The 144,179-nt window shown below is 41.7% G+C and overlaps 4 protein-coding genes across 6 annotated transcripts; 1 reads left to right on the plus strand and 3 right to left on the minus strand.

Annotated features, from left to right (window-relative positions):
* Positions 1–18,373: 18,373 nt before the first annotated feature.
* On the plus strand, positions 18,374–103,743 carry LOC129831947 (endothelial cell-selective adhesion molecule-like). Of its 3 annotated transcripts, none has more exons than XM_055895590.1 (7): positions 18,374–18,776; positions 86,924–87,069; positions 91,723–91,924; positions 92,290–92,445; positions 99,261–99,383; positions 99,481–99,610; positions 99,791–103,743. In XM_055895590.1, exons 1-7 carry the CDS (start codon positions 18,722–18,724, stop codon positions 100,692–100,694), a joined length of 1,716 nt encoding a protein of 571 aa, XP_055751565.1. In that variant the 5' UTR covers positions 18,374–18,721; the 3' UTR covers positions 100,695–103,743. The 3 variants fall into 3 exon arrangements, with proteins under 3 accessions (XP_055751565.1, XP_055751567.1, XP_055751568.1); XM_055895592.1 differs by lacking the exon at positions 18,374–18,776 and adding an exon at positions 84,544–85,095; XM_055895593.1 differs by lacking the exon at positions 18,374–18,776 and adding an exon at positions 85,141–85,632.
* LOC129831948 (isobutyryl-CoA dehydrogenase, mitochondrial-like) lies at positions 100,795–110,569 on the minus strand. The gene is made up of 11 exons (XM_055895594.1): positions 110,259–110,569; positions 108,802–108,902; positions 108,409–108,578; positions 108,149–108,258; positions 107,955–108,031; positions 107,719–107,856; positions 107,353–107,488; positions 105,184–105,281; positions 104,949–105,101; positions 104,430–104,532; positions 100,795–104,263 (listed from the first exon to the last, which is right to left on the minus strand). The coding sequence occupies exons 1-11, from the start codon at positions 110,371–110,373 to the stop codon at positions 104,205–104,207; spliced, it is 1,260 nt and encodes a 419-aa protein (XP_055751569.1). The 5' UTR covers positions 110,374–110,569; the 3' UTR covers positions 100,795–104,204.
* A 2,445-nt stretch (positions 110,570–113,014) lies between these two features.
* On the minus strand, positions 113,015–116,604 carry LOC129831949 (vacuolar protein sorting-associated protein 26B-like). The gene is made up of 6 exons (XM_055895595.1): positions 115,811–116,604; positions 115,467–115,623; positions 115,026–115,190; positions 114,667–114,842; positions 114,429–114,571; positions 113,015–114,198 (listed from the first exon to the last, which is right to left on the minus strand). The coding sequence occupies exons 1-6, from the start codon at positions 116,031–116,033 to the stop codon at positions 114,061–114,063; spliced, it is 1,002 nt and encodes a 333-aa protein (XP_055751570.1). The 5' UTR covers positions 116,034–116,604; the 3' UTR covers positions 113,015–114,060.
* Positions 116,605–116,685: 81 nt separating this feature from the next.
* LOC129831950 (junctional adhesion molecule 3B-like) lies at positions 116,686–132,995 on the minus strand. The gene is made up of 9 exons (XM_055895596.1): positions 132,608–132,995; positions 129,521–129,589; positions 129,283–129,396; positions 129,017–129,169; positions 128,465–128,667; positions 128,221–128,320; positions 125,305–125,437; positions 122,866–122,917; positions 116,686–122,715 (listed from the first exon to the last, which is right to left on the minus strand). Exons 1-9 carry the CDS (start codon positions 132,654–132,656, stop codon positions 122,680–122,682), a joined length of 909 nt encoding a protein of 302 aa, XP_055751571.1. The 5' UTR covers positions 132,657–132,995; the 3' UTR covers positions 116,686–122,679.
* Positions 132,996–144,179: the final 11,184 nt, after the last annotated feature.

Consider the following 144,179-nt stretch of genomic DNA (forward strand, 5'->3'; position numbering starts at 1 on the left):
TGTACTACGTCATCAAATTGTGTACTACATCATCTAATTGTGTACTACATCATCCATTTTGTGTGATATGTCACTAATTTTACAATATGTATGATGTGTGATTTTTGCAATTAGTGTGATATGTTACGAATCCAATGTGTGCAATATGATACGAATTTGTTGTGCTTATGATCCCGGATTGTATTTTTAAGCAAGTGCAGCATACACCCAGGTGTGATTGAATTGCAGCCTCAAACATGTAATGGTTAAAGGGCTGTACTTGATTTTGCAGCTACTGTGCTGGAAGCAAGGCAGCTGAGACTGTATAAGAAAACAATTATGTTTTTGTCACATACACCAGTTAGGTGCAGTGAAATGTGTAGTACAGTGCCTCTGGAGCTAATTATGGTTAAGTGCCTTGCTCAAGGCACATCGACAGATTTTTCACCTTGTCGACTCAGGTGTTCAAACCAGTGACCTTTCGGTTACTGGCCCAATGCTCTAACCGCTAGGCTGACGGCTGTCTCTAGAGAGAGAGATTGGATACATGGGGTTATAGTTGGTTATAGTCATTGTCACCATGTCCTTTCACACTGCTCAGATAGATAGACATATGTGCAGCACGTCATACCATACAATGCCATATGGGGCTAGTCAGGCCCAAACATATTACAACAGTTGAGAAAGATGTAGAACGGGATAGGGAGCAGGAGGGAGGGAGAAGGAGGCAGGACACAGATAGTAGTGGAGGGCGAATAAATCACTAGGATCACTCTCAAAGGATTTCTCTTACGAAGTATATATGGCTCATAGTGCCATCTACTGGCCATTCTGCCCACATGCAGTCCTCTCATGGTAAATTCAACACATTGCCTTGTCATGAAATGTGAATAAATTCCATATTATATTGAACGGTCCTAAAACAGTGTATATGATAGCTTAATGCATGTACTTTATATTACAGTTCCCTTATTACTGTGTAATTATAATTACATTAACAAGTTTTGTAATTACCCATTGTTGCGCCGTACTTACATTGTATTTAAGGTTAGGTTTGGTCTAAGGTTATGGTTAGGATTAAATCAAATCAAATTTTATTTGTCACATACACATGGTTAGCAGATGTTAATGCGAGTGTAGCGAAATGCTTGTGCTTCTAGTTCCGACAATGCAGTAATAACAACAAGTAATCTAACCTAACAATTCCACAACTACTACCTTATACACGCAAGTGTAAAGGGATAAAGAATATGTACATAAAGATATATGAATGAGTGATGGTACAGAACGGCATAGGCAAGATGCAGTACATGGTATAGAGTACGGTATATACCTATGAGATGAGTACTGTAGGGTATGTAAACATAAAGTGGCATAGTATAAAGTGGCTAGTGGTCCATGTATTACATAAGATGGCAAGATGCAGTAGATGATATAGAGTACAGTATATACATATACATAAGAGATGTGTAATGTAGGGTATGTAAACATCATAATAGGTGGCATTGTTTAAAGTGGCTGGTGGTACGTTTTTACATAATTTCCATCAATTCCCATTTTTAAAGTGGCTGGAGTTGAGTCAGTATGTTGGCAGCGGCCGCTAAATGTTAGTGGTGGCTGTTTAACAGTCTGATGGCCTTGAGATTGAAGCTGTTTTTCAGTCTCTCGGTCCCTGCATTGATGCACCTGTACTGACCTCGCCTTCTGGATGATAGCGGGGTGAACAGGCAGTGGCTTGGGTGGTTGTTGTCCTTGATGATCTTTATGGCCTTCCTGTGACATCGGGTGGTGTAGGTGTCCTGGAGGGTTGTGGTTGATGCTAGGGTTATGGTTGAACCAGGATGTGGACATGAAGCTAGGGTTAGGGATGTTGTAACAATGGGTAACCCCACTAGTAATTGTCTAACCTGAACAGAGAGAGATATGTTATTTTTTCACCGCTTTTTTTATGAGCCATCAGCGAGATCAACTCACCTGTATTATTCCAGTCTACCACTAGAGATCACAATAGCACAATGTTTGGGAACCTTTCCACTAAGGGTTATCATCACCAGAAGGATCAAATTTATAAAGGCTTGGTATAATGTTTCCATTGTATGAATAAAAAAATAATATTATAATGTCATACACAAGTGGCAAAACAAAAACTGTAAACAGTCATGGACCTCAGTGCTGCATGCAACAAATTTCTCTACTTTAGAGGCGTGAGATGCACAGGAGGTTGGGGGCACCTTAATTGGAGAGGGCGGGCTCATGGTAATAGCTGGAGTGGAATAGGTGGCATTCTTTCCAATATATCAAACGGTTTCCATGTGTTTCATGCCATTCCATTTGTTCTGTTCCAGCCATTATTATGCGCCGTCCTCCCCTCAGCAGCCTCCACTGCTGAGATGATAGGATTATTTGAAAATAATATACACTACCGGTCAAAAGTTTTAGAACACCTACTCATTCAAGGGTTTTTCTTTATTTTTACTATTATCTACATTGTAGAATAATAGTGAACACATCAAAACTATGAACTAACACATATGGAATCATCTAGTAAGCAAAAAAGTGTTATAGGAATCTAAATCTATTTTATATTTGAGATTTTTAAATAGCCACCCTTTGCCTTGATGACAGCTTTGCACACTCTTGGCATTCTCTCAACTATCTTCGTGAGGTAGTCACCTGGAATGCACTTCAATTAACAGTTGTGCCTTCTTAAAAGTGAATTTGTGGAATTTCTTTCCTTAATGCGTTTGAGCCAATCAGTTGTGTTGTGACAAGGTAGGGGGGTATACAGAAGATATCCCTATTTGGTAAAAGACCAAGTCCATATTATGACAAGAACAGCTCAAATAAGCAAAGAGAAACAACAGTCCATCATTACTTTATGTCACGCCCTGACCTTAGAGATCCTTTTTATGTCTCTATTTGGTTTGGTCAGGGTGTGATTTGGGGTGGGTATTCTATGTTCTTTAGTTCTATTATTTATATTTCTATGTTTTGGCCGGGTAGTCAACCTCCCACAAAGACAGGTGGGAACAGGCTACCTAAGTATGGTTCTCAATCAGAGACAACAATAGACAGCTGCCTCTGATTGAGAACCACACACAGCCAAACACAAAGAAATAGACAACATAGAACACCAGACATAGAATTCCCACCCCAACTCACGCCCTGACCAAACCGAAATAGAGAAATAAAAAAGGAACTAAGGTCAGGGCGTGACAGGTAAGGGACCCTGGAGGCAGGCTGGGGAGTATCGCCGTCCACGGGAGGAACTGGAGGAAGCGAAAGCAGAGCGGCAGCGTTACGACGGAACACGGCTAGCAAGGAAGCCCGAGAGGCAGCCCCAAAATGTTTTTTGTGGGGGCACACGAGGAGATTGGCTGAGTCAGGTTGGAGACCTGAGCCAACTCCTCGTGCTTACTGTCGTGTCTTTGCTATCGTTAAATTGAAGACTTATAGTTTTTATAAAAGATTCCTGTAATTAGGGATTACGCTATCACTTGAGTAATAACGTAACTAATTAACTATGAATTCGAGGGCACCAGGGAAAGTTATTAGATTACAAAGTTATACTTTCCCAATATAACCTTTCAGATATTTTCATATCTGATCAATAGTCTTCTAATTAATGATTTATTTACTCTACCTCACGTTAGTCTCATTCCAAACGTCGTAAATTGTTGATTATCTGCACGAACCCAGTCTTCACTATGAGTCATCCATACATCAATTGTCTTAAATAATTTATTTATTACTAACTAATTAATTCACAGAAATGCATAAACAAACAAACAAACAAGCTTAAAATAGTTACATGAAATGATGGGAGCAATATGCCCTAGTTGGCTGAACCGACATGGCGGCTGTTAGACAAGGGGAAAATGGCGTTTGACTAAGAATTCACCACAGAGTCCATAATTATAACAATTGACATGCTAATCCTTACACATGAACGCTCACTCATTCGGGAACAATTGCAATCAATATATATATAGTTACGCTCGGTGTGTGTGTGTCTCTTGATCGTTGGAGTGAAGTTCGTTTCTGTTGGAGTTCCTTCTGTCTCGGTGTTATTGTGGAGAGTTCAGAGTGACATTCGTTATAGAATGGATGTTTCGGCGGTTGTCTTTCTTCGCGTCCAATGATACCGAATTCCTAGCTGCAGACTAGTAGTCAATATCAAAACGTATTATTATTAGTATAAGAGTTTTAACCACGTGGTATGGTTAAAGATTCAGCAATGTTACATTAACCTTCGTTCTCCCCATTGAGGATAAACATGGTCTAAATGGTAATTTCTTAGAGTTGGCTTTTATTCAGATAGCAGAGAGGGGTGGTCCCATGGTCTCTGACCTAACTGGCTCAGGGCGGTCCTTGGATTTAGTTCAAATACAACAGGGATTTGTATTTTCCTTCATTAAACAGTTCAAAATCATATTACACAATTATACAAACAGTATCATACTCACTCATTCATTTTATACAACAAACAGGTGTAAACCTCATATCTGAGGTTATTATATAAACAGAGGTATGGTAATGTGGTCCCACAGTCTCTCCTGAGTTTCCCACATGGGGACAAATGGACATGTTAATAGCTAGGATCTTCACCGATCTTTCCTACTTTTGCAGGAACATGAAATATGTTCGTACCTCAAGTTCTGTGAGGTGGAAGAGAATTCCTTTGTCCTGAAAGTTTACCCTCTGTCTATAATGCTGTTGGCCATGAGGAGATTCTCAGGAATTTACGACATCTCTCTGTGATCACCGCAGGGGTTGTGGTAGGAAAGGGAGAGGGAGATGGGGTTTGCACTACCAAAACAGGCGACGTCAATACATTACCATGGCGAGTGTCGTACTGGTCAGGCACCGTGTTATGCGGTGGAGTGCACGGTGTCTCCAGTGCGCATTCACAGCCCGGTGCGCTACATCCCAGCTCCCCGCATCTGCCGGGCTAGGGTGAGCATCCAGCCAGGACGGGTTGTGCCAGCCCTGCTCTCCAGACCTCTAGTGCACCTCCTCGGCCCAGTATATCCTGCGCCGGCTCTGCGCACTGTGTCTCCGATAGGTCTGCACAGCCCAGTACGTCCTGTGCCAGCGCCCCGCATTTGCAGGGTGAAGATAACCACCTAGCCAGGACGGGTTGTGCAGGCTCTAAGCTCGAGACCTCCAGTGCGCCTCCACGCCCCAGTGTATCCAGTGCCTCTGGCAAGAACAAAGCCTCCTGTATGTCTCTCCAGTCTGGTGAGTCCTGTGCCTGCGCCCAGAACTAAGCCTCCTGTATGTCTCCCCAGCCTGGTGAGCCCTGTGGCAGATCAACGTACCAGACTGCCCATACGTCTCCTCACTCCAGTGATGATCCATGGTAAGAAGCCTCCAGTGATGACCCAAGGCAAGAAGCCTCCAGTGATGATCCAAGGCAAGAAGCCTCCAATGATGATCCATGGCAAGAAGCCTCCAGTGATGATTCATGGCACGAAGCCTCCAGTGATGATCCATGGCACGAAGCCTCCAGTGATGATCCATGGCACGAAGCCTACAGTGATGATCCATGGCAAGAAGCCTCCAGTGATGATCCATGGCACGAGGGTCCCCAGTCCGCGGTCGGCGACGAGGGTCCCTGCACCTGAGCCGCAACCGCGGATAGATGCCCACCCAGACCCTCCCCTATAGGTTCAGGGGTACTGTCACGCCCTGACCTTAGATCCTTTTTATGTCTCTATTTGGTTTGGTCAGGGTGTGATTTGGGGTGGGTATTCTATGTTCTTTGGTTGTATTATTTGTATTTCTATGTTTTGGCTGGATAGGGTTCTCAATTAGGGACAGCTGTCTATCGTTGTCTCTGATTGAGAACCATACTTAGGTAGCCCTTTTTCCCACCTGTCTTTGTGGGAGGTTGACTTCGTTTGTGGCACATAGCCCTTCACGGTTTGTTTTGTATTGTCTATTGTTTTGTCTGCGCCATTTCTAATAAAAAGAAAATGTACGCTCACCACGCTGCACCTTGGTCCACTTCATTCAACGGCCATGACACTTTAAGACATGAAGGTCAGTCAACGCGGAAAATTTCAAGAACTTTGAATGTTTCTTCAAGTGCAGTCGCAAAAACCATCAAGAGGTATGATGAAACTGGCTCTCATGAGGACCGCCACAGGAATGGAAGACCCAGAGTTACCTCTGCTGCAGAGGATACGTTCATTAGAGTTACCACCCTCAGAAACTGCAGCGCAAATAAATGCTTCACAGAGTTTAAGTAACAGACACATCTCAAGATCAACCGTTCAGAGGAGACTGTGTGAATCAGGCCTTCATGGTCGAATTGCTGCAAGGAAACCACTACTAAAGGACACCAATATTAAGAAGAGACTTACTTGGACCAAGAAACATGATCAATGGACATTACACCGGTGGAAATTTGTCCTTTGGTCTGGAGTCCATATTGGAGATGTTTGGTTCCAACCGCTGTGTCTTTGTGAGACGTGGTATGGGTGAACGGATGATCTCCACATGTGTATTTCCCACCGTAAAGCATGGAGGAGGAGGTGTTATGGTGTGGTGGTGCTTTGCTGGTGACACTGTCTGATTTATTTAGAATTCAAGGCACACTTAACCAGCATGGCTACCACAGCATTCTGCAACGATACGCCATCCCATCTGGATTGGGTTTAGTGGGACTATCACTTGTTTTTCAACAGGACAATGACCCAACACATTTCCAGGCGGTGTAAGGGCTATTTTACCAAGAAGGAGAGTTATGGAGTGCTGCATCAGATGACCTGGCCTCCACAATCCCCCGACCTCAACCTAATTGAGATGGTTTGGGATGAGTCGGACCGCAGACTGAAGGAAAAGCAGCCAACAAGTGCTCAGCATATGTGGGAACTACTTCAAGACTGTTGGAAAAGCATTCCATGTGAAGCTGTTTGAGAGAATACCAAGAGTGTGCAAAGCTGTCATCAAGGCAAAGGGTGGCTACTTTGAAGAATCTCAAATATAAAATATATTTAGATTTGTTTAACAGTTTTTTGGTTACTACATGATTCCATTTGTGTTATTTCATTGTTTTGATGTCTTCACTATTATTCTACAATGTATAAAATAGTAAAAATAAAGAAAAACCCTTGAATGAGTAGGTTTTCTAAAACTTTTGACCGGTAGTGTATACTGAACAAAAATATAAAACGCAACAATTTCAAAGATTTTACTGAGTTACAGTTCATATAAGGAAATCAGTCAATTGAAATAAATGCATTCAGCCCTAATCTATCGATTTCACATAACTGGGCAGGGGCGCAGCCATGGGTGGACCTTCGAAGGCATAGGCCCACCCACTTGGCAGCCAGGCCCACCCGCTGGGGAGCAAGGCCCAGCCAATCAGAAGGAGTTTTCCCCCACAAAAGGGCTTTATTACAGACAGAAATACTCCTCAACATCTCCTCTGGCTGCCCTCTCTGCTTCTGAGATGTCTCTTTGGCTCTGGGGAATAGGGCTATAATAGATAGCTAACAGACGGATGTATGCTGCCGGTTCCCCATAGACTGAGAGTGTGGGGGCCAATTCTATGTAGCTTATTATACACTGAACAAAAATATAAGCGCAAGTGTTGGTCCCATGTTTCAAGAGCTGAAATAAAAGATCACCGAGATAATCTCCATATGCACAAAAAAACGTATTTCTCTCAAATGTTTTGCACAAATTAGTTTACATCCCTGTTAGTGAGCATTTCTCCTTTGCCAAGATATTCAATCCACCTGACAGGTGCAGGTGTGGCATATCAAGAAGCTGATTAAACAGCATGATCATTAAGCAGGTGCACCTTGTGTTGGGGACAATAAAAGGCCAGTCTAAAATGTGCGGTTTTGTCACAACACAATGCCACAGTTTTGAGGGAGCATGCAATTGGCATGGTGACTGCAGAAATGTCCACCTGAGCTGTTGCCAGAGAATCGAATGTTAATTTCTCTACCATATGCCACCTCCAATGTAGTTTTAGAGAATTTGGCTGTACATCCAACCGGCCACACAACCGCAGACCACGTGTATGGCGTTGTGTGGGCGAGCGGTTTGTTGATGTCAATGTTGTGAACAGTGCCCCATGGTGGCGGTGGGGTTATGGTATGGGTAGGCATAAGCTACGGGCTACGGGCAACGAGCATAATTGCATTTTATTGATGGCAATTTGAATGCACAGAGATACAGTGACGAGATCCTGAGGCCCATTGTCCAGCCAGTCATCCTCCACCATCACCTTATGTTTCAGCATGACAATGCACAGCCCCATGTCGAAAGGATCTGTACACAATTCTGTACACAATTCCAGTTCTTCCATGGCCTGCTTACTCACCAGATATGTCACCCATTGAGCAAGTTTGGGATGCTCTGGATCGACGTGTACGACACGGTGTTCCAGTTCCCGCCAATATCCAGCACCTTAGCACAGCCATTGAAGAGGAGTGGGACAACATTCCACAGGCCACAATCAACAGCCTGATCAACTCTATGCGAAGGAGATGTGTCGCGCTGCATGAAGCAAATAGTGTTCACACCAGATACTGACTGATTTTCTGATCCACATCCCTACATTTTTTTAAGGTACAGTATCTGTGACCAACAGATGCATATCTGTATTCCCAGTCATGTGAAATCCATAGATTAAGGCCTAATTAATTTATTTCAATTGACTGATTTCCTTATATGAACTATAACTCAGTAAAATATTTGCAATTCTTGCATGTAGCGTTTATATATTTTTTCAGTGTAGCACAGCAACTGGACAGACACACACACACACACACACACGAACGAGCATGCACGCATGCACACACGCCTAAACTGAAACAGAATAGTTGTGCTTTATACAGTCCACACTAATTAGGGTCCCACAGGAAACACTGACCAAAACTTAGGTTCCAACCCTGTCACAATAGGCTTGTTCGACATTGCAGCTGACAGTGCCAACTGACTAATCTACAAATCACTTTCCATCATAAATAACTACTCATAAGTAGAAACACAACCTTATGGAATAATCATTGGATAGCTTTTCAGAATTCATCGATAAATTGGCCCACATGGAAAAATAAAGGCATAGAAACCGTAAATGACTTGGTAATAGGAAATACATTTACACTGCTCAAAAAAATAAAGGGAACACTTAAACAACACAATGTAACTCCAAGTCAATCACACTTCTGTGAAATCAAACTGTCCACTTAGGAAGCAACACTGATTGACAATAAATGTCACATGCTGTTGTGCAAATGGAATAGACAAAAGGTGGAACCACCTGCAGAACCATTCCTTTTTGGGGGGGTGTCTTACTAATTGCCTATAATTTACACCTTTTGTCTATTCCATTTGCACAACAGCATGTGAAATTTATTGTCAATCAGTGTTGCTTCCTAAGTGGACAGTTTGATTTCACAGAAGTGTGATTGACTTGGAGTTACATTGTGTTGTTTAAGTGTTCCCTTTATTTTTTTGAGCAGTGTATTTCCATGACAGAGATCAAAAGTTAGTTTGGACTAATCAATGTAGATAGTTTCAAATACATGCAACTTAAAAGTTACATATCACACAATTTTGATTTGATATCTTTTGGATTTGAGTCAGAAAAGGATGTTCATATGATAGGGAAGTTCTACAAAACCTCGTAGAAAGCATATCCAAGTGAAAATCTCTTAGAAAAAATGATATACTATTGGAACCAAGACTTAACTCATAACTGCTATTGGCATAAGACGGAGGGAAAGTTGGAGCATAACTAACGAAGTTACAGTTAACAAAAATGTTAGCTTATTCCAGTATAAACTAATGTATAGAATTCATTATACAAGATAAGCAATTCACAAGTTCTACAGCACGGCAGAGTCATGTCTCAAGTGTAAAACAAAAAATGACTCAATAATCCATGCTTTCTGGGAATGCTATAAAGTTTGGAAGTTGTGGGCAAAGCTATAAAAATTGTCAGAAGTATTACAATGTAAACGTACTTTTAATCAATCTCTCTGCATATTTCAAGACATGACATATGGGGGTGTAGTGAGATACCCAATGGGCTGAACTATTCTTTTCTCATTACTCATTTTGAAAAAGCGTATACTAAAAATGTGGAAGTCAATCAATCCGCCATCATTGACACAATGGAAAAATCAAATGATGTATTATTTAAATATTGAAATAGGATGGGCAACCAAGAAAAACAAATTGGTACAATTTAATATCAATTGGAAAACAACAATGCAGGCAATAGGGATGGAAGTGTGAGCATGCGGGTCTGGGCAGATGAGATGTAGTCATTGTTTTATTTGTCTGTAGGTTATCGTTCGTATGTATACAGTACATTTGTTTTTGTTTTTGGAATGTAAAAAAAAAGAAGAAAAGAAAAGGAAAAAGAGCTACTCATTATTATTTGTAGATCAGTCAGTCAGTCACAACACCCATGATACACTACAGTTTGATCCTCTCGAACACGGCCATTATCTCTCCTCTGGTGATTGCTCACAAACAGGGTGGTTACAGTCGTCAGGAACAGTAGTACTGTATATGTACAAGTGCGGGAGATATTGTATACATTTAGAGCACAGGGGAACATGATAAAGTGGATTGATGACAGAGAAACAGTCAGAGGTGTGAACATTGCGTTTTTCCCCTCTGTCCGACCTGTTGGAATGAGGGCGGGCAAAAGTGATGGTGGAAGGGAGAACAAAGATACACATATTTAGAAGGCTGTGCATTGATATGTATTGGAGACATAGAACCAGCCCATCCACTCTCCTAATAATCCTGGTGTCTCATTCATAGTCAAGTCATTCACATAGTCCCCTTTAGGGATTCAAGCACAGGAGGCTTTTGAGGGGAGTATGGCTCATAATTATAACCGGGGAAACCATGTGTTTGATGTATTTGATACCATTCCACCTATTCCACTCCAGCCATTACCACGAGCCCGTCCTCCCCAATTAAGGTGCCACCAACCTCCTGTGGATTCAAGTATTGTGACCCTACTGTGACTGTGGGATCTGTATATTACGGCATAAAAGTACTGTCTGTGACTGTGATGCTGTACACTAATACATTATGAGGGCGAAGTTAAATGCATCACCCTAATAAATGCCACAGATGATGAGAGATATGGATATGATGCATTAAAATAGGTTACAATTCTACTATGTTTAAAATCAACAGATTATTTTTATGTAATCACGGAATCCCGAACCAAATCTCACGTGTGCTGGACATGATAGTTTGTCACGAGAGACTGGTATTTACCTCTTTGGCATCTGTCTGTGTGAATAAAATACATTTTTCAGAGAAAGATGTTGAGACTGAGGGTTCACACAATGAGATGATTGGGGGATATCCTCCTTGTAGATTGTGTTTCTAGATTGAAGTCACCTCTCAATTTTAAATTAAAATTAAAATACTGCAGACTATCATCTGGTTGTGAAAACGAATACTCTTCACCTCTTGACCACTAGATGACACTAATCAATCATACATTAATAACAAACTAATTGGTGATAGATTCTCTGCTGCATTTGAGTTCCACTTGTTTAGAAAACGAGAAAGTAAACTGAGGAAAAAGGCACAAAGAGTTGAATTGAGTCATTAATCGTGCCAGACCAGACACACTATCAAAGCATGGACACCACAGTTGAGGACAGAGAGGCCCATATAACACCTGGAATTGAGATCGGGGGTTCTTCGCACATGAACATGTTTAACAAAGAACTTTTTCAGGGAGTCAACTGCAGCTCAAAGTGAAAAGATACCAAATAATTAGGGAGTACATGCAATTGAAATAAGCTATTATACAGAATGGATGGACAACAAGGAAGTACTTATTTAACCTCTACAGGATCGGTGTTGTCGTCGTCGTGTCCCCCCCCCCCCCCCCCCCCCCCCCTGCAGGACGGATGGGCTAACGTACAGTAGTCTAATGTGATTAGCATGAGATTGTAAGTAACAAGAACATTTCCCAGGACATAGACATATCTGATATATGCAGAAAGCTTAAATTCTTGTTAATCTAACTGAGCTGTCCAATTTACAGTAGCTATTACAGTGAAAGAATACCCTGCTATTGTTTGAGGAGAGTGTACAGTTATGAACTTGAAAATGTATTAATAAACCAATTAGGCACATTTGGGCAGTCTTGATGCAACATTTTGAACAGAAATGCAATGGTTCATTGGATCATTCTAAAACTTTGCACATACACTGCTGCCATCTAGTGACCAAAATCTAAATTGCGCATTGATTCCTAAGTCATATATTGGCCTGTTTTTTTTTGTTTGTATTATCTTTTACCAGATCTAATGGGTTATATTCTCCTACAATATTTTCACATTTCGTCAAACGTCATAGTTTTTCCTTTCAAATGGTATCAAGAATATGCATATCCTTGCTTCAGGTCCTAAGCTACAGGCAGTTAGATTTGGGTATGTCATTTTAGGTGAAAACTTAAAAGGACCAGTGCAGTCAAAAACATGATTTCCTGTGTTTTATATATATTTCCACTCTACGTGGTTGGAATAATATTGTGAAGTGTGAACATGATGATAATGCTCTTTTAGTGTAAGAGCTGTTTGAAAACGCCTGAAAGTTCTGCCTGTTTTGGTGGGATGGAGTTTAAGCCTTCTATTGGGACATCATCCTGAGGAAAATTAGTTAACAAATTAATAAGAAAGACAGTTCCAAATCTCTCTGCCAATAACAGCTAGTTTTCAGTTTTCCCCTCCCCACTCAGACCACTCCCAGACAGTCCTAGCTAATTTCTTGCTTAAGAAACTGCCCTTTGCTAAGAAACTATTTTTGTTTTTTGTATTTTACCCCCTTTTTTGTGATATCCAATTGCGATGAAGTCTCATCGCTGAGCCAAGTAAAGCCCCCCCGGCCAAACCCTCCCCTAACCCAGACAACGCTGGGCCAATTGTGCACCACCCTATAGGACTAACGGTCACAGCCTGTAGTGACACAGCCTGGGATCAAACCAGGGTCTGTAGTGATGCCTCAAGCACGGTGATGCAGTGCCTTAGACCGCTGCGCCACTTGGGAGGCATTTTTGTTTCTTTTTGACCATTTAATCGACAACATTCACAGTGAGGTACTGAATTGTTACCCAGTAAAGATCAGAGATAAAAACGGATGCATGGGGCTTTTAATTATGTTCACACAAAGTACGGCAATCCAATTTCACAAATCACAGTTGATCTCACGTGGGATATAGTGTACATTTTATGGTTCCTTAAACAAAGTAACAGTGATATAGAGGCCTACTCTACAAAGCTTGCCACACAATTTGAAAATCTGTTCTGGGAATATATGTGGAGTGAAAAATAGTGCAGGCTTAGAATGTTCCCACTGTGCAGTTTGAGATTAGTGCCTCTCTCCATATACCCACCATTAATTATCAATAATTTACACTAGCCATCAGGATCAAGTTTTCTTGGTATGTTAGTGTGAATAAGCTGGGGGGGGGTTCAAATATTAGCTAAATCTTTTCAGTAGGCTTTTCAGATATCTTTGGGTTTTGTTCCAATCTAGTGAGAGTAAAACATGAGCATCAATTACATAGACAGGTCATTGTGAGGTCATGTCAGGGTCTCTCTCATTTACCTATACCTGTCTACTGGAGGACGATGCTCAGAGCCTCAGACAGTCACATTTTACCTCCATTCAGACTAGCTAGCGACTCTGTCTGGTGTAACATAACAACTCATGTTATTAATTGAAGCTCTATTTTATAGCCAGTGAAAATCTTCTTCGTAAGCTATGACCTCTGTCAAATTGGCTGGCAATGTTAAAAAGCAGGAAAAGCAGGACCGAAAATATGAGGCCATGAAAAATTCAAGAGTCTGCCAGTCAATTATTAACTCTAAGTCCTGGAACACACAGGTCTGATGTGATGAGGTAGTGGGGTGAGGTTAGCAGTGGTGGCGGTCATGGTCGTTGTGTACTTCACTGCAGGTCGAGGTGAGGACAGATCAGTCTAAAAGATGCTGGATATGATATCATGTAATAAATCCATTACATCCAACAACTAAAACAACACATTGGCCACGCAGACATTAATATTTCACCTGACAACCCATTTATGAGCTGAGGCAGGACCTCAGACTTACACTACAACTTAAAAGCCTAGCTCGTGCTCCTATCTGTCCTCTCACACAACTATCTGTTAATGTTTCCTGGGGATTTTTACATGCGAAAGAAGTGTGTCCTATAAGTAAACTTTTAAATGAGACTCAGGTAATGCACTTTAACTGATTTCGCATCTTTATAGACTTAATCTGGAATAAATTTCAGTATGAACTAAATCCCTGAAATGTTTTATCTATGGCATTGACCTGAATATACATTTCAGTACAAATCAGGAATAATCTTCTCTATGCTCATTCACATCATTATTCCATACACCCTATCCCTTCAGAAGACAGGCCACTGCCATGCTTATCTTCTTAAATCTTTGACAAGCCTGTAGGCCAATGCTTGTATCCCCTTGGCACTGGACCTTAAAGGTCCAATGCAGCCATTTAGATTTCAATATAAAATCATTTATGGGCAACAATTAAGTACCTTACTGTGATTGTTTTCAATTAAAAGGGTCAAAAATAAACAAAAACAGCTTCTTAGCAATGAGCAATTTATATAGAAATAATTTTGCTAGGACTGTCTGGGAGTGGTCTGAGTGAGGAGGGGAAAACTGAAAACTAGCTGCTATTGGCAGAGAGGTTTGGAACTCTTTCTTATTGGTCTATTAACTAATTTACCACCCGGTGATGTCTGGTGATCCAGGTTGAAATTTCAGCTGGTCTTTTCAAACAGTTCTTACACTAAAAGGGCATTATCATCAATTTCACAACTACTCATTCAAGGGTTTTTCTTAATTTTTACAATTTTCTACATTGTAGAATAATAGTGAAGACATCAAAACTATGAAATAACACACATGGAATCATGTAGTAACCAAAAAAGTGTTAAACAAATCAAAATATACAGTGGGGAGAACAAGTATTTGATACACTGCCGATTTTGCAGGTTTTCCTACTTACAAAGCATGTAATGTCTGTAACTTTTATCATAGGTACACTTCAACTGTGAGAGATGGAATCTAAAACAACATTCCAGAAAATCACATTGTATGATTTTTAAGTAATTAATTAGCATTTTATTGCATGACATAAGTATTTGATACATCAGAAAAGCAGAACTTAATATTTGGTACAGAAACCTTTGTTTGCAATTACAGAGATCATACGTTTCCTGTAGTTCTTGACCAGGTTTGCACACACTGCAGCAGGGATTTTGGCCCACTCCTCCATACAGACCTTCTCCAGATCCTTCAGGTTTTGGGGCTGTCGCTGGGCAATACGGACTTTCAGCTCCCTCCAAAGATTTTCTATTGGGTTCAGGTCTGGAGACTGGCTAGGCCACTCCAGGACCTTGAGATGCTTCTTACGAAGCCACTCCTTAGTTGCCCTGGCTGTGTGTTTCGGGTCGTCGTCATGCTGGAAGACCCAGCCACGACCCATCTTCAATGCTCTTACTGAGGGAAGGAGGTTGTTGGCCAAGATCTTGCGATACATGGCCCCATCCATCCTCCCCTCAATACGGCGCAGTCGTCCTGTCCCCTTTGCAGAAAAGCATCCCCAAAGAATGATGTTTCCACCTCCATGCTTCACGGCTGGGATGGTGTTCTTGGGGTTGTACTCATCCTTCTTCTTCCTCCAAACACGGCGGGTGGAGTTTAGACCAAAAAGCTCTATTTTTGTCTCATCAGACCACATGACCTCCTCCCATTCCTCCTCTGGATCATCCAGATGGTCATTGGCAAACTTCAGACGGGCCTGGACATGCGCTGGCTTGAGCAGGGGGACCTTGCGTACGCTGCAGGATTTGAATCCATGACGGCGTAGTGTGTTACTAATGGTTTTCTTTGAGACTGTGGTCCCAGCTCTCTTCAGGTCATTGACCAGCTCCTGCCGTGTAGTTCTGGGCTGATCCCTCACCTTCCTCATGATCATTGATGCCCCACAAGGTGAGATCTTGCATGGAGACCCAGACCGAGGGTGATTGACCGTCATCTTGAACTTCTTCCATTTTCTAATAATTGCGCCAACAGTTGTTGCCTTCTCACCAAACTGTTTGCCTATTGTTCTGTAGCCCATCCCAGCCTTGTGCAGGTCTACAATTTTATCCCTGATGTCCTTACACAGCTCTCTGGTCTTGGCCATTGTGGAGAGGTTGGAGTCTGTGGACAGGTGTCTTTTATACAGGTAACGAGTTCAAACAGGTGCAGTTAATACAGGTAATGAGTGGAGAACAGAAGGGCTTCTTAAAGAAAAACTAACAGGTCTGTGAGAGCCGGAATTCTTACTGGTTGGTCGGTGATCAAATACTTCTGTTATGCAATAAAATGCTAATTAATTACTTAAAAATCATACAATGTGATTTTCTGGATTTTTGTTTTAGATCCCGTCTATCACAGTTGAAGTGTACCTATGATAAAAATGACAGACCTCTACATGCTTTGTAAGTAGGAAAACCTACAAAATCGTCAGTGTTTCAAATACTTGTTGTCCCCACTGTATTTTATATTTGAGATTCTTCAAAGTAGCCACCCTTTGCCTTGATGACAGCTTTGCACACTCTTGGCATTCTCTCAACCACCTTCATGAGGTAGTCACCTGGAATGCAGGTGACTACATTGTTAAAAGTTAATTTGTGGAATTTCTTTCCTTCTTAATGTGTTTGAGCCAATCAGTTGTGTTGTGACAAGGTAGGGGTGGTAAACAGAAGATAGCCCTATTTGGTAAAATACCAAGTCCATATTATGTAAGAAACAGCTCAAATAAGCAAAGAGAAACAACAGTCCATCATTACTTGAAGACATGAAGGTCAGTCAGAGGTCAAGAACTTTGAAAGTTTCCTCAAGTGAGGTTGCAAAACCCCTTAATCGCTATGATGAAACTGGCTCTCATGAGGACCGCCACAGGAAAGGAAGACCCCTCTGGTGCAGAGGATACGTTCATTAGAGTTACCAGCCTCAGATTGCAGCCCAAATAAATGCATCACAGAGTTCAAGTAACAGACACATCTCAACATCAACTGTTTAGAGGAGACTGTGTGAATCAGGCCTTCATGGTCGAATTGCTGCAAGGAAACCACTACTAAAGGACACCAATAATAATAAGAGAATTGCTTGGGCCAAGAAACACGAGCAAAGGACATTAGACCGGTGCAAATCTGTCCTTTGGTCTGATGAATCTAAATTTGATATTTTTGGTTCCAACCACTGTGTATTTGTGAGATGTAGAGTAGTTGAACGGGTGACCTCTGCATGTGTGGTTCCCACCGTGAAACATGGAGGAGGAGGTGTGATGGTGTGGGGGTGCTTTGCTAGTGACACTGTCAATTATTTCTTTAGAATTCAAGGCACACTTAACCAGCATGGCTACCACAGCATTCTGCAATGATACGCCATCCCATCCGGTTTGCGCTTAGTGGGACTATCATTTGTTTTTCAACAGGACAATGACCTAAAACACACCTCCAGGCTGTGTAAGGGCTATTTGACCAAGAAGGAGAGTGATGGAGTGCTGCATCAGATGCCCTGGCCTCCACAATCCCCCGACCTCAACCCAAATGAGATGGTTTGTTATGAGTTGGAGCGCAGAGTGAAAAGCAGCCAACAAGTGCTCAGCATATGTGGGAACTCTTTCAAGACTGTTGGAAAAGCATTCCTAATGAAGCTGGTTGAGAGAATGCCAAGAGTGTGGAAAGCTGTCGTCAAGGCAAATGGCGGCTACTTTGAACAATCTCAAATATATATTTGTTTAACACTATTTTGGTTACAACATGATTCCATATGTGTTATTTCATAGTTTTGATGTCTTCACTATTATTCTACGATGTAGAAAATAGTAAAAGGAAAGAAAAGCCCTTGAATGAGTAGGTGTGTCCAAACCTTTGACTGGTACAGTATATATATATATATATATATATATATATATATATATATATATATATATATATATATATATATATATACAGAATACCAGTATACTGTACCAGTATATATATATATATGAAAAAAAAAACACAGGCAAATCACTTTTTTTGAACGCACTGGGCCTTTAATAACTTTTTTTCCACAGTTAATAAGGCTTCATTACATGCCTTAGTTCATAGTAATTAGTACTATAGATTATGAATCTGGTGTAGAGATGTTACAGAGTAGAAAGTATAAAAACAACCAGTGCAAAATTAAACCATGCCCATAATGATAGGGGGCGGGGCGTTTCATGTACGCACAGGTGCAGGCGGGCAGGTGACCCGTTATAACGGTCCACTTCGAGGGTAAGGAGGGGAGACTACTGTCTACATTTCAACTCTGGAGAGAGAGGGGCCGCAGCACATATGTAAGGGTTTCAGGAGTGACGGGTAAAGTCAAGGGAAACAGAGCGTCGATTTCTCGACAAATGTACGGTGTACGGTGGAAGTGTACCAGCGCCAGTTCTCTGCAATGTTTGCTCGGCGGACGGGAAAACTGAAATAATTAATAAACCATTACCTTTCTATACTGTCTAAGTTCTGCTTCCCGCGTTCACTTTGGCCAGAAGTGGAGCGAATGAGAGCTCACTGAACAGGAGACGAACTTCAAAAAGACAACAGACGCCCACTCCCTTTAGACAAGTTTGCTGTTCGTTTTGCACCGGGCACGTGCGGTTCATGTTGGGCAATGGCGATGTCTGGGAGAGTCCGAGCGCTCCTGTTGTTGTTATGGATTTTTCAAGGTAAGATCATTTTGTGCCGCAACTATTCTATTTACTCTTTTGTTTTTTTGGATTATGTAAAAAAAGTGCCAAATTTTCTACTATTTCAATCATTTTTGTCGTTCCAGGCTCTATGCGTCATTTATTTACACATACAGACTGTTAGGTTACGGTCTTGTGGTATACGTTATTTTTCACATTTAGTGGTTCTGTGTAGCTTTCAGAAGATGCGGCATTGGAAAATTCCTCAGGCAATTTCACATTGTTTATAAGATGTCGAACTGCTGTGGCTATACGGCAGGCTACCACCTGTTTTATAATTATGATGTAGCCAATGAATACCTAAAGCATGTGTGAAGACCTCGCTCTCTAGTGTTCTAGCATGACGAAAAGCAGATCTTGGCTCTCAATCGGCAGTATTTGATATCAATAGATAAATGATATTGATTAGACATGTGGGATCCACTGTCTGGCCCAAAAGCATGTGCATGTTGTTACAATAGTGTTGTAATGTAGTTTGTAGAAATTGCCTCCTGAGATTTGGCCCCTAAAGTGAAAATATATCTTATTATTCCCTGTACTAGATACATCTACATGTTTTTTAGGTGGCTATTATTTTTCAAAGCACAATTGAACCAGGTGTTGGTTTCTTCAATAGTGGAGGGGAGAAAGGTGTGGTGTGCTCATAGGTTACTACATACATCCGTTCACCTGTCAGGACAGTTCAAACTATCAAATTGCATTGTTTTTCTGATTTTTAGAGATGTTGTTTTTAATCAGCTAGATTCAGACGCAGGCCGATTTTGTTTTCTTGAGCGGATGGTTAGGGGACCTGAACATAATTACAAATAATTTTTGTGCAAATTGACCGCAATAACCCCAAACAGATCATATTTGATTAAAACAATCACTTGAAATATTGTTAAAATTTGTGTACGATCACACACATCTCTGTGTGGGAATACTTTGGAAAATATTTCCTAAATAAAAATAGCTTGGTGCTGATTTGCTGGTGTTTTTACAGTTATGTAAAAAAAAATGTTTTTTATTTTGTTTCTCAAGCTTGGGGAGCCAAGTAAAATCACCCGCATGCCACCAGTTGGGGAACAAAATAAACATGTTTTATATTGTAACTTATTTTGTGTTGAGGAAACCCCCATACTAGATTGACTTCTAGCAGCACAGTGAGATGAGCATTGTGGTTGTCGCTAAGCTGTCCAGCCCACGCTGCTGAAGTCAAAGGAGGTTGTAATCCTCTGATTTGCCCTGGCGTTTTAACAAGGCAAGGACAAGGTACAGATTCACCGGCCGGCCCGGGTGGCGGTCTTGGTTGATGAGATTAAAACGCGAGTGATGACGACAGACTGGCTAAGGGACTGGTTTCACGTCAGGCTGGGATTAAAATGGCAAACATGGAGTTGGAGTGTGTTCATCATGACACTATCCGTTCAGCCTGGAGTAAACCCTGTGTTGAAGGATAGGCCACGGCCAACATGAACTCATCAACTCACAGCATTATTTTACTTCCGTCTGTCCTACTTCCATAGGATGTCAGGGGATTGACAGCAACCATTGGCTCCTCCAGTCAGAGAGGATTTATCATCTATGCCGTAGGACAGGACACCTGGGTGGAGTTTGATCAATTAGGATAACAGTATATAAGGGTGGACAACTGAACTGCATGAGCCAGAAAAGGCATTTCCCTTTTGTTAGTCTTAAATACATCCCTCAAATTTAATTCTGGACCTCGAAGCCAGTTCCACTGCTTTGTTCATTCGTTTTTCATTCTGCCCCTCTAATCATTGACTGATGTAGACCTTGGACACTAGGTGGGAGCAATTCATTATCAGGTAAAACAGAAAACTAGCAGTGCTCCAGACCTCTTAGGTAAGATTTGAGTACTCCAAATCAGTCCTTGATTAGAGGGGAGGAACAGGGGGGAGAAACAGTGGAACTGGTTTAGAGGTCCAGATATGAATTTGAGGGCTCAAGGCCAGGGATTTTAAAACCTCTCCTCGGGGAACCCCAGCCGTTCCATGTATTTTAACTATTCCACAGCTAGCACACCTGATTCAACTGGTCAACTAATCATCAAGTCCTTGATTAGGTGAGTTAGTTCAGGGCTACAACAAAATGGCGAGAGGTTTGGTGGTCGCAGAGGATATTTTTGAAAACCACTGCTCTGGACTATCAGTTATAACCGCTCAACTCGGCCCCCATAACGTTCTGCAGATGTCAGACCATGATACTGCAGTTTGCTGCTAGATAAGGAAGGTGATTACACTGTGTTGCTAGTTTATGGGTGTGTATGGGTATATCTCTGTGTGTGTGCTTAATGCGAGCACATGATGGGGCCTATTAAATGCTCACCCAGCTGAACCTGTTGCCTCCTAACATTAACTAAGCCTACTGTCAATGGAGAGCTTCCATTTACAAAACAAAATGTCATTAAAGTTTTCATTAGTTTTTGCATGTTTTTATCACCGTTGCTATGCTCAGATTAGGACAGAATGATCTGTGGAATAGTATTTCATACCCAAGCTATTTAGAGGGAAAAGTAACAAATCCTGTTTCTTTGTATTATGTTGCTACTCTCTGTTAGCCATTAGTGTCTCCTGTCGCTGTATCTGTACCTTGTGGAGGAGCAGTGTTAATCTGCTAAATTGTAATAATTTGATTTATTGCCTACCTCCTCATGCCTTTTGCACACATTGTATATAGATTCTCTTTTTTTCTACCATGTTATTGACTTGTTTATTGTTTACTCCATGTGTAACTCTGTTGTTGTCTGTTCACACTGCTATGCTTTTTCTTGGCCAAGTCGCAGTTGCAAATGAGAACTTGTTCTCAACTAGCCTACCTGGTTAAATAAAGGTGAAAAAAAAGAAAGTGATCTATGAGCTTCTTTTTTCCTCACTGGGGAGGAAAAGCAGTAAAATTAGGCTATTGGATTGAGGAAGCCCCTTGTCAATAAACACACTGACAGGGTTGACAGCTAGTGCAAATGTCACATTTTAACTTAAACTGGCCAATTAGGCCTGACAGAAGAGATATGATAACATTGCTATGTGACAGTTTTCTTTGTTTGAGACAGCTGATTCGACAAACATTATCTCTATGTAAATACACTGTTAATGATATGTTAGAGAACGACCTCAATGAACGAGTCAGAACTTGAAGAATTATATTTGTCTTGGTAAAATGTATTTTATAACATAAGGAAGTGAAATTTCATCACCAATGTGCATTTTCACCCACTCTTGGCAGACCCAACTCTTTCTGTCAACCATAATATGAGATACACTGAAATATGTGAATTTATGTTGGGTCCATGTGAGCAATTAATCACCAAGTAGTGCTTTATGGTACTCTTTGGTATTAAAGTTGATCGAACAGTAGTACTGTCCCCACCCCCAGGGGTTTTTACTTGTGTTCACTATTGGCTAAATGTGAAGTTAGCAAAATCACATGTGTTCCATAGTAACAGTGGGCACGGAGGGAGCCAGTGCCTCGGAGTCGGCTCCTCTCTCAGCAGAGATCATTAGCAAGGCTAGTGCCAAGCTAGCTGGGGCAATTTATTATTGTTATTATATATATACCCCCCACAATGCAGCCAGGACATGTAGCACCTACAGTCAATATTTCACCTCATTAACTCCTACTGACAGTGAATGGGTGAACATGTTACACTGAGTTTTAATATTTGAATATGTATTGTAATATAGACTCCTGTGTTTCTTCCCATTCTGTTTGAGCTCCCTTCAGAATAGCATACAGTAACCTTTTATACACTGTCAATCTGCTGATGGGTCTGACTTGAATTAGCAGCAAGACAAAAGTAGCATACAATGGTTATTTAATGGGTTGAAAATAGGCCTGTCTTTGTGGCACGATAATACTCAGTCAAACATACAGTACAGTGATTTATGATTGTATTTTACTACGGTACAGTGTGACTCTGGAGAAGGAAACAGAGCGGTTGTGATGATGAAGCCGAGTGTGGCAGTGAAGCGAGCTGAGGCACACAGACTGCAGTAAAGGTGGCGGTGTGGGTGCTGTCACAGCTGCAGCTTGACAGGAGCACTTCACCACCAACACATCTAGATCCTGTCCTTATGTGACTAATGATGCAGGGGTGGGAAGGTGGAGGAGGGCAGGCAGGTGAGAGGGCAGGCATCAGGCAGGGGAGTGGGGGTGGGAGGAACGGAAGGCTTAGTGAGAGGAGTTGGAACACAGGCCAGTGAGGCCACGCCACTCACCCCACTGCCAATTACTGACTGAGACAGTGGAGGCTCCTCAGGGGAGGACCTTCCTCCTCAGTAAATTTCATAAAATTTGGAAAACATTTAGTTATCCTTTTTAGATAAAACTATATATTCACATGTCGTCAAATGATTTATTAAAACACGCTGTTTTGTAATGAAGGTCCACACTATCCTCAACAGCACTCTGTAGGGTGGCAATTTGGTGTAGCCGGAGGACAGCTAGTTTCCGTCCTCTGGGTACATTGACTTAAATACAAAACCTATGAGGCGCATGGTTCTCACCCCCTTCCATAGACTTACACAGTAATTATGACAACTTCCGGAGGACGTCCTCAAACATATATCAGAGCTCTTGCAGCATTGACTGGCATGTTGTCCACCCAATCAAAGGATCAGATAATTAGTCTATCACTGAAACCATAAGCTTCAGCTAACACTGCAGTGCAAAAAATGTGGTGAGTAGTTGACTCAAAGAGAAAGACAATAGTTTAACATTTTTGAACAAATTAATTTATTAAAAAATGAAGGAGAAGCAAGAGTGGTGGAGAGATTTAATAATTCTAGCCTATTTAGCCCTGGCTCAAACAGAGGGATGCCATGTCAGCTAGTTGGCTATATCCAACAGAACACTGGTACTCTTCCAAGTCAAGGTAAGCTTTTGGTTTTACAAATGTATTGCCATCGGGGCCCGCTGGTGTAACTGCCTGCTAAACTGCGTACTGACTATACACTGTAACATTACTGCATAATTGTAGCGGCTTTACTAACGCGTTAGTTCTATTAGCTATGTTGACTATGACAATACTTTAACTAAAATGGTGACAACAGTGTGTAGTGGTTATGATATGGTTTGGGAAAGGTTTTTACCTGGTCACATACAGCTGAGATTGTTTGTTTGTGAACTTCAAATGCACAAAGGGTAAAGGTGAGAGGAGGAGAGTGCATAGATGCGAGAAGGGATACAATGTGGCTGCTATGAAAGTGAACTGTGTTTGTGTTCAGGGGTGTATTCATTCTGCCGATTCTGTTAAAATATTTCTTAAGCAGAAGCAAAGGGGATAAACATACCTGAATTTGTCCAATAGAAACTCTTGTTTACAAATGTTGGACTAATGATTACACCCTAGATCAGCTAGATGCAGGCAAGGGTGTGCAAGGCGGTATTGAATGTGTCACTGTCTGTAACATCAAATCTTTATCTCGACCTGTGTGCATCTACTTCGTAAACTTTAATTCATAGGCTAGGTTGTAGCAACCTCATAGTGGGTATAGGGAAAATTGGAAAATAATTTACAGTAGTAGCCTTAACCTATCGATGTTACTTCGAACTGTGTGAATAAAATATGAATGACAGTCATCCAATAATCTGTAATAGATATAAGGCCGTGCTCCTAAAATGTTTCAGTTCACTTATTCACCTTTTTAGTATTGACTTCGTTTGGCTCACTTTCATACAATGCATGTCAGTTGGAGTACTTGATGTCCAGGGGTTAACGGTATCACGGTGTCAATCATAAATGGCAGATCTCTGAGCAAGCGATGTGCCATTTGCTCCCTGGCTTCGGGTGGTGTTTTAGGCCAGGTGCATCCTGGGAAAATAACATGCACTAATGGGGTAGAATCTCCTTTCGCTCAAACAGACAAACTGACAGCAGTGTGTGGGATTCAGAGATCGAAACAATCAATGGAAGATCACAAACCAACACATTTTTATGAATCATCCCTGTTAGTGTATACTACCATACATGTCATGAACAAATCCACATTCTGCACATAGTGTTGCATTTTCTTTTACAGTTCATCACAATCAGGTTGAGCCTAGTGGGAGGCTGTGGTGGTCTAGTCGCAGCTGTAGAACTGTTATTCCCCCTCGTGTACCAACACAAACAGCCCTTTGTTAAAACCGAAACCTCTAAAAGCATCTTTCATTGACATTTTAAAATGGCTTGCCATTGATTTCCGAGGCAGGGTATAAAGGCGTGGAAAGTGGTGGTCTGTCCGGAAAGCCTACCTTTATTCTGTCGGCTTTGTTGTGCAAGTAGGAGACGGGTTACCGGGTCGAAGTGAAGAGTTTTGTAGTGAGCGAGTGGAAGATTAGTTGTTTGTGTGTAATTGTAGAGCGATGTGATCCGGGGGTGTAATGGCAGAGGATGGGTCTGTGTTAGAGAGCTGTTGGAGATTGGTTTGCTCTGTAATGATGGATGATAGGCTTGCAGAGTAAAGCTAGATGGGTTTGTCAGGGGAAAAGGGCAGAAGATGGCTGTGTTGGAACGGAGGAGGGAGATTGATGGTTTTGGCTGTGGGGAGATGAGAGATTAGTATTCATTGAGTGAGAGCGAGGCATGCTTTATCCTCTCTGCTGGCTGCAGGCCTTGGGACAGGTGGATGGGGTAAATCAGGAGGGGTGTGACCTGGTCTTAGAAGGTGCTGTCAGGCTTTAGCCTCACAAAACCTGGCTTGTAAGGTCTAAGGACCTTCCAAGGAGGCTACTGCAAGGGATTGATCAGCACAGGGTATGGCTGTTGTCCAATGCCGATTACAGCCAGCTAAGTATGCTTCTCTCTCATGAGTGAGACTTTGTGGCAAACAGTTATTCTGGGGTCAAAATTGACTACAACATGTAAATAGGATAATTTTGGTCATAAAGTCTGTCTGAGTTTGGAACATCCGTGTGTCACAATGGGTAACTGAAGGTTGGGTTTTGATTTAACGATGTCCATTTGCCAACTAACATGGAGTGAACAGCTACAATGATTGTTCTCTGTCCAATAGCATAGACAGTGAGACAGACCTGCCCAGCAGCTCTAAATTTGTTTACGTACGACAACACGTCTTACTTGAGAAATACTGCACCAAACACCTTCAACTCAGATGTGAAATTGTGCAACTAAAACATCCTCTGCAAAAACATCAACTCAAGAAATCTGTAACTCATTTTATCTTAGATTCAATCTGGGGATTTTGAGAAAGGGAAATGGGCTTCTATAGTGCCTTGTGGGGGGAAAAACATAATTAACCAAACGCACAATCGGTCAGGAAATACAGCTCCGACTGAAATCTTGTTTTTCTAATGATCAACAGAAAAACGCATGCCAATCGGTGTGTTCAGTTTTAAAGGGGATACAGCTTTCTTCCACAATATGCTTTTCATTAGTTGTCTGCAGTTTCAATTGACCTCTTAATAAAGACCCTTCTTAGTTGGACTGACTCCCTCCCTAACAATGTTCTCTAAGTCAATAAGGAATTACAGAATATAAACATGTTAGATCTCAGATCAGGGAATTGGATACAACTTGCTCTTCAATTATCCTGTCTCCAGCGGTACGTAATCATGGAAATCAGACCAATAGATTTATAAGTGCCATTCCAGGCAACCTGCTTTGGTAATTACTGTTGGCTATTGGAATTGCCAGGTTTTAAGTCCCCCTGAGTCAAGACATTTGACATTACTAAGAGCCTTGGAAGTCCTGGTAGATTATATTACCTTTATGGATGTGCAACACAACCTTATTGGCTGAATGGAGAATGTCTAATCAAACCAAATACATTTATTTGCGCTGTCATTGGCGCCTAGTAACTTTTCATCAGAGTGATAAATATGATAACAGGAGAAATTAGGTTACATATCGGGGGAAAATAAACAGTGATTTTTATTAGATGTTCTTGGGAGTGGAACTTTTGAGCTTTTCTCATTTCTATTTCAAGCCATGAGGTCGCCTGGTTGGCTCTCTAAATTGATGCGAGCAGGGCTGCTTCTCAGAAACCTGCTTCGACCTGATAAGCCCAGTAACCATTGGCATTTTCAGAGGGCTTGCTCAGGCTCCCTTAAAGTATTTTCCGGTTCAGGTGCTAAGATGTCCTAGTATGCACTCCATTCACGTGGTATGGCATCTACCATACCTCAGGGCCATCAAATATGGAACTCATTTTGAAAATATAGGGACATATTTGTTCGTTTGATAGTTTCAAATCTGAAACTGACGCCATTTGTCTGTTCAGTTGTCTCAAATCATTCTGTTATTTAACAGGCTGCAATTATTCTAAATGGCTTTACTTCTAAAATAATTATCTCAGTGGGTATTCTGCTCTCTGATATTTCTAATGGATCACTACTATTAGTCCATGTTTTCAATACAGAATGAGGCATCATGTACTCAGAGTAGCAGACGTCTCTTTTGTCAGACATGGATAACCAAATGTACATTTTTGGGTTTGATGATTCAGATGCATACAGAGAGTCTGTTATGTGTAAAATAGACAATTTAAGGGTTGTGGGGAATTGATTTACTGGTTCTGAATGTCTGTGGCCAGTCAGGCCTGACACAGATCTTTAGGTTCTGTATCATAGTCAGTGGCATTTTCAGACAGGCAGGTTCAGGCCACATACTGTAAAACCAGTGCCACGTTCAGTTGCCAAACATTGCAGATAGAAATGCCGTGAACAAAGCCGACATGATTCCTTGTTCTGCATGTTGGAAAGATGTTTGTTCTACATAACATATTTCCATCTGAACGTTCCAAAACAGTGTGTCCTGCTGAACATGCCCCAGGTCTAGAGGCTCGTGATCTGCATAAACAGAGTCTACCTCTGTGACTGGTGTTTGAAGCCCCCCTCTATTCTTTCAAGGGTGCAGTCACACAAACAATTGCACTCACCGAGCATGTCAGTATTTATTGGCGTTTTCATCCACCATATAAATGGAGCAATTGTCTGAAAGCAGATACGGATTGTGGCTAGGCATTCATAGAATTTCTCATACTGTAGTGGAGATCACAACCATATTCATCAGCCATGTGCACTGCTATACTAGGATGTCTGGACCTATTGGGAATGACTGAATTGGTCTCAAGCCACAGACAGCTGGTCAGAATTCTCTGCAGCACTTTACCAGCAATATATTCTTAAAAATGTATATAAGGTTGTCACTTTCTGTCTCATAACTTCGAGAAGTCACATTGGAATTTTACAAGGTTAATTAAATTCTTTGTTCAAATTCCACACTTGGAGTACCTATCCACAGCAGAAAGTCTTCAAGGAACTTCCATCTCAAACCTTCCATATCCGAGGCAGCCCGCAATCCTAGATAACCATTCCCTTGCTGCAATCCACTGAAGCTATTCCAGTGTCTTTTTGGTCTTGTCTCCTTCGCTTCTTCTGTTCTGTGTACACCTTCCTACACATACACCAAACCTCTCAAATCAAATTTATTTGTCACATACACATGGTTAGCAGGTGTTAATGCAAGTGTAGCGAAATGCTTGTGCTTCTAGTTCCAACCATGCAGTAATATAACCTAACAATTTCACAACTACCTTATACACACAAGTGTAAAGGAATGAATATGTACATAAAAATATATAAATGAGTGATGGCCGAACGGCATAGGCAAGATGCAGTAGATGGTATAGAGTACAGTATATACATATGAGATGAGTAATGTAGGGTATGAAAACATTATATAAAGTGGCATTGTTTAAAGTGGTTAGTGATACATTACATCAAGATGCAGTAGATGGTATAGCGTACAGTATATACATATGAGATGAGTAATGTAGGGTAAGTAAACATTATATAATATGAAGTGGCTAGTGATAAATTGATTACATCAATTTTTCCATTATTAAAGTGGCTGGAGTTGAGTCAGTATGTTGGCAGCAGCCACTCAATGTTAGTGATGGCTGTTTAACAGTCTGATGGCCTTGAGATAGAAGCTGTTTTACAGTCTCTCGGTCCCTGCTTTGATGCACCTGTACTGACCTCGCCTTCTGGATGATAGCGGGGTGAACAGAAAGTGGCTCGGGTGGTTGTTGTCCTTGATGATCTTTATGGCCTTCCTGTGACATCGGGTGGTGTAGGTTTCCTGTAGGGCAGGTAGTTTGCACCCGGTGATGCGTTGTGCAGACCTCACTACCCTCTGTAGAGCCTTCCGGTTATGGGCGGAGCAGTTGCCGTACCAGGCGGTGATACAGCCCGACAGGATGCTCTCGCTTGTGCATCTATAAAAGTTTGAGTGTTTTTGGTGACAAGTTGAATTTCTTCAGCCTCCTGAGGTTGAAGAGGCGCTGCTGCGCCTTCTTCACCACGCTGTCTGTGTGGGTGGACCATTTCAGTTAATCTGTGATGTGTATGCCGAGGAATTTAAAACTCTCCACCATCTCCACCACTGTCCTGTCAATGTAGATAGGGGGCTGCTCCCTCTGCTGTTTCCTGAAGTCCACGATCATCTCCTTTGTTTTGTTGACATTGTGAGGTTATTTTCCTGACACCACACTCCGAGGGCCCTCCTCCCTGTAGGCTGTCTCGTCGTTGTTGGTAATCAAGCCTACCACTGTAGTGTCGTCTGCAAACTTGATGATTGAGTTGGAGTCGTGCATGGCCACGCAGTCGTGGGTGAACAGGGAGTACAGGAGAGGGCTGAGAACGCACCCTTGTGGGGACCTAGTGTTGAGGATCAGCGGGGTGGAGATGTTGGATTGGATTGCGTCCTACCTGACAGGTCGCTCCTACCAGGTGGCGTGGCGAGAATCTGTCTCCTCACCACGTGCTCTCACCACTGGTGTCCCCCAGGGCTCTGTTCTAGGCCCTCTCCTATTCTCGCTATACACCAAGTCACTTGGCTCTGTCATAACCTCACATGGTCTCTCCTATCATTGCTATGCAGACGACACACAATTAATCTTCTCCTTTCCCCCCTCTGATGACCAGGTGGCGAATCGCATCTCTGCATGTCTGGCAGACATATCAGTGTGGATGACGGATCACCACCTCAAGCTGAACCTCGGCAAGACGGAGCTGCTCTTCCTCCCGGGGAAGGACTGCCCGTTCCATGATCTCGCCATCACGGTTGACAACTCCATTGTGTCCTCCTCCCATAGCGCTAAGAACCTTGGCGTGATCCTGGACAACTCCCTGTCGTTCTCAACTAACATCAAGGCGGTGGCCCGTTCCTGTAGGTTCATGCTCTACAACATCCGCAGAGTACGACCCTGCCTCACACAGGAAGCGGCGCAGGTCCTAATCCAGGCACTTGTCATCTCCCGTCTGGATTACTGCAATTCGCTGTTGGCTGGGCTCCCTGCCTGTGCCATTAAACCCCTACAACTCATCCAGAACGCCGCAGCCCGTCTGGTGTTCAACCTTCCCAAGTTCTCTCACGTCAACCCGCTCCTCCGCTCTCTCCACTGGCTTCCAGTTGAAGCTTGCATCCGCTACAAGACCATGGTGCTTGCCTACGGAGCTGTGAGGGGAACGGCACCTCAGTACCTCCAGGCTCTGATCAGGCCCTACACCCAAACAAGGGCACTGCGTTCATCCACCTCTGGCCTGCTCGCCTCCCTACCACTGAGGAAGTACAGTTCCCGCTCAGCCCAGTCAAAACTGTTCGCTGCTCTGGCCCCCCAATGGTGGAACAAACTCCCTCACGACGCCAGGACAGCGGAGTCAATCACCACCTTCCGGAGACACCTGAAACCCCACCTCTTTAAGGAATACCTAGGATAGGATAAAGTAATCCTTCTGACCCCCCCCCCCTTAAAAGATTTAGATGCACTGTTGTAAAGTGGCTGTTCCACTGGATGTCATAAGGTGAATGCACCAATTTGTAAGTCGCTCTGGATAAGAGCGTCTGCTAAATGACTTAAATGTAATGTAAAATGTAATGTTACCTACCCTCACCACCTGGGGGTGGCCCGTCAGGAAGTCCAGGACCCAGTTGCACAGGGCGGGGTCGAGACAGAGGGTCTCAAACTTAATGACGAGTTTGGAGGGTACTATGGTGTTAAATGCTGAGCTGTAGTCGATGAACAACATTCTTACATAAGTATTCCTCTTGTCCAGATGGGTTAGGGCAGTGTGCAGTGTGATGGCGATTGCGTTGTCTGTGGACCTATTGGAGTGGGTCTAGGGTGTCAGGTAGGGTGGAGGTGATATGGTCCTTGACTAGTCTCTCAAAGCACTTCATGATGACGGAAGTGAGTGCTACAGGGCGGTAGTCATTTAGCTCAGTTACCTTAGCTTTCTTGGGAACAGGAACACTGGTGGCCCTCTTGAAGCATGTGGGGACAGCAGACTGGGATACGGCTTGATTGAATATGTCTGTAAACACACCAGCCAGCTGGTTCTGCGCATACTCTGAGGATGCGGCCGGGGATGCCGTCTGGGCCTGCAGCCTTGCGAGGATTAACACGTTTAAATGTTTTACTCACGTTGGCTACAGTGAAGGAGAGCCTGCAGGTTTTGATAGCGGAATGTGTCAGTGGCACTGTATTGTCCTCAAAGCGAGCAAAGAAGTTGTTTAGTCTGTCTGGGAGCAAGGCATCGTGATCTGCGACGGGGCTGGTTTTCTTTTGTAGTCCGTGATTGACTGTAGACCCTGCCACATACCTCGTGTCTGAGCCGTTGAATTGCGACTCCACTTTGTCTCTGTACTTACGCTCAGTCCCTGGATGGGAGACCAGATGCTGCTCGAAGTGGTGTTGGAGGGCCAGTAGGAGGCACTCTTTCCTCTGGTCTAAAAAAATATCCCAATGCCCCAGGGCAGTGATTGGGGACACTGCCCTATGTAGGGTGCTGTCTTTCGGATGGGACGTTAAACGGGTGTCCTGACTCTCTGAGGTCATTAAAGATCCCATGGCACTTATCGTAAGAGTAGGGGTGTTAACCCTGGTGTCCTGGCTAAATTCCCAATCTGGCCCTCAAACCATCATGGTCACCTAATAATCCCCAGTTTACAATTGGCTCATTCATCCCCCTCCTCTCCCCTGTAACTATTCCCCAGGTCGTTGCTGCAAATGAGAACGTGTTCTCAGTCAACTTACCTGGTAAAATAACGGTAAAAAAAATAAAATAAATAAATAAATTAGCTAGTTCGATTGCCTTGCGGAGGGAATAGCTACACTGTTTGTATTCGGTCATGTTTCCGGTCACCTTGCCCTGATTTAAAAGCAGTGGTTCGCGTGTTCAGTTTTGTGAGAATGCTGCCATCAATCCAAGGTTTCTGGTTGGGGAATGTTTTAATAGACACTGTGGGTACAACATCACCAATGCACTTGTTAATAAACTTGCACACCGAATCAGCGTATTCGGCAATGTTGTTCGGCGCAATGCGGAACATATCCCAGTCCACGTGATCGAACCAATCTTGAAGCGTGGAATCCGATTGGTCGGACCAGCGTTGAACAGACCTGAGCGCGGGTGCTTCCTGTTTTAGTTTCTGTCGATAGGCTGGGAGCAACAAAATGGAGTCGTGGTCAGCTTTTCCGAAGGGAGGGCGGGGGAGGGCCTTATTTGCATCGCAGAAGTTAGAATAACAGTGGTCTAGGGTTTTGCCAGCCCTGGTAGCACAGTCGATATGCTGATAGAATTTGGGGAGCCTTGTTTTCAGATTAGCCTTGTTAAAATCCCCGGCTACAATAAATGCAGCCTCAGGATATGTGGTTTTCAGTTTACATAGAGTCCAATTAAGTTTTTTCATGGCCGTCGATGTGTCTGCTTGGGGGGGAATATACACGACTGTGATTAGGATCGAAGAGAATTCTTTTGGTAGTTCAAACAGGTGCCATTAATACAGGTAACGAGTGGAGGACAGAGGAGCCTCTTAAATAAGAAGTTACAGGTCTGTGAGAGCCAGAAATCTTGCTTTGTAGGTGACCAAATACTTATTTTCCACCATAATTTGCAAATAAATTCATTAAAAATCCTACAATGTGATTTTCTGTATTTTTTTTCTCATTTTGTCTGTCATAGTTGAAGTGTACCTATGATGAAAATTACAGGCCTCTCTCATCGTTTTAAGTGGGAGAACTTGCACAATTGGTGGCTGACTAAATACTTTTTTGCCCCCCTGTACCTCTACATGCTTTGTAAGTAGGAAAACCTGCAAAATCGGCAGTGTATCAAGTTCTCCCCACTGTGTGTGTATATATATATTGCTCAAAAAAATAAAGGGAACACTTAAACAACACAATGTAACTCCAAGTCAATCACACTTCTGTGAAATCAAACTGTCCACTTAGGAAGCAACACTGATTGACAATAAATTTCACATGCTGTTGTGCAAATGGAATAGACAAAAGGTGGAAATTATAGGCAATTAGCAAGACACCCCCAAAAAAGGAGTGATTCTGCAGGTGGTGACCACAGACCACTTCTCAGTTCCTATGCTTCCTGGCTGATGTTTTGGTCACTTTTGAATGCTGGCAGTGCTTTCACTCTAGTGGTAGCATGAGACGGAGTCTACAACCCACACAAGTGGCTCAGGTAGTGCAGTTCATCCAGGATGGCACATCAATGCGAACTGTGGCAAAAAGGTTTGCTGTGTCTGTCAGCGTAGTGTCCAGAGCATGCAGGCGCTACCAGGAGACAGGCCAGTACATCAGGAGACGTGGAGGAGGCCGTAGGAGGGCAACAACCCAGCAGCAGGACCGCTACCTCCGCCTTTGTGCAAGGAGGTGCACTGCCAGATCCCTGCAAAATGACCTGCTGGAGGTCATTTGTGGTGGTAAATAAACAGCCACGAAAAGTATAGATGAAACTGTAGACCAAACGATTTGCCAAGAGTTATTATAAAATACTCTACTTCAGGTGAGCAAATTCTAGAGAATTCCTTAGATTTCGTGCACCAGCTGTTTGCAAATATGCACAGACACCCCACCCCTTCATCTTACCGGACGGAATGTGCTGTTCTATCTAGCCGGTGCAGCTTATATCCTGCTAGCTGAATATCCATGTCATCATTCAGCCACGTTTCCGTGAAACATAAACTGTTACAGTTTTTGATGTCCCGTTGGTAGGATATTCGTGATCGTACCTCGTCTAATTTATTGTCCAATGATTGTACGTTGGTGAGTAATATTGACGGTAACTGCAGCTTTCCCACTCGCCTTTTGCGTATCCTTACGAGGCACCCCACTCTGTGTCCTCTGTACCTGCGTCTTTCTCTTGCTATTAACGGGGATGTTAACAGTATGTCCTGCTTGTTGAATATTTTTTTTTGTGTCTAATCCGAGGTGAGTGATCGCTGTCCTGATACGGTGGCAGAAACATTATGTACAAAATAAGTTACAAATAAGGCAAAAAAAAACACATACTAGCACAATTGGTTCGGCGCCCGTAAAACTGCTGCCATTTCTTCCGGCGCCATTTTAAAGTGTGGCGCCATATTAAAACAACCTCATTGATGGGGCTCTAGGGGAGCAGGTCGAGAGCTTCGAGTTCCTCTGCGTTAACACGGTCCACACACACAGTTGTAAAGAGGGCACGTCAGCACCTCTTCCCCCTCAGGAGGCTGAAAATATTTGGCATGGGCCCTCAGAGAGATTAGGGCCTGCCCACTTTATCTCCATATTAGATCTGAGCATGGGGTACTGGTAGGTACCCCTGACAGAAGCTGCCAAAGAAAAGTCGGCTATCGCGTCCTTCTGTTCGGGGGGGCACAGAGCTCCATGAGTATCCAGCAGCCTAACTGGCTGACAATCATTCATAGTTCAGAATGGACCACCCATCTATCATGGCTGGATGCAGTCTTGAGGGCCCTTACGAGAGGCCAGCTTCATGGCCAACCCCAGAAAATACAGGCTTGGCCTAAATGAGGGTGAAAATCTGGGCTACACGATTGGCCGGGGGAGCGTCTAACCTCTGCAGCGAAAGGTGGAGGCTATTTCAACCTGGCCGAAGCCCACCTCAAAGAAGCAGCTAAACTTTTCTTTGGTTGGTGGAGTATTATCAACGGTTTATTCCCCAGTTTGTCACAACTGCTGCCCCTCTCCATGACATGACCAGACAATCAATCAATCAAGTTTATTTTATATAGCCCTTCGTACATCAGTTGATATCTCGAAGTGCTGTACAGAGACCCAGCCTAAAACCCCAAACAGCTAGAATGCAGGTGTAGAAGCACGGTGGCTAGGAAAAACTCCCTAGAAAGGCCAAAACCTAGGAAGAAACCTAGAGAGGAACCAGGCTATGAGGGGTGGCCAGTCCTCTTCTGGCTGTGCCGGGTGGCGATTATAACAGAACTATGCCAAGATGTTCATAAGTGACAAGCATGGTCAAATAATAATCATGAATAATATTCAGTTGGCTTTTCATAGCCGATCATTAAGAGTTGAAAAACAACAGGTCTGGGACAGGTGGCGGTTCCATAACCGCAGGCAGAACAGCTGAAACCGGAACAGCAGCAAGGCCAGGCGGACTGGGGACAGCAAGGAGCCACCACGCCCGGCAGTCCCGACGTATGGTCCCAGGGCTCAGGTCCTCCGAGAGAAAGAAAGAGAGAAGGAGAAAATTGGAGAGCCAAGATTTTCAAAATGTTCATAAATGACAAGCATGGTCAAATAATAATCAGGAATAAATCTGTTGGCTTTTCATAGCCGATCATTAAGAGTTGAAAACAGCAGGTCTGGGACAGGTAGGGGTTCCGTAACCGCAGGCAGAACCGTTGAAACCGGAATAGCAGCAAGGCCAGGCGGACTGGGGGCAGCAGGGAGTTGTCATGCCCGGTAGTCCTGATGTATGGTCCTAGGGCTCAGGTTCTCAGAGAGAGAAAGAAAGAGAGAACGAGAGAATTAGAGAAAGCATACTTAAATTCACACAGGACACTGGATAAGACAGGAGAAGTACTCCAGGTATAACCAACTGACCCTAGCCCCCCGACACAAACTACTGCAGCATAAATACTGGAGGCTGAGACAGGAGCGGTCAGGAGACACTGTGGCCCCGCCCAACGCCTGCCCCACCACGTCACTCGGACCAGGCTTTCTCGACCCTGCAGCAGTCTGTGTGGAACTGGTACTCGTCACTCCCAACTTTCAGGAGCCCTTTGTGGTCTGTACCAATGCCTCAGAGGTGTGCCTTGGCGCCGTGCTGTCTCAGATTCGAGGTGGCAAGGAGCATCCCGTGACATACATCAGCCGTAAGTTACTCAAACATGAGAAACTATTCGACCCGAGAACAATTGTCTGTCTATAAAATGGGCCTTAATGGAGCTCAAGTACTATGTACGGGGGAGGAAATTTACCTTCATGTAGATCATGCCCACCTCAAATGGATGGCCATGCCCAAAGATGGTAATGCCTGCGCCACTAGATGGTTTTTGGAGTTGCAAGCCTTTAACTTTATCGTGGAGCACAGGTCCGGGAAATCCCATTGGAATGCCGATGCCCTGTCCAAGAGGGATGCAATGGGCCACCATTGTTCCTGTTCCCAAGAAAGCTAAGGTAACTGAGCTAAATGACTATCGCCCTGTAGCACTCACTTCTGTCATCATACAGTGCTTTGAGAGACTAGTCAAGGATCATATCACCTCCACCCTAGACCCACTCCAATTTGCTTACCGCCCCAATAGATCCACAGACGACGCAATCGCCGACCCCCACCCTGTGCAACTGGGTCCTGGACTTTGACAGGCCACCCCCAGGTGGTGAGTGTAGGAAACATCACCCCGCTGATCCTCAACACTGGGGCCCCACAAAGATGCATTCTCAGCCCTCTCCTGTACTCCCTGTTCAACCATGACTGTGTGGCCATGCACGCCTCCAACTCAATCATCAAGTTTGCAGACGACACTACAGTGGTAGGCTTGATTACAAACAAAGAGCGCCTACATGGAGGAGAGCCCTCGGAGTGTGGTGTCAGGAAAATAACCTCCCACTCAAAGTCAACAAAACAAAGGAGATGATTGTGGCCTTCAGGAAACAGCAGAGGGAGCACCCCCCCATCCACATTTACGGGACAGTAGTGGAGAAGTTGGAAAGTTTTAAGCTCCTCGGCATACACATCATGGACAAACTGAAATGGTCCACCCACACAGACAGTGGTGAATGCAGCACAACAGCGGCTCTTCAACCTCAGGAGGCTGAATAAATTTGGCTTGTCACCAAAAACCCTCACAAACCTTTACAGATGCACAATCGAGAGTATCCTGTCGGGCTGAATCACTGCCTGGTACGGCAGCTGCTCCACCCACAACCGTAAGGCTCTCCAGAGGGTAGTGTGGTCTGCACAACACATCACCGGGGGCAAACTACCTGCCCTCCTGGATACCTACATCACCCGATGTCACAGGAAGGCCAAAAAGATCAAGGACAACCACACAAGCCACTGCCTGTTCACCCCGCTATCATCCAGAAGGCGAGGTCAGTACAGGTGCATCAAAGCGGGGACCGAGAGACAGAGGCTGTTTTTCAATCGCAAGGCCATCAGACTGTTTAACAGCCATCAATAACAATGAGTGGCTGCTGCCAACATAGACTCAAATCTCTAGCCACTTTAATAAATGTACCACTAGTCACTTTAAACCATGCCACTTTATATAATGTTTACATACTCATATGTATATACTGTACTCTATACCATCTACTGCATCTTGCCTGCACGGCCATCGCTCATCCACATATTTATATGTACATATTCTTATTCATCCCTTTACAGTTGTGTATAAGGTAGTTGTTGTGAAATTGTTAGATATTACTGCACTATCGGAACTAGAAGCACAAGCATTTCGCTACACTTGCATTAACATCTGCTAACCATGTGTATGTGACCAATAAAATTTGATTTAGTTGATCGACAGCCCACCAGAAGGCTATGAGCTTGAGGTGTATGTGGCAACCTGGGGGCCAGGAGGGAGCTGAGAAGGACCTTGGTCAGCTCCAGAGTGCTAGAGAGCCCAAGGGGAGTCGGCACCATGGACAGCTCTACAGGCACCAACTGGGGCTGGTGTCAACACCAATACTACCCTGTCCAGGTGCTGCAATCAATTGGCACCTGGAATGGGTCTCACCTGTCCCCCGTTTCTCCAAATGGGTATAAGTAGAGGTGCAGTTACTTGGGCAGACAGGCAGAGGGTAAGCTTAGACTTCAGAAGAACCGGCGTGCGTATGATGGGCATCTCGATCAGACGCCAAAGAAGATACTAGGCAATGTTTGACTCATCTGTCTCTCGCTCTCCCTTTTCTTTGGGCCAAAGGAAGAGGACCCATTCACGGGCAGCAACACCCCTGGTGCAAGTATTGAAACCCCAGACTCATCGCTCTCTGTTTTGTTCATTAACACTGACGGTCCAAGGAGCCGCCACGCCAGACAGTGACTCACCCGTTTCAGTTTTATTTCTCACCAACCTTTATTAAAGATAAACTTTTGTTTGAGCATCACAAAACGGTCTCCCGCTGTCTTATTTAATTGGGAGTTTCACCTCGTGACCCCTAGGCTGCCACAATACATTCAGTAACATAATAAGACTATTTCTGAAAAGTGTGGGGTCAGTGCAACGTCAGACCAAAAAATTACAAGGGTTTGAGTCAGGACTAACTGGTGTATTTGGAACAAAACCTTGCATCCCCAGCCATCACACACTTACTGTTTACTCAAGCCAAAAAGCGGTTAATTTATGAATCTCAATCTGGGTCAGGTGGGCAAGATTTGAAAGCTTGTCCAATTGTCAACATGACTAGCTAAGTTATAAAATACAATCTTTATGTTAGGCTTTCACAAGGCAATTGAGAGAAACGCATTGTATTTTTGGTGCACATAGAATGGAATCATGAGTGCATTCAGATGCGTGCATTCACTTGTGTTTTGCTTGCTTGCGCTGTTTTATTATAATCATCAGTCTCATCTTTAAAATGCATTTAGTCTTCGTTTATTTACAGCATTCCCCTTACTCAGACAAACCATTAGCAAAAGTTGCCCAATTGCCAGGAAAGATGGGGCCAGCTTCTTATTGTGCATTGTGCTTAAGTTCAGAATGGCTGTCAGTCAAACCCATACAGAGCTGTGAAGTGCAGAATCGGAGCTCTAAGTGTAAGCATGTTACAGTACAGGCATTATGTTCTAATTTAGACGCTTTATTAGGGCCGTTTTTCAAACCGTATACCATACCCTTTTTGTCTCCACTCTCAAAATTGATGGAGAGCAGACCCTACGGGAGTATCAATTCTGGCAAATGTATTCTCAATTTCTGTCATACGTGGCAGCATTTTAGCCACAGAATGTTGTGCTGGCTGTCTGTGTGTAAAATAAATAAATTCACATTTTATATTGGCAACTTGTTCTCATTCTAAGAAATTAACATATTCTTATACAGGTACAGTAGGCCACTTGAAGCATCTTAACAAAGTGGACAGGCTAGTATGCTGTTCAAACAGTTGAAGACCGACAGACAGGAAGGTTTTCATCAGTTCTACTTTGTTAGCTAGCAAATAGTTGGCTAGACTTGAAATATAAAGATTAGCTGGCTACGTAAAAGCTTGAGAGCTTGTTTGAGACGTGTGTTCTTTTTCTATGCCTGCTATTGGTCATTATTAGTGGATGTGTGGTTCTGTTAATTTCTTTTACAAAAAAGCAATTTTTTATAGACTTGAAAGCCAGATGAGTGATTTATTGTTAAAAAAAGCAGCTTAAACTATTTTGATGAAATGGTGGGAAAGAGAGAATGGCACCGGAGGAGAGGGCTGACATTTTTACGGGCTCCTAACCAATTGTGCTATTGTGTTTTTTGCATTATTTGTAACTTATTTTGTAAATAATATTTCTGTCACGGTCTCTTATGACCGAAAAGAGCTTCTGGATTTCAGGACAGCGATTCTCACATTGTAATGGATGAAGTTTTTTCTTTTAACGAGTTGGATGTGAAGGATTTACTTCAGACACCTGACAAGGCCCAAATCCCCGTCATTCGCAGACCGAGATATTGGAGATGTTGGTCGTGGTGCCTTGTAAGGATCTGACGGCGAGTGAGTAATCCTCTACCATCAGTCCTATTAACCAAAGTGCAATCATTGAATAACAAAATGGATGAGCTCCGATCAAGAAGGAGCGGGACTCTAACCCAGAAACTTATAAGAAATCCTGCTATGACGCTTTGATGTTTCGTCAGAGGGCAATACAGGACTAAGATTGAATCGTACTACACTGGCTCCGACGCTCGTCGGATGTGGCAGGGCTTGCAAACGATTTACGGACTACAAAGGGAAGCACAGCCGAGAGCTGCCCAGGGACATGAGCCTACCAGATGCGCTAAATAACTTCTATGCTTGCTTCGAGGCAAATAACACTGAAGCATGAATGAGAGCATCAGCTGTTCTGGATGACTGTGTGATCACGCTCTCCGTAGCCGACGTGAGTAAGACCTTTTAATCAGGTCAACATTCACAAGGCCGCAGGGCCAGACGGATTACCAGGACGTGTACTCCGAGCATGCGCTGACCAACTGGCAAGTGTCTTCACTGACATTTTCAACCTGTCCCTGACTGAGTCGTCTGTAGTACCAACATGTTTCAAGCAGACCACCATAGTTCCTGTGCCCAAGAACACGAAGGCAACCTGCCTAAATGACTACCGACCCATGGCACTCACGTCTGTAGCCATGGAGTGCTTTGAAAGGCTGGTAATGGTTCACATCAACACCATTATCCCAGAAAACCTAGACCCACTCCAATTTGCATACCACCCCAACAGATCCACAGATAATACAATCTCTATTGCACTCCACACTGCCCTTTCCCACCTGGACAAAAGGAACACCTACGTGAGAATGCTATTCAGTGACTACAGCTCAGTGTTCACCATAGTACCCTCAAAGCTCATCACTAAGCTAAGGACCCTGGGACTAAACACCAACCTCTGCAACTGGATCCTATACTTCCTGACGGGTCGCCCCCTCAGGTGGTAAGGGTAGGTAAAAACACATCTGCCATGCTGATCCTCAACACAGGGGCCCCTCGGGTATTTTGCTCAGTCCCCTCCTGTACTCGCTGTTCAACCATGACTCCATGGCCAAGCACAACTCCAACGACATCATTAAGTTTGCTGACGACATAAGTGGTAGGCCTGATCAACGACGAGACAGCCTATAGGGAGGAGGTCAGAGACCTGGCACTGGGGTACCAGGATAAACGCACCCTCAACATGATCAAGATTAAGGAGATGATTGTGGACTACAGAAAAAGGAGGACTGAGCATGCTCCCATTCTCATTGACAGGGCTGTAGTGGAATAGGTTGAGAGCTTCAAGTTCCTTGGTGTCCACATCACCAACAAACTATCATGGTCCAAACACACTAAGACAGTTGTGAAGAGGGCACGACAATGCCTATTCCCCCTCCAGGAGACTGAAAAGATTTGGGATGGGGTCCTCAAAGTTATACAGCTGCACCATCGAGCGCATCCTGACTGGTTGCATCACTGCCTGGTATGGCAACTGCTCGGACTCCGACCGCAGGCACTACAGAGGGTAGTGCATACGACCCAGTACATCATTGAGGCCAAGCTTCCTGCCATCCAGGACCTCTATACCAGACAGGAAGGCCCCAAAAAATGCCTAATTACTCCAGCCACCCTAGTCATAGAACAGTCTATCTACTACCGCGTGCCATGCTATGTCCAAAAGGCTTCTTAACAGCTTCTACTCCCAAGCCGTAAGACTCCTGAACAGCTAATGAAATGGCTACCCAGAGTATTTGCAAAGTACCTTGTGAATATGCTGGAGGAAACCGGTACAAAAGTATCTATAGCCACAGAACCTGAAAGGCCGCTCAGCAAGGAAGAAGCCACTGCTCCAAAACTGCCATAAAAAAGCCAGACTACGGTTTGCAACTGCACATGGGGACAAAGATCGTACTCTGGTCTGATGAAACAAAAATAGAATTTGTTTGGAGGAAAAAGGTGAGGCTTGCAAGCCGAAGAACACCATCCCAACCGCGAAGCACAGGGGTGGCAGCAACATGTTGTGGGGGTGCTTTGCCTCAGGAGGGACTGGTGCACTTCACAAAATAGATGTTATCATGAGGGAAAATGGTGAATATATTGAAGCAACATCTCAAGACATCAGTCAGGAAGTTAGAGCTTGGTCGCAAATGGGTCTTTCAAATGGACATTGACCCCAAGCATACTTCCAAAGTTGTGGCAAAATGGCTTAAGGACAGCAAAGGCATTGGAGTGGCCATCACAAAGCCCTGACCTCAGTCCCATAGAACATTTTTGGTCAGAACTGAAAAAGCGTGTGTGAGCAAGGAGGCCTACAAACTTGATTCAGTTACACCAGCTCTGTCAGGAGGAATGGAACAAAATTCACCCAACTTATTGTGGGAAGCTTGTGAAAGGCTATCTGAAAAGTTTGACCCAAGTTAAACAATTTAAAGGCAATGCTACCAAATACTAATTGAGTGCATGTAAACTTCTGACCCACTGGGAATGTGATGAAAGAAATAAAAGCTTAAATAAATAATTTTCTCTACTATTCTGACATTTCACATTCTTAAAATAAAGTGGTGATCCTAACTGACCTAAGACAGGGAATTTTTACTCAGATTAAATGTCAGGAATTGTGAAACCTGAGGTTTAAATGTATTTGGCTAAGGTGTATGTAAACTTCCGACTTCAACTGTAGGTACATTGTTTACCTAGCTAGCAAGCTATAGGTCTTAACCTGTTTGGGCTGCAGGGGCAGTATTGAGTAGCCGGATAAAAGGTGCCCATTTCAAACGGCCTCGTACTCAATTCTTGCTCGTACAATATGCATATTATTATTACTATTGGATAGAAAACACTCTCTAGTTTCTAAAACCGTTTGAATTATATCTGTGAGTAAAACAGAGCTCCTTTTGCAGCAAACTTCCTGACAGGAAGTGGAAAATCTGAAATCGATGCTCTCTTTTAGGGCCTGCCTATTAAAGTCCTTGATATTTATTCGTTTAGATGCACTTTATACGTCTTCCACTAGATGTCGACAAGCAGTGAGAGAAGAAATGGAGTGTGTAACTTGATCTGGGCCCGAATAAATGCTCTTTGTATGACGTGTCACCAGTTTCCTGATTTCTGGAGAGCGCGTCAAGGGACCTGGATTTGCCTTCTGATAAGCTGTCGTTATGGACGACTAATATCTCCGGTTTTGATTTTATTTGATACATGTGACAATATCATCGTAAAGTGTGTTTTTTCAATATAGTTTAATCAGATTATTGAAATTTTTTCGGGAGTTTTGCCGTGTTCCGTTCTGAGTTTGTTGACGATGGAGAGATTCGCGCCACTTGGCAAGTGTGCTTGCTAAATCGAGAGGGAAAAAGGCCGTTCTAAAACCAAACAACGATTGTTCTGGACTAAGGACCCCTTGTACAACATTCTGATGGAAGATCAGCAAAAGTAGGACCCATTTTATGATGTTATTTCATATATCTGTCGTACATGTGAACTAGTCGTTTGCGGCCAGGTTTTGGGTACTCTCTCACCATAACGTAAACTGCATATCGTAATGAAGTTATTTTTAGAATTCTAACACGGCGATTGCATTAAGAACTAGCGTATCATCATTTCCTATACAACATGTATTTTTTAGTTATGTTTATGAATAGTTATTTGGTCAGAATATGTGTGTCAGAAAAATATCCGGACGTTGTGGGAAAAAGATGCTACGTTAGCACAATGTATAACCACTGATTTCAGCTCTAAATATGCACATTTTCGAACAAAACATAAGTGTATGTATAACCTGATGTTATAGGACTGTCATCTGATGAAGCTTATCAAGGTTAGTCAAAAATTATATCTTTTGCTGGTTTGTTACGATCGCTAACTTTTTCTACTGGGGAATGGCTTGTGTTTCTGGCTATTGTGGTAAGCTAATATAACGCTATATTGTGTTTTCGCTGTAAAACACTTAAGAAATCGGAAATATTGGCTGGATTCACAAGATGCTTGTCTTTCATTTGTTGTACACTATGTATTTTTCAGAAATGTTTAATGATGAGTATTTAGGTATTTGACGTTGGTGTCTGTAATTATTCTGGCTGCTTTCGGTGCAATTTCTGATTGTAGCTGCAATGTAAACTATGATTTATACCTGAAATATGCACATTTTTCGAACAAAACATAGATTTATTGAATAACATGTTATAAGACTGTCATCTGATGAAGTTGTTTGTTGGTTAGTTTGGTTGGTTCTTGGTTAGTTAGGTTGGCTTTGTGCATGCTACCTGTGCTGTGAAAAATGTCTGTCCTTTTTTGTATTTGGTGGTGAGCTAACATAAATATATGTGGTGTTTTCGCTGTAAAACATTTTAAAAATCGGACATGTTGGCTGGATTCACAAGATGTGTACCTTTCATTTGCTGTATTGGACTTGTTAATATGTGAAAGTTAAATATTTCTAAGAAATATATTTTGAATTTCGCGCCCTGCACTTGAAGTGGCTGTTGTCATATTGTGGCCGGCCTTGGGCTTGCAGCCAGAAGAAGTTTTAAGCTAAAGTGTGATGTTAGCTAGCTAGCTTTTGTTAGCTGTCTGGCTCCCTAGCTGACATTATTTGTTTCCCAGAGCCGTGTGCTGTTCTAGTTAGAGCCTAATGTTAGCTAGCTAACATTGAACATGGTTGGTTAGCTCTCAGCACTGTGGCATTGTTGGCACTGTTTGTTTAACTAGCTAACGTTGCGTGACATGTGTACAAAACCTGTTGAATATGGCTGGTGTCAGTAAACTTCTGCAAAACACCATAATGAAATTGTTGCCAGCAGAGCTGGTTCAGCTGTTTTCATTTTATCCAGAGTTTAAACAAATAATCGGCCAGTGTGCGCCTCGAGAGTGACACGAGATGGGTGAGGTTAAAGCTTAGGGTGAAGGTGTGAACGATGCCGAATGGGTGTCGGTAGACAAAGAGGAGCTCTTCACTAGATAGCAAAACATTCAAAGTCAATTTTCTCAAAATTGAGTTTACAAATTGATCAACTTTCAAAGCAAAATTACTTTCCCATTGTTCCTCAAATACAGTGTATGATATACCATTTTGTAGCTGTTCTGAGTCTCTACTTTTATATAATGTAAAAAACAATTTAAAAAAACGAATCCAGGTGGTGAGTCATCCAAACTCGGCAAAAAAAGAAACGGCCCTTTTTCAGGACCCTGTCTTTCAAAGATGATTTGTAAAAATCTAAATCTTCACAGATCTTCATTGTAAAGGGTTTAAACACTTTCCCATACTTGTTCAATGAACCATAAACAATGAACATGCACCTGTGGAACGATCAATAAGACACTACCAGCTTACAGATGGTAGGCAATTAAGGCCACAGTCATAAAAACTTAGGACACTAAAGAGGCCTTTCTACAGACCCTGGAAAAACACCAAAAGAAAGATGCCCAGGATCCCTGCTCATCTGTGTGAATGTGCCTTAGGCATGCTGCAAGGAGGCCTGAGGACTGCATATGTAGCCAGGGCAATAAATTGCAATGTCTGTACTGTGAAACGCCTAAGACAGCACTACAGGGAGACAGGACGGACAGCTGATCGTCCTCGCAGTGGCAAACCATGTGTAACAACACCTGCACAGGATCGGTACGTCCGAACATCACACCTGCGGGAAAGGTAGAGGATGGCAACAACAACAACTGCCCGAGTTACACCAGGAACGCACAATCCCTCCGGTGCTCAGACTGTCTGCAATAGGCTGAGAGAGGCTGGACTGAGGGCTTGTAGGCCTGTTGTAAGGCAGGTCCTCACCAGACATCACCGGCAACAGCGTCGCCTATGGGCACAAACCCACCGTCGCTGGACCAGACAGGACTGGCAAAAAATGCTCTTCACTGACGAGTCACGGTTTTGTCTCAACAGGGGGGATGGTCAGATTGGCGTTTATCGTCGAAGGAATGAGCGTTACACCGAGGCCTGTACTCTGGAGCGGGATTGAGGTGGAGCGGTCCGTCATGGTCTGGGGCGGAGTGTCACAGCATCATTGGACTGAGCTGGTTGTCATTGCAGGCAATCGCAATGCTGTGTGTTACAGGGAAGACATCCTCCTCTCATGTGGTACCCTTCCTGCAGGCTCATCCTGACATGACCCTCCAGCATGACAATGCCACCAGCCATACTGCTCGTTCTGTGCGTGGTTTCCTGCAAGACAGGAATGTCAGTGTTCTGCCATGGCCAGCGAAGAGCCCGGTTCTCAATCCCATTGAGCATGCCTGCCCCCCCCCCCCCCCTCTCTAGAAATGTCCGGGAACTTGCAGGTGCCTTGGTGGAAGAGTGGGGTAACATCTCACAGCAAGAACTGGCAAATCTGGTGCAGTCCATGAGGAGGAGATGCACTGCAGTATTTAATGCAGCTGGTGGCCACACCAGATACTGACTATTACTTTTGATTTTAACCCCCCCCTCTCTTGTTCAGGGACACATTATTCAATTTCTGTCACATGTCTGTGGAACTTGTTCCGTTTATGTCTCAGTTGTGTAAATATTTGTATGAAAATAAGATTCAGCATGTTAAGTTTGCTGAAAATAAATGCAGTTGACAGAGGACTTTTCTTTTTTTGCTGCGTTTATATCGTTAATCGACCATGAATTGGAAAAAATCTATTTTTTTAAGCCATATTGCCCAGCCCCAATTTAGAGACTGTAAAACACCATGGGTTGTTTTGGAGACATGGATATAACTGTTCCATTAGGTTCTCAGAACTAATTAGAACTGCCTTTTCCTTGAATTTGCTACAAGGGATTGATAGACAGGCAAGTTTAATCAAATTAGTAATGGCACAAGGTACACTCTGTGTGTGTACACACTATGCCTTGGAAGGTAGTCACATGATCTGTTTGCATTTCCCACTAATACTATATATTTGGATTGTCTCCCAACCAAATCAAATTGTCTTTCTGGACTACAATAGTTAATTTTGTATGAACTTGAATGCATTTGGACTTGATGGTTCCAAGCTGATGTGTTATTTGAATGGGGGCTGCTTTCTCCAAGGTAAACCATGAATAGCGTAGATTACATGACGTAAAACATTGCTAATAGCTTATGAAAAGGGTATCCACCCACCCACGCAGCCAGCCAGGCCCCGTTGCCTAATGCAACTGTTGGGAATCAATGCGCAGCGCAGTGGCCAGATTAAGACGTGTTCTCTGTACAGTTGGGATCAGCCTGTCCCAAACTCCCTGCCTCTCCCTTAAAGCCAGCTTGGGCTGAAAATAAGATTAGAGTGTGGAGAGACAGCTTAGCGACCTGGACTAAGATACATCAGCCATCCCTCATCTCTGAGTGGCACAGGATCAAGCAGACTGGGTTGGCTCAGAGATGGAGTTGGTTAAGAGCAGTAAACCCCTCTACTCAGCCTTTACATACAAGCATATGCTAATGTAGGCTTGGGCGATATACCGTACACTGGGGTATTTGGAAATAGACACAGGATGTTTGTGCAGTACCGTTTAATTTTTGTTTTTAAATCAATACATTTTTATATTTGTTGCTACTTTTACATTTTTTAAAGTTTTTATTTTATTTTTTAAGTACGCTATACAAAAATTTAAACACAAAATGTAATGTCTTGGTCCCATGTTTCATGAGCTCAAAATAAAAGATCTCAGAAATGTTCCATATGCACAAAAGGCCTATTTCTCTCATGTTGTGCACATTTGTTTACATCCCTGTTAGTGAGCATTTCTCCTTTTCCAAGATAATCCATCCACCTGACAGGTGTGGCATATCAAGAAGCATGATCATTACACAGGTACACCTTGTGCTGGGGACAATAAAAGGCCACTCCAAAACGTGCAGTTTTGTCAAGCAACACAATGCCACAGATGTTTGGAGGGAGCGTGCAGTTGGAATGCTGACTGTAGGAATGTCCACCAGAGCTGTTGCAATATGGAGAAATGAACATTCAATTATCATAAGTCGGGGCCAACATTGTTTTAGAGAATCTGGCATTACGTCCAACCGACCTCACAACCGCAGACCCCGTTCATGGCGTTGTGTGGGCGAGCAGTTTACTGATGACCATGTTGTGAACGGAGTGTCCCGTGGTGGGGCTATGGTATGGGTAGGCACAAGCTACAGACAACAAACATAATTGCATTTTATTGATGGCAATTGGAATGCACAGATACTTTGACGAGATCCTGAGGCCCATTTTTTTTTTTTTAAGTTATGTGATCAACAGATGCATATCTGTATTAGAGGTCGACCGATTAATCGGCCGATTTCAAGTTTCCATAACAATCGGAAATCGGTATTTTTGGGCGCCTATTTTATTGAAACATTTTTTAAATATTTTTTTTACACCTTTATTTAATCTTTATTTAACTAGGCAAGTCAGTTAAGAACAAATTCTTATTTTCAATGATGGCCTAGGAACGTTCTGCCTCGTTCAGGGGCAGAACAACAGATTTTTAACCTTGTCAGCTCGGGGGATCCAATCTTGCAACCTTACAGTTAACTAGTCCAATGCTCTAACACTGGTTACATTGCACTCCACGAGGAGCCTGCCTGTGCCACGAATGCAGTAACACTGGTTACATTGCACTCCACGAGGAGCCTGCCTGTGCCAGGAATGCAGTAAGGTAAATTGCTAGCTAGCATTAAACTTATCTTATAAAAAAACAATCAATCAATGACTGTCATTGCTCCAATGTGTACTTAACCATAAACATCAATGCCTTTCTTAAAATCAATACACAAGTATATATTTTTAAACCTGCATATTTAGCAAAAATAAATCCAGGTTAGCAGGCAATATTAACCAGGTGAAATTGTGTCATTTCTCTTGTGTTCATTGCACGCAGAGTCAGGGTATATGCAACAGTTTGGGCCGCCTGGCTCTTTGCGAACTAATTTGCCAGAATTTTACGTAATTATGACATAACATTGAAGGTTGTGCAATGTAACAGGAATATTTAGACTCATGGATGCCACCCATTAGATAAAATACGTAACGGAATAAACGTTTTGTTTTCGAGGTGATAGTTTCCGGATTAGTCAAAGGTATATGGTTTAGAGAGAAATAGTCGACGCGTTATAATTCCTGTAATAACTTGCGGCTGAATTTGAAAGGGGTTCCTTCGTTATTTTACCGTTCATGTCTTCCATAGAGAATGTCTTGATCTACTTCAAATAAGGTCTGTGTTTCGTGCAGGCTTAAACCACCTCGACGTTTTGATACCCGTGTAAATCTCACTAGGATAAGGAAACGTTTGTCAACATATTTTCATAAATCCACTCTACAAAAAAAAAAGATCTTCGCTTATATTTAGCCAATATTGATCAGAGTTACCTTGTCCTATGGATATCTACACAGTTATAAAATTGGCAAGGTGGTGTAAGCCTACACGAAACACAGACCTTATTTTAAGTGAATCTAAAAAATATCCTATGGAATAAATGAAGGAACCACTTTTCAGATTTTGCTAGAAGGTGTCATGGGAATTATGACTCGCACTTTGGTCGTCAATTCTTACCATGCACATTATTAAAATAGGATTTCCTGCATATAGAAATTACAGTTTTTGATTTCAACATTCATAACAGGTAACTTAAACTCTATTTTTATTCAAACAGTTGAGAGTGTTTGTCTCCTAAGCAGACTCTTCAGTATCATTGTCACTTCAGAGCTGTGTGTGTGTGTATTTATGTATTATATTATTTAAAATAAAAGTGTTCATTCAGTATTGTTGCAATTGTCATTATTACAAAAATGTATGTGTTATATATATATATATATATATTTTTTTATATATAAATCGTCCGATTAATCGGTATCGGCTTTTTTTGTCCTCCAATAATCGGTATCGGCGTTGAAAAATCATAATCGGCCGACCTCTAATCTGTATTCCAGTCATGTGAAATCCATAGATTAGGGCCTAATGAATTTATTTAAATTGACTGATTTCCTCATATGAACTGTAACACAGTAAAATCTTTTAAATGGTTGTATTTTTGTTCAGTATAAATACCGGCAGTCAACTTGTGCAATACGTTAGGAGATAAAGCATTTTTCATTCATGGCCCGTGCTGGGCTCGGTGGGGGCTGGCCCGTGCTGGGCTCGGTGGGGGCTGGCCCGTGCTGGGCTCGGTGGGGGCTAGCCCGTGCTGGGCTCGGTGGGGGCTAGCCCGTGCTGGGCTAGACTGTATTGATCTGATGTGGGATTGCTGTGGTGTAGTCCCTGCCTACTTACCCACCAAATACGGTTTCCACTAGATAGCACAGCCACAAAGTCAAAATGGTCTATATCGTAAAAATAGCTTTTTGATCTTGATTTAAGGTTAGGGTTAGACGAAAGGTTAGCAGTGTGGTTAAAGGGAAATTTCACCACTGCTCTTTCACAATATATACCTTTTTTTATTTACCTTTTTATTTAACTAGGCAAGTCAGTTAAGAACAAATTCTTATTTATAATGACGGCCTACCAAAAGGCCTCCTGCGTTGGGATTGGGGCTGGGATTAAAAATAAAGAAATAGGACACGACAAGAGACAACACTATCATCAGGGTTCGTCAACTAGGTTTGGCCCCGGGCCACTTTTTCTTCTCTGAGATAATAGTCAGCAGGTCAGAACATTAGTACAATTTAATTGACCTACACTAGAAATAAAACATTTTTAACACATACGATTAGTACATAAGAAATTCAGTGACCATAACATAATACTTTCGATCTGGTTACTCTCATAAAATCGCCATGTCTCTCTTCAAGTATTTTTTTTTATTTCTCTGTGCATTGATTGGTGAGAAACGGGTCTACATAGCCTACTGTAGGCTACACTACTTTTTTATAATGTCAACATTCATTCAGAACAATTATCTTGATGGCAAGAGAATGTCGCTCTCAAAAAGTATCTAAAGAAAGGTGGATAATGAAAATAGAAGTTTCAGGGAAGAATGTACAGAGATGCTTTCATCTTATATTTTCCCAATGCCAACCCACTGTCTTATTTGCATTGAAAATATCGCCTTTTGCAAGTAATTCAATCTCAGACATTACGAATCTAAGCATAGAACTTTCAAAGTTGCCTTCCCGCCCCAGACAAAGGCCAGACGCAGAAACATTTAAGTGTTAATTTAACCCCTTAGCGCAACCGTCCTATACCGGGACGGTTGCGCTAACGTGCGCTAATGTGATTAGCATGACAGTTGTAAGTAACAGCAAACTTTCCAGGACATGGACATGTCTTTATATGGGCAGAAAGCTTAAATTCTTGTTAATCTAACGGCACTGTCCAATTTACAGTGAAAAATACCAGAGTGCACAACAACATAACGTGTCACTGCAACTGGTTTGATACATTCACCTCTGATGGTAAATAATGTACTTACATTCAGTAATCTTGCTCTGATTTGTCATCCTGGGGGTTCTAGAGATAAAATGTAGCAGTTTTGTTTTAAAATCCATTTTTATAATCAAATGTAGGAACAGGGTTCTACAGTTTGAACCCCTGCGGTCTGACTCCACACCCACCCTACCCGGCCATCTAGATGTGTGAAAGTTAGTGTATAAGCTAATCCATCATGTATGACATTCCTGGGAGTGTAAACAAAACAAAAATATTACCATATTGTTTTCGTGTGTTCTCTATAGTTATGTACTTGAAAATGTATCAATTGACCAATTTGGCACAAAGAAAATAGAAAACGCATGTTTTTTTTACCAGATCTATATTAATTTCACATTTCCACAAACTTCAGTGTTTCCTTTCAAATGGTATCAAGAATATGCATATCTTTGCTTCAGGTCCTGAGCTCCAGGCAGTTAGATTTGGGTATGTCATTTTAGGTGGAAATTGAAGAAGAAAAAGGGATACGATCCTTAAGATGTTGTAACTGCAAGCTACACACACACAGCTTTTTTGGCTGACATTCTGTCACTTAAAACTTCTTAGGGCTGCAATGGGATCGATATGACAACAGCCAGTGAAAGTGCAGGGCGGCAAATTCAAACAGAAATCTCATTAAAATTCCTCAAGCATACAAGTATTTCACACCATTTTAAAGATACACTTATTGTTAATCCCACCACAGTGTCCGATTTCAAAAAGGCTTTGCAGCGAAAGCACCACAAACGATTGTTAGGTCACCACCAAATCACAGAAAAACACAGCCATTTTCCCAGCCTAAGACAGGAGTCACAAAAATCAGAAATAGAGATAAAATGAATCACTAACCTTTGATCTTCATCGGATGACACTCATAGGACTTCATGTTACACAATACATATATGTTTTGTTCGATAAAGTTCATATTTATATCCAAAAACCTCAGTTTACATTGGCGCCATGTTCAGAAATGCCTCCAGAATATCCGGAGAAATTGCAGAGCCACATCAAATAACAGAAATACTCATCATAAACTTTGATGAAAGATACATGTTTTACATAGAATTAAAGATAAACTTGTTCTTAATGCAACCGCTGTGTCAGATTAAAAATTTAAAAAAAGCTTTACGGCAAAGGCACAATATTCAATAATCTGAGAACAGTTCAGCCACAAAAGCAAGCCATACAGTTACCCGCTAAATTGTGGAGTCAACAAAAGTCATAAATAGCATTATAAATCTTCACTTACCTTTGCTGATCTTCGTCGGAATGCACTCCCAGGACTCCCACTTCCACAAGAAATGTTCGGTAATGTCCATCATTTATGTCCAAATAGCTACTTTTGTTAGCGCGTTTGGTAAACAAATCCAAAGTCACGAAGCACGTTTACTAAAAGCAGACGAAATGTCAAAAAGTTCCGGAACAGTCAGTAGAAACATGTCAAACGATGCATTGAATCAATCTTTAGGATGTTTTTAACATAAATCTTCAATAATGTTCCAACCGGAGAATGCGATAGAACAGAGCTCGCTCTCACATGAACGCGCATGGTCAGCTCATGATAGACTTTACTCAATCCCCTCTCCTTCGGCCCCACTTCACAGTAGAAGCATCAGACAAGGTTCTAAAGACTGTTGACATCTAGTGGAAGCCGTAGGAAGTGCAAACTGACCCATATCCCACTGTGTATTCGATAGGCGATGAGTTGAAAACCTACAAACCTCAGATTTCCCACTTCCTGGTTGGATTTTCTTCTCAGGTTTTTGTCTGCCATATGAGTTCTGTTATACTCACAGACATCATTCAAACAGTTTTAGAAACTTCAGAGTGTTTTCTATACAATACTACTAATAATATGCATATATTAGCAACTGGGACTGAGGAGCAGGCAGTTTACTCTGGGCAACTTTTCATCCAAGCTACTCAATACTGCCCCTGCAGCCATAAGAAGTTAAACGGGTTAATCTCCAGTTCCAAGGAAGAGGGAAAACGGTCCTGGACATGGAGAAAACTTGAGGCCTTTACTAGAAGCTTGAGTTGGTAGATTTGGACTTGTCATCTGAAAGGCTACTGCACTTCAGAACACTGAAGAAATGACAGGCCTCCTAGTAGTAGGTAGGCCTAAAAATCCCTCTTCTATTAAGTCATTTTTTTTTTTTTCTTGTGAAAGATGCTGTTTAACCACATAGCCAGTTAAATTATTTAATATAGGTTTAGGCTCGGAAGAAAGTCGGGTGAATTACTTGACTGGTGTACAGTTTTTTTTTTTCTCCATCTGTTGCGTTTCAACACTTGCATAACCAGTTATATTCTCTGTACCAGGCACTGTTCACCTCCTATTGATTGCGCTGCGATTGCGGCTTTACGTTTCAGCACCACAAAATGGTCCGCTGCCTGCCTTATTAGTTGACTGTCTCCGGCATTCTCTCTCCTCATGAATGATAATTTTTCATTCATTTTGGGAGCTTTGGGGGGCCACAATATTGCTGGCAGGACAGGTTTGGGGAACCCTGCACTATATATACAAAAGTATGTAGACACCCCTTCAAATGACTGGATTTGGCTATTTCAGCCACATCGTTGCTGACAGGTGTATAAAATTGAGCATACAGCCATGCAATCTCCATAGACAAACATTGGCAATAGAATGGCCTTACTGAAGAGCTCAGTGACTGTCAACGTGGCACCGTCTTCCAACAAGTCATTTCGCCAAATTTCTGCCCTGCTAGAGCTACCCCGGCTCAACTGTAAGTGCTGTTATTGTGAAGTGGAAACGTCTAGGAGCAACAACGGCTCAGCCGCGAAGTTGTAGGCCACACAAGCTCACAGAGCGGGACGGCCGAGTGCTGAAGCGTGTAGTGCTTTAAAATCGTCTGTCCTCAGGTGCAACACTCCCTACCGAGTTTCAAACTGCTTCTGGTAGCAAAGTCAGCACAAGAACTGTTCGTCAGGGGAGCTTCATAAAATAAGTTTCCATGGACGAGCAGCTGCACACAAGCTTGATCACCATGCGCAATGCCAAGCGTCGGCTGGAGTGGTGTAAAGCTTGCCACCATTGGACTCTGGAGCAGTGGAAACGCGTTCTCTGGAGTGATGAATTACGCTTCACCATCTGGCAGTCTGATGGATAAATCTGGATTTGGCAGATGCCAAGAACACGACCTGCCTGATGCGGAGTGCCAACTGTAAAGTTTGGAGGAGGAATAATGGTCTGGGGCTGATTTTCATGGTTTGAGCTAGGCCCCTTAATTCCAGTGAAGGGAAATCTTAAAGCTACAGCATTCAGTGCGTTTGGAAAGTATTCAGACCCCTTCACTTTTTTCACATTTTTGTTACGTTGCAGCCTTATTCTAAAATGTATTAAATGCCGCCCCCCCCCATCAATCTACACACAATACCCCATAATGACAAAGTAAAAACAGGTTTTTGGAAATTTTGGCACATTTATTAAAAATAAAAAACTATCACATTTCCATAAGTATTCAGACCCTTTAATCAGTACTTTGTTGAACCACCTTTGGCAGCAATTACAGCCGTGAGTCTTCTGAGTATGAGGCTACAAGCTTGGTATTTGTTCTGAGTGGCATAATTGACAGATTCTGCCTGCTCAGGGACAGTGTTAATCTTTTTTTTAATTGGATCTTCGTAATTTTCACTTGCCTTGCATATATTTTTCATATTAATTTTCATGTATGGCGCCTGGCACCAGATTTGACTGAAGAGACGTTGCAGGCTTTCTGTCCTCGCTCATTTGTTCCACTTGTTTGTGTTTATCCGACAGCGATTATATTGTCCTCATACCTTATCCTCTTTTCCGTAGCGCTTGGCTTTGGGTTCATTTCTCTGACACCATGTTAATGTGAATAACTCTCGTCGGAGAGTTAGATGAGATGCAAGCATAATCCTTTACTCAGGTGTTATCGGTCACGACATCTTAATCAGACAATCATAATGCACCTGTTTATCTATCCTAGATAGGTGCCCCCACTAGCGCCATCTCAGGATTGGCCTAATGCCGTTATCTCAACACTGACCAATGCCCTTCTTCCCCATTTGGCCGGGCGACCAGCTTTAGGAAGAGTCTTGGTGGTTCCAAACTTCTTCAAGTTAAGAATGATGGAGGCCACTGTGTTCTTGGGAAATTTTAATGCTGCAGACATTTTTTGGTACCCTTCCACAGATTTGTGCCTCGACACAATCCTGTCTCGGAACTCTACGGACAATTCCTTCAACCGGTTGGGCGTTCTGCCAGATTCTCTAAAACGACGTGGAAGGCGGCTTATGGTAGAGAAATTAACATTCAATTCTCTGGTGGACATTCCTGCAATCAGCATGCCAATTGCACGCTCCCTCAAAACATGAGACATTTGTGGCATTGTGTTTTGTGACAAAACGGCACATTTTAGATTGGCCTTTTATTGTCAGTACAACGTGCACCTGTGTAATGATCATGCTGTTTAATCAGCTTCTTGATATCCCACACCTATCAGCTGGATGGACCAATTATCTTGGCAAAGAAGAAATGCTAACTAACAGGGATGTTAACAAATTCGTGCACAAAATAATAAGCTTTTTGTGCGTATGGAAAATTTCTGGGATCTTTTATTTCAGCTCATGAAACATGCGACCAACATTTTACATGTTGCATTTATATTTTTGTTCAGTGTAAATAGCACAACAGGAGAAAGCGGGAGCAGGTCCAGAGTCCACCTGTGTATTGACAGGGGTCGTGTTATATATTGAAAGTCACATTTAGTTTTTGCTTCAATAGAGTGATCAGGGATGTGCAACTATAGTTCTTTCACAGAAAATACGTTAGTGCATCACATTCGGCAGACAATTGCTTCATTGTCATCAGATGACAACAGAAGTGAAACACTATTTGGCTGTCAGCCACACAAGTAAATGCGCTTACAATGAAAAAGCAAGGTCTTTTTTGCAAAATTAGATGCATGGCCATCATATTTCATCATAGAAAGAATGTAACCAGCTACATTTCCTAATATTTTGCTTAAAGTTAATCTTGCATTTTACCAGAAAAAAGTAGGCTGGACTCACTGAAGTGTAGCTTTTCTCCAGGTACATCAGAGTGCTGTCTTTTGATAGAATGCCCGTTCCTGAATTCTCATCCAAGTGGAGAGGTGCAACTGAAGCACAATTTGTTTGCTGACCCAAAATTACAATAAGAAGCATTTTAGATCTGCGTTTACTTTTACAGCAAGGTATTTCTTGTATGTTTTTATTTTTCTTGCTTGGGAAAAACAAATAATTTCTGTTAGGGCAACCCCTGAGTTTAACTTACTAGTTATCTAAGTAAGTGACTGAATTAGTACGGTCACGGGGCATCATTTTGTGGTAACTTCTGTGAGAAGTCATAACCCTTTTTGATGAGTTATCTGTACAGCTGCAACTGCAGCTTGATTTCCTTGTGTTTTTTCTCCTCTCCATTCTGGGCCCATCTGCTCCTTCTCCAAGCAGAGCAGGCAGACCTGTTGCCCTAGCAACTCCCAGACTCCACACAGACCGTGTGTACACACTACTGTTCTTTCTTCAGACAAGCATGTCAAAACTTTGTTCGTTTGCACAATGTCTCTCATTCACACTTGCTTGTAAATGTCCAAACTCACCAAAAATAACATTTGGTAGCTCCAAGGCATTCAGTTGTACAACTGACAAGGTACCCTTTCTGTTTCCTTTCCTACTTATATATGTATAACTTTATGAGCTGGATTGTTGGTCTTTGCAATTTGTTCATTTTCGTTTGCTCTCATTAGCATATTTAGCGAAGCCTCCATTGAAATTTGTGATTACTTGTGCTCATTTTGTTAGCATTCTGTCACGTTCCTGACCTGTTTTGTGTTAGTTGGTCAGGGCGTGAGTTTGCGTGGGCAGTCTATGTTTTCTGTTTCTATGTTGGTTTAAAGGGTGACCTGATATGGCTCTCAATTAGAGGCAGGTGGTTTTCATTTCCTCTGATTGAGAGTCATATTAAGGTAGGTGTTTTCACACTGTTTGTTGTGGGTGGTTGTCTCCTGTGTCTGTGTATGTCGTTGTGCCACATGGGACTGTTTTCGGTTTGTTTGTATGTTCATTCTTTTATGTAGTCAGTTTTCCCTGTTCATGCGTTCTTCGTGTTTCATGTAAGTTCGTCGTCCAGGTCTGTCTACGTCGTTTATTTGTTTTGTAATTTTCCAAGTGTTTTTCGTGTTCGTCTTCGTCTGTTCAATAAATTATCATGTCATATCACAACGCTGCGTTTTGGTCAAATCCCTGCTCCTCCTCTTCGGATGAAGAGGAGGAAGAAAGCCGTTACACATTCCCCCATTTTTACACTGCTGCTACTGTTTATTATCCATGCGTAGTCACTTTACCGCTACCTATATGGGCATACTTCAATTGCCTCGACTAACCTGTGCCCCCTCACATTGTACCGGTACCCCCTGACTCTGTACCGCTATCCCCTGTATATAGCCTCGCTACTGTTATTTTATTTTTGCTCCTTATTTGTTATTTTTCTTTATCTGCTTTATTTTTTACCTCTGTTTATTTTAGCAAATACTTAACCAACAATGCAGTTAAGAAAAATAAGTGTTAGGGGCTTGTAAGTATGCATTTCACTGTAAGGTCTACACCTGGCGCATGTGACAAATACAATTTTATTTGATTTAAATAGACGCCCAATGGGAATTTTTCCCCCTTGTGTACTAAGCTGGTAATGCCGTAAATCCTGGTGTGAGAGAAGGACGATAATGAGGATATAAAAATCTGGATACCGCCCAACCAAACCATATGTAAACACACTGTATGGACACGTGTGTTTAGGTGCACAGCGTAGACTTCTTCAGACACACCTCACACAAACTTTATCCCACATACTCACATTATATGCATTCACACACTTGACACACACAAACACTCCCACTAATCTCTACAAATTATCACACACACACACAGTGAATTTACCCCCAACACGACAGGTTTCAAACTTATCTGCCCTGTTAAACTGTGGGAGAATTAAAGACTTAACCCCTCTACCGCCAACTGTCAGACTGTTGTCACACAAGCTGTCAGTAATGGGATGTTTTTAATAAATTTCATCAGCAAGCTTTATCGAGACAGAGTATATTAGTGTTTAAAGTAAACGAGTAAACTATACTGTAACTCGTATCTTTGATTATGCCAGGTGCATGCATGTTCACTCTGACAGCTGCATATACAGCTGAAGTTTACATACACTTAGGTTGGAGTCAATAAAACTCGTTTTTCAACCACTTCACAAATTTCTTGTTAACAAACTATAGTTTTGGCAAGTCGGTTAGGACATCTACTTTGTGCGTGACACAAATACTTTTTCCAACAATTGTTTACAGACAGATTATTTCACTTATAATTCACTGTATCACAATTCCAGTGGGTCAGAAGTTTACATACACTAAGTTGACTGCCTTTAAACAGCTTGGGAAATTCCAGAAAATGATGTCATGGCTTTAGAAGCTTCTGATAGGCTAATTGACATCATGGGAAAATCAAAAGAAATTAGTCAAGACTTCAGAAAAACAGTTGTAGACCTCCAAGTCTGGTTTATCCTTGGGAGCAATTTCCAAACACCTGAAGGTACCACGTTCATCTGTACAAAAGAGTACGCAAGTATAAACACCATGGGACCACGCAGCTGTCATACTGCTCAGGAAGGAGATGCATTCTGTCTCCTAGAGATGAACGTACTTTGGTGAAAAAAGTGCAAATCAATCCCAGAACAGCAGCAAAGGACCTTCGGAAGATGCTGGAGGAAACGGATACAAAAGTATCTATATCCACAGTAAAACGAGTCCTATATCGACATAACCTGAAAGGCCGCTCAGCAAGGAAGAAGCCACTGCCCCAAAACCGCCATTAAAAAAGCCAGACTACGGTTTGCAACTGCTCATGGGGACAAAGATGGTACTTTTTGGAGAAAAGTCCTTTGGCCTGATGAAACAAAAATGGAACTGTTGGGCCATAATGACCATCATTATGTACGGAGGAAAAAAGGGGAGGCTTGCAAGCTGAAGAACACTATCCCAACCGTGAAGCACGGGGGTGGCAGAATCATGTTGTGGGGGTGCTTTTCTGCAGGAGGGACTGGTGCACTTCACAAAATAGATGGCATCATGAGGGAGGATAATTGTGGATATATTTAAGGAACATCTCGACCTCAGTCGGGAAGTTAAAGCTTGGTCGCAAATGGGTCTTCCAAATGGACATTGACCCTAAGCATACTTCCAAAGTTGTGGCAAAATGTCTTAAGGACAACAAAGTCAAGGTATTGGAGTGGCCATCACAAAGCCCTGACCCCAATCCTATAGAACATTTGTGGGCAGAACTGAAAAAGCATGTGCGAGCAAGGAGGCCTACACACCAGCTCTGTCAGGAGGATTGGGCCAGAATTCACCCAATTTATTGTGGAAGGCTACCCGCAATGTTTGACCCAAGTTAAACAATTTAAAGACAATGCTACCAAATACGAATTGAGTGTCTAAACTGCTGACCCACTGGGAATGTGATGAAAGAAATAAAAGCTTAAATAAATCATTCTCTCTACTATTATTCTGACATTTCACATTCTTAAAATAGTGGTGATCCTAACTGACCTAAAACAGGGAATTTTTACTGGGATTAAATGTCAGGAATTGTGATACTGAGTTTCAATGTAGTTGGCTAAGGTGTATGTAAACTTCTGACTTCAACTGTATATGCATACAGAAAGTCTCCTCTGAGTAGTAAGGGCTAGTGAAACTACAGCACACTGTACAGTAGCTTTTGTTTTATGTATGTGTGCACTCTGCTGTAAGGTTACCCTCATATGACCCTGTGTCAAGTGATTGATTGTGTTCCAGGTGTGTGTGGGGTCTGTCCATCACACCTGTTAAAAAAAAGAAAAGCTTCTCACCATCAGGCAGCTGAATAGCCACCACTAGGCAGCTATCTGCCCCCTGGACTTCCTACCCCCACACCCCAACGGACATTTATCATTGTTACTGTCACAAATGTATTTATTATTATTTGTATTATTGTTTCATTCACTTCTCTTTTTGACCTGCACTGTTGTAGCACAGCAATTAAGAATGTCACTGTACTCTGCAATTACATCTGTGACCCTGTTCATGTGACTAATAAACTCCTCTCTCCTCAGTGGTGGCCTATTGACCTGTAAATCCCATGTGCCCGTGTCTCTCCAGCTCTGGAGTTGGATGGACAGACGGCTGAGCGTCAATAATGGCTGCCTACCCAGTACACCTGCAGCATATTCAGTGCCAATTGTAGAGAGGGGAATATTAGATGTTTGAACACAACATGTTATGATAATAGCCTCTTATAGTTTGTAGCTAATATTTTCTATATCAGATAGGTAGGCAATGCTGTTGCTTTATTCTTCTCTCAGTTGTTGGTCTTGTCGACAACTTGCAAGCTTGTCTCTAAATGTAAAATAAGAGCACAGCGAAGTTCTTTGATTCTTACATCCCAAGGATGTTTGCTTTTCTGTGTACATTTTATTTTTGTGCAAAGTACATGTTTAAAAAAAATGATATATACATAAGCTATAAATTACCATATACATGTCAGCATGCATATGAATGCTAACATTAATTTGTTTCTTGGGTGGCTGCATCTCATCTCCTGACAGAACGGAGTTTTGTCTCCAATCCTCGGCTGACACTGTTATAGCACAGCCTGTTGATCGATTAAATCACTTCTAAATGTGGCACTTTCCCCTTCTGGTATCATATGTTAAAGTTTTCAATGTTGCCCTACCTATCTGTACCCGCCCTTACAGAAATACCTAATGATTTCACATTTGGAAAATGACACAATTTCACATGTGAAAATGTGTTTTTGGAACACTGTATGTGACCAGGTTTTCACAAGTGTAGTTTCATGTTATCACATTTTAAGATCACGTGATTCACTAGTACTTTTCAAATCACCCAGTAAATGCTATCTGCAGTGTTAGTTCTCAGGTAAATGTTCCAAATCTTCAGCCATTGTCACGTTGGTGGTCTGTAGAAGGAGAGGAGGACCAATGTGCAGCGTGATATGAATACATCGTTACTTTTATTAACGAAGAACACTGAATAAACTTATAAAACAAACGTGAAGCTATATATAATAAGTGCAGACACAAGCAACTAACACATAGCCAATCACCCATGAAATACTCAAGGAATATGGCTGCCTAAATATGGTTCCCAATCATTACATTACATTTACATTTAAGTCATTTAGCAGACGCTCTTATCCAGAGCGACTTACAAATTGGTGCATTCACCTTATGATATCCAGTGGAACAACCACTTTACAATAGTGCATGTGTCTGCTCAAACGGTCAGAAACAGACTCCATGAGGGTGGTATGAGGGCCCGACGTCCACAGGTGGGGGTTGTGCTTACAGCCCAACACCGTGCAGGACGTTTGGCATTTGCCAGAGAACACCAAGATTGGCAAATTCGCCACTGGCGCCCTGTACTCTTCACAGATGAAAGCAGGTTCACACTGAGCACATGAGCACATGTGACAGAGTCTGGAGACGCCATGGAGAACGTTCTGCTGCCTGCAACATCCTCCAGCATGACCAGTTTGGCGATGGGTCAGTCATGGTGTGGGGTGGCATTTCTTTGTGGGGCCGCACAGCCCTCCATGTGCTCGCTAGAGGTAGCCTGACTGCCATTAGGTATGGAGATGAGATCCTCAGACCCCTTGTAAGACCATATGCTGACACATGCACATTTGTGGCCTGCTGGAGGTCATTTTGCAGGGCTCTGGCAGTGCACCTCCTTGCACAAAGGCGGAGGTAGCGGTCCTGCTGCTGGGTTGTTGCCCTCCTACGGCCTCCTCCACGTCTCCTGATGTACTGGCCTGTCTCCTGGTAGCGCCTCCATGCTCTGGACACTACGCTGACAGACACAGCAAACCTTTTTGCCACAGCTCGCATTGATGTGCCATCCTGGATGAACTGCACTACCTGAGCCACTTGTGTGGGTTGTAGACTCCGTCTCATGCTACCACTAGAGTGAAAGCACCGCCAGCATTCAAAAGTGACCAAAACATCAGCCAGGAAGCATAGGAACTGAGAAGTGGTCTGTGGTCACCACCTGCAGAACCATTCCTTTATTGGGGGTGTCTTGCTAATTGCCTATAATTTCCACCTTTTGTCTATTCCATTTGCACAACAGCATGTGAAATGTATTGTCAATCAGTGTTGCTTCCTAAGTGGACAGTTTGATTTCACAGAAGTGTGATTGACTTGGAGTTACATTGTGTTGTTTAAGTGTTCCCTTTATTTTTTTGAGCAGTGTATATATATATGGGACACATTCTATTGGTTGCAAGAATTTTGTATAATTTTTTAGTTTTGAATTATGTGTTTTGCGTTTCAATTCATAAACCATGTGCCATGGAATCGGTACATCAAATCTCTTCCCAACTATTTTGCAATTTATATGGCACGGCTGTCAAATTTTTTTGGTCCTTAAATGTAATTGGTATATTTTTTATTTGTCATGGTTAAAGAAAACTATTTATGGTCTTAATGCAGGGCCGACAGACAAGTTGCTTACTTTTTACTCTTTCTATTTGCCTGTTCCATTTTTGTGGTAATGCTGCAATTAGTTGATTGTAATTTTGGGTAGAGCAGACATATCCATATGTCTGTGTTCGCTGCATGTGTGACACAACTCCACCAGTCGTATTTATATAATTTACAAAAATGATACCTTTAAAAAAAAATCTATTAGTAGATTTGAGTTTAACCACTATTTGTTGTATTTGTTCTGTCTTTTCAGGTGGATTAAACTGCATTTGCAACCAACTTTGTAAGGCTTGTTTAAAAAATAACGATATTTTAGAGATTTCTTTTACAACTGCTTACTTTTGGTTGTTTGAAATCTGAATAAAGGGAAAAAGGCCATTCTTGAACATGGGGTGAGACATTCTTACTAATTTACTAGAGAACCATTTCAGATTTAAGTGTGACTGATGCCTTTAGTGCCAGGTCTAATACTTTAATATTTAAAAATGTCTGCCCTCCGAATTCATATTCATTATATAAATAGGCCCTTTTAATTTTGTCTGGCTTGCGATTCCAAATAAAAAGGTAAATATATTTTTGCTCATATAATTTAAAAAACAGGTTGCTAGGTGTATGAAAGACCATAAGCAAATAGGTTAACTGTGAGATGACTAAAGAGTTAATTAGGGTGATAACTTTTTTTTTTTGAAGAATGCCCACAAATAGACAGGTATTTTCCTTTCCATGGTAGCAAGAGCTTATCTATTTTTGCTAACTTTATATAAAAATTTATTGGAGTGAGATAATTTCTTTCTTTTGGGACTTGTATACAGAGTATGTCCACATCCCCGTCAGACCATTTTATTGGTAAACTACACGGTCATGTAAAAGTAGCATTTTTTTTTTGTGATCCAATACCTAATATAATATATACTTATCATAATTTGGTTTTAATCCAGAGAGGATAGCAAAATATCTACATACTCTGAGGCTGTGGAGGGATTCTAATTGTGGTTTTAAAAGAAAACGTGAATCATCAGCGTACAATGACACCTTTGTTTTTAAGCCACGGATTTCTAATCCCTTAATATTATTGTTGGATCTAAATTTAACATTTTGACGGCACTAATAGATATGCCGATAGTGGACAACCTTGTTTTACTCCTATTGACAATTTAAAACTTTCTGAGATGTAGCCATTATTTATTATTTTACACCTATGGTTACTATACATAACTTCAACCCATTTAATAAGATATTCTCAAAAAATGAAATATTCTATGCATTTATATATAAACTCCAGTCGTACTTTATCAAAATTATTTTCAAAATCTGCTCTGAAAACCAGGCCTGGTTTCCCCGATATTTCATAGTATTCTATTGTTTCCAGTACTTGTCTTATATTATCTCCAATGTATCGTCCATGTAAAAAAACAGTCTGATTTAGGATGAATAATGCTTGACAATAAATGGACCGGCTCTTTATATATACTACTAGGATCCTGTTTCAGTAGTAATGAAATCAGACCTTGTTGCGTGTCCAATAATCTGCAGTTTATATAGGAGTGGTTAAAACATGCTAATAATGGTCCTCTGAGTATATAAGAAAAAGTGTAGTATACTTCCACTAGTATGCCATCCAGCCCTGGAGTTTTTCCAGCCTTAAAGGCTTTAATTGCATGAAGAAGTTCCTCTAATTTGGCCTTCACATTAGTCTTTCTGTACAGATGTTAATTTTACATGTATTAATAGGGAAAAAAACGTACAATTTAGCTTCAGTTAGTGGAGATGGAGGAGACTGTTTAAGAATGAAACAAAGTACTACCTCTTTGAAACAAACGTTCTTAAAGTACTACCTCTTTCAAAATATAATTCAGTGAATCATGCATGACTCCATTTTGTAACAAGTTTCAATTAAAAAAAGTCCCCCCCCCCATATTCCATCCGGTTCGCTTTATTTTTTATAATATACTACACTGGATCTTTCTTGAATAAGTTCCTCCATTTATTTTTGTTTTTCCTCTAACTTATTCTGTTCCTCTATGGTACAGTTTTTATTACTATCTAACTGTACTGTTGGTCCTTCAATTTCCTTTGTTAATATGGACTCTTTTGATCTAAATAGCTTTTGTTTTATAGATGAGTACTGAATTGCATGGCCTCTAAAGGCACATTTAAGTGTTCCATACAATAAGGGGGATCTGCTGTACCTAAGTTATGCCGGAAAAAGTCAGTTAGAAATTATTCTGTTCTTGTTGTAAACAAGTTATCATCCAGTAGGCTTTGATTAAATTTCCAATATCCTCGCGCACGTGGAAATTCTGTAAGAGTAATATATATGCCAATTATGTGATGATCGGACCGCATTCTGTCCCCTATCAACACTTTATTTTTTTATTTAAAAAAAAAACTTTTGGTGCCAGAGAGAATGACATGAGTAATCAAGATGACTAGCTTGATTTAAGCCTCCACCATGTATACCTCACTACGTCAGGGTATGTAAGCCTCCATATATCCACTAATTCCAATATATTCATGATTTCCTTAAGTGCCTGAGGGTGATGGTTTGTAGTGTGATTTTCTTTACGGTCCATAGAGGTATTTAAAACCGTATTAAAATCCCCCACCGTAATAAGAGTTGATTGTTGCTTGTAGAGTTGATAAGTTCTTATATATTTTCTAAGAAGCTTGGATCATCATTATTTGGACCGTATATGTTAATAAGCCATATGTTTGTCCAATGACATATTTAAAATAATCCATCTACCTTGATCTGTTTGGACAATTTGCGCATTTTTATCAAAATTACTGTTAATTAATATCAGCCCTTTTGAATGTCTTTGACAATGGGAGAAATATATATTTTTCCCCCCCCCGGACCTTTTCCCACAAAACTTCATCAAAAATTGTTGAATGAGTTTCCTGTAAACAATAGCTATTATATTCCTTCTTGTTTAGCCAGGTACTGGTTGTCTTTTCTTATTATCTGCTAAGCCATTACAATTATAACTGGCTATGCTTATTTCACCACTTAACATAAGGAGACACAAGTTTAAATTCTATTTATCAAAACATATGTTTGTAAACGTACCATTAAAAAGTAAGATGATGATTGAGTGTCTGTGGCTGTACCATGATATTTGCATTGCTACTAGGGTAACCTCCAATTGGACCCCACAATTCCACCTGCTAAAACCCCTCATCCCAAGTTGGGTTGTCATCCCAATGTCTGGCAGACCGATCCCATAGCCCCGGAGAGACTGGGACACATTCTTCAAAAAGAGCACACAGTGCCACCCACGAAACAGAAGCAGATCAAATGCATTTCCATCGCCCTCACCTCGATTTGTATGATATATAGCCATTAAAATATCTTTCTTTTTCCATAATTAGCTATTCATATTTGTAGTAATTTATGCAAAGGATTTTTACCTCTCACCATTACCAAAATTACATTATGGCAAGCAATTATTATATTAGCAAACAATTATTGTGAATCATCCTATATTGTCCCTAACATCTTTTACTCCAACAGTTGTGGGACACACACACTCAACCCCTTTCCCCCACAACAACCATAGATTCTCAACAGTTGCACCATCCCAGAGCCCAACTCAAGAAAGGTCTTGATTTACGAATGCAAATAAAGTTGCAGCTGTATGAGAAGGTCTGCAAAACTGAGCAAAAAAATGTAGAGGTTTGATTAACCATTGTCACGTCCTAGATGAAGGTCACATATACCCCCTTCCCCTGAAACAACCACATGGTCCCCCATAGTGACCATATTCCCAAGCATCTCCGTGCAGTCAGACCTTTGATTTTGTTAGCCTAGCCCCAGTTAAAGACAGTGTGAGACTCAAGAGGCTTTAAAAGCCTGTCTCTGTTAACTAACACCTCCCAAACCCGGATCCGGGATCCCCCCCCATCAAAAAAGCTGACTAGCATAGCCTAGCCTAAAGCCACAGGGATATCATATAATAAAATGTTCATGAAATCACAAGTCCAAGACACCAAATGAAAGATACACATCTTGTGAATAAAGCCATCATTTCTGATTTTTAAAATGTTTTACAGGGAAGACACTATGTAAATCTATTAGCTAACGTGGTTAGCAAAAGACACCACTTTTCTTACTCCACCATTTTTTTACTCCATCAGTAGCTATCACAAATTCGGCCAAATAAATATATAAATAGCCACTAACCAAGAAACAACCTCATCAGATGACAGTCTGATAACATATTTATTGTATAGCATGTGTTTTGTTAGAAAAATATGCATATTTCAGGTATAAATCATAGTTTACCATTGCAGCCACCATCCCAACTCTCACCAAAGCGACTAGAATAACTACAGAGACCATTGTGTATTAGCTAATTACTCATCATAAAACATTTCTTAAAAATACACAGCGTGCAGCAGATGAAAGACACAGATCTTGTGAATCAAGACAATATTTCAGATTCAGAAGTGTTTTACAGCGAAAACACAATATAGCGTTATAGTAACTTACCACAATAGCAAACATCACACCAGCATTGATTCAAGGCAAAAATAGCTATAACGTATAAACCACCAAAATATATTAATTTTTTCACTAACCTTCTCAGAATTCTTCAGATGACAGTCCTGTAACATCATATTACACAATTCATATAGAGTTTGTTCGAAAATGTGCATATTTAGCGGCACAAGTCGTGCTTATACAATGAGAATAGTGTCCATAACGTCAAGCAATCTGTCCGGCGCCATCTTGGAAAAGCAACTATTCTTATCGAAAACTATTCATAAACTTGACTAAAAAAATACAGGTTGGACAGCAATTGAAAGACAAATTAGTTCTTAATGCAATCGCTGAATTACATTTTAAAAATTAACGTTACTGCGCAATACAGGGTGCGATAACGCAAGGCTACACTGCAAGAAATGGCGTCTTATGCATTTGACATTTTTCAACAGAACAATGAATTATCAGCATAAATAGTTCTTACTTTTCGATGAACTCTCATCAGAATCTTGGGATAGGTGTCCTTTGTCCAAAAGAATCGTTGCTAGGTTGGAGAACGTTGTCTTCCACGTTGCAATTAGCAGTAAACATTAGCTTGAGAGAGAGAGATACCCAACTTCCTACAGCGCCAAGAAAATAAATACCCGAAAATCGCAATATACTGACATGAACTGATATAATTCGGTTCAAAATAACAAGATTAGGATATCTTTAAAGCCTATATCGAATAAAAACACAGCCGGAAATGTCTGAGATCTATAACCGATGTTTCCAAAAGAACGTTCCAAGGTCCTCAGTGCGTCAGAGCGAAGGGGAAAAGAACGATACACCTCGTTTCCAATCAATTTATAGACTTTCAGCTCTGCCTAGAGACTCCATTTCAAGGCCCTCTATTCGCTGACACCCAGAGGAAGGCGTATGCAGTGCATCTCAACCAATAGAAGACAGGCAGATTTATAAACAGGTCTGAGAACAGGTTGGAAAATTCTGCATTCTCAACTCCACATAGGGAAATTGCTCTAAGTCCAGTTCTGTTTCACCCACAGACATAATTCAAACGGTTTTAGAAACTAGAGAGTGTTTTCTATCCAATATTAATAATAATATGCATATTGTACGAGCAAGAATTGAGTACGAGGCAGTTTAATTTGGAAATGAATTTGTACTATGTCGAAATGGCACCCCCCTAGTGGCAAGAAGTTTTAAAACATTTGAATCCATTTAGGCTGTGACAATCTATACAGATTACACTCCTCTCACCACAACGATTTACACCCCCCCCTCCCAAAATTTTGTTTGAAAGGCTATTAGGGATTATTATTATTAGCCGTCTCGTTTGTCACAGTTAAATCAAGGAGGTAAACAATGTGCAGTCATGGGCTGTGCCAATGTGCATACAACATACTGTGCACCTTTGTAAAATAGTATGCAAACTTGTTATATCAAACATCAAGTGCAGGATTAGACCTCGCTTCAATCTTCGATATAGAATTATCCCCAGTGCCATTTACATGTAAAGTGGCCCCTATGGATTCTTGGGTGAGCGCTGGTCACCCAAGAATGAAATGTATAATCAGTGAAATGTATAATCAGTGAGTGACAGTCCTTGGCGATGTTCCTCCTTACCAACCCCATTGATTATCCCTCCTCTACAGTACGCTCCTAGAGATTGACAGACCGAGCAAAGGTCCTCTTAAATCTTTTGAATTAACGTTCTTATCACATATTCCATTGATCTATAATTAGGACCTCGCCAAGTTTGTTTATTTCAATATTAAACACCACAAAACAAATGCAAAACTGTGCTTTGAAAACTGCCTGGGAACAGAGTAGCAGCAGCAGTCTGGGGTTATGAGGCTGCAGGGCTCAGGTGGGGCCATGACTGACAACATTTCCAGTGTTTTCTAAGTACTAGGCTAAGTGCTGTGTTATGTCTCTCAGTACTGGCTAAACTCCACTGTGGGGTACACATCATGGACACACATATTTGGTTGTGTGTTTGTCTACTGGATTTGAGTTCTGGCTTGGCATTGATCTCGCTGTGTGTGTGTGTGTGTGTGTGCGTACACTGGCTTGGCACTGACCATGGTGCAGGGCCACCTGAGCCCTGGTCCTAGGGTTTTGCTACATCCCAGATAACAATTCTAGGGAGAGAGAGAATGTTTTGATGTTTACGTGTCCAGTTTTCCATTAGAATCTTCCCCTAACTATCTGTTAGCAAAAATCTTTTGAGAACCTTTTTAGCATATGTTGGTGATGAAGGTAGAACATTCCCTTCATGTCAAGCAGAACTAATCTTGAAGATGGTTACAATGTTCTCAGAATATACAATATTAATGTTCTAGAAGTGATTTATGGGACTTTGCAAGAACATTCATGTGTCCAGTTTTCTGAGGGTTAGGAGAATATTCCATCAACGTCACATCAAGCATACACAGAACATGGTTGCAATGTTCTCAGAATATACTATATGAATTTTCTAGACACGTTTCATGGGAAAGTTGCAAGAACATTTCTGTGTAGCAGTTGTCAAGAAGTCACCTGATGGTCCCATAGAAATGTTCTCCCACCCAAAAATTTTGGGTCACCTTAATTGGTGAACCACACATCCATTCACAGGTCTTTTTGTCTGTTGGCAATGTTAGGGATATTCAGACACAGTGCTTCTAGCATAGTGTTTTCAACTGACATATTTGACACACTTTGAGATACCGGATTACATTGTGCATGTTCATTTATACAGTAATTATTATTCACCATGTCCTCACCTGGGATTTGAACTCACAACCTCTTAGTTCACACCATTCAGATCTTCCTGCTATGCCACCATGTCTGTCAGGTATCAGTATTTTATTTTCCCTTTTATTGAACTAGGCAAGTCAGTTAAGAACAAATTCTTATTTTCAATGACGGCCTAGGAGCAGTGGGTTAACTACCTTGTTCGGGGGCAGAACGACAGATTTGAACTTGCAACCTTTCGGTTACTTGCCCAACACTCTAACCACTAGGCTACCCTGCCGCCCCAGTTAATTTGACTATTCTCTCATTGGTTTAATTGAGTTATTTAAACAATTTAAGGGCTTTCTTTATAGTTGTCTAATGTTGGTGGGGCATATTAACCTATTTTAGTGATACTCCTGAATCACTATGATCAATATTAAGAAAATTACAATAAAAACTGTTAAATCCCCTTGGATTGTCGAGGAATTGAAAAATTGTATGGTTGAGAGGAATGAGGCAAAGGGTATGGCAAATAAGTCTGGCAGCCCAACTGATTAGCAAACATACTGCAAATTTAAGAAATCATGTTACTAAACTAAAGAAAAATAAACTATACTATGAAACAAAAATAAATGATATAAAGAATGATAGTAAAAAGCTTTGAAGCACCTTAAATGACATTTTGGGGAAAAAAGCCAACTCGGCTCCTTCATTTATTGAATCAGATGGCTCATTCTTCACAAAACCCACTGATATTGTCAACTACTTTAATTACTTTTTCATTGGCAAAATAAGCAAACTTAGGTATGACATGCCAACAACAAATGCTGACACTACACATCCAAGTATATCTGACCAAATTATGAAAGACAAGAATTGTACTTTTGAGTTCTGTTAAGTCAGTGATAATCCAAGGTGGCTTAGCAGTTCAGACGTCTTTTTCCGTATTGTCGTGTCGTGTCCTGTATATATATATATTTACACCTTTTCTTCACATATCTTTTATTTATTTTATTATCCAAGAACTCAACTACAAAAGCTTTCCTGCAAAAGCTTTCCTGCAACCCGCTTCACCAATTACAATAAGTATTATTTACCTCAATCTGAAAATCCATCGTGGAAGATAGCCAGGGGCTAATTCAGAAGCTAGCCTGAAAGCTAACCAGAAGCTACTCCGATAGCTAGCCAGAAGCTAATCTGTAGCTGCCCCGAAATTAGCCGGTTTGCTGGCTAGCGTTGGTGTTTCAGCTGCCCACGTTTTGCGGTCATCAGCTATTCCTTTAGCTCGATAATCTACCGGCACTTTTGTGCAACGCGACTCGGACCGGAGCATTCCGGGACTTTTTTTCTCTCAGTTTCCCCGGATTCCAACCGCAGGCTCTGGACACTTGCACCTTGATTTCGCAGCTAGCTAGCTGCATACCGTGTGACTATTGGCTTACGTCGACCCCGGAGCAAACTCAAATCATGCTGGAGCTAGCCAGCTGAGGAGTTCCATCACCATCCGGACCCGTTTCTTTTGTTGCTGCTGCAGATACGGAACCCCACCGGGCCTTCACGACTGACTGCCGACGTTATCTGCCCGAGGGATTTATCCAACCGGCACCTCCGTCCCGACGTTACCTGAACGCTCATCTGAGGCCCACTAATCGTTAGCTGTCTTATCGGCTGCTATCTGAACAAAACCTCACTACACGGAACCTACCGACGGAAACGCACGAGGTATCTACAAACAGACCTCCATCCTATGCTGCTACCGATAGCCATATACCCGGCCAGCTGTCTGGATCGCCACGACCCCAACCAACCTCTACTCACTGGACCCTTATTGATCACTCGATTAAGCATGCCTCTCCTTAATGTAAATATGCGTTGTCCATTGCTGTTCTGGTTAGTGTTTATTGGCTTATTTCACTGTAGAGATTCTAGCCCTGCTCTCTATACCATATCCAACCTCTCAGTTCCACCACCCACATATGCGATGACATCACCTGGTTTCAATGATGTTTCTAGAGACAAGATCTCTCTCATCATCACTCAATACCTAGGTTTACCTCCACTGTATTCACATCCTACCATACCTTTGTCTGTACATTATTCCTTTAAACTATTTTATCGCCCCCAGAAACTTCATTTTACTCTCTGCTCTAGGCGACCAATTCTCATAGCTTTTAGCCGTACCCTTATCCTACTTCTCCTCTGTTCCTCTGGTGATGTAGAGGTGAATCCAGGCCCTGCAGTACCTGGCTCCACTCCTATTCCCCAGGCGCTCTCTTTTGATGACTTCTGTAACCGTAATATCCTTGGCTTCATGCATGTTAACATTAGAAGCCTCCTCCCTAAGTTTGTTTTGTTCACTGCTTTAGCACACTCTACCAACCCGGATGTTTTAGCCGTGTCTGAATCCTGGCTTAGAAAGACCACCAAAAATTCAGACATTTTTATCCCCAATTACAATATTTTCAGACAAGATAGAACGGCCAAAGGGGGCGGTGTTGCAATCTACTGCAAAGACTGCCTGCAGAGTTCTGTTATACTATCCAGGTCTGTTCCCAAACAATTTGAACTTCTACTTTTAAAAATCCACCTCTCTAAAAACAAGTCTCTCACCGTTGCCGCCTGCTATAGACCACCCTCTGCCCCCAGCTGTGCTCTGGACACTATGTGAACTGATTGCCCCCCATCTATCTTCAGAGCTCGTGCTGCTAGGCGACCTAAATTTGAACATGCTCAACACCCCAGCCACCCTACAATCTAAGCTTGATGCCCTCAATCTCACACAAATTATCAATGAACCTACCAGGTACCACCCCAATTCCGTAAACACGGGTACCCTCATAGATATCATCCTAACAAACTTGCCCTCCAAATACACCTCTGCTGTTTTCAACCAAGATCTCAGCGATCACTGCCTCATTGCCTGCATCCGTAATGGGTCAGCGGTCAAACGACCTCCACTCATCACTGTCAAACGCTCCCTGAAACACTTCAGCGAGCAGGCCTTCCTAATCGACCTGGCCGGGGTATCCTGGAAGGATATTGATCTCATCCCGTCAGTAGAGGATGCCTGGTCATTTTTTAAAAATGCCTTCCTCACCATCTTGAATAAGCATGCCCCATTCAAGAAATTTAGAACCAGGAACAGATATAGCCCTTGGTTCTCTCCTGACCTGACTGCCCTTAACCAACAGAAAAACATCCTATGGCGTTCTGCATTAGCATCGAACAGCCCCCGTGATATGCAACTTTTCAGGGAAGCCAGAAACCAATATACACAGGCAGTTAGAACAGCCAAGGCTAGCTTTTTCAAGCAGAAATTTGCTTCCTGCAACACAAATTCAAAAAAGTTCTGGGACACCGTAAAGTCCATGGAGAATAAGAACACCTCCTCCCAGCTTCCAACCGCTCTGAAGATAGGAAACACTGTCACCACCGACAAATCCACTATAATTGAGAATTTCAATAAGCATTTTTCTACGGCTGGCCATGCTTTCCACCTGGCTACCCCTACCCCGGACAACAGCACTGCCCTCCCCTCTGCTACTCGCCCAAGCCTTCCCCATTTCTCTTTCTCCCAAATACAGTCAGCTGATGTTCTTAATGAGCTGCAAAATCTGGACCCTTACAAATCAGCCGGGCTAGATAATCTGGACCCTTTCTTTCTAAAACTATCTGCTGAAATTGTTGCCACCCCTATTACTAGCCTCTTCAACCTCTCTTTCGTGTCGTCTGAGATCCCCAAAGATTGGAAAGCAGCTGCGGTTATCCCCCTCTTCAAAGGGGGGGACACCCTTGACCCTAACTGCTACAGACCTATATCTATCCTACCCTGCCTTTCTAAGGTCTTCGAAAGCCAAGTCAACAAACAGATTACCGACCATTTCGAATCACACCACACCTTCTCCGCTATGCAATCTGGTTTCAGAGCTGGTCATGGGTGCACCTCAGCCACGCTCAAGGTCATAAACGATATCGTAACCGCCATCGATAGGAAACTACTGTGCAGCCGTATTCATTGACCTGGCCAAGGCTTTTGACTCTGTCAATCACCACATCCTCATTGGCAGACTCGACAGCCTTGGTTTCTCTAATGATTGCCTCGCCTGGTTCACCAACTACTTCTCTGATAGAGTTCAGTGTGTCAAATCGGAGGGTCTGTTGTCCGGGCCTCTGGCAGTCTCTATGGGGGTGCCACAGGGTTCAATTCTTGGACCGACTCTCTTCTCTGTTTACATCAATGATGTCGCTCTTGCTGCTGGTGATTCTCTGATCCACCTCTACGCAGACGACACTATTCTGTATACTTCTGGCCCTTCTTTTGACACTGTGTTAACAACCCTCCAGGCGAGCTTCAATGCCATACAACTCTCCTTCCGTGGCCTCCAACTGCTCTTAAATACAAGTAAAACCAAATGCATGCTCTTCAACCGATCGCTGCCTGCTCCTGCCCGCCTGTCCAACATCACTACTTTGGACGGCTCTGACTTAGAATATGTGGACAACTACAAATACCTAGGTGTCTGGTTAGACTGTAAACTCTCCTTCCAGACCCACATCAAACATCTCCAATCCAAAGTCAAATCTAGAATTGGCTTCCTATTCCGCAACAAAGCATCCTTTACTCATGCTGCCAAACATACCCTTGTAAAACTGACCATCCTACCAATCCTCGACTTCGGTGATGTCATTTACAAAATAGCCTCCAAAACCCTACTCAATAAATTGGATGCAGTCTATCACAGTGCCATCCGTTTTGTCACCAAAGCCCCATATACTACCCACCACTGCGACCTGTACACTCTCGTTGGCTGGCCCTCGCTTCATACTCGTCGCCAAACCCACTGGTTCCAGGTCATCTACAAGACCCTGCTAGGTAAAGTCCCCCCTTATCTCAGCTCGCTGGTCACCATAGCAGCACCTACCTGTAGCACGCGCTCCAGCAGGTATATCTCTCTAGTCACCCCCAAAACCAATTCTTCCTTTGGACGCCTCTCCTTCCAGTTCTCTGCTGCCAATGACTGGAACGAACTACAAAAATCTCTGAAACTGGAAACACCTATCTCCCTCACTAGCTTTAAGCACCAGCTGTCAGAGCAGCTCATAGATTACTGCACCTGTACATAACCCATCTACAATTTAGCCCAAACAACTACCTCTTTACCTACTGTATTTATTTATTAATTTATTTTGCTCCTTTGCACCCCATTATTTCTGTCTCTACTTTGCACTTTCTTCCAATGCAAACCAACCATTCCAGTGTTTTTTTTTTTTTTTTAGTTTTTATTTTACTTGCTGTGTTGTACTCACTTCGCCTCCATTGCCTTTTTATATTTTTATTTATTTATACATATATCTGTTTGCCTTCACCTCCCTTATCTCACCTCACTTGCTCACATTGTATATAGACTTATTTTTTTTTCACTGTATTATTGACTATATGTTTGTTTTTACTCCATGTGTAACTATGTGTTGTTGTATGTGTCGAACTGCTTTGCTTTATCTTGGCCAGGTCGCAATTGTAAATGAGAACGTGTTCTCAATTTGCCTACCTGGTTAAATAAAGGTTAAATAAAAAATAAAAATAAATAAAGTGTGGAAGAGGTGGAACAATTATTGTTGTCTATCAACAATGACAACAATGGAATATTCTCCTAACCCACAGAACTTGACACATGAATGTTCTTGCACCATTCCCATGAAACGTGTGTAGAACATTCATATTTTAAGTTCTAAGAACTTGGTAACCACATTCTGGGTAAGTTCTATTTGACATTAATGGAACGGTCTCTTGGAAACATTCCTTGCACATCACAGGAACATTCTTATGAAAACATTAAGTTAATGACCAAATGAGACTCTTTAAAGTTGTGGGAATGATTGTTAGCTGGGATGCCTGTCTCTTCAGGACTTTCATCACAGTCTTTTATCTAGATAGCATTAAATCATCACATCTCTTTCGTCTCTCACAATGATTCACATACATACACTCAAACCATTCCTCAACCCACACTCTATCTATCCTCACTCAAATGCCACCACAATATTGGTCTATCTCTATTGGTGATGTGAGATGTTTACCATGTATCTAATGAGGACTGCCTTGTTCGACTTGTTTAAACCTCGAAACAATTGAGACCTGTATTGTGTATGTGTGCCATTCAGAGGGTGAAAGGGCAAGACAAAATATTGAAATGCCTTTGTACGGCATGTGTTAGTAGGTGCTGAGTTTTTCACGCTCAACAGTTTCCCGTGTGTATCAAGAATGGTCCACCACGCAAAGGACATCTAGCCGATTTGACACAACTGTGGAGTGAACATGGGCCAGAATCCTTGTGGAACGCTTTTGAACCTTGTAGAGTCCATTCCCCGATTTTAATTGACTAGTGCAAAAAGGGGGGGTGCAACTCAATATTAGGAAGGTGTTCCTAATGTTTGGTATACTCAGTGTGTATAATCCCTAGCTTTCACAGTACAGTGTTAATTCTTTATGACCTCATTTCCATGCACTGGAGAAATGGAGTCATGAACATGACTTGAGCTGCAGGGAACATGTATTCTTGTCAAACTGACACTGTCCTGAATTCTGATAGTAGCTTGTGCCCACATAGCCAATAGTAGTCCCTTACAGTAAACATATTGACCGTAGAGGCCTACTGTATTTGCGCAAATCCAAAATACTGGGATATTTAGGTTAGAATTCTAAACAGAAGATCTGATACACACAGTTGGTGAAATTCCAGGAATAATCAATGAGGATCCTTCTGAAGTATCAGCTGAAGATTTATTCCTTGGCCTGGCATAGATTAGTACGAATACTATGAAATTCTTAGTATTCACAATGCCATTCATATGGACAGGATTAACCATTAATACAAATCTATGTGAATGTCTTTGTGGATTCAGCGTGTAGGTGGAACTCGGGACAAGATTCTTGTGTTTAGATTTGCCATCCACCACCTCTCTAGGTTAAAGACTCATAAGCAAAGTAGATATTTGTCCTGCTGCCATAGGTCATGTTCTTGAGGTTCTGAAAGGCCACTCTATTGTGTTCAAGGGCTGAAGGTACACACACCTCCCCGTCTGGAGCAACATAGTCATCCAGAGGAAGCCATAACTCTATGGAGGCAGCTGCCTGGCTGTCGGCCTTTTATTCCTGCTCCTATCCCCTGACTGTCTCCTCTCCTGCTGGTTTCCTGACCCAACCTGCCTGCACAATGGAGATGAAGCTGCCGCTTACCGTCACTGAGGGGAAAGGTTGTTCCCTGGCAGGTTCTAAGACGTTGTGGTGGGGTTTTGCTTCCACATCAGCACACTAACCCCTTCAAAGGCAACATCTCTTTCATCTTCAACATTTCTGTAATATTGTAAAACATTGTGACATGCATGCAGATATCTAATGTTTTCTATGCTTGAGAGGCTTTTGAGGATTGCATGATGGGCCCTGTAATTCCTCTCAGATAAGAGCTCAGTGGAAATCTGAAATCAGATCACATCTTAATTACAGGCCTGCATTAACCTGTGCTGTGCTCCTCAGGGCTCCACGGTGCGATATGCACTTAGGCAGAGAAGTGGCGAGGTAGAGACGGACTCCCCCAGCCAGCACTGACTCTCTCTGTCACTAGTCAGCCTGTCAGCACTGCGGCCCTCTCTCTTGGATATAAAAGGGCCAACCCGTGCCCTCCCGATCCCCCCCCCCCCGCTACACTAATGACTTATAAATATCTCCTTCAGAGCCCAAGATGGTGGGCTGCCTGCTGCTCTGGTGGTGTAACAGTGCAGACCAGAGCCATTTAGGTCCACAGCCTTCCTTTCATGCCCTGCCATCATTCCTGCCAGAGAGAGCCAGGCCCAGGCCCGTGTGGGCTGTTAGATGATGGACAGCTGTTCTGATGAGGCCACTGACATGAGACAAGACTGCTGGGCGGTATACCGTATTTTATGATATACCGGTATTGATGCACGGACTGGTTTGGGTTTTTACTTTACCTTCTATAACGATATTTGAATGTTTGGTTTGTTAAATGTGATACACCATGTGTAACGTCCATTTTTATAGTTTACTTCGCTACTTGAGTCATCTCTCCCTGCTATCTCTCTGCGCTTTCCATACAGACCTAGCCCAGCCCACTCAAGGAGCGCATTTCTTGTTCCTCGACCACGAGACACTTGAGTTCGATCTGCATGGTCAATGCAGCACATGCAACAATGTTGATAACGATGCTGTTTTCACTTTGCTTCTTAATATAAATCAACTTCCGTTCTATAATTACACTATCAGTTTGTGTTTCTTATATCTGCAAACAGCTAGTTTGTCTTTTCCAAGCAAGTTAGACCTAAATCTTGTTAGCTGCTAATGCTAATCGCTAGCTAGAGAATAAATGTACTGAGTCAACACAAACGTAATTAGCTATACAGCCTGATAATATGGTGTGGACATAAATCAGCATGTTGTTTTTGCAACAGTATCGTCTAAATCAAAGAGGAATAGGCAAAGGAAGAATATGTTATCTACATAAAGTCCCTAAGAGAGAACATTTAATGTAGCCAAAGATTATAGTTCCCCCAGGAACACTAAACACTTTGGTTCCTACCCTGTCACAATAACTCCTCCCTGGCATTTTCATTCGTTGTCATGTCAAACAACACAGTGCCCACTATTATATTCTAACTATAGAATAATCATTTTATTTCCATGATTGCAACAGTTCACCCAAGTGTTTTGCTCCAAATCACAAGTCAAATCGCAATTGCAACATTTGATTAAAAATAAGGCCCATATTGTGCAGCGCTACATGGCAGTGTGAAAATGACCTAAAATGAGTGCAGAAAATGCCTGAAATTGATGAAAATGCAGAATTTTTATTTTAATTTTAATTTAACGGTATAAAACAATCAGAATGGAGAAAGACCCGTTGGAATAACTTAGAATGTATAATACTCATAATGCAAATGTATAACTTTTATTATATAAAAACATCAAATACCGCCCCATTTTTAAAAAAATATGGTATTTTGCCCATATCGCCCAACCCTCCACTTCCATTAAACTGGTAGTCTTGACTTGCACACTATGGTGTTAAACAGCTGCACCTGTTTTTGTTTACACACATTAAAGGATTTACACACACACGATGCATTTTCCCCATTGCAAATTATTATTTATTCAGCTTTGCCTTCAATGTTGTCACAATGGTGTTAAGCTCTTATCAGAGGGCATGGCTGCTGTATTGTAGTGTATCTGTGTACATCAAAACGTCTCATATCCCTGGCATATCCCTGGTAAGGAATCTACACTACTGTTCAAAAGTTTGGGGTCACTTAGAAATGTCCTTGTTTTTGAAAGAAAACCAAATGTTTTTCCATTAAAATATCATCAAATTGATCAGAAATACAGTGTAGACATTGTTAATGTTGTAAATGACTATTGTAGCTGGAAACAGCTGATTTTTTATGGAATATCTACATAGGCTTACAGAGGCCCATAATCATCAACCATCACTCCTTTGTTCCAATGGCACATTGTGTTAGCTAATCCAAGTTTATAATTTTAAAAGGCTAATTGAACATTAGAAAACCCTTTTGGAATTATGTTAACACAGCTGAAAACTGTTGTTCTGATTAAAGAAGCAATTAAACTGGCCTCACAAGTCCTCAACTGGCAGCTTCATTAAATAGTACCCACAAAACACCAGTCTCAATGTCAACAGTGAAGAGGCAACTCCAGGATGCTGGCCTTCCTCTGTCCAGTGTCTGTGTTCTTTTTTCTTTTTCTCATGCAGTTTCCAAGCAGACAAAGTAAACAAAGATGAAAAGACAAGGCACTAAGCAAACAGGAGCAGCATCGTGCAAAGATTAGACACCCATGAACTGCACTGGGCCCTAGTCCAAACACAGTTCTGACTGACAAGCATCAGTCCTGTAGAGTGGAACAGACAAGTTACCCTCCAAAAGGCACCATAGTAGAATACCATCAATCAAAACTGACCTCTGTCTTCAGCCTACAGGATCTCTCTTGATATGTGAAAGATGAAGGATTACTGTCTACTGTTATTAATTACTGTCTTAATTCAAGCCCTATCCACTATGTTCTACAACTCACTCTCTCTTTATCAGTGTAAGTAGGTCATGGTTTATGGTTTATGACAGTGATCAATGGAGATATGAATATTAACTATTGTAGTGATCATGATCTGGTCGTTAACGATGACATAACGGTCATGAGGTAATGGTCATTAGTGATCGAGGGGAAGCTCCTTTCCTTCACGTTGACTGGGCCTAACACTCTCTTATTTGGATTAGCCAAAATGCATTATTCAAGTCCAATCCATCTGTCTCTGTGTGTGTGTGTGTGTGTGTGTGTGGTGGTGGTGGGGGGGGGGGGGGGGACTTTGTCCTAGTGCCACAGGCAGTGAGGAGATTTAGAGTGTTCGTTTTTCAGTCCAGTTTAGTGTTTAAAAGGACTGCTCTGATTGATGGCCCTCTATATAGAATAGCCCAATGTGGTTTCATAGAGTCTCTGAAGACATAGAGGACTATTTCGACATCAATCATGCATCTCCCCACATGGGCCAGCAGAATAATGTGTCCACTTTGGGGTGGCAAAGGTTTAATAGTCTTATCTTATTCTCCCCATTCTCATGAACAAATTGATATGATACCCACTCCAAAAAAAGTCGCTTTCTATGTTTTTCACACCTGCTAAGTGACTGAAATGCACCAGTTCTGTGTCTGTAGAGAAGATCTGTTAGCTTCTACCGTTCAAAAGTTAGAGCCAGATTTGTAGAAAGAAAACAAAAACCATTGAATATTTGTCACACCATCGCAGCAGCTCAAAAGATTCAGGGCTGACCCAAAACCCAGGTCCTGGTGATGTCCCTGTAATGCTGTATTCCATTACCTTTTCCTCTCGTACAACCTCAATGCCTGTATCCAACCTCGCCAATGTACACGGTTAAAGACCTGAAAAATAGTGATCTAAAATCAGCTTAGCTGGTCAAATGTGTTTCTCTCTGAAGTGCTCTTCCTTAAGTTTTTTTTCCATTGATCAATTTATTATGTGATGTGAGAGAGAGAGACTAGGTGAGAGGGAGAGAGAGACCATACCAGTACTGTATGTGGTGGAGAGACCGGGGGTGTGGGAGTTAGAGCCCATGTTTACATACAGAATCAATTTGAACACAGTCAAAACTTGAGGAATTAAAGCTCCTGTGTTGCGATGGCATACTCAAAATGGTTTAAAATAGCTTCAGAGATTACGCTAATGTAATCCAATTTAAAGGAGCCTCCAAATATTTATTATTTAAGCACCATCTGTTTGAAGCCCCAGGGGTCAGCCACAAACAGTATATGCACAAAGTCTTCCACAAAGAGGGCTATCTCATTGTCCTACATCACAAACTGTCTCCGCACCATCCAGAACCCAACTCACTCCTCATATACCCTCCATATCCTCACTTTACCTTAATCCTCTTTTTACATAGCCAAACACAGGCTTAGCTTTGTGGACTGGGTACTGTATCAGGACACGTTTTGTAATGAAGCCTCATATTTTCCCATCATTGAATGCCACTCAGTCTGAGATGTTACATTGGTCACGGCCCATTTGTGAACTGTAGCCCCCCTGCCACTCACTGTGCTGTCAGACAGTCTTTCCTAGTCATTGCCCTGTGAATCCTTCCCTCTCTCCTGTGAAGACCTTCAGCCCCTCCGGAGCGTGCTACTGCAACTTTCACCAGCAGCTTCAGATTAGTGGTTCATTTGAAGGCTGTCTCAGTCAGCACAGGAGAGATAGTGGGGGCTGTGCTGTAGCTTGAACACAGGACCCTCAGGAGATAAAGACTACGGTGAAACGAGAGATTATAGTGAAAGATAAGTGGTTCTGTTTAATGAGAGTTGGTTTATCTTCTGCCCGAGGCTTGAAGGCTGGAGGGTGGGCATGGTTGTGTGTTTCAGCTGGGGACTGGAATCATTTGATTGTCTTATAAGCCATTTGTATTTTTCAAGGAGCCTATGGTGGTGTTTAAAACATAGGGAATATCCATTTGTTGTTTTTCATTGTGGATTTCAGGTGTTAAGCCTATATTTTAACATACTTGCTTTGATATAATTTAATTACTATCATGGATTATTATGGGTTATTGATCATCTAAAAATGGAGGCACTAAACATTTTGCCTGGCTACCCATCCACATCGCTCTGGCCAAATGTCACGCCCACTAACATTTCTTCTCCACGATGAGTCTGGATTTGATCTCCTCTCCGAAAACTTCTCGAATGCGAACACATTCAAACCGTTTTGATTGGTCCCTGAAACCTATGGGTTGTGCCAGAGCCTGAATGTAACAGTTTAGCTTCTGTCCCTCTCCTCGCCCCTACCTGGGCTCGAACCAGGGACCCTCTGCACACATCAACAACTGACACCCACGAAGCATCGTTACCCATCGCGCCACAAAAGCCGCGGCCCTTGCAGAGCAAGGGGAACAACTACTTCAGGTCTCAGAGCGAGTGACGTCACCGATTGAAACGCTATTAGCGCGCACCACCGCTAACTAGCTAGCCATTTCACATCGGTTACATGAACACACATAGGTAGAGCTTAGTTTCGGAAGTAGTCATTGGCTTTGATACTCTAATAGATACTCTAATAGATACTAATAGATACGAATAGATACTTTGATACTCTAGAGACGATCCAATCGCTGATGACTTGTTTTGTACAACTCCCCTCACTTTGACGTCAGCAGAAAATGACTTCTATCATTGCAGGCTAGCGATAGGTGGAGCATTGGAATTAAATTCAGTATGAGTCATCAGGCTATCAAACATTGGCCATTGATTTTTAAATGACTCCACTACATCCATGTGATTCTAGTCTTTTGCTTAGTTGGTGATTCTCATAGATTTGCTGCCCCCTCTTGGCTGCTCATGGTAACTGACATATTCTCAGTGTGCTCTATTTTGAACACCAGCTGTAGCCTCATTCGACCATCCTGATGGATCAGGCCAACAGCTTGGCATGGCCATGACAGTTTTTGCTGAGATATTTTTTCCCATAGATTTTAGAACTCTCCAAAAAGGCCCACTATACTAATGTCTATCATACATTTTTGGGGAACAGATGAGTCTAGTTGTATTTCAAAGGCAAGATGCATCTTCTTTTTTAAACACCCACATTGTTCGTGTAAAAACATGGTAGTTATTAAACAATCCAGTTGACAGCGATGCCCCGCCTACATTGTGTTCTACGGTGGCAGCTTTTCAAGGGTTTATCTGTTGATAGATGTAGATTAATCATACCCATATCCACACCTTCTAGTGTGTCTCATCTGTCTGCAGCAACACACAACCCAAATGGAGAGTGGAGACAGAGCCAGGGATTAGGGAAGATTTTCCTTCATTTAATAAACAATTGAATGGCACAGTTCGGAGGATAAACCTAGCCCAAGAAAAAGCGGTAAGAATAGTCACGGGAATATAGAGCATTATCGTGCATTAAGGCGCAGTGTATCATTTAAAAGAGCCATTCCCATTCATCATCATTCTAATCTCCAACACAGTCCAATACTCCTTCACATTAGGATACACTGTATTGTTATTATCCCCAAAAGTCTGGAGGGCTTAGACTTAGCTGCACATAGTTGTATAGAATTTTTCCCATAGGTATGTAGACTATGATAAAAAATTCAGGGTCATAAAGTATCACTTTGAATTACTTTTTCAAAGTGACGCAATCCATCCTAATCCAATCACATCCTACATCCGTTTTCCCATAGGAAGAACAGTTATATATTCCTCATCCTCATCTATATACTCTTAGAAATGTTTGGGGTTCCATGTAGAGTCCTCTGTGGAAATTGTTCTACATATAACACAAAAGGGTTCTACATGGAACCATAAGGGTTATTCAGAGTTCTATGGGGACAGCCAAAGAACCCTTTTAGGTTCTAGATAGCCCCTTTTTTTCTAAGAGTGTAGCACTGCTCTTTTCAAACACACTCATCATTTCTCAGTAAAGATGATGCCCCCATTGACTCCCAACTAATGAAATAGCCCACCCCCTCACCTTTAAATCTGCCATCTCAAGCAGAAACATTTGTTTCTATCCCTAGCAGGATTAGAGACAAAGTGCAAGCCAAATCAGAAAAACCAATCCAGGGTCTATTATGTTGTGGAATAACAGAATGGCTAATACAATGAGGATGCTATTAAATCCACTTCAGTCAGTCTGACAGCATCAGCTGTGATTACTGTTTTGGCAAGTTGAACTTTCATTGGCACAAGAGTAGATGTTGCATTTTCCATTGGCGCGTTGGTTCTCATTTGCCTTAGGAATTTCTGTGGAACAACAATTTTGAATAAACTTGTAAGTTCAATGCAAGTTCAAGTTCAGGACATGAATCAAGTAGTTTTATTTAGGCCTATCTGTTTCTGTTAGTATATGTTTTGAAAACCTATGCAGGCAAAGAGAAGTGATTGAGCTACAAATATGAGAATGAGAATCCAGTCATAACAACAGTCAGCGCAGAGACAGTTGTCAAAGTGACCATGTGTTAGCCTACCTCATCTGTGTCCAGCCGAGCTGCTGTACTTGGGTCACGTGAAGCAAGAGTCAGAGTCAGGGTTGAAGGATTGAGCCAGGGATTGTTTAGGGATTAGTCAATAGGAGCTTCACGGCAGAAATTAAACAAGGGACACCATAGCAATGGGGTCACGTGATACCAGAGGCAATAAGAAAGCATAGAGTCACTGCGACTATAATCCAAGAACAACATGCCAGCCCTGACGCCAGACAGATGCCCAGTTGCTCTCTCTCTCTCTCACTCCCCCTCCCACTCAATCACTCTCGCTCTCGTTCTCTCTCTAATTCACCCAGCTGAATAGTTTCATTCCAGAAAGAAATTAACCGGTGTGCTGTCACACTGCAGCTGTTGAGCAGCCCCTGGCCTAGCTAGATGTATGTGTGTGTACGGACTTGACCGTCTTGCTGAATGTGTGTTTGTGTTTATTGGGACTGGGGGTTAAGACCCTCCTCTTATAGGGCTAGTGTTTTTGCGGACTAGGGATTTGAGACCCTCGCCACGTCACGCTGAGGGGGTTGTCTGTGTGTGTGTGGAGAGGGGTTATTCTGTGTGTGTGCGTGGGACCTAGCGCCAAGCTGGCGGAGGGCGAGGACTACGATTGCTGGGATCAGATGATCCATCTTCAGCTGACCAGCTCAGGGGACTGGCCAGCACCATGTGAGTGAGCCTGCCCACCACCATACTCTAGTTCAATTTCTCCTCTTTTTCTCCTTCTCTTATCTCTCTCATTTCATTCTCATCCATTCATTCAATTCTCATCATCTGATCTCTCTCATTCCAACTTTCATGCTCCTCTACACCTTAATTTTATAATCTGCCTCTTCTTCCTCAACCTCTTTTCAATGCTTTGGTTGTAGGCTGCTGGAGGATACTTTAGGTTTTATTGCTCTGCCTTATGTCTTTATGATTATCCTAAGTGTAGTTATATGGGTTATTTCTTGGCATATAGTCTTGATATTTTGTAGGAGGAGATATGGGTTAGACCTGGTCATTAAATGTGAACTAGTAAGCACTTAAGTCCTCAGACAGTTCAATCAACTAAATGCTTGAGATTATTTTATGCATATCCAGATATTCCAATCATTTCTAATGCTTGACATTAGCGAATGTCTCTTTTAGAAAGTTCAATCAACTCAAATGTTTGATTTTACCTTATGTTTTTTATGGATATCCCAAATGGCTCAAACGCTCAAGGTAAGCTTATGAATGTATTTTTTCTGAAAAGTGTAATTTTGTTTGAGGTTGTTGGCTATATCATCAATATAACTATGTTACAGTTCAAGTTTACTGCAAACAATTCAGGGTTGTCTGACCACACACAGTAGGAACAAACAGAACTCTGGTAACCAAGTACAACATCCCAAATGTGGGTAAATTATTGATTTGTGAGATCTGTTATCTCCATTTTGGTCTGTCAGAAACTTTGTGGAGCCGAGTCCAGCTGAATGTTGCCCAGGTTACTTAAAAGCCCTCTCAAACAGCTGTGGGGGATGACAGATCTTTATCCAATATTAATCAAGGCACTGTCATTTCTGCTTTTGATCTCATTTTTCTAATGTGTTCCATCTTCCCCTTCCATTGATCTCATCTGGGCTTTGCAGGTTTACATCTGGCCAGTGTTTGTAGTGTTAGGGGGATTACCAGTATCGCTGTTGAATTATGATGGGTGAATACAAACAGATTGCAAGAGAGGGCTATGCAGATGTCAAGGAAGACCTGAATGGGCTTCAAGGCTTGGCCATTATGTGAAGCATGCTGTGACAAGTAGGGCTGGCATAATTACCGTATAACCGTGTAACCAACGGTTATGGATGAAGACCATCATGAAAGTAAAATGTATTTTTATTGTGGAATGAACAGCTGACTGAAGATGGGACGGCCAGGCATTCGTGTGGTTGAGTCTGTCTCTGTTGTAACATGGACTCTACAACGTGATGAAACGTTTGTTGCACCTTGCTGAAAACAAGCAAGATGTTGTAGCAAACAAGTCATCAGTTGTCGAAGCAACGCCCCCCTCCTTGCAGCAGTAGCACCTGCAGTAAGGAGCATAGGAAAGAACAAAATGTGCGTCTTATATTTAAATTTTTTCAAACTGTTAGTACGGTGACCACAGTTATTTGGCTGACCAATAACCATCATCCAAAATTCCATGACCGTCACAGCCCTAGTGGCAATTGACATCATACTTTTTGACATCATACAATTGACATCGTATATAAAACTGAACTGATTAGATTGGAAGAGTTTTGTTGACTGCAATTCGCTCCCTACCCCTTCCTATAACCCTTCAATGTTGGCAGATCTGTGGAAGCAATATGGTGGAAGCTTCACAACTAAATCGATTATACCTATCCAGAGCCTTCACATCTGCAAACACCGAAGGGTTAGCACGAAGGGGGTAGGGAGTGTATTGGAACCGGCTGTGCGTTGGTGCTGTGTCAGGTGAGTTTTAGTGACTGTGTCTCTGTGTGTTTGCTGTGTCAAGGTGACTCCCAGCGGGTGGAGATGCCCAGGAGAGAGATGGAGGTGGTGAAGGGTCAGATGGTGGTCCTGCAGGCCTGGTACAGCCCCACATCTGATATCGGCAGGAACAGTGTCATCTGGAACTTCATGGCCAACGACTCCAAGCAGGTATGTAAGCCATCTCCTCTTCTTCAGACATGCATGGTTTCCACTAGAGGTCGACCGATTAATCAGCATGGCCGATTTTCAAGTTTTCATAACAATCGGTAATCTGCCTTTTTGGATGCCGATTACATTGCAATCCACGAGGAAACTGTGTGGCAGGCTGATCACCTTTTACACGAGTGCAGCGTCAAAAGGACCTTGTGGCTGCAAGAAGCCAAGGTAAGTTGCTAGCTAGCATTAAACGTATAAAAAAACAATCAATCTTCACAACTACACATGGTTGATGATATTACTAGGTTAACTAGCTTGTCCTGCGTTGCATATAATCAATGTGTTGCCTGTTAATTTATCATCAAATCACAGCCTACTTCAACTTCGCCAAATGGATGGTGATTTAATAAAAGCGCATTTGCGAAAAAAGCTGAATCGTTGCACAAATGTACCTAACCATAAACATCAATGCCTTTCTTAAAATCAATACACAGAAGTATATACCTGCATATTTAGTTAATAAGAAATTCATGTTAGCAGGCAATATTAACTAGGGAAATTGTGTCACTTCTCTTGCGTTCAGTGCAAGCAGAGTCAGGGTATATGCAACAGTTTGGGCCGCCTGGCTCGTTGCGAACTGTGTGAAGACCGTAATTAATATGCCAGAATTTTACATAATTATGACAATATTGAAGGTTGTGCAATGTAACAGCAATATTTAGACTTATGGTTGCCATCCGTTCGATAAAATACGGAACGGTTCCGAATTTCACTGAAAGAAGAAAGTTTTGTTTTCGAAATGATAGTTTCCGGATTTGACCATATTAATGACCAAAGGCTCGTATTTCTGTGTTTATTATAATTAAGTCTGATTTGATATTTAATAGAGCAGTCTGACTGAGCGGTGGTAGGTAGCAGCATGCTCGTAAGCATTCATTCAAACAGCACTTTCCTGCGTTTGCCAGCAGCTCTTAGCAATGCTTGAAGCACAACACTGTTTATGACTTCAAGCCTATCAACTCCCGAGATTAGGCCGGCAATACTAAAGTGCCTATAAGAACATCCAATAGTCAAAGATATATGAAAAACAAATGGTATAGAGAGAAATAGTTGACGCGTCATAATTCCTATCATAACTACAACCTAAAACGTCTTAACTGGGAATATTGAAGAACTGGGAATATTGAACCACCAGCTTTCATATGTTCTCATGTTCTGAGCAAGGAACTTAAACGTTAGCTTTTTTACATGGCACATATTGCACTTTTACTTTCTTCTCCTACACTGTGTTTTGCATTATTTAAACCAAATTGAACATGTTTCCTTATTTATTTGAGACAAAATAGAATTTATTTATGTATTATATTAAGTTAAAATAAAATTGTTCATTCAGTATTGTTGTAATTGTCATTGTTACAAATATATATATATATATATATATATATATATATATATATATATATATACATACATACATACATACATACATACATACATACATACATACATACATACATACATACATACATACATACATACATACAGTTGAAGTCGGAAGTTTACATACACTTAGGTTGGAGTCATTAAATCTCGTTTTTCAACCACTCCACAAATTTCTTGTTAGCAAACTATAGTTTTGGCAAGTCGGTTAGGACATCTACTTTGTGCATGACACAAATACTTTTCCCAACAATTGTTTACAGACAGATTATTTCACATATATATCACTGTATCACAATTCCAGTGGGTCAGAAGTTTACATACACTAAGTTGACTGTGCCTTTAAACAGCTTGGGAAATTCCAGAAAATGTCATGGCTTTAGAAGCTTCTGATAGGCTAATTGACATAATTTGAGTCAATTGGATGTGTATCTGTGGATGTATTTCAAGGCCTACCTTCAAACTCAGTGCCTCTTTGCTTGACATCATGGGAAAATCAAAAGAAATCAGCCAAGACCTCAGAAAACAAATTGTAGACCTCCAAATCTGGTTCATCCTTGGGTGCAATTTCCACACGCCTGAAAGTACCATGTTCATCTGTACAAACAATAGTATGCAAGTATAAACACCATGGGACCACGCAGCCGTCATACTCCTCAGGAAGGAAACGTGTTCTGTCTCCTAGAGATGAACGTACTTTGGTGCGAAAAGTGCAAATCAATCCCTGAACAGCAGCAAAGGACCTTGTGAAGAAGCTGGAGGAAACAGGTACAAAAGTATATATATCCACAGTAAAACGAGTCCTATATCGACATAACCTGACAGGCCGCTCAGCAAGGAAGAAGCCACTGCTCCAAAACCTCCATAAGAAAGCCAGACTACGGTTTGCAACTGCACATGGTGACAAAGATTTAACCTTTTGGAGAAATGTCCTCTTGTCTGATGAAACAAAAATAGAACTGTTTGACCATAATGACCATCGTTATGTTTGGGGAAAAAGATGGAGGCTTGCAAGCCGAAAGAACACCATCCCAACCGTGAAGCACGGCAGCACGGCAGCATCATGTTGTGGGGGTGCTTTGCTGCAGGAGGGACTGGTGCACTTCACAAAATAGATGGCATCACAAGGAAGGAAAATTATGTGGATATATTGAAGCAACATCTCAAGATTTCATTCAGGAAGTTAAAGCTTGGTCTCAGATGGGTCTTGCAAATGGACAATGACCCCAAGCACACTTCCAAAGTTGTGGCAAAATGGCTTAAGGACAACAAAGTCAAGGTATTGGAGTGGCCATCACAAAGCCGTGACCTCAATCCTATAGAAAATCTGTGGGCAGAACTGAAAAAGCGTGTGCGAGCAAGGAGGCCTGCAAACCTGACTCGGTTACATCAGCTCTGTCAGGAGGAATGGGCCAAAATTCACCCAATTTATTTTGGGAAACTGGTGGAAGGCGATCTGAAACGTTTGACCCAAGTTAAACAATTTAAAGGCAATGCTACAAAATACTACTGGGAATGTGATGAAAGAAATAAAAGCTTAAATAAATAATTTTCTCTACTATTATTCTGACATTTCACATTCTTAAAATAAAGTGGTGATCCTACCTAACCTAAAACAGGGAATTTTTACTGGGATTAAATGTCAGGAATTGTGAAAAACTGAGTTTAAATGTATTTGGCTAAGGTGTATGTAAACTACCGACTTCAACTGTATATACATCGGTATCGGCATTGAAAAATCATAATCGGTCGACCTCTAGTTTCCACAGAAACCACTGTTGCTGGATGTTTTCTCATGAACTTTCCCCTGAAGTGTTATGTCTCCCTAGTTGGTGATTAGTTGGTGTGCGGTCTGAAGGAACAGACTTGTGTTGAAGAAGCTTTTGATAAACTGTTGAAGAAGCCGTTTGATTATTTCAGGGCTGGGAGCGGCTCTGCTCAGGTTTCAGACAGTTTTACTTTGTTCTCCGAAGTACCGGACCAACCTCCCATTCTCAGTAATCCAATCTCCTTCTAGTAATCCCAGATCTGGCCACATCTCACAGGCATTTCAGCCATGCGGCAGGTAGCCTAGTGGTTAGAGGGGCGAGCCAGCAACCCGAGGGATGCCAGTTCGAATCCCGTGTCCAACTGGAAAAACCTGGTGGGAAGTGAGCTGGCAACTAGAGGGTTGCTGGTATCAAATCCTGGATGCCATTGCCTGCCATTGTGCCCTGAGCAAAGCATTAAACCCCCTACAACAACAGGTGCCCAGTGTGGCAGCCCCCTGCACTTCTCAAAAACCGGTATGTCTGTCTTTTGGAGGACAATAAAGTAATCTTAATTTTAATGGCATGTACAGTGTCTAGAAATTCTACACCCCCTTTAACTTTTTTTCACATTTTGCTTCCTTAAAATGAAATCTAAAAAGGGATTCAATTAGATTTCTTTCCTATACAACCAGACAACCTCCACATTTTCAAAGTGAAAGAAAGTTATAGTACATTTTCCAAATTACGAAAAAAAAGAACTGAAGTATAATAATTGGATAGGTCTCCACCCCCCTAAATTAATACTTGGTGGAAGCTCCTTTGGCATCCATTACAGCTGTGAATAATTTTCATTAAGATTCTACTAACTTTGTAACCATATGTCACTAACGGTGTGGTTGTGTTTCATGTATCTCCTGTCTGTTTAGAAAACCTCTGGATGTGTGTGTGCGTGGCTTCTTCAGTGACTACGATAATCTCAGTAGTTTCACTGGCCATGGCCTGTGAGCTTATCTCTAACAGTCTAAAAATTCTAACTCCCATCTGCACATACATATCAGGATTATCTGAAGGACATTGACTTTTGTTATACGGTAAAATTGTGTGGCTATAGATGGCACCAAAAAAATCGTATTTCAGCTCAATATATCAGTATTGTATATTTAGAGAACTGGTATTTCTGTAGTTACTTGCATTGGTTTTCATTACAACAAATCCGCTCGTGCAGTGTTGCAAAAATGCTAGTCTCTCTCCTCGACAAGCAACACAAATGCTGGCTTGAAAAAGGCTAACAATATGTAAAGTTTATATACAGTATGCTGTCGCATATAGAGGGCTTCTATGGAATGGAGTGCTCATCCGGGTAAAATCCTATCATTGCTGACAGTACATGTGGTTCCTGAACTGCGAAAAGGAACACAATCTACCGTAGCGTTCCCTATTGTGAAGTATTTCCCTTGTCTGTCTGTATGTGCAGGTCATCTCCTACAGTAACGGTGAGCCAGGGATAGGTAGTCCTGAGTTCAGGAAGCGTGTTGGGTTCAGCCTGTCCATGCCCTCGGCCAATCTCTCCATCTACATCAACAACACCCAGGAGTCAGACTCGGGACGATACTTCTGCAATGTCATCATCCCTGGAGCCGCCGGACTCTCTGGAGAAATGCGCCTTAATGTCAAAGGTACCATCCGGACCGGACGCCTTGTTTCTGGCACTTTCCAAAAATACTTGACTGTTTTTTGGGACAACACTCAGAGATGGAATCACAAAAGTGTAAACTGTACTGCAATTTGTAAATATGCACTGGGCTGTCTCTATAATATTTTCCTTCAGCTTCAACAGATGGAGAGTGTGTGTTGGCACATTTCCATTACCTTGTGCAGTGTGGCCAGTATTCTTGGAAATACAGTACCCTGTTCAATTGAAATGGATTAATACAATACTTCAGGAGGTCAATTGGGGGTCAATTGTAGTAGACCAAATCCTTTAATTTGTTTCTCTCATAGCTCTTCTGTTGTTTCTAACTATCTGTTCTCTCTCACTCAGTCCCTCCCTCGCCTCCAGTGTGCTTGATGACTGGGTCATCTGTGCTGAACGGCAACGTGACACTGAGCTGTAAGTCCAGCTCGGGCAAACCCATCCCTCAGTACAAGTGGACCAAGAATGCCCCCATGTCAGAGGTCTTCTTTTCCCCCATGCAGAGTGAGTACTCCTTTATATCTGTACCAATAATGTTAGCCAATCACATTACCTCTCTTACTCAGTTAAGTTTAATCATAATATGAGTAGTCCCCATCAGAATGGATTGAATCCTTATTGAATATACACAGAGTAAAAAACATTAAACACCTTCCTAATATTGAGTTGCACCCCTATTTGCCACCAGAACAGCCTCAATTCGTCGGAGCATGGACTCTACAAGGTGTCTAAAGCGTTCCACAGGGATGCTGGCCCATGTTGACTCCAATGCTTCCCACAGTTGTGTCAAGTTGACTGGATGTCCTTTGGGTGGTGGACCATTTTTGATAGACACAGGAAACGGTTGAGCATGAAAAATCCAGCAGCGTTGCAGTTCTTGACACACTCAAACCGGTGCGTCTGGCACCTACTACCATAACTTGTTCAAAGGCACTTCAATCTTTTGTCTTACCCATTCAGCCTCTGAATGGTACACATACACAATTCATGTTTCAATCGTCTCAATTGTCTCAGGTGACAACAATAAGGGATCATAGCTTTCACCTGGTCAGTATATGTCATGGAAAGAGTTCCTAATGTTTTGTACACTCAGTGTATGTACTGTACTGTATGATATAAGGATTACAAAGGATAGCTCACCTCCATCCATCGCCGATGTATAGCACTCAACCACTACTAACCAGCACTGAAAACACCTGCCACTACTGTGAATTGGTGCAATATCATTTTAGTCAATGCAAGCTGTCATTGTCCTCTTCACAGCAGCTTTATATGGGTTATTGTAGTAAGGAGTCCTGCCTGTCACTAAGATTGTCAAAATGAGAGCTAAAATAGATACATTGATAGATTCTAAGTAATACCTAGCTTTTAAATAGCCATTGACATAAGATGGAGATGATTCCAAATGAAAAACAAATATATAGTTCAGAGAGCCTATAATTATGATCTTTTTTTCCCACTAATTGGTCTTTTGACCAATCAGATCCGCTCCTTTGCCAATAGAAATATAATTGGGCTGACTGTGTAAACACAGCCATAGTATCTCCCATGTTTTTACTGGTAGATCTGTTAAGAAAACCCATTCAGGGTGCATTCTCCCATATGGTGTTATCTCTCCTAACCTTCTCCTCTGGAATGTATTGCCAGGGGTTCGCTTGTTAACTCTGAGTCGGGCTAAATGTTGAGGACAAATGTCATTTAAATCCAGTCATTTATAAAGTTCTCAATGAATATGTACAGTTTTCATATATAAATAGGACATATGGAATGTCATTTACACAAACACAAGGCAGGTAAAGGTAGAGCACATCCTCCGATAATTCTTATTTAGATATCATTCAATAATTATTTACTTAAAAAAAAAAGGCATAGGTTAAGGCCTGAGATTACAGACTAGTACTAAAACACTTGAAGTAGGCATTCTAGAGTTAAGTCAACAAGTTACTATATCATTGTGTTTACTTGATAGCTACCTACACAAATAGCTAGCTAGAGCAAAGTGTTAAGATTTAAAAAATAATTTAATTGGCGACGGGATTGCAGATCCTAATTTCGCTCTCTTTTTTTCACTCTGGTGACTGAGTTTTTTCTTTGAAATGCCACAACATGCATCACTTAATCCTCTTTAAAGAATGGGAAACGTTCACGACGTACACACTGCATGCTCATGTCAGACTTGCCGAGAGCGAGAGAAAAATATTAAATCAAGGTTTATTTTTCTTACTTTACTGCACATATGCCTTTTATATTGTATTATTTTGTGAAGATACAGTGGAAACAATTATTGTGAAAGCACCAGCTGTTTCTGAGCAACAATGAGGCTTATACTGATTGACCAAGTATTGGAATAGCTCCTCCTCTGATCTCTGATCCCCTTGCTTCTTCTATAGATTACCCAACAAATAATACACTTTATCTGTTTCACTGCCTTATTGACTCAATGTCCAGGACTGTGGGTTTAAATGCACCACCAAACACACACCGACAAACCTGCAAAATATCTAGAACACTCTGATCCTCTGTGTTTTTCTCTTTGACCTGGCACATGCTCTCTGTGACATTGAGCCTCCACCCCTGTGTTCTACTGGCATTCTAAAGGACACAACTGTCGACTGAGCGTAAGGGCTTGGTATTATCAAACTCAAGTGATCATTTTGATTGTTTTGGTCCAGCAGTAGCAGTAGGCAAATTATTTTCTGCTACTGAAAAATGTGGCAAGTTTCAGTTGTTTATGGTAGTAACTTTGTCAGTGGTGGCACATTGCTTAGCCTAAATTGCCCGTATGGAACAAGAGATGTGATTTACAACACCACGTGACCTGATCCTACCTACTGTAGAAACATTGAAGTTGTTATTATAAAATGAGTCTTTGTTTTTATTTTATTATATTAAAAACCAAGCTTATGTAAATGATTCTCTTTTGTAATGCTATACCAACCTAACTGAAAATGTAATCTTGCTTATTTGACATGTCCATACATGGCTCGCACATGATGCAACACAATTTAGCCTAATGTAGCCTATGTAAGGTATTTTCTACATATGAAAGTGCTGTGTAAGATAATTCCATATTGAAGCCAATTACCTACTTATAATGTAGACTACATACATTTGTTACATATTTAGCAAAAAACTACATACATTTTTGTTATTGCTATTATGGCCTATTAGGTCACTGTTGGTTTTGTGGAAAAAAAATAACTATACTCCACAAATCACAATAGACTAAGACGAACATTCATGCCCTCCCACTGAATTGGAGTGCATAACAACGTCAAAGACCGTGCGTGACTTGAAGCCACCACATATTAGCTATTGATTGGTCAAGCCCTTGCCACACCTACAACTTCTTCATTCATCAAAAGCCAGACCTTTTACGACACCTCCAGGTATTTCATCCTGCCGTGAAAATGGCAACAATATTTTCTGACACACCCCATGAGCTATTTTAGTTTGTCAATACAGCGAGCTTCCCTCAAATAATCAGCATGTCTCTCTCGCTTCATTCTAAGATGCTGTGTTTCTATTGTTCCTGGTCTCTACTTCTCTCCTGCCTCTGTCTCATCACTCTTTTCCTGCAAACTTTTGCAGCTATCAACACCTTAAACTCCCTTCTAAGGGCTAGGGGTTGATGTCTCTCTTCCCTAATCACTCTCTGCACCAGCCCTTCTTCTCTCAGTCACTATCTCTGCCACTTTTCTATCCTGCATGACCACAGAATGGAGAGCCTGCCCCTCGCCCTTGTTTGTTCTAGGGTTCATGGGTAAGGGTTTCACACATACATCCTCAACCCATCACAACCCCCCTAGGACTCAGAAGCCTGTAGAGCCCCACAGCCTATATAATGTTAGATCTCGCCGGCTTGTAGTCCTAAAAAATGGAAATTAGTTACCTCTGGTTTGTTCAGCCATTCCTATAGGGGAATTAATGAGGAAGGAATGGGGTTTTGGGATAAATTCCAAAAATAAGGTCTGGGGTTAACACAGACTTAGGAGATCTTATACCTTTTGTTCTATGATATATCAGTCAGTTGTCACAAGCCGGCTCATAGCCTGTGACAAAAATGAGGGGACACGAACAGGTATAGGCCAATTTAAAAGTGTTCTTTATTATTAAACAAACTATTAACTTAAACTAAGAAAAAGGAATGAGGTGTGGATGTATCATAATGTAAGGTGTATGTAAAGTGCATGGGTGCATGAATATGTGTGTGTGAACATGACTGAGTGAAAACTATGCAAAACTAAAAAGGAACAAACAAATCATGAGCATACCTGGAGGAGCAGAGAGAGAGAGAGAGAGAAAAGTGATTAGTGACAGCTTTATACCCTGAGCCCAGGTGGCTCCAATCACTAACGACCCTCCTCTGCCTGCAGGAGGAACCACCCCCTGCACGGCAGAGGAGGAGCCGTGACACAGTTAACATGACCTTTATTAATTATGAAGCCTTTATGTGCATTAAGTGCTTGTTTTGATTAAATAAGTGCTTCAACATTCACAATAGTGGCATTAGCTGACAGCTGACAATGTTTATCTCATAGAACAAACTGTATAAAATATCCTGAGCCTGTGTTTACCACAGACCTTATTTTTTGACGTTTATCCAAAAACCCAGCAAAAAACCCATTCATCCCTCCATAGGCATTGGCCAATGAGCCATGGCGGAGTTTGTGCCTACAAAAAGATGCTATTGCTCTCTATAATCTTGCTGGTGTCACCCCAACCCCCACGTCCCCAGGTAAACTCCCCTGACCCACCACTGGACAGACACAGATATAAAGTTGAACCTTTAGAAGAATTTTATATGTTATTCATCCAAAGGTATGTCTTTATTAATCCTCACCAATGACTTTGCCTTGAATACATCTGCACATCTGCATTGCCCTTTATAAACTCAGTCGATCTGAGATTACATGTCTTTGACAAGGCTGGTTAGACTTGCGTGATATAAAATGTTTCCTTTAGTATGGATCAACTGATACGAGCCCTTGGCCCTTAGACATCTGGCCTGAAGATGGAACTACTTCATAACATAGCAACCACTATACTGTAGGTTAACCTCTTCATAACATGCTCAAATAACATAATATAAAAGTACGAAAGTCCACAGTAATCAATATGCTAATATAAAATAAATGGTAAATGACTGTAAAGGTAACAATGAAGTCAAGTAGTGAATGTAAAGGCTACATATCAAGGCCCTAGAGAAAGAGAAAGCCTGGCCTTAAGCACAATGGCTGTCATTGGTCCATTGCATCAAATGACACATTCAATACTATGATTGCAAGGTCCACTCTGCTGCGTTTGCTGAGGTCATTGAGCTTTAATTTAATCCAGAATAAGTGTTTTGTTTTTGTCTTGTACGTAGACTAAGATTGTGTCTTAACATTCTGAATATGTATGAAACATGAAGGTGCACAAATACTGTGAGTTTGTTTGTGTGTTCTTGCGTTCTTAGATCTTTCCAGTAGAAATGTTTGTGATAGTCACTTGCTACTGTAGTTAGTACTGTAGTTAGTTATTTCATGGTTTGATTTCAGTGTATTTTGATCAGTACAATACTTTCTTGGTATATAGAGATTGGTGATGTCTTTGGATCTTGATTGCAGTGCAATTTAGAAAATCTGCTAATTTTAAGAATAGGCGGATCTGTCGTTAATCTGTAGCAATTCTGTCTGACTCCTCTGGGTTACTAATGTCAGGTGCCTATTATACACACCTATAGGCACGTCCATCCGCAAATGATATCTTCTCCAAGAGGTTTTGTTTATTCTGAAATGTAAAGTATGAGTTAGCAGTAGCACCGTTGCTTTGCAGAGTGTGTGTGCTTTGCGTGCCTAATGATTTGCCCCCACCCTCCCAGAGAGAACAGCAGATGGTGCATGCTGAGGTTATCAAACAAGAATCCCAGCCAGCAGTTCATTCCTAGACTTTGGAACAGGGACAAACAGCTGTTTGTCACAATGAAAATTTAGGACAGAGGACATCATTCGCCATAGTTTATTTATAGGATTTTCGAGTCTGGTTATTAGTAAAGGTACCGACTTCATATTGTGAACTTTAGCTTCTCTGCTTGAGTTGAGCTGGTTGAGTCACTGGGTTGTTTTGATTCTCCATTTATGATATGCCTCAGAATATATGATGAAGCTATATCTATTTGTTTTCCCCCTTGATCCTTTATATTGGTATATATGGGTAGAGGCCCCAGCCACCCAAGTCATAGACGGTTCTATCTGCCACTGCACAGCAAGCGGTACCGTTGCACCAAGTCTGGAACCAACAGGACCTTGAACAGCTTCTACCTCCAAGCCATAAGACCGCTAAATAGTTAGCCTATTTTGACTCATCACATATTCTGCTGCTACTGCTTATTATCTATCCTATTGCCTAGTCACTTTACCCCTACCCATATGTACATATCTATCTCAATTACCTCATACCCCTGCACATTGACTCAGTACTGGTACCCCGTGTATAAAGTTAGCGTTACTCGTTGTGTATTTATTCCTTGTGTTATCTTTATATTATTAATCAATTTTTCTCTCTGCATTGTTGGAAAGTAAGCATTTCACTGTTAGTCTACACCTGTTGTTTATGACGCATGTGACAAATAAAATGCTATTTAATTTGAAAACACATCTGATGAAAATATTCTCTTGTGACGTTTCCAATCGGATTTTGAGGGGATTTGCTTGATAAGAGCTGCCCCACATGTTTATTATTCTCTAGTGCCCCCAGTGCTACATACTTACAATAGAGCATCCCCACGCCAGCTATGACAAGTGGACCACAGCAACTAGGATTATGTCAACTGATGAAGTCCAGCTGTGAAAAGCCACAGGTTCTGATTCATCATTGTTGAGACTCCTTGTCTGGTGTTTAACCATTTGCTAGTGAGGTCTCTCCATACAACCTCATTATTTATGCCCGGGACAGAAAGGAGTGATATCATCAAAGAGGATCTGTACTTGTATAAAGAAAACCAACAGCCCATCCCACTGGGCACACACTGGTTGAATCAACATTGTTTCCACGTGGAATAGACATTGAATTGACATCTGTGCCCAGTCGGATTTGACTCCCTAGGACCAGGATACCCCTCAATACTTATAGCTTCAGAACCAAGAGAGTATTGTACTTAGTAGAGTGTGTAGTCTAATTATGTTTGTATACATACTGTAGCTACCCTTGTGTTACCTAGTGTAACTGTCAACATTACTGTAGATGGAGATTGTGTATAACGTTCTGTGCACTGTACAGTACATGAATATGTTCTTGATGTAGAGGCAAGAGTGTGTAACACTGTCTTTCTCTTTCAGATGAGAGGCAAGGCACCCTCAGGCTGAGTAACCTCACTAAGAGCATGTCAGGGAAATATGTGTGCCGAGCTAGCAACACTGCCGGCTCTGACACTTGCTCTATCAACCTGGAGGTCTTCACCTGTATGTATAGGAAGCAAACACACATAATCTCATACTAGTATATACAGACTGCTCTTGTTTCCTGTTCTAATCCTCTCTGTGGTGTCCTCTTCCACAGCCTCTAATGCTGGAGCGATTGTTGCTGCTACTCTGGGGTCCATCGTGGCACTGGTAGCCATCATACTCTTCCTCATCTTCATACTGAGGAGGAGAGACCACGAAGAGGAGGAGCTAGCCAATGATATCAAGTGAGATTTTGTCAGTGGAAAACAGGTACAGTTGTTAAACGTCACAGGATGTACAACTACTAGTACTCCACCATGGACAGTGTTCTAATTCAGTTTCTGCAGGTTGGTGATTAGAGGATGTGTGTAGCATGTGATATGATCTTGGTTTGTGTTTTCTCATTGGCTGTCTATCCATTACAGGGAGGATGCCCAGGCACCCAAGCGTGTTTCCTGGGCAAAGAGCGGCACAGGCTCAGACATTCTCTCCAAAAATGGCACGCTGTCCTCCATAGCCACGAGCCCGCATCTACGAGACCCCCAGCAGCCCAACAACTTCCGCTACCCTTACCCCACTGCTCCGGCCTCTGACACAGGCTCTGTGCTCAACGCCTACCGCCTTCGGCCTGGAGAGCCCAACCCCCTGCAGGGCCTCCCAGGGTACATCAGTGGCACACCTCCACCCAGGCACACCAGACCCCTCTGTGTTGCAAACAACATTGATGCCACCTCTCCACACAGGAACAGTCGACCCCCCAGTTCGAACCACATCAGTGGGACTCTACCCCCTGGCCTTACCCGGCCCCTCAGCACTAGTATCATTGTTGACACCCCTCCCCATGGGTTCAGTCAACCCCCCAGTCCTAACCATGTTGGTGTCACCTCTCCACATGGGCACAGCAGACCCACTAGTTCTAACAACATTGGTACCCCCTCCCCATATGGGAACAGTCAACCCCCAAGTTCTAACAATATCGGTGCCCCCTCTCCACATGTGCACAGCAGACCACCAAGCTCGAACCACATTGGCGGTAGCGCTCCACACAGGCACAGTCGACCTCCCAGTTCCAAGCACAGTCGACCCCCCAGTTCCAACCACAGCCGACCTCCCAGCATCAGTAGCATTCCTCACTATGGACACAGCAGAACCTCCAGTTCCAATGATGCCCCACCCGGCCACATGGTCACAGACCCCGACAAGACTGAGAGGGCCCAGCCCCAGGTGCCACGCCCTCTCACCTCGCCAATCAGTTCCACCACCCTGGCCCGTATAGGTGCTGTGCCCGTCATGGTGCCCGCTCAGAGCCAGGCTGGATCACTGGTATAGCCCACTGGAGTGTCTCACGTTTTACTTTTGAACACAAACTGAAGCAAATGAATAAAGACTTCCTCAAAGGAAGACTGTATAGAGAAGGATTTGCTACAAATTAAAATCACTTTTTTTATTGCAGTTGTTCAAAGTAGAATGAAGAACTCATGCTAAAGAAGACAAATGAGAAAATATGACACTTGTGGAATCTACACTATTCAAGTCTGCACAAGTTAAGACTTGTTTTATTATTTTTGTTGTTTTCAAATGCCATGATCAGATTATTTAAGGTTAAAACAACAACATTTAACATTTAAGGTTAAAAAATATTTGTGAACAAGTTGTTTGTGAATCCATATATTTGACAGTTTTGACTTAGTCGTGGCCAAAAGTTTTGAGAATGACACAAATATTAATTTCCAAAGTTTGCTGCGTCAGTGTCTTTAGATATTTTTGTCAGATGTTACTATGGAATACTGCAGTATAATTACAAGCATTTCATAAGTGTCAAAGGCTTTTATTGACAATTACAGGAAGTTGATGCAAAGAGTCAATATGTGCAGTGTTGACCATTCTTTTTCAGGACCTCTGCAATCCGCCCTGGCATGCTGTCAATTAACTTCTGGGCCACATCCTGACTGATGGCAGCCTATTCTGCAATAATCAATGTTTGGAGTTTGTTATAATTTGTGGATTTTTATTTGTCCACCCGCCTCTTGAGGATTGACCACAAGTTCTCAATGGGATTAAGGTCTGAGGAGTTTCCTGGCCATGGACCCAAAATATCGATGTTTTGTTCCCCGAGCCACTTAGTTATCACATTTGCCTTATGGCAAGGTGCTCCATCATGCTGGAAAAGGCATTGTTCGTCACCAAACTGTTCCTGGATGGTTGGGAGAAGTTGCTCTCGGAGGATGTGTTGGTACTATTCTTTATTCATGGCTGTGTTCTTAGGCATAATTGTGAGTGAGCCCACTCCCTTGGCTGAGAAGCAACCCCACACATGAAGGGTCTCAGGATGCTTTACTGTTGGCATGACACAGGACTGACGGTAGCGCTCACCTGGTCTTCTCCGGACAAGCTTTTTTTCCAGATGCCCCAAACAATCGGAAAGGGGATTCATCAGAGAAAATGACTTTACCCCAGTTCTCAGCAGTCCAATCCCTGTACCTTTTGCAGAATATCAGTCTGTCCCTGATGTTGTTCCTGGAGAGAAGTGGCTTCTTTGCTGCCCTTCTTGACACCAGGCTATCCTCCAAAATTCTTCGCCTCACTGTGCGTGCAGATTAGAGGTCGACCGATTTATGATTTTTCAACGCCGATACCGATTATTGGACGACCAAAAAAAGCCACTACCGATTAATCAGCCGATTTTTACTTTTTTAATTTGTAATAATGACAATTACAACAATACTGAATGAACACTTATTTTAACTTAATATAATACATCAAAATCAATTTAGCCTCAAATAAATACTGAAACATGTTCAATTTGGTTTAAATAATGCAAAAACAAAGTGTTGGGGAAGAAAGTAAAAGTGCAATATGTGCTATGTAAGAAAGCTAACGTTTCAGTTCCTTGCTCAGAACATATGAAAGCTGGTGGTTCCTTTTAACATGAGTCTTCAATATTCCCAGTTAAGAAGTTTTAGGTTGTTGTTATTATAGGAATTATAGGACTATTTCCCTCTATATCATTTGTATTTCATTAACCTTTGACTATTGGATGTTCTTATAGGCACTTTAGTATTGCAAGTGTAACAGTATTGCTTCCGTCCCTCTCCTTGCTCCTCCCTGGGCTCGAACCAGCAACACAACGACAACAGCCACCATCGAAGCAGCGTTACCCATGCAGAGCAATGCCTAGTTAAATAAAGGTATAAAAAAATAATTAGATATTTTTTAAATCGGCGCCCAAAAATACCAATTTCCGATTGTTATGAAAACTTGAAATCGGCCATTCCGATTAATCGGTCGACCTCTAGTGCAGATGCACTCACACCTGCCTGCTGCCATTCCTGAGCAAGCTCTGTACTGGTGGTGCCCCGATCCCACAGCTGAATCAACTGTAAGAGACGCTTGCTGGACTTTCTTGGGCGCCCTGAAGCCTTCTTCACAACAATTGAACCGCTCTCCTTGAAGTTCTTGATGATCTGATAAATGGTTGATTTAGGTGCAGTCTTACTGGCAGCAATACCCTTGCCTGTGAAGCCCTTTTTGTGCTTCCTTGCAGGTAACCATGATTGACAGAGGAAGAACAATGATTCCAAGCACCACCCTCCAGTCTGTTATTCGAACTCAATCCGCATGACAGAGTGATCTCCAGCCTTGTCCTCATCAACACTCACACCTGCGTTAACGAGAGAATCACTGACATGTCAGGTGGTCCTTTTGTGGCAGGGCTGAAATGCAGTGGAAATGTTTTGGGGGGATTCAGGGACTTTGCAATTAATTGCAATTCATCTGATCACTTTTCATAACATTCTGGAGTATATGCAAATTGGCATCATACAAACTCAGGCAGCAGAATTTGTGAAAATTAATATTTGTGTCACTGAACTTTTGGCCATGACTTTATATACGCCAGTTACAACAATTGACGAGGGTTTGCCTGGAGAGAATGTGTGCTCATCAACTCACACCATCATGTTGACACTAAGCACATTACTGCTCTTAGAAATGTAAAGCATTCTTCTCAGGCCAACTGTTCATGTGGAGTTGTGATCACCCCAGTAGAACAGGCCATTTTATAGAATTTCAATACTGGAAATGTTTAAAGACAAAGTGTCGACCCATACTTGTATCTAATAAGAATGACTTACAGAATATTTGTGGTTTTATGACATTTATGTACACAGAGAATATCACTAATCTCAATTAGGTAGCTGGAACGTATAATTTGTCAATGACTGAGATCTGGGTTTTAAATACTCTTCCCTTAACGGCTAAAGGTCTAGTGCAGTCAATCGTGAGTTCCTGTGTTTTGAGGTTGGAATACCGCGAAATTATAATGGCCATTTAGTTTGAGAAATTGGTCATTGTTTTCAATAAAAAATTTGCAACATCATTGTTATCCAGAAATTATTTGATACAGCTGCATTGTACCTTTAAAACATGGTTCTTATAATGCAGTACCAAATATTTTATAAAACCTCAGTCATCCAACCCACCTAGATGATGCATTTAATTGTGTTTTATGATTAAACTAAACATAACCAAACGTTGCCGCCATAACTGAATGTGCAGGAGAGGCTGTGATGTCATCGAAATAATCATCTGATATAGATAACCAAAAACCTTCACCCCAATACTGACCACAAAATACGACATATCTAATATGGTTCCACTTCCATATCCCTCAATGAGCAGCTGTTATTCCACAAACAGGAAAGGACCTAATTATAGTTTTCCCCCTATAAAAGTGGGGTTCAAGACACTTGAGGGATACAGTCAAACAACAAGAAGCCTGCCACCACACCATCCCTTCAAGACAGGAGAAAGTCCAGTTTTGGCCAGCCCATGGCATATTTATCCAGACTCTGACAGTAAACTTCTGGCAATTATCATCCGCATCACTTCATTTGTTCCTGAAAGAGAAAATATAAAAGGGTAAATCAGTAATTTGTCAATGCAACAGTGGCTAGTGATCACAAGTTTATAAAGATGTGTGCCATTAAAATACTGAACCATTACATTATAAAAGCACAATTTCACAAGGACAGCTTTGTCATAGTAAGAGCGGTGTATACACACCCTCAAGTATCTGGTGTACTCTGATGTCCCGGACAAACTGCTGAACAGCGTAGTCTTTGAGGTAACCGTATCCACCATGCATCTGGAGTGCCTGGTTACAGATCTGTTGAGAGAGAGCAGAGATACCGATGTGTGTGAGAGATGTGCAGCTACAGCTGATAACTAGACTTCTACATCATTACCAGTGCGTAAAAGGAGACCACTTATTGTAAAACATTGAGTCTCCAACATGCACTGGTCCTTTTTAATGGTTCGGCATCGTTTAGCAAAGAAACACTGGCCTACAATACGCTCTGGGTCCCCAAAAAAAGTGTCATTGATTGTGCTGCAGTGGAATTCCACTGCACCTCTACCTTGCGTTGAATGACTGATCCCTGCATGTCAAAACGCAAGTCTGCTGCAGTTGAAACAAATACACTTCCAGGCTAATAGCTAGCTAATGGAAGTTTTACAGTAAATACTCAAATAACACAGTATCCCTAAGAACCATTTTAAAAGAGGAACAACGAATTGACTCACGTTGAAGCACTCGTCAGTGACAAAGAGTTTGGCCATGGAGCAGAGGGACACAGCGTCAGACCTGCCCTCCTGCAGTGCCAGGGCAGCCTCACGCACCAACAGACGCGACGCCACTAGCTTGGTGGCCATCTCTGCCAACTTAAACTGCAGGAACTACAAAAGAAACCCAGAGGGAAACAGTCAGACACAGTATCACTAAAGGTCTTTCCCAATTCAAAGCTGATGGAATGTTTACCTGGTTGCTTGAGAGGGTCTCTCCAAACTGCTTGCGTACTAACAGGTGATCTCTCGCCAGCTGTACACATGCATGGGCCGCCCCAAGAGAACAAGATGCTGCAGGCAGATAATGCACAGTAAGTTAATGTAGCAGACACCTGAGCCTTGGTTGTGTTTTCAAAACGTGAGAAGTAAATGGGTTAAGCAAAAAAACACACATATATACACTGCTCAAAAAAATAAAGGGAACACTAAAATAACATCCTAGATCTGAATGAATGAAATATTCTTATTAAATACTTTTTTCTTTTCAACATTTCAACATAGTTGAATGTGCTGACAACAAAATCACACAAAAATGATCAATGGAAATCAAATTTATCAACCCATGGAGGTCTGGATTTGGAGTCACACTCAAAATTAAAGTGGAAAAAAACACTACAGGCTGATCCAACTTTGATGTAATGTCCTTAAAACAAGTCAAAATGAGGCTCAGTAGTGTGTGTGGCCTCCACGTGCCTGTATGACCTCCCTACAATGCCTGGGCATGCTTCTGATGAGGTGGCGGATGGTCTCCTGAGGGATCTCCTCCCAGACCTGGACTAAAGCATCCGCCAACTCCTGGACAGTCTGTGGTGCAACGTGGCGTTGGTGGATGGAGCGAGACATGATGTCCCAGATGTGCTCAATTGGATTCAGGTCTGGGGAACGGGCAGGCCAGTCCATAGCATCAATGCCATCCTCTTGCAGGAACTGCTGACACACTCCAGCCACATGAGGTCTAGCATTGTCTTGCATTAGGAGGAACCCAGGGCCAACCGCACCAGCATATGGTCTCACAAGTGGTATGAGGATCTCATCTCGGTACCTAATGGCAGTCAGGCTACCTCTGGCGAGCACATGGAGGGCTGTGCGGCCCCACAAAGAAATGCCACCCCACACCATGACTGACCCACCGCCAAACCGGTCATGCTGGAGGATGTTGCAGGCAGCAGAACGTTCTCCACGGCGTCTCCAGACTCTGTCACGTCTGTCACATGTGCTCATGTGCTCAGTGTGAACCTGCTTTCATCTGTGAAGAGCACAGGGCGCCAGTGGCGAATTTGCCAATCTTGGTGTTCTCTGGCAAATGCCAAACGTCCTGCACAGTGTTGGGCTGTAAGCACAACCCCCACCTGTGGACGTCGGGCCCTCATACCACCCTCATGGAGTCTGTTTCTGACCGTTTGAGCAGACACATGCACATTTGTGTCCTGCTGGAGGTCATTTTGCAGGGCGCTGGCAGTGCACCTCCTTGCACAAAGGCGGAGGTAGCGGTCCTGCTGCTGGGTTGTTGCCCTCCTACGGCATCCTCCACGTCTCCTGATGTACTGGCCTGTCTCCTGGTAGCGCCTCCATGCTCTGGACACTACGCTGACAGACACAGCAAACCTTTTTGCCACAGCTCGCATTTATGTGCCATCCTGGATGAACTGCACTACCTGAGCCACTTGTGTGGGTTGTAGACTCCGTCTCATGCTACCACTAGAGTGAGAGCACCGCCAGCATTCAAAAGTGACCAAAACATCAGCCAGGAAGCATAGGAACTGAGAAGTGGTCTGTGGTCACCACCTGCAGAATCACTCCTTTTTTGGGGGTGGCTTGCTAATTGCCTATAATTTCCACCTTTTGTCTATTCCATTTGCACAACAGCATGTGAAATGTATTGTCAATCAGTGTTGCTTCCTAAGTGGACAGTTTGATTTCACAGAAGTGTGATTGACTTGGAGTTACATTGTGTTGTTTAAGTGTTCCCTTAATTTTTTTGAGCAGTATATATATATATATACACACACATATATATATACACACACATATATATATACACACACATATATATATATACACACACATATATACATATATATACATATAAAATGCAAATTAATTACTTAAAAATCATACAATGTGATTTTCTGGATTTTTGTTTTAGATTCCGTCTCTCACAGTTGAAGAGTACCTATGATAGAAATTACAGACCTCTACATGCTTTCTAAGTATGAAAACCTGCAAAATCGGCAGTGTATCAAATACTTGTTCTCCCCACTGTATATACACACACACATACATACATACATACATACATATGGCCATCAAATAACAAACCATTAAATAACCAACCAAAAAGGTAAAACTTTTGCCACCTCACCAATATTGATCCTGCCTCCATTCAGGCCTCTCATAGCGATGTTAAAGCCCTGTCCCTCCTGACCCAGCCGACTGGTCACTGGGACATGGCAGTCCTCTAAGATCACTGCTCTGGTTGGCTGAGAGTTCCATCCCACCTGTAGAGAGAGAACAGAGGCCTCCGTTGGAGAATCACTGCATCCCTCAGGGCTTCAACACAACTATGACTCAACTATGCCCCCTTGTGGGCATGGCTTCACTTAGACTTGTGGAAATGAACTATATACCATGTAAGTTTGTAGGCTCCTGCTTCACAGTTTATTAGACATAAGGATTGTATTAAAAATGACCAATTTAAGACTATCAACATCAATCAAATGCCAGCTACCTTCTTCTCCTTCTTGCCAAAGCTGAGTCCTGGAGTGTCTTTCTCCACCACCACACAGGAGATCCCCTTGGGACCTTTCCCTCCCGTCCGACACATTACTATGTACACGTCTGTGTCTCCTCCTCCACTGATGAAGGCCTGCAGCAGGACAAACACAGTGAGAGCGATACCTTCACTTTATATTACAATTTATTCTTTCATATCAGCTACAGTAAGGAGATGAATAAAAACAGTACCTTGGACCCATTGAGGACATAATGGTCACCTTCCAACTTTGCAGTAGTGAGTAACGAAGCAGCATCACTGCCACTGCCTGAAACATGAATGGGAAATGAGATTCAAAAAGACAAAGGATAGCCACACTATACAGGTTCATGGTGTCAATGCATGACGCCATCACATAATAGAAAGATTAGGACAAAATACCAACCTGGCTCAGTCAGACAATAAGAGGCAAACTTGTCCATCGTACAAAGCTCAGGGCAGTACTTCTCCCTCTGTTCAGTGTTGCCGAAGGTGTCAATCATCCAGTTACACATGCTGCACAGAAATGAGCATCTATTAATGAGCACCTGATACTTACTCCTGCTTTCAATTAATATCTAGTCAATTGTCTATATGTGATGTTTGGTGCATCTCGAGCAGACACTTGAGAGGTTGTGGTGATTGCTGGCCTTTGCCACGCCTTACTTGTGAATGCTGAGGTAGGCTGTGGTGCTAACGCAGCCTGTCGATAAGGCCTCAAAGATGAGTGAGGTGTCCAGACGAGACAGGCCAGATCCCCCCACCTCCGGCTGTACATAGATTCCCCCAAACCCCAGCTGGGCAGCCTTACGCAAGGTCTCCACCGGGAAGATTTCCTGAACAATGAAAGTTGCTTTTTACGTTCATACAAATGCCCTCTCACAAAAAAAGGGGTTTAGTGATTGCTGACGGGGCTGGTGGGAGGAGCAAATGGCTGGAATGGCATTCATGGATAGGAGTCAAACAGGTAGTTTCCATGTTTGATACTGTTCCATTTATTCCATTGACATGTATGGGTTGAAAGGGAATAGCTAAACAAGCTGCACTGCACAGAAATACCTTTTCATCCCACTCAGCCATGTGTGGAGACATTTCATTTGCTGCGAAGTCAAAGGCCATCTTCTGAAACTCTTTCTGTTCATCACTAAGGCCATGAGCAGCTGCAAGGAGGGAGTTACGAATTGAGTCATGCAGGTGTAACAGTTGTTAAAGTACAGTGTTAATTTCACCAGGTTCATATATTAATATTTTGATTTGTTATTATGCATGCTTGCATCCTGGGAGTAGGGGAGTGTGTACTTACGTTTTGCCCTGCGTGCTCAAATCATTTTGATGCACTATGAGAGGTAGGCACGCTTTTTCTGTCGTCTTCAGAAAAGTTTGATTATTTTAAGCACAAAGTCATACACAGTGTTTTGCTCATGAATAATGTTGTATATTTAGAGGTTACTCATAAGTGGATGGTATTGTTAAGATGCACGTGTAACTGTAGTTTTTAGAATGATATTAACATTCTGAATTCAACATGTGGTTAATAGCTAGCTACGGTATTAGCTGGCTATTTATTGTATGTGTGAACGATGGCTAGCTCCTCAAATGATCCCAGTCCCTTGTATTGTGCATATGTTGTAAAAAGAGGCTACGATTCGCATAACATATGTGCTTTACAAATGTTTTATTTTCTTTTGGATGCAGGATGCAAATAGTGAATTCTGCTTAATTAAAACAACCTGATCTCCAAAGTCCACGTCTAGTGTCAATCAACCACACACAACGCAGGGTTATAGCGGTGCAGTACAGGGCACATACTGCATAAAACCTAGCAGTGTTAAGAATAGAGTCACGCAGGGCACATACCGCATAAAGCCTAGCGGTGTTAGACAATAGTAGTAGTGTAGAGTACGGCATAATTACCAGAATCATTTTAAACACTTATATGAAGATAAATAGTTGAAACAACCATTGAACATGACACACACATCACACGTGCCTTTACATCACATCTGTCAAGTCAACGTAGATCAGGACAGAAGCCCACCCCAAGGCAGGGCCGTAGAACACACACCCCTGCCTCAGAAGCATTTCGCTACGCTCGCATTAACATCTGCTAACCATGTGTATGACCAATACAATTTGATTTGAGAGGTGGAAAGGAGACATGGCTGACCAATAGGAATCAAGTGGCTATCCTCAAGTAAGCCTGTCTGAACACCCCAATGCATTCTTAAAATGGTTGAGGTTGTTACATAGCTAGTTGGGTAGTACAGTATAACGTTACCAACAGAGGTCAATATGACTAAGTAGTACATAAGTAGCAATGCATTTCTGGAAAATGCACACTTAGCAATGAAAAACAAGACACTTTATGCAGTAATTTACCTACTAGTCAGCTAACTAGTTTAGCGAGCAATTCTGCTCATAACCAACTAACTCATGTTAACGCGTCAGATGACTAGCAGTGCAAGTCCGCATTACTCTACCAACGATTTGAAACCCAAAATGCTCATGGAACTTACGGTCAACGCATGACGCTATTCCTCGTCTCTTTTCGCTGTTCGATATTAAACGACATCTTCTGCCAATGCTTAAACTCAGTCTGGCAACTCTAGAGAACGTTCCAACGGCCGCCATGTTGGGCACTGGTTATATCACGCTGGTGCTGAAGGGAAATGTAGTTCTTAGATTGTGCAGGTCCAGGTTAGTTTTCTTCGATCCTTTTTCAGGAAAAGGCACCTTTTTCTCATAGTTTCATTAACCACCGAAATATATCCTAAGGTCAATTGCTTGCTTAAACCATAGACATTAAGGAGGCCTAAACAGAGAAATCAAACCTAAGTGAACTGTTTCTACACCACGTGCCTTTGACACACGTCACTACCGCGGGAGTTATTCATTATTCAGCATCCTTCTTTTTGCAGTGTTCAGAGTTTAATGACGTTCGCATCTTTATAACATACAAGTAAGTAACAATGTAATCCTTTGCATAATTATCTGATTTAATGAAACACGTTCTTTATTTGCTTTAAATCAAATGTCACCTACTGTCACGTACACAGAATGGTTAGGCATCATTGGAATTGGACTTTAAGGTTCAATTTCTTCCAAGCCAACCACTATTTCGTCATCTCTCAGACATGACAGGTAAAATCGTGGAACCACAAGAACACTACAACCCAGTATTAAAAGCATTCACATTTCTGTACAATACATGACATGCAATTGCATGGTTTTTCAACGTCCCTGAAACTGTTTCACAATCACTTTACTACCACTATGATTTGACTTTCAAATGGCTATTAATAAGTGAATGTATTTTATGTACTGTAAACCAGTCAACGATGAAGAGACAAAAAAATTGTGCCCGCAGTGAGGATTCCCTATTGGAGATTGGTCAGGCAGTCCGGGGGAAGAGGAAAGCCTCAGGGAAGACTTGAAAACAGGACTTCAAAGGAAGAAAAATCACCTGAATGACAATTGGAACGCTCCAACAGGAATCTGTTCCCAAAACTTCATAAATAACAAGGTTGTCAACAAACAAGCATACAAAGTTGTATAGCGGCAGAATAAGATACCGGGTAGGGAGTGGGCTATTTCATTAAGTTTTTCACTCAGCATGTTTATTCTGAAAAATGTCTGTGCTCACTCTGGTAGGCTATGGACAAACATTAAGAATAAGCTACGTGGTGAGTTGATGTCTATTCAGCAGCTAGTTAGCAAGGTGAATTGATCTACTTTGTATGCGTTGTTTTTGCAACCTTGTACTTTACAAAGTTTTTGGCACAGATTCCTGTTGGAACGTTCCAATTATACCCACCCCCACAGTACTGTCACAGAGCCAGAGAGATGCTTTGAAAATGGCATAAATGTCAAGATATTCTGTTCTCCTTAATAATAGGATGGTGTCACCTATGGCTATTCCATGTCAGGCTTTGTGGTTAATGTGTCCACCCTTAGATTGGAAGGTTGGGGGTTCAATCCCCAGTCAAGTTATACCAAAGACTCAAATGAGACCTGATGGATCTGCTTGGCTTTCAGCACTAAGGAAATGGATTGGGGGTAAGGCCCTGCGGCAGACTAGCATCCTGTCTAGGGGGTATACTTTTACATCAAGCTGCCTAACGATATACAGAAACAGGAGATAGGCTCTTGCCCTATGGGTCGTTAAGGCTTGTTAAGGCTTACTTACTTTTACTATACCAGTTTGGGATCAAGGATTTGAAGACTCTTCAACCAAACTGGGTGTTGGGATGTTGTTTGGAACTACCGGGCCTGTAACTTCATGTGAGACATGAAAGCGGGGCAGCAAGTATTCTTCTAGCACAGTAACTGCAAGGAGCCTGGAATATCTGGAGTTATGAAGGTGAGCCTCTACCTGTTCCTATTTCTGTTGGTTGTATTTCAGGTATGGTGCCTCTCACCTGCTTTCTCTTTTCCAGATTACAAAGGAGTCCTATGTGGACCACAGTCAGTTTGACAAGAAAGATGTCCATTACGACACCTCCAACAAGGCAGACAACCCCAGATGGAGTATGGTATGAATGATTTCATGTTTACATTTGTTTGTGTTCCAAATGGCTTGAGATCAAGATACATCACTGATATGTAACAGGCTTTTTTTTAAAGCACAATCCAATTTAGTCTGTACTAGTACTCTGCTGGCTTGTTTAATGTTTGACTGCTAGGTTGGTGTCCAGTTTGAGAGGATGTTGAAGTACTTTATTCTTCTGTCTGAGTTGAAGACCCACCTGCAGCACAAGGCGGGCCCCTGAATGGCATGGCTCTCTTCACCAGGGCCAGGCTGTCTGTCCAGCCCCTCACCAGTGGTATGTGGAGATCAGTGACACTAAGTAATATGGTTGTCAATTCTCCACCTCATCATATTTTACAAAGATTTTGTCTAAGTAAAATCATATATTTAAAGAAATTCAAATGAGTTTGGAGGACAAAGACCCACTGAGATTTGGACAAGATGATGATGATGATGCTGCTGATGGTAATATGATGTTTACTGTCTATTGAACCATTGTGCTTGTATTGAATGAATATTGGCTCAAGGTTTCTGTTTGTCAGACACCCTGGATGGAGTTTATTTCTAATATAATATGTTTATATTAAGACAGTTCATGTGTTTGCCCTCACTATCTATAAAGGAGATAATTTCAGTCTAAACATGCAACATTTTCATTTCCAAGGTAATCGATCATTCCATCAGTCCATTGAAATATTTATCAGGGGCAAGCAACTTATTTCTATAGCAAAACAAGTCTGTGGATAACAATGCATATGGCATAAATTTATTTCAGTTTTGGGGAAGGGGCTATAATTAGTCATTTGCAGAGCACAAAATACAGGAAAATTTCAGGCTAAAAGAAGTGTTAAACGTATTGAGGCAACAGGATTTAATTCGCTAGATACACTTAGGCACGACATTTCAAGTCTAACGTGGACGATACAGAAGACTTCTTAATATCAGACCTCAAATACAAGCACTTAAAATCCCTGCCTAACAGTATTGGAATGCTTAGGTAAAGCATGTGAATTTAATGGTCATATTGTGACCATCTGTATGCTATTCACTGTACATGATGGTATAAGAGGGTGAGAGTTCTATAGCTCTTATTTGCAGGACTTTAAAATTAATGGGTTAGTAATACTTTATCTAGCCCTCTCACTCAAAGAAATTGGATGACACTTCCAATGCAGTAGAAACCTTCCATTGATCTCACTGCAATCATTACACAAGGACTGAGAGGAGAATGTGTATGTGGAGAAGCAACGGACATATCTGTGCAAAGATACAATTTCAGATTTCATTATGACAGACCACGTTAAAATGTCAGGAATGCATTTGACTGGGTATGGAATGTTTTCAAAATGCATCGCTGTTACTCATGACTAACTCCCTATGACAATAGTGTTGTATACGGAGTTAGAATCCATTCATATAAAGCTAAAGCTAGAAATATATTTTGTGACAAAGAAAGTTGATAAATTGATGACAGATAACAGGGTATAATATTCAATTTCTAGGGTATCACGCACAGGGGGAGATCTAAAGTGGCCGGCTTTACTTTCACCGGATATGTGTGTTGATGGAGTTGACCTGCAGTGGAATTTTAGGCCCCTGTAATGCCTCATGCAGGCTTCTTTTTCATTGTTCAGGTGTTTACCTCTAGACTTCCCTTCATCCTTCCTTTATTCAGCAGCCCTAATAAACAGAGGGCTACTTTATCAGTGATCATGTGAGCTGACAGGTGACCCCACTACTTTTCCACAGACACTGCCAGTCTTCTGTGAGGAGAATGAGTGGAGGCAGCTTTAGGCGCTGTCCTCCCTCGCCGCCTTCTCCAGAGCACTCTCTGAGCTGACTGAGCCCTCGAACCGCTGGGCTCCGATGGTGGCCTGGCTCGACATGCTCTTCCTCACCACATCCCCTTTCCTCCACAGTGTGATTTCCTGATTGAGAAGGAAGTGATCATGAACTCATTGTCTTAATCACTAAAGCATTTCCATAGGGACACATTTACTGCTAGGTAGGAATGCAATATATAATGTGCATCACAGTGAACAATGGATACACCATGTTGAACCTGACACCTGATAACCACACACTCCCTCTATAAGGACACACAATTTCATCTGGGATCACTGCTAACAGTTACCCATCAGAAGCCACTGTTCTATACCTGCTGTTTGAAGTAGCGTCTCTCCTCCTCATCAATCAGCACCAGATTAAGGTAGTAACGCACAGAGAACTTCTTATTGATATCTCGCATGGTAGGGGTCATCTCATAGCCAGCCAGAAACAACCGGATTGGAATTGACTCTCCTTAAACATAATTAAAACACCCAGTTAGACCTGATGGGTAGTTTGAGTATTACAATTTTCAAAAGCATACAATCTTCACTATATATATCCTTTACCTCGGACAGGAGCTCCATCCATGATCTCATATTTGGCGATGGTGTCATTTTCATGGTATACACTAGGACCGGTGCCAGTTGTCTCCCTTTTGATGATGTCAATCTCCATGTGCTTGATTTTAATCCGCACCAGCAGGAAGTAGATCTTACCCACAATGACGTCTTTCAGGTGGTACCTGTGAAAGACAGGAAGGATGGTCACAGGACTGCTCTGCCGCAAAGACAAATAGTCAAAGGAAAGGTTCTAAGCTACAATGATTTCTGCATGTTCCTGTGACTAGGAGAGGTGGCATTTTGCAAATTCACAAAATAAATTGAGGTGACAGGGTACTGAAAAAATGTATCTCTTTCAGCCTTACTTGGATTTGTTGTACTCAAACTCAATGTGGAGACAGTCTTCGATCCCAACTTCCATTTTTATTGACGAGTTGAGCTCTGGGTACGTGCTGAGTGTGTGCACCACAATATCCATCTCTTTACTGATGTCATTCAGTCTCCTGCTCACCGTAGCGCGCAGAAAATACCTGCAAGTACAACCAACAGACACTGAGCAAACCTGCTGTAATCTCAACAGATGTCATCCAACAACATATCTTATTGCCCCCATTATCATAACCACTAATCATGATTTGTGTGTGTAATGCAAGACATTGAGCATATGAAGCACACAAACATTACTCTTGCTGAGGATGTAGTGCTAGGCACATGACTGACGGGTCAAAGGGGATCTCGGGTTAAAAAGTGAGCCATAAAGTAGTAGTTATTTTGGCAGAGAATGTTCAGGCTGAATGTTTCCTTACCGTAGCTTCACATTCTGGCCTGTGTATGACTCATAGGGCTTCTCAACATGGGTGAACTCAAAGTCGAAGGTCTGTGACTGAGTAAGCTCACCAGGCCTTGCCAGATCTTTCACCAGGGAGACAAACTCATGATGGTTTCCTCTGTCGTAGTACAGCTCTGTGAAGGAAGGACAGGTATACACTTCAGACATTCAAAGATATCGCAAAATAATCACTCCCATAGAAGAATGCATCTAGGCCTATTGGCACACTGTTGTTAACTAAAAAGTACAACATAAAGCGACATTGCATTTATTATGATTCATTTGGAATAGATATCACTGCATTAAACTAAGAACACTCACCAATCTGGCCTACAAATTCGATTTTGATGCCTTGATGTTCCAGTCTTTTCCCAGGGTTCTTCAGTGTAACGTTGACCTTTCCTGCCACAGTCTCCCCATCATAAAATAAGAAATATTTGTCCTTCTTCCCATCTTCAGTCTTATGTTCAGCCTTTTTTCTCGTCTCAGCATCAGTCAGAACTACATCAATTTCTGCACTTTGGCCAAAACTGAAGAAACTCATGCTTGTTATTTTCTGGCCCGTTTTATGAACAAGGTTAAGATTGATCGGGTCTGAACAGATCTTTTAAGACTAATTTAGGTGACACTTTCAGTGACCTATTTCTTACTGAAGTAAATTCTGTCGTTCATTCGAAATGACGGAAAGTGCAAAAACACCGACTTGTTTGTTACCAGCAATGATCACAGAACGTAGTAATTCTGCTTATAGTCAGCACATGCAGATGGGAGGTCTGGACAAATATGCAAATGTTATCGTTATTTTACCTTTATATTTCTTCTCAAATTCAATTGAATTCAATTACACACAGCACCATGTCTTCATATCCCTTTCGATGAAATAGCCTAAATACTACAAAACATGTCGCATGGTGATATCCACAAACACTGAAGAATGTTGCGTTTCCCTCGAACTCAAGATGTATCCGTCATTCAGACACCGATTAACAATGTAGTGAGTCTTGATTGTTTCCTTTAGAACGTTATTCACGTTAAATTGTATATTTCCTGAAAAAGCATAATATTGCAAGCGATCATTTCCTATGTTGCACTTCCGGGGTTGTCTGGTTGATTGCATTATTTTTCAAAATAAAAGGTAAAATCTTCTGTAGTCATTTGCAAAACAAAAGTCTCAACAATACAATAAATACAGTTACTAATGTTATTTGTGTCTTTATTGACAAAATGAAGTAAGCATAACAGTATCCATTACTTGCACTACAACGAACATTTTACATTTTACAACAGTTCCTGAGTAGTGTTATTTAACAAAATAACCATGTTTCAAAAAGTCATTTTTAACAATTTCAATTTGAAACATTGTTTCATACTTATATATTGTTACTGATAAACATGTATGTGTAGACATTTGTTTCTAAAAAAGTTGTATTGCCTGTATATCCATTAATATTGTATATTGTGTTCATAAAGAAAATACAGTTAATTGTGAGTCAAAACTGGACAATATGTCCAATATTTATAAAGTACGTAATTAGTAAGCAAAGAAGGTCACTTATACAGACACGGCACTCTGAAAAAAATCATAATTACTTGATATAATCATAATAATACATCTTAACTAGCAGCATTATTATGGGATTATACTGTATAACTGTAATATGTTTCTTTGTTATTCTGAACGCAGAGAATAAAGTCAGTTGGCTTTTAAGCACAACAGACAGTTTCATTGTGCCCCTTGGCTCTGCATGTAAAATATTTCATCAGCTTTTTAAACATGCCCCACTCATTATCTGTATGTATCTACAGTGGGGCAAAAAAGTATTTAGTCAGCCACCAATTGTGCAAGTTCTCCCACTTAAAAAGATGAGAGAGGCCTGTAATTGTCATCACAGGTACACTTCAACTATGACAGACAAAATGAGAAAAAATAATCCAGAAAATCACATTGTAGGATTTTTAATGAATTTATTTGCAAATTATGGTGGAAAATAAGTATTTGGTCACCTACAAACAAGCAAGATTTCTGGCTCTCACAGACCTGTAACTTCTTCTTTAAGAGGCCCTCTGTCCACTCGTTACCTGTATTAATGGCACCTGTTTGAACTTGTTATCAGTATCAAAGACACCTGTCCACAACCTCAAACAGTCACACTCCAAACTCCACTATGGCCAAGACCAAAGAGCTGTCAAAGGACACCAGAAACAAAATTGTAGACCTGCACCAGGCTGGGAAGACTGAATCTGCAATAGGTAAGCAGCTTGGTTTGAAGAAATCAACTGTGGGAGCAATTATTAGGAAATGGAAGACATACAAGACCACTGATAATCTCCCTCGATCTGGGGCTCCACGCAAGATCTCACCCCGTGGGGTCAAAATGATCACAAGAACGGTGAGCAAAGATCCCAGAACCACACGGAGGGACCTAGTGAATGACCTGCAGAGAGCTGGGACCAAAGTAACAAAGCCTACCATCAGCAAGGGCATTGAAGATGAAATGTGGCTGGGTCTTACAGCATGACAATGATCCCAAACACACCGCCCGGGAGAAGGAGTGGCTTCGTAAGAAGCATTTCAAGGTCCTGGAGTGGCCTAGCCAGTTTCCAGATCTCAACCCCATAGAAAAACTTTGGAGGGAGTTTAAAGTCTGTGTTGCCCAGCAACAGCCCCAAAACATCACTGCTCTAGATCAGATCTGCATGGAGGAATGGGCCAAAATACCAGCAACAGTGTGTGAAAACCTTGTGAAGATTTACAGAAAACGTTTGACCTCTGTCATTGCCAACAAAGGGTATATAACAAAGTATTGAGATAAACTTTTGTTATTGACCAAATACTTATTTTCCACCATAATTTGCAAATAAATTCATAACAAATCCTACAATGTGATTTTCTGGATTTTTTTCCTTCTCATTTTGTCTGTCATAGTTGAAGTGTAACTATGATGAATTACAGGCCTCTCTCGTCTTTTTAAGTGGGAGAACTTGCACAATTGGTGGCTGACTAAATACTTTCTTGCCCCACTGTGTGTACAGTTGAAGTTGAAAGTGTACATACACCTTAGCCAAATACATTTAAACTAAGTTTTTCACAATTCCTGACATTTAATCCTAGTAAAAATACCCTGTTTTAGATCAGTTAGATCCACTTTATTTTAAGAATGTGAAATGCCAGAATAATAGTAGAGAATGATTTATTTCAGATTTTATTTCTTTCATCACATTCCCAGTGGGTCAGAAGTTTACATACACTCAATTAGTATTTGGTAGCATTGCCTTTAAATTGTTTAACCTGGGTCAAATGTTTCGGATAGCCTTCCACAAGCTTCCCACAATATGTTGGGTGAATTTTGGCCCATTCCTCCTGACAGAGGTGGTGTAACTGAGTCAGGTTTGTAGGCCTCCTTGCTCGCACACGCTTTTTCAGTTCTGGCCACAAGTTATCTATAGGATTGAGATCAGGGCTTTGTGATGGCCACTCCAATACTTTGACTTTGTTGTCCTTAAGCAATTTTGCCACAACTTTGGAAGTATGCTTGGGGTCAATGTCCATTTGGAAGACCCATTTGCGACTAAGCTTTAACTTCCTGACTGATATCTTGAGATGTTGCTTCAATATATCCACATAATTTTCCTACCTCATGATGCCATCTATTTTGTGAAGTGCACCAGTCCCTCCTGCAGCAAAGCACCCCCACAACATTACGCTGCCATCCCCGTGCAAAACTTAGTCTGGCTTTTTTAATGGCGGTTTTGGAGAAGTTGCTTCTTCCTTGCTGAGCAGCTTTTCAGGTTATGTCGATATAGGACTCATTTTACTGTGGATATAGATACTTTTGTACCCTGTTTCCTCCAGCATCTTCACAAGGTCCTTTGCTGTTGTTCTGGGATTGATTTGCACTTTTCGCACCAAAGTACGTTCATCTCTTGGAGACAGAACACGTCTCCTTCCTTAGCGGTATGACGGCTGCGTGGTCCCATGGTGTTTATACTTGCGTACTATTGTTTGTACAGATGGTTCATCCTCTCAAGGATGAAACAGACTAGTGGAAGTCTACAAAAAAAATTCTGAGGTCTTGGCTGATTGCTTTTGATTTTCCCATGATGTCAAGCAAAGAGGCACTGAGTTTGAAAGTAGGCCTTGAAATACATCCACAGGTACACATCCAATTGACTCAAATTATGTCAATTAGCCGATCAGAAGCTTCTAAAGCAATGACAACATTTTCTGGAATTTTCCAAGCTGTTCAAAGGCACAGTCAACTTAGTGTATGAAAACTTCTGACCCATTGGAATTGTGATACAGTGAATTATAAGTGTAATAATCTGTCTGTAAACAATTGTTGGAAAAATGACTTGTGTCATGCACAAAGTAGATGTCCTAACTGACCAAAACTATAGTTTGTTAACAAGAAATTTGTGGAGTGGTTGAAATACGAGTTTTAATGACTCCAACCTAAGTGTATGTAAACTTCCGACTTCAACTGTATGTATGTATGTATGTATGTATGTATGTATGTATGTATGTATGTATGTATGTATGTATGTATGTATGTATGTATGTATGTATGTACATATACACTACCAGTCGAAAGTTTGGACACTTACTCATTACAGGGTTTTTCTTTATTTTTGCTATTTTCTACAAAGTAGAATAATAGTGAAGACATCAAAAATAAGAAATAACACATATGGAATCATGTAGTAACCCAAAAGGTGTTCAACAAATCAAAATATATTTTATATTTGAGATTCTTCAAAGTAGCCACCCTTTGCCTTGATGGCAGCTTTGAAAACTCTTGGCATTCTCTCAACCAGCTTCATGAGGTAGTCACCTAGAATGCATTTCAATGAACAGGTGTGCCTTGTTAAAAGTTAATTTGTGGAATTTCTTTCCTTCTTAATGTATTTGAGCCAATCAGTTGTGTTGTAACACGGTAGGTATACAGAAGACAGCCCTATTTGGTAATAGACCAAGTCCATATTATGGCAAGAACAGCTCAAATAAGCAAAGAGAGAGAAAGGACAGTCAATACGGAACATTTGAAGAACTTCGAAAGTTTCTTCAAGTGCAGTCGCAAAAACCATCAAGTGCTATGATGAAACTGTCTCTCATGAGGACCGCCACAGGAAAGGAAGACCCAGAGTTACCTCTGCTACAGAGGATAAGTTCATTAGAGTTACCAGACTCAGAAATTGCAGCCCAAATAAATGCTTCACAGAGTTCAAGTAACAGACACGTCTCAACATCAACTGTTCAGAGGAGACTGCGTGAATCAGGCCTTCTTGGTCGAATTGCTGCAAAGAAACCACTACTAAAAGACACCAATAATAAGAAGAGACTTGCTTGAGCCAAGAAACATGAGCAATGGACATTAGACCGGTGGAAATCTGTCCATTGGTCTGATGGGTCCAAATTTTAGATATTTGATTCCAACCGCCATGTCTTTGTGAGACAGAGTAGGTGAACGGATGATCTCCGCATGTGTAGTTCCCACCATGAAACATGGAAGAGGTGTGATGGTGCTTTGCTGGTGACACCGTTAGGGATTTAGAATTCAAGGCACACTTAACAGGCATTGCTACCACAGCATTCTGCAGCGATAAACCTTCCCATCTGGTTTGCGCATAGTCCCACTATCATTTGTTTTTCAACATGACAATGACCCAACACACCTCCAGGCTGTGTAAGGGCTATTTGATCAAGAAGGAAAGTGATGGAGTGCTGCATCAGATGACCTGGCCTCCATTAATCACCCGACCTCAACCCTATTGAGATGGTTTGGGATGAGATGGACCGCAAAGTGGAAAAGCAGCAAGTGCTCAGTATATGTGGGAACTCCTTCAAGACTGTTGGAAAAGCATTTCAGGTGAAGCTGGTTGAGAGAATGCCAAGCGTGTGCAAAGCTGTCATCAAGGCAAAGGTGGCTACTTTGAAGAATCTAAAATATATTTTGATTTGTTCAACACTTTTTTGGTTACTACATGATTCCATATGTGTTATTTAATAGTTTTGATGACTTCACTATTACTCTACATTGTAGAAAATAGTAAAAATAAAGAAAAACACTTCAATGAGTAGGTGTGTCCAAACTGGTACTACATACATACATACATACATACATACATACATACATACATACATACATACAGCTGTTTGAGGTCACTTAGAAATGTTCTTGTTTTTGAAAGAATGCACTTTTTTTTGTCCATTAAAATAACATAAAATTGATCCCACAAATAATGATGCTCCAGATACTCAACTAGTCTAAAGAAGGCCAGTTTTATCGCTTCTTTAATCAGAACAACAGTTTTCAGCTGTGCTAACATAATTGTAAAAGGGTTTTATAAAGATCAATTAGCCTTTTAAAATGATAAACTTGGATTAGCTAACACAACGTGCCATTGGACCACAGGAGTGATGGTTAATGATAATGGGCCTTTGTACGCCTATGTAGATATTCCATAAAAAATCAGCCATTTCCAGCTACAATAGTCATTTACAACATGAACAGTGTCTACACTGTATTTCTGATCAATTTGATGTTATTTTAATGGACAAAAAAATTGCATTTCTTTCAAAAACAAGGACATTTCTGTGACTCCAAACTTTTGAACGGTAGTGTATATATAAAACTATTGACACAACCTACCTTCATATTAACATAAACTAGTCCAGCTTGCATTCAGAGGTTATGAAATACTGTTTTTTTAAAACAGGTTTGTTGTACTTTGTAGAAATTTTAGGAAGTAAAAAACCTTGTTTGTCTAAAAACAGTATGGGGGAATGTTCCAGCATCAGTTAAGATGAACATGCTGGTGGAAGTTCAAAAGTCACAGCTTTAAAAAAAATCGTACTGTAATTGTAGTTACAGTAATGACTGAGGACAAAACATATTTGTGCTACAAAAAAAAGTAAACAGTGTACTAACAGGGACATGACGTTACAGTTGCCTATCAGAAAGCAAGATTGAAATAATGATTGATCTTTTCATTATGATAACTTTGGCAAGCTTGTAGGTTCATGTGCAATGTTACAGCTCAAATTTCTCACACGAAGCCCCATTATTGGATTTGGCACGCTTTTGACTTCAGTGGGTCTCCTCTTCAGAGTGTCTCCTCTTCAGTGTGTCTCCTCTTCCTCTTCAGTGTGTCTCCGCTTCCTCTTCAGTGTGTCTCCTCTATCTCAGATGTCAAATGATAAATGATGATTTGTGACGGAAGTGACCCTGATGGAAATATAAATGATCAAAAAAATACATCCATCTGCAGTTGATAATTCTTTTCGTTTGTCATTTTTAATAATACATTGTGATTACACTTTAGCTCAATAATAATAATAATAATATAGAAAACACAATTAAGTTAATTTTATTCACCTCATCTGCTTCGGCATAGTCAAAGCCATCATCCTGTGCTGGAAGTTTGTAGCTAAAACACACAATAAATCCTTAATTTCCACACAAAGATGTACTAAGCAAATCACTTCACATAATATGTCACTATTAAACTGGTCCATTTAGCTTTAAAAGCCCTGTACAGAACAATGGATGTCGATTAAGGCAGCCCCCCGCACCTCTCTGATTCAGAGGGTTTGGGTTAAATGCGGATGACACATTTCAATTGCATGCATTCTGTTGCACAACTGACTAGGTATCCCCCTTTCCCTTTCAACCTATATCGTACTTTTTGGGTTAATTTTTACATTTCATTTTTAATAAAATGTTCTATTATTATCTATATTACTATTATTTTCACTGCATTGTTGGAAAGAGCTCTCAAGGTAAGAATTTCCCTGTACTGTTTTACACCTGTTGTATCCTGTGCACGTGGCAAATAAACTTTGAAACTTGAAACTAGAGGTCGACCGATTATTATTTTTCAACGCCGATATCGATTATTGGAGGACCAAAAAAAGTCGATACCGTTTAATCGGACGATTTTTATATATATATATATAATGACAATTACAACAATGATGACAAATACAACAATACTGAATGAACAATGAACACTTTTATTTTAACTTAATAGAATACACAAATAAAATCTATTTAGTCTCAAATAAATAATGAAACATGTTCAATTTGGTTTAAATAATGCAAAAACACAGTGTTGGAGAAGAAAGTAAAAGTGCAATATGTGCCATGTAAATAAGCTAACATTTAAGTTCCTTGCTCAGAACATGAGAACATATGAAAGCTGGGTGTTCAATATTCCCAGTTCTTCAATATTCCCAGTTCAGAAGTTTTAGGTTGTAGTTATTATAGGAATTATGACGCGTCGACTATTTCTCTCTATACCATTTGTATTTCATATACCTTTGACTATTGGATGTTCTTATAGGCACTTTAGTATTGCCAGCCTAACCTCGGGAGTTGATAGGCTTGAAGTCAAACAGCGCTGCGCTTCAAGCATTGCTGCCTACCACCGCTCAGTCAGACTGCTCTATCAAATATCAAATCAGACTTAATTATAATAGAATTAACACAGAAATACGAGCCTTTGGTCATTAATATGGTCAAATCCGTAAACTATCATTTAGAAAACAAAACTTTTATTCTTTCAGTGAAATACGGAACCGTAGGGCCTCCCGGGTGGCGCAGTGGTCTAGGGCACTGCATCGCAGCGCTAGCTGCGCCACCAGAGTCTCTGGGTTCGCGCCCAGGCTCTGTCACAGCCGGCCGCGACCGGGAGGTCCGTGGGGCGACGCACAATTGGCCTAGCGTCGTCCAGGTTAGGGAGGGTTTGGCCGGTAGGGATATCCTTGTCTCATCGCGAACCAGTGACTCCTGTGGCGGGCCGGGCGCAGTGCGCGCTAACCAAGGGAGCCAGGTGCACGGTGTTTCCTCTGACACATTGGTGTGGCTGGCTTCCGGGTGGCGCGCTTGGAGGCGCGCTGTGTTAAGAAGCAGTGCGGCTTGGTTGGGTTGTGTTTCGGAGGACACATGGTTTTCGACCTTCGTCTCTCCCGAGCCCGTACGGGAGTTGTAGCGATGAGACAAGATAGTAATTACTAGCAATTGGATACCACGAAAATTGGGGAGAAAGGGGGGTAAAATTATTTATATATATATAAATTTAAAAAAACGGAACCGTTGCGTATTTTATCGAGAGGGTGGCAACCCTAAGTCTAAATATTGCACAACCTTCAATGTTATGTCATAATTATGTAAAAATCGGGCAAATTAATTACGATCTTCACACAGTTCGCAACGATCCAGGTGGCCCAAACTGTTGAAGTGACATCATTTCCCTAGTTAATATTGCCTGCTAACATGAATTTCTTTTAACTAAATATGCAGGTTTAAAAATATATACTTCTGTGTATTGATTTTAAGAAAGGCATTGATGGTTAGGTACATTTGTGCAACGATTGTGCTTTTCTCGTGAATGCGCTTTTGTTAAATCATCACCCATTTGGCGAAGTTGAAGTAGGCTGTGATTTGATGATAAATTAAAAGGCCCCACATTGATCATATGCAAAGCAGGACAAGCTAGTTAACCTAGTAATATCATCAACCATGTGTAGTTAACTAGTGATTATGAAGATTGATTGTTTTTTTATAAGATAAGTTTAATGCTAGCTAGCAACTTACCTTGGCTTCTTCAGCCACAAGGTCCATTTGACGCTGCACTCGCGTAACAGGTGGTCAGCCTGCCACACAGTTTCCATGTGGATTGCAATGTAATCGTCCATAATCGGCATCCAAAAAGGCCGATTACCGATTGTTATGAAAACTTGAAATTGGCCCTAATGAATCGGCCATGCTGATTAATCGGTCGACCTCTATTTAAAACTGCATAGCCCTACTTACTTGGTTCCTGTGTGATCCTTGCTGGAGGAAAAGCAGTGATGTTTGTGTGCATGACAAACCCCCACCATCACAACAATGAATCCAGCCAATGCCGCCAACACCTTTAGGAAAATCCCCACAATGTCGACATCATCTGAAAATACAAACAGGGCATTTTGAGATGAGATCTGGGTAACATAAACCCAAACCCATAAACACAATGCAGATAGCCCGGTTAGCCAATGTGCCGTCGCACTGGTTGGTCGGGCCAATTGAGGTAGTATGTACATGAATGTATAGTTAAAGTGACTATGCATATATGATAAACAGAGAGTAGCAGCAGCGTAAGAGGGGTTGGGAGGGGCACACAATACAAAAAGTCTGGGCAGCCCTTTGATTACCTGTTCAGGAGTCTTATGGATTGGGGGTAAAAACTGTTGGGAAGCCTTTTTGTTCTAGACTTGGCACTCCGGTACCACTTGCCATGTGGTAGTAGAGAGAACAGTCTATGACTGGGGTGGCTGGGGTCTTTAACAATTTTTAGGGCCTTCCTCTGACACCGCCTGGTGTACAGGTCCTGGATGGCAGGCAGCTTAGCCCCAGTGATGTACTGGGCCAATACGCACTACCCTCTGTAGTGCCTTGCGGTCAGAGGCCGAGCAATTGCCGTACTAGGCAGTGATGCAACCAGTCAGGATGCTCTCGATGTTGCAGCTGTAGAACCTTTAAAGGATCTCAGGACCCATGCCAAATCTTTTTAGTTTCCTGAGGGGGAATAGGCTTTGTTGTGCCCTCTTCACGACTGTCTTGGTGTGTTTGGACCATTCTAGTTTGTTGTTGATGTGGACACCAAGGAACTTGAAACTCTCAACCTGCTCCACTACAGCCCCGTCGATGAGAATGGGGGCGTGCTCGGTCCTCCTTTTCCTGTAGTCCACAATCATATCCTTAGTCTTGGTTACGTTGAGGGATAGGTTGTTATTCTGGCACCACCCAGCCAGGTCTCTGACCTCCTCTCTATAGGCTGTCTCGTCGTTGTCGGTGATCAGGCCTACCACTGTTGCGTCGTCTGCAAAATTAATGATGGTGTTGGAGTCGTGCCTGGTCAGTCGTGGGTGAACAGGAAGTACAGGAGGGGACCGAGCACGCACCCCTGCGGAGCTCCAGTGTTGAGGATCAGGCAGATGTGTTGCTACCTACCCTCACCACCTGGGGGCGGCCCGTCAGGAAGTCCAAGATCCAGTTGCAGGGGGAGGTGTTCAGTCCCAGTATCCTTAGCTTAGAGATTGCATCATCTGTGGATCTGTTTGGGCGGTATGCAAATTGGAGTGGGTCTAGGGTTTCTGGGATAATGGTGTTGACGTGAACAATGACCAGCCTTTCAAAGCAATTCATGGCTACGGACATGAGTGCTACGGGTCTGTAGTAATTTAGGCAGGTTGCCTTTGTGTTCTTGGGCACAGGGACTATGGTGGTCTGCTTGAAACATGTTGGTATTAGAGACTCAATCAGGGACATGTTGAAAATGTCAGTGAAGACACCTGCCAGTTGGTCAGCACATGCCCGGAGCACACGTCCTGGTAATCTGTCTGGCCCCGCAGCCTTGTGTATGTTGACCTGTTTAAAGGTCTTACTCACGTCGGCTACGGAGAGCGTGATCACACAGTCGTCCGGGAACAGCTGATGCTCTCATGCATGCCTCAGTGTTGCTTGCCTCGAAGCGAGCATAGAAGTGATTTAGCTCGTCTGGTAGGCTCGTGTCACTGGGCAGCAAGCGGCTGTGCTTCCCTTTGTAGTCTGTAATAGTTTGCAAGCCCTGCCACATAAGACGAGCGTCGGAGCCGGTGTAGTATGATTCAATATTAGCCCTGTATTGACACTTTGCATGTTTGATGGTTCGTCGCAGGGCATAGAGGATTTCTAGAGTCCCGCACCTTGAAAGCGGCAGCTCTACCCTTTAGCTCAGTGCGAATGTTGCCTGTAATCCATGGCTTCTGGTTGGGGTATGTACGTACAGTCACTGTGGGGATTACGTCCTCGATGCACTTATTGATAAAGCCAGTGACTGATGTGGTGTACTCCTCAATGCCATCGGAAGAATCCCGGAACATGTTCCAGTCTGTGATAGCAAAACAGTCCTGTAGTTTAGCATCTGCTTCATCTGACCACTTTTTTATAGACCGAGTCACTGGTGCTTCCTGCTTTAATTTTTGCTTGTAAGCAGGAATCAGGAGGATAGAATTGTGGTCAAATTTACCAAATGGAGGGGGAGAGCTTTGTACGCGTCTCTGTGTGTGGAGTACAGGTGATCTAGAATTTTTTTCCTATTCCTATTGAGATTTTTTCCCTATTTGCCTATTTCCTTATATAGCTGACTGAGTGTGGTCTTAGTGCCAGTATCTGTCTGGTTGTAAATAAACAGCCACGAAAAGTATAGCTGAAAACTCTCTAGGCAAGTAGTTTTCACAATATACTCTACTTCAGGCGAGCAAAATCTAGAGACTTCCTTAGATTTCATGCACCAGCTGTTGTTTACAAATATGCACAGACCACCCCCCCCCCCCATCGTCTACCGGAGTGTGCTGTTCTATCTTGCCGGTGCAGCGTATATCCCGCTAGCTGAATATCCATGTCGTCATTCAGCCACGAGTCCGTGAAACATAGGATATTACAGTTTTTGATGTCCCGTTGGTAGGATATTCGTGATCGTACCTCGTCTAGTTTATTGTCCAATGATTGCACGTTGGCGAGTAGTATTGACGGTAACGGCAGCTTTCCCACTCGCCTTCTCCGGGTCCTGACAAGGCATCCGGCTCTTTGTCCTCTGTACCTGCGTCGCTTCCTCTTGCAAATAACGGGGATGTAACGGGGATGTAAACAATACATAGTTGCAGTAAGAATGTCAGTTGGGTGTTTAGTGCAGGATGGCCTACTCACAGACGTCCATCAGCTGTGTGGGACACTGTGCATGTCCAGCTACATTCTTTGCCTGGCAGTAATACTCCCCCGCATCCTCCTTTCTCATCCGGCGGAATTTCTGGAGGGAAAAATGCCAAAATCAACCCCAATACATCATACAGCTTTTCTCTTGTACCAACATCATCCAACAGTTGGATCTACTGTCTCATTAAACATGATATTCATGTATCTAGTTTCCGTTCAATCTCCATTGATTCCTTACCAGACCACCCGTGTCAGCGTTAATGGAGTAGGTGGAGTTGATGAACTTGGGGCTGCTCTTTGGGTCCTGGGGAAGCTCCTCGTTGTTACGGAACCAGCGGTACTGTGAGGCAGGGAAGCCCTCGTTCTCCAGGCAGCGCAGCTCAGAGGACGTGCCAACAGTCACCGCCACAGGCACACTGCACCTGGGCACCACAGGCTTTACTGCACAGACAATAAATAAATAATAATTGTACACAATGGTCCGACAGGAATTCGACTTCTGCTTTTTCCCAACTGCTCTGGAAGACACATATACACATAGGCAAAGGGCAGAGGTCATACTACGACACCCAAAGAACAGTTTTCTTTAGAGAGAGTGAGCACACTTTACTTAGAAATAGACAACACTGAAAAAACACAGCAAACTCTACTACAGGATTAAAACATCGGTCAACAACACACTAGGCCTATACTGAGATTGACCAGCGGACACACATATATCTCAGGCTAATGACAAGGTGGGAGCTCTGCATTGGTTAAGTGACACGGGAATATGACAATACGACCTCACCCCTGACAGCAAGACTGATTAGAATTTCATCAAAGTGTTTGTGGTCATCAATGGCAGCGACCTCACAGCGGTACTCTGCAGTGTCTGCACGGCTGGTGTTGAGGATCAGTAGGTTAGCCGGCTGGATCAGCTGGGCTCTGTGCTCCAAGTCCCCTAATAGAGAGGCAAAAACACACTCCAATCTCTCATTCACTTACAGAGAATAATAACACAGTTCTTAGGCCAATATGGTGTTGGTAAGGTGCTTAAAAAAATAATAATCTTACCCGAAATTTGATTTTGAAAGTACACATAACTAGGGACGCCGTTTTGGATTTTCTTCCATTCGATTCTGGGGTTGTTTGTTGAGATGGACTCTATCAAGCAGGTCAACTCAATAGCTGGAAAGAAAACCGTGATACTACGATGTCAAAATACCGGCAGACAACAGAAGAGACTGGCAGACAGACGGGCAATGGAAGAAAAATAATTCAGAGAGAATTAGTCAGTGTTTCAGTGACTTACGTTCAAATTCATTTGCCCACACAGTCTTGTCTGTGGTTCGGAGGATTACCCCAAGTGATGGAATGTAGCCTGTAAAAGTCAACAAATAAGTGAGAGAAAAAAATTTGGACTCACAATCTTCAGAATTTTCATTCCAGGACAGTGCCAATTTTGCCAATGCCCGTTAAACAGATAGGCCTAAATGATTAGAGGGTCAGGAGGTGTAGGCCTATAGCTACAGAGAGGGTGAGAAAGAGCCTTAGGGTCCAAATTAACAATTTCTCCAGAATAATTTCTCATGTCTAGGTGGAGACAGGTGGAGCACATCTCAAGGGGAGCACAAGTCTCAGGATTAGTGTTGTTTCATCACTTATCCTAACTCTACAAAACACTCTCAAATGAAACAATTGGGAGATATTTTAGTAACTCTTAAGCCTCCCTAAGTATAACACACAGTGAGTAATAAAAACAGTCCCTACTTCTGTGTGGGCGTCAGCGATATTAAGGATTCCTAATGAGGGTGAAATCAAGACTGAAATGTATTGGAGGACAATTCATATGTGTATTAAGGACTTCCAAGGTATAATCCAGACAGATAAAAGCACTGCAGCTGATTTAAAATGTCTCTGGTTATCAATTCATGATGCACATGAAAGACAATTCCCTCATATGCAAGATGGGCCTGTACTCCAATAACCTGGCGGCTTGGCTAGTTTTATTGTACGTCCCTCTCAGAGACTGTGAGAACACGTGTAAGCTTTTAGGATGGGTTTGAACACTGCCTCAAAGGCTTCAGCCAGCCCTGAGAGTGGAGAAAGCATGTGTCCTGCCAAAGTGGAGCACTCAGTCATATTAGCTCAGCTGTGAGCGCTGATGAGATCCGACTCTCAGCTTCCGTCACAGCGACGGACTTTCAAACCCCTGTACATCATGAGCTATTTTTACAACAAAAAGTGACTGGCCATCCTGAGAGATACGAGGAGAGCTTGTCCAATCTTCCTCTGGTAAACAGAGCAGGGACAGACTATCCCTGTAAAACCACTCATTAACCTCCAATTCCTTTACAATGTACTTAGACTGAACATAATATGAATTACTAGTCTATAAATAGCTTAAACTACATGTCTAATTTTTTTGCTGCCTACAAACAGACAGGCAGACCATGTCCAAGCTTCACTGTATCCCCCCACCTGCATGAGGCTTTGTTGACCCAGACAGTTTTCAGACTGTGGGAGAAAATCTGTGGTTAATTAAGAAGACAATGGCTGATTGCTATTGTGTGCCTGGAATAAAAGCATGCCATAGCCGAAAGCTTTCCACTGTGTAGCCTACATAAAGAAAGGGATCTCTCTCTCTCTCAAAAGACCCAAGCTGTTGATCCAGTGCATCCATCCATCTATCTATATATATTTTTTAAACCCATTTCCCAGACATTCCAGCACAGCCACTGTAAAAGCAGCCAAATCAAATTGTATTTGTCACATGCTTTGTAGACAGTAAAATGCTTACTTATGGATCCCCTACGGATGAGTAAAAAGATAGAAAAAATGTTTTTAAAAAAAATTGTTGAAATAGTGACACAGTGAATAACAAATAAAAAGAATGAGTAAAAATAGCATGGCTATATATAGGGAGTGAAAACGAACATGGCTATATACAGGGAGTACCAGTGCTGAGTCTGTGTGTACACTATATATACAAATGTATACACCCCTTCAAATTAGTGGATTCGGCTATTTCAGCCACAGCCGTTACTGACAGGTGAATATAATCAAGCACACAGCTATCCAATCTCCAAACATTGGCACCATGCTCAATGCCAAGCATCGACTGGAGTGGTGTAAAGCTTGCCGCCATTGGACTCTGGAGCAGAGGAAACGAGTTCTCTGGAGTGATGAATCACGCTTCACCATCTGGCAGTCTGATGAACTAATCTGGGTTTGGCGGATGCCAGGAGAAGGCTTCCTGCCCCAATGCATAGTGACAACCGTAAAGTTTGGTGGAGGAGGAATAATGGTCTGGGGCTGTTTGTCATGGTTTGGGCTAGGCCCCTTAGTTCCAATTAAGTAAAATCTTAGCGCTACAGCACACAATGACGTTCTAGATTATTATGTGCTTCCAACTTCCAACTTCAGCATGACAATGTGCCCGTGCACAAAGCGAGGCTCATACAGCAATGGTTTTTTGAGGTCAGTATGAAAGAACTTGACTGGCCTGCACAGAGAACTGACCTCAACCCCATCAAACACCTTTGGGATGAATTGGAATGCCTAATTGCCCAACATCAGTACTCGACCTCACTAATGAAATTGTGGCTGAATGGAAGCAAGTCCCAGCAGCAATGTTCCAACCTCTAGTGGAAAGCCTTCCCAGAAGAGTGGAGGCTGTTATAGCAGCAAAGGGGGGACCAACTCCATATTAATGCCCTTGCTTTTGGAATGAGATGTTCAACGAGCAGTGTCCACATATTTTTGGCCATGTAGTGTATGTGTGTGGGTATAGAGTCAGTGCAAGAGAGTCAATGCAGGTAATCCCGGTAGCCATTTGGTTAGCTATTTAGCAGACTTGTTTAGAATTCTTCTGGCTTAGGGGTAGAAGCTGTTCAGGGTCCTGTTGGTTCAACACTTGGTGCATTGGTAACGCTTGCCGTGCGGTAGCAGAGTCTTTAGCAGAATAAAATAATTCATACAATGAAATGTAGGCCTACCTGACAGCTTGGATGGAAATAACGGTTGACATCATCATCACATTTTGAGCGACAGATGAAGAGAGCTCAACGTTAGAAGATGCAAAAGCAGTGTGTACAACCTGTTCTCTATTTAAATATTAATGAAAAACTGCTGAGGATTGTGTGAGCGTTTCAATGTGATTATAACGCATGTATAAAGAAAATTAATTACCATCTAATAATTGTGTGGCTCATCCTCAGCATGTTTACACCCGGCCAAGCTACTACTAGTATGCTAGGATAGTAGGAAAACCGTTTAGCTAGTCAGCGCGATCATTTTCATAAAAAAGCATTGCCATGTCTGCGAATGAATACATTTGCGATGCACAACATGTACCGTTACACTACACCTTATCTTAGTGGAAATAAAAATAACTTACCAAGAATCGAGTAAAGGATGAAAAAAGACATCAGTCGTTGTAACGCCATCTTGAAACGTCTGATTTATCGGTAATTCTGGCACACATAAACCATCTAGCTAGCTACATCACACGCAGTGCCAGGTCTGAAAGGGTGAACAGGCTGGTGGACGTTTCCATAGCTACAAGGGCATCAGGGCGGAAAAGGCATCGTCCCGAAACCGGAAATGCCTTTACACCTTTATAATGATGGTGTCCAATAATGCAATTTCCTTCATGTGCAAAACAAGATTCATGCTCCTTAATTCTCTCTGATATATCCCATACGCAGCTTTGACCCCGATAACTAATCAATGCAAATGTGATTCTCTGTGAACATGACAGGTTAAGGTGAGAGAAACAGTACACACTCTTTTCAAGCCATTTCGCCGGGTGGGTGGTGCTATACGTCACGGTGGGCGTGGGTTTCAAAGTGCTAGGTCTGTCGGATGCGCGTCCATGTTCATCCGAGAACCCTCCACCTAGGACGTAATTCATAAATATAACTATGGTGGGTTTATAGTTTACAGTTGCACTTTAATATGAGTACTTTATGTTGCTTTATTTGTACTAACAATAGCTAGCTACCAAGTGGCTGGACCAGTTTCCCCCAAAGTTAATTTGTAACGTCAAATTTTGCTTGCTAGCCAACCAACAACGTCAATGCCGCTATCAAGCCAACCTACAAAATGCACTTGAATGAAATATATGAAACTGATCATGACTAAATTTAATCTAATTTCAATGCGATTATTTTGTCAACATATAAAAATTCCAGTATTGTGTCAATCACTAAGATTAATTATTTGCGTTGCTGGTTTAATTAAAAAACTCTTAATCTGATGGATTTTGGATGACCTTGGTTTTATTTATTTGTTTGAGAGCATATGCATGAGGCCAACGTTACCATATTATTTTTGAGGCACACATACACACCCAGTCTCACGACGATAGGCCATTTCTCAACTTTAAACAATGCAAAATTTGAATACAAAATATTTGTTTAGCATCTTTCTATTCTGTGGCTGCATGAAATAGCAAACATAATTAGACTTGTTTACTTCATCTTTGTGTCTCCCTGATGAAACAGTAACATCCATTAATGTAGTTAGGCTTGGCCAAATTGCCATCCTGTGCTCTATGGCTTTAGTTGTGTGTTGAATAGATTCCATGATATGGATATATTATCCGCTGTCATTTTCTACATGACACCAGTCTTGTTCTTGACACTATGTGCAACCGTATGCGTGATGAAATCTATGCCAACTGTGATGTATAGCACCGAAATGGCATGAAAATTGTGTGCCCCTGAGAAAACCACATGTTTGACTTTGTTCCATTCCAGCCATTACAATGACCCAATCCTCCTACAGCTCCTCCCACCTGCCTCCACTGATTTACGATATGTTACAAATTCCAATTTGTTGTGCTAACATTAGCTAGGTGGCTAACGCTAACTAGGTGGCTAACATTAGCTAGGCTGGGGGTTAGGGGTTAAAGTTAGGGGAAGGGTTAGCTAGCATGCTAAGTAGTTGCAAAGTAACAGAAATCTAGTAAGTAGTTGCAAAGTTGCTAAAATGCCAAAGTTATTCGTGATTAGATTCAAACAGGCAACCTTTGGGTTGCTAGACCTTTGCTTAATATGCCCACCCATACATTTACTATGTTGCGTCCAACCTATGAGACCAGGTTGTAAAATAAGATAAATGTGGACTGTCAAAGCAAAATGTTTTGTTGCCAAAATCTGGTCACACATCTTCATTCTCTCATAAATCCACCAGGTGGCAGTATATGACCAAACATCACTGATTGTCATTCAATCATTATACCGTGTCATGTGTCACTCCAAACACACCCCACATACAGCACAATTCCTCTGTACTGTAGTCCCAATCAACACCCAGTGAATCATCTGCCCTTGTGCGAATTGGCTTAGGTCAGAATATTATTAAGGGTTAATACATGATTATTACAGTGTTATTGTAAACCTATGGTTTATAGTGGGGATTAGTTTATGGTTTATATCCCTTTACTCATAGGCTATATGCAAATCCATCAAATGATAGGCCTCGCCGACTTCCCCATTATTCTCAACAATCAATCTACAGTTGAAGTCGGAAGTTTACATACACCTTAGCCAAATACATTTAAACTCAGATTTTCACAATTCCTGAGATTTAATCCTAGTAAAAATTCACTGTTTTAGGTCAGTTAGGATCACCACTATTTTAAGAATGTAAAATGTCAGAATAACAGTAGAGAGAATTATTTATTTCAGCTTTTATTTGTTTCATCACATTCCCAGTGGGTCAGAATTTTCATACACTCAATTCGTATTTGGTAGCATTGCCTGTTACGAGAATAATGTTCTCAATGTTCATAAACCCAATTCAATTAAACTACCAGAATTTGTAAGATACTGGTTGAATGAAACAGACGGAGGCCCAGCTATGATAGTCAAAATGTTTATTCACGGGCGCGCTAGTTCGTTGTACAAAACCATTCATTTTATACTAGTTCTTTACGTACATACTTTTGCACACAAACTGTAGGTATCCTACGCACATACTGTATCAATACCCAGCCGACAAAGATTAGGGACCGTGAGAAGCACTCACTGTCCTCCCTCAAATCTCTCAGTGGCCCCTAGCCAAGGTCGGCACCGAATCTTGCTCAGACAGTCTGTGTTTAAGATACTATAGAGACATATTGTACAGATATATTGTTTTACCCTAATTCTGACTAAAACTACACACATACTTTATTATAATTTTACTGACTAAGACTACACACATCATTAATAATAATTTGATGATTCTAATGTATTTCATTGATGATTCTAATCAATTACATAGTTTCAGGTAAAATATTCTAATCATTCATTTAAACATATAAATTCCATCAACAATCCACCGTTAATGACTAAATAATACACCCTGATACATCAATTCTATACAAGGATAATCCAAACCAATACATGTATGTACATTCGATATTCATCAATGACTGTTACAGACTTTTTATTACAATCTTCATAAAAAACAGTTTAAACAATCCTATATAGTCTCATCCAACATTGGCTCCTCGTAGTTAAAAGTAACGGAGCCATCTCCTAGGCCTGGAGTCATCCCACTGGCCGGAGCTCGGAATCGGTCCGTAACTCACCATCTGTTGCGTCATTGACCTCTCCAGAGTCCTGGTAATCAAACCTTTCACACAGGGGACCAAACAACATCCACACAGAACCAAAACACTCATACAGGTGAAAGTTGCCCACAACACAGTGATGACATTTTTCCATTTCCCAAACATACTGTCAAACCAATTTGTAAGAGAATTATCCACCCCAGAGTTCTCTGCTAATTCGTGAGCTAATGTGTTTAAACCAGCCAGGGCCTTGGTCACTGATCCGTCTGGAGCTGTGTTATTAAAAAATAAACGTACAGCAATGAACCCCAATCATTCTACATACCCCACCCTTTTCTGCCAATTAACATATCGAGAGTCAGTCTATTTTACCAGGTCATGAGGGAGGTGGCGGATAATTGGTCAGATAACCCCTTTACTGCATCCCCAGTCTCATTCACGAATCTCTGTTAATTATAATAGATGTAATTAATCCAATCCCCATTTTTATTTATTGCCAACCACCAAAAGAACGTAGTGGTAAAGTCTTCACCCATTTGACTCATAGCTTTGTATTAATCTGTAACTTCCCTGAGGATACCAATAGCATCCATCTAGGCAAAGCTACTCCCATCCTGGTCAAAACTCCTCCTGTGCCTACTTTAGCCCCCTATAACTTGTCTCTGATGACTAACTCGAACTAGTTGGACCAATAACCCCGGGGCGCAAGTTCCTAACCACCCTTTCTGGTAGTTTCTGTCGTTTGCGTCATTTGCTGGTACGAGCCCACCCTACATCAGTTATAGGTGCTGTTAGGTTAAGAATTTTCTCCTGTACTTCCAAACCTAAGTTAGTCACATTAACGATTACCTTTCAGCCATTAAAATCATCTATGTTCTCGGTGCCATTCTTGTATCTATAACACTGGTACTCACCAGGAGTTAAAGGGAAACGAGGTGGGTTGGCCGAGTACTTCAATCTGGCCAACCCAATCCCTGTAAAGTTATTGGCTTTCCTAGGGAAGTGTTTAATGTTAACCTTAAATCCTACATCTTGATCTTCTTTGACTCCTTATTCTGTATGTCACTCATCAGTGTATTATATAGTTTATATTTTACTTCTTAGCTTGTATTTCTTTCATCACATTCCCAGTGGGTCAGAAGTTTACATACTCATTTAGTATTTGGTAGCGTTGCCTTTAAATTGTTTAACTTGGGTCAAACGTTTCAGGTAGCCTTCCACAAGCTTCCCACAATAAGTTGGGTGAATTTTGGCCCATTCCTCCTGACAGAGCTGGTGTAACTGAATCAGGCTTGTAGGCCTCCTTGCTCGCACACACTTTTTCAGTTCTGCCCACAATTTTTCTATAGGATTGAGGTCAGGGCTTTGTGATGGCCACTCCAATACCTTGACTTTGTTGTCCTTAAGCCATTTTGCCACATTTTGGAAGTATGCTTGGGGTCATTGTCCATTTGGAAGACCCATTTGCGACCAAGCTTTAACTTCCTGACTGATGTCTTGAGATGTTGCTTCAATATATCCACATCATTTTCCCCCTCATGATGCCATCTATTTTGTGAATTGCACCAGACCCTCCTGCAGCAAAGCACCCCCACAACATGATGCTGCCACCCCCGTGCTTCACGGTTGGGATAGTGTTCTTCAGCTTGCAAGCCTCCCCCTTTTTCCTCCAATCATAACGGTGGTCATTATGGCCAAATAGTTTTAATTTTGTTTCATCAGACCAGAGGACATTTCTCCAAAAAGTACAATCTTTGTCCCCATGTGCAGTTGCAAACCGTAGTCTGGCTTTTTTAATGGCGGTTTTGGAGCAGTGGCTTCTTCCTTGCTGAGCGGCCTTTCAGGTTATGTCGATATAGGACTCATTTTACTGTGGCTATAGATACTTTTGTACCTGTTTCCTCCAGCATCTTCACAAGGTCCTTTGCTGTTGTTCTGGGATTGATTTGCACTTTTCGCACCGAAGTACGTTCATCTCTAGGAGACAGAACGCGTCTCCTTCCTGTGTGGTATGATGGCTACGTTGTCCCATGGTGTTTATACTTGCATACTATTGTTTGTACAGATGAGCGTGGTACCTTCAGGTGTTTGGAAATTGCTCCCAAGGATGAACCAGACTTGTGGAGGTCTACAATTTTCTTTCTGAGGTCTTGGCTGATTGCTTTTGATTTTCCCATGATGTCAAGCAAAGAGGCACTGAATTTGAAGGTAGCCCTTGAAATACATCCACAGGTACACATCCAATTGACTCAAATGATGTAAATTAGCCTATCAGAAGCTTCTAAAGCCATGATATCATTTTCTGGAATTTTCCAAGCTGTTTAAAGGCACAGTCAACTTAGTGTATGTAAACTTCTGACCCACTGGAATTGTGATACAGTGAATTATAAGTGAAATAATCTGTCTGTGAACAATTGTTGGAAAAATGACTTGTGTCATAAACAAAGTAGATGTCCTAACTGACCAAAACTATAGTTTGTTAACAAGAAATTTGTGGAGTGGTTGAAATACGAGTTTTAATGACTCCAACCTAAGTGTATGTAAACTTCTGACTGTATATCCTGCATTAAACCTTGAGTTGTACTCAAATCCACTACAGTATTCATATCTGAACTCTAACTAGTTTGGGTGCTTGGGTCTTGGCATTGCTAACATCCTATCCTGAGCAGCTGTGCTCCCCCTCTCTAATATCGTCCACAGTCACTGAGCTAACACAGTCTCTAAATGTCGTGTCTCACACTAGCAGCTCCACAAAGAGCAGGTCTATTCGGTCACCGTCTGCTTAAAACAGAGCTGCTGAGAGCTGAGGGTAGGAGAGCGTGTGAAAGCAGCCTGTCTTATGTGAGCCTCAGTGCTGTGAACACACTGATCTAAATGAAACCTCTATACCTGACAGAGATCCCACTGGGAACAGTTGTCAATTCAACGTCTATTCCACATTGGTTTAACATAATTTAATTGAAATAATGTGGACATTTTTTGGAATAAACTAGTATGTGCCCAGTGGGTTAACTCTCATCACACCATTTTGACACGATAATATCTAGCTGTACGTCTTCGTTCTGTGACTTGTGTGCATCACAATTGTGAGAGCTTTTTGTGTGGGGATATGGGAGGTTCATTATGGGAGGTTCATTGTGATATTTTAACTCTGTCTTATTACCATGCTACTGGAGTTATAATTAAGCAATAAGGCCCGAGCAGGTGTGGTATATGGTCAATACGCCACAGCCAAGGGCTGTTTTTATGTATGAACCAACACGGAGTGCCTGGATACAGCCCTTAGCTGTGGTATATTGGCAATATACCACAAACCCCCAAGGTGCCTTATTTCTATTATAAACTGGTTACCAACGTAATTAGAGGCGTAAAAATAATTGTTTTGTCAAACCCGTGGTATATGGTCTGATGTACCGCAGCTTTCATCCAATCAGAATTCAGGGCTCGAACAACCCAGTTTATAATTGGGTGTAACTGATTACATAAATGATGCTTTAACAACAGAGCTGTTTTGTCTTTTGAATGTTGGCTTTTGAATGCAGAATTTTGTGGGCAAATCAGCTTCAGAAGAGGTGTTCGTTTTAGGCGGTGACAGATGGAATGGCAAAAAGAAAGTCCATTCTTTCCATTCATAAATTGTGGGATTTGACATTCATACCCTCCACCTGAGACGTGAAGTGAAGGTATATAAAGCAGTACTGATACTGAGGTGATTCAACTGATGGCAGGGTTTTGTAATGTAATTCAGTTTAAAAATAACCACAGCAAATCATATTGATTAGCTTCCTCCATCTATACATTACAGTAGAGTAAATGGCTGCAACAACAATGGTTCATGCTTTCAAGCTGCCATTTCAATGTGCCTATTAGAAAATACTTGTAACTTCATGTGCAAGAGTGTTATGTTAACTCTTGAACCAAAGGGATCTATTTTCAGAGGAAAGAGATGCATAAGATGCAAATGTAAAGAGCCATTTGCATCTGCCATGATGACTTTCTTAAAGGATTTCCCTAGGATTCTGTTCATTAGCATACAGAGCAGTGGAATAAATGTCCTATTCAGCTACTATGCTACTGGAGATATTGATACTCAAAGGACACATGCAGCCCTGTCATCACTACTTGAAATCGAGCATAAATAAATACAGTATTTCGTTAAATGATAACAGCAAATTATATTTATATAGATATAGAGAGGAGACTCACAGTAAATACATTTTTAAGTGATTATGTATGCATGTCTGGAAGCCTGGTTTAAACTTGTTTAATGGAATTTCAAAGCCTTTAAAATTAGGAAACTGTAAGGTCAGCCTTTCCTTTGAAAACTTCCCTAACAATTCCTTTTGAGGTACCATTTCCACCAGGAGCTACAGTAGCCTATGCATGTACTATTCAGGAGGGAATATCCCTCATATGCAGGATGTCATAAAATAAATCACAAATAAAAAAATACAGTACCAGTCAAAAGTTTGGACACAGCTACTCATTCCAGGGTTTTTCTTTATTTTTTACTATTTTCTAAATTGTAGAATAGCAGTGAACACATCAAAACCATAAAATAGCAAATATGGAATCATGTAGTAACAAAATATATTTTATATTTGAGATTCTTCAAAGTAGCCACCCTTTGCCTTGATGACAGCTTTGCACACTCTTGGCATTCTCTCAAAAAGTTTCATGAGGTAGTCACCTGGAAGGCATTTCAAGTAACAGGTGTTAAAAGTTAAAAGTCAATTTGTGGAATTTGTGGAATTGCTTTCCTTCTTAATGCATTTGAGCCAATCAGTTGTGTTGTGACAAGGTAGGGGTGGTATACAGAAGATAGCCCTATTTGGTAAAAGACCAAGTCCATATTATGGAATGAACAGCTCAAATAAGCAAAGACAAATGACAGTCCATCATTAGTCAATCCGGAAAATTTCAAGAACTTTGAAAGTTTCTTCAAGTGCAGTCGCAAAAACCATCATGCACTATGATGAAACTGGCTCTCATGAGGACCGACACAGGAAAGGAAGACCCAGAGTTACCTCTGCTGCAGTGGAAAAGTTCATTAGAATTAACTGCCCCTCAGATTGCAGCCCAAATAAATGCTTCACAGAGTTCAAGTAACAGATTGCTACTACTACTCTCTGTTCATCATATATGCATTGTCACTTTAACCATATCTACATGCACATACTACCTCAATCAGCCTGACTAACCGGTGTCTGTATGTAGCCTCGCTACTTTTATAGCCTCGCTACTGTTTTTCACTGTCTTTTTATTTCTTTACTTACCTATTGTTCACCTAATACCTTTTTTGCACTATTGGTTAGAGCCTGTAAATAAGCATTACACTGTAAGGTCTACACCTGTTATATTTCACGCACATGACAAATAAACTTTGAGTTGAGACACATCTCAACATCAACTGTTCAGAGAAGACTGTGTAAATCAGGCTTTCATTTTATTTTTATTTTTAACTAGGCAAGTCAGTTAAGAACACATTCTTATTTTCAATGACAGCCTAGGAACAGTGGGTTTAACTGTCTTGTTCAGGGGCAGAATGACAGATTTTTACCTTGTCAGTGTCACGCCCTGACCTTAGAGAGCTTTTTATGTCTCTATTTTGGTTTGGTCAGGGTGTGATTTGGGTGGGCATTCTATGTTCATTTTTCTATGTGTTGTATTTCTTTGTTTTGGCCGGGTATGGTTCTCAATCAGGGACAGCTGTCTATCGTTGTCTCTGATTGGGAACCATACTTAGGTAGCATTTTCCAACCTGTGTTTTGTGGGTAGTTATTTTCTGTTTAGTGTTTTCTGCACCTGACAGGACTGTTTCGGTTTCGTTTCTCACTTTGTTTATTTTGTTCGAGTGTTTGTTGAGTTAATAAAAATCATGAACACTTACCACGCTCCGATCCTCCTTCATGCAACGATGACCGTTACAGTCAGCTCGTGAATTGATCTTGCAACCTTTCGGTTACTAGTCCAAAGCTCTAACCACTAGGCTACCTGCCGCCGTCATGGTCAAATTGCTGCAAAGAAACACCTACTAAAGGACATCAATAATAAGAAAAGACTTGCTTGGGCCAAGACACAATGGACATTAGACCGGTGGAAATCTGTCCTTTGGTCTGTTGAGTCCAAATTTTAGATTTTTGGTTCTAACCGCCGTGTCTTTGTGAGACGCAGAGTAGGTGAACGGATGATCTCTGCATGTGTGGTTCCCAACGTGAAACATGGAGGAGGATGATGCTCAGGTGCTTTGCTGGTGACACTGTCAGTGATTTATTTAGAATTCAAGGCACACTTACCTCAGCATTCTGCAGCGATACACCATCCCATCTGGTTTGCGCCTGGTGGGACTATCATTTGTTTTTCAACAGGACAATGACCCAACACACCTCCAGGTTTTGTAAAGGCTATTTGACCAAGAAGGAGAGTGATGGAGTGCTGCATCAGATGACCTGGCCTCCACAATCACCCGACCTCAGCCCAATTGAGATGGTTTGGGATGTGTTGGACCGCAGAGTGAAGGAAAAGCAGCCAACATGTGCTCAGCATATGTGTGAACTCCTTCAAGACTGTTGGAAAAGCATTCCAGGTGAAGCTGGTTGATAGAATACCAAGATTGTTTAAAGCTGTCAAAGGTAAAGTTTTTTTTTTACTATTTATTATTTTTTTACTATGTAACTATGTGTTATTTCATAGTTTTGATGTTTTCACTATTATTCTAAAATGTAGAAAATAGTAAAAATGAAGATAAACCCTTGAATGAGTTGGTGTGTTCAAACTTTTGACTGGTACTGTATATATTCTCTTTCTTTGCCAAATACAAAAACCTTTTCATGTTGGATAAGACATATGAGCCTCATAAGAGAAGGTTCAGGGGACCCAGGTCACAGAATTACTGAGCTATAAAAGGGTCTCACATATTCACCTGAAATTAAATAATGTATGGAGATTGGCTGGAGGGGAATTGGAAGTTCTCTTTGGAATTAAAGGGTCGTTCCTGACGGCTCCTTTATGCCACATCACCAGACTCAGGGGCATTATAAATGAATTGAATGGGGTCAAAGTTATCAAATGGAGCCGTAATATTGCCATGATCAAATGGGCCTAACCTTCTGAGATCTGATATGGCTGTCATCTATTCATTTCAATACATCTTTGCAGGGCACACTGCTCTCCAGTGTTATACTGTAGCTGTCCATCAAGCTTCACAGTGCACACAATATTGATTCCTGAATATATACAACAAGGTACTGTAAATACCTGTCCTGTACACCATAGAAAATTGTTCTATTAAGTATTCAAGAGACCCTACCATCACTCAGGGGCCACAAATCACTCTGTCTGTCTGACAGATGTACTGTACCTCGGCTGTATATCTGAGTGCTGCCTTGGTTCCCTGTCTACACCTTTCTCTAGCCTGTGTAAGACTCCCAGTCAACCCTGCTTCCACAAAGGATATATGCAAAGGTGAGGACTTTTGTCATTTGAAATTAAATTTCATCAGTAATTCAATGTCAGGTTTTCATATGCAGTTAAATTGCATTGTCTCTCACCTGGATTCAGTGTCACTGATATTTGAATAAATGAAAGAATTTGTCCTTAGGATTAAACTTAGTCTACCAGCTCTAATATATATTCAACAATTTTGACTTTAATAAGATATTACATTTTTCAGCATGCATAAATACATTCTACAGCTGGGAAGTATATCATTTTGAGGGTTGCTGCAGTAGGGTAGTGTTGTAGCGCGTATGTCTGGATACAGGAAGAATTCTATAGTAAAAAATGTAAACCAGAGTCCTATAGAGTATCATGAGGATGCTTTACTGTCTTATCCTCTCATCACCTTGTCCTGTCAACCTTGCCAAAATAGCAGATTCATTCTAGTGATTGTATTTCAAACTCAGGAAATGGAATCCAGGTGATAAATGTGAGATCTATATACTGTTAGGTCAAGAAAGCTGGACTGTGCAGAGGGTTCATTGATCCATGGGCCGTTCATCTGGAATAGATCTCAGATGGAACAAAGACAACGACCATGACAGGCCACTCAGTCACCTGACATATATAGGGCAGGCCAGGGAGGAGAAAAGCAACAATGCTATTAGATCCTTCAACAAAAACAATTTTTTATTTGTTTTTTGTTTAAAGACGCCACTCTTGAATTCCCTCTGTAAAGAATCTATACTGTATCTAAAATATATGTATGTTAAGAATTATTTTCATAAAAATGTGGCAATGGCTGACAAAAAAGAGACATAAATCCCCCAGCAGAACACAGGGACATACTTGTAAGGGAAATTAATTTTCCTCTGAGGAACTTGAGGGCAGTGGGACTGATTTTCTGATCTGTAATAAATTCTCTCTCCCTGGCTGTCCTATTTTACAGCCTGTTGTAAGGAAAATTGTG

This window comes from Salvelinus fontinalis, chromosome 33, assembly GCF_029448725.1.
Source record: "Salvelinus fontinalis isolate EN_2023a chromosome 33, ASM2944872v1, whole genome shotgun sequence".
Taxonomy (NCBI): Eukaryota; Metazoa; Chordata; class Actinopteri; order Salmoniformes; family Salmonidae; genus Salvelinus; species Salvelinus fontinalis.

What these genes read in the sequence shown, in the direction of transcription:
- LOC129831950 (XM_055895596.1), bottom strand. Translation starts at nt 132,656, where the DNA reads ATGGCGTTACAACGACTGATGTCTTTTTTCATCCTTTACTCGATTCTT. An exon ending in CACACAGCTGATGGACGTCT is followed by an intron (nt 125,438 to 128,220) that starts GTGAGTAGGCCA and finishes TTGTATTTTCAG; the next exon opens with ATGATGTCGACATTGTGGGG. An exon ending in AAGGATCACACAGGAACCAA is followed by an intron (nt 122,918 to 125,304) that starts GTAAGTAGGGCT and finishes TGTGTGTTTTAG; the next exon opens with CTACAAACTTCCAGCACAGG.
- LOC129831947 (XM_055895590.1), top strand. Translation starts at nt 18,722, where the DNA reads ATGGCGATGTCTGGGAGAGTCCGAGCGCTCCTGTTGTTGTTATGGATT. An exon ending in GTTGTTATGGATTTTTCAAG is followed by an intron (nt 18,777 to 86,923) that starts GTAAGATCATTT and finishes TGCTGTGTCAAG; the next exon opens with GTGACTCCCAGCGGGTGGAG. An exon ending in GAGCTAGCCAATGATATCAA is followed by an intron (nt 99,611 to 99,790) that starts GTGAGATTTTGT and finishes TATCCATTACAG; the next exon opens with GGAGGATGCCCAGGCACCCA.
- LOC129831948 (XM_055895594.1), bottom strand. Translation starts at nt 110,373, where the DNA reads ATGGCGGCCGTTGGAACGTTCTCTAGAGTTGCCAGACTGAGTTTAAGC. An exon ending in AATAGCGTCATGCGTTGACC is followed by an intron (nt 108,903 to 110,258) that starts GTAAGTTCCATG and finishes CCCTCCTTGCAG; the next exon opens with CTGCTCATGGCCTTAGTGAT. An exon ending in ATGTCCTCAATGGGTCCAAG is followed by an intron (nt 107,857 to 107,954) that starts GTACTGTTTTTA and finishes GTCCTGCTGCAG; the next exon opens with GCCTTCATCAGTGGAGGAGG.
- LOC129831949 (XM_055895595.1), bottom strand. Translation starts at nt 116,033, where the DNA reads ATGAGTTTCTTCAGTTTTGGCCAAAGTGCAGAAATTGATGTAGTTCTG. An exon ending in TTTGAGTACAACAAATCCAA is followed by an intron (nt 114,843 to 115,025) that starts GTAAGGCTGAAA and finishes TGTCTTTCACAG; the next exon opens with GTACCACCTGAAAGACGTCA. An exon ending in GACGCTACTTCAAACAGCAG is followed by an intron (nt 114,199 to 114,428) that starts GTATAGAACAGT and finishes CTTCTCAATCAG; the next exon opens with GAAATCACACTGTGGAGGAA.